The 144,179-nt window shown below is 40.6% G+C and overlaps 1 protein-coding gene across 1 annotated transcript; it reads left to right on the forward strand.

Annotated features, from left to right (window-relative positions):
• The first annotated feature begins 21,926 nt into the window (after positions 1-21,926).
• Positions 21,927-114,745, forward strand: LOC131130824 (cGMP-inhibited 3',5'-cyclic phosphodiesterase 3A-like). Its single transcript, XM_058074864.1, has 14 exons — positions 21,927-23,359; positions 77,824-77,874; positions 88,209-88,469; positions 89,948-90,102; positions 99,917-99,990; positions 101,503-101,651; positions 101,740-101,877; positions 103,510-103,621; positions 103,797-103,910; positions 105,901-106,100; positions 106,295-106,498; positions 108,044-108,205; positions 108,300-108,558; positions 109,767-114,745. The coding sequence occupies exons 1-14, from the start codon at positions 22,511-22,513 to the stop codon at positions 110,039-110,041; spliced, it is 3,003 nt and encodes a 1,000-aa protein (XP_057930847.1). The 5' UTR covers positions 21,927-22,510; the 3' UTR covers positions 110,042-114,745.
• The last annotated feature ends 29,434 nt before the right edge of the window (positions 114,746-144,179 follow it).

Below are 144,179 nucleotides of genomic sequence, written 5' to 3' on the forward strand. Positions count from 1 at the left end.
TTTGGGTAGTGACCGAAAGGACAAGATGGCGGGTACAAGCGGCCGGAATTAATTTTCCTCGTAGGGTAGCTGGGCTTGCCACGAGAATTGATTACCGACGCGAACTCAGGTTCTACTGGACTACAAAACCCATTTTCCATAGAATCAGTTTGGACAATTAAACGCCAAGACCTTTTCAATGAAGAGTTCAGAAGGTCCCGGCTAATGGAGTTCTTTAAGGATTTGAGGGGTCTAATTACAAATAATAGCAGTGCTTATTCCTGTGTACTTGGTGCATAAATCACAGTGACAGCAGAGTATTGAGTGGAACTACAGGGTGAGGGGGTAGTACTGTTGTGCTGACACCCACACACAAGGCCTTGGCAAGTGGGTGGTTTTAAGCTGCAGGGACTTTGACAGGCCCCATTAGCCAACACTTAACTCTGACACTGAGGACTGAACACAGACGGCATCTCCCAGAGCCACCGGATCACACCAGTCAATAGTCTTGTGACAAGGAAGAATGTAGGAGATAGTCGTGTGAACACAGCAGAAGTATTCCACAGCAAAGACTATCGCAAACCATCAGTGGTCACCCCAATATTGCAATATCTGTCTGCAGTCCTTGCAGCATATAATCACTCATGTTGTTTTGATATTTCCTCGAACAGTCAGGAAACACAACGGTCAGAAAAGATGGTAGACCACCATCAAGTTGTCGGTGTGGGCCAAAACTACAAGGAAAACTTTCCAGCTGGTTTGTGTGACTTTGCAGTCATCAAGACGGGGATCTCTTTGGCTAGCAACGTACAATGAGATGGTTTTAGATTCGGATTTATTGCTGGAGAAAAGCCCAATGTAATTGGAGAGGATGAAGTCAAACGATGAAAATTTGGTTCCCAAATTTCCAAGGACCATCGTATAAATGACAACCTTTCTTTACCAAAACAAATTGTGACGATATGTAAAAAGATCAAGGTAAATACAAGCAGAACCTTCCCAGTAATGGTCGGCACGACCGAAATTACCTGAAGAGTGCAGCGACGACTCATCCAAGAGGTCACAAAAGACCCCACAACAACATCCAAAGCAATGCAGGCCTGTAATTTTTGCCTCAGTTAAGGTCAGCGTTCATGACTCTGCCAAAAGAAAGACACTGGGCAAAAACGACCTGCATGGAGCAATTTTGACGGAAAAAAATCTTGATGGTCTTTGAAAGCTCTTTGGGAAAATATTCTGTGTTCTGACGAGACAGAAGGTGATCTTTTTGGATGGTGGGTGTCCCATGACATCTGGCGTAAAAGTAATGCTGCATTTCAGACAAGATCATCTTCGCGGTGGTAAAATATGGTGGTGGTAGTGTGATGGTCTGGGCCCGTTTTGCTGACTCAGGACCTGGACAACTTGCTGTGATAAATGGAAGATAAATGGAAGAGAAAATATTCTGTATTCTGACGAGACAGAAGGTGATCTTTTTGGATGGTGGGTGTTCCAAGACATCTGGTGTAAAAGTAATGCTCCATTTCATATAAAGATCATCAAAGTAGCGGTAAAATATTAGTGGTAAAATATGGTGGTGGCAGTGTGATGGTCTGGGCCCGTTTTGCTGACTCAGGACCTGGACAACTTGCTGTGATAAATGGAAGATAAATGGACGAGACAGAAGGTAATCTTTTTGGATGGTTGGTGTCCCAAGACATCTGCCGTAAAAGTAATGCTCCATTTCAGATAAAGATCGTCAAAGCAGTGGTAAAATATGGTGGTGGCAGTGTGATGGTCTGGGCCCGTTTTGCTGACTCAGGACCTGGACAACTTGCTGTGATAAATGGAAGATAAATGGACGATACAGAAGGTGATCTTTTTGGATGTTGGGTGTCCCATGACATCTGCCGTAAAAGTAATGCTCCATTTCAGATTAAGATCGTCAAAGCAGTGGTAAAATATGGTGGTGGCAGTGTGATGGTCTGGGCCCGTTCTGCTGACTAAGGACCTGGACAACTTGCTGTGATAAATGGAAGATAAATGGACGAGACAGAAGGTGATCTTTTTGGATGGTTGGTGTCCCAAGACATCTGCCGTAAAAGTAATGCTCCATTTCAGATAAAGATCGTCAAAGCAGTGGTAAAATATGGTGGTGGCAGTGTGATGGTCTGGGCCCGTTCTGCTGACTAAGGACCTGGACGACTTGCTGTGATAAATGGAAGCATGAATTCTGCTGATGGAGAATATCCGTCCATCTGTTGGCGACCTCAAACTGAAAGCAACCAACAAATCCACCTTTGAGTGGCTGAATACCAGCAGAAAGAAGTGATTTAAATCACAGTCGACTGACAGGATATTCAACTTAGTACAACTCAAAGAGTTTGACACAAACCTTCAACATGGTTGTCAAATCCTAAATTGCATGTTTCTCATTTTAACTCTAGGAGAGCCCAGCCGTCCTACGGAGGGAACTCATTTCGGTCGCTTTGTACGCCGCGTTCCTCTGACCTCCATATTGCCTGTCGTTGGCCCAAATAGTGCTCAGTCATGCTGAAGACACACCGACTCTCCGAGTTCACCAACAGCTGTTTTGTGCAGCAAAATAGCTGATGTGTGCTCAAAAAGCCGAGTCGCTGCGGGAATTCAGCATCCACTGTCAAATTTCATCTGCTTGCACTGAAGCAGGGATAAAATGTTAACGACAAAAACAGAGCTCATAAACGATCACTGTTGTTGTGGCACAAAATAAAATCCAACCTGAACCGTAAATAAAATGAACATAATTTATTCTGTACCATTTTTGCAATGCAACTCCATGAGTGACAGGTGACAAGCGGTAATAACGAACACTGTCCAGCCAATGATGGGATCCCGTTGGTAGCCAACCAATCCATTAACAGTCGCTGGTTTGCTGGTCAATATAGTAGCTACTGGTGGAGGGCACACAACAATTGTTTGCTAAACCAGTTTTCCGAGTGGTCAGAATACTTGGATACAGAAAGTGTTACGCCCGAGAACTTGTTTAGTACGCATGTACCACAGAATGGACATTTGAACGTTTTTGGACAGGTGTGATCTGATGGCGTTCACAGAGTTCTAAGGAATTCTCATGTTTATCCATGTGCTCAGAGCAGGGGTGCTCACACTTTTTCAGCATGCGAGCTACTTTTAAAATGACCGAGTCAAAATGATCTACCCACTACAAAAATGCAAAACATCTATTTATTTTCAAATGTATTGAGGATTATTTGTACGTACAATGTATGTTGATGTACCTTACATAACCAAATGAGCCAATATTGCAAAACACACATAATTAACTATTAACATTTTTTGTAATTACCTGAGTTTACTTTGATGACTTGCACTGAATTGAACCAGCCAGGGATGCATAGTCCGGACAGTAGCTGCTGATAGCCAGCCTCAAGCACACTTCCAAATGTTTATCAGTCATGGATAATATCCGTATCATAATATCCGTATAATATTCCATATCCGTATGGAAGTTTTTTGCCTTTTTACTTGGTCCAGTTTTTGCCTTTTTACTTGGTCCAGTTTTTGCCTTTTTACTTGGTCCAGTTCCTTCACTCATTTTAGTGACCATAAACTTTAGCGAGGGCTTAAAATCTGATTCGCCGACTAGCTTAGCACTTTGCATCGCTGTTTACGCATGAGCGGTGACCTAAAGGTCAAAATTCAGTTGTCATCTGACTGGTTGTCCTGTATGTCAATCAAGTAACGGGGATGGATGATAGGCTGACATCGGAAGTTCTGCTGCACTTAGAGACGTTGTTTGATTTAATTGGTCGCCCGAAGGGCAACATTCAGTTGTCATCTGAATGGCTGCCCTGTATGTCAATCAAGTGACGGCATTGATGCTGTGATGATATTTTTTTAATGTCACGCCGCGATCGACCAGCGATCGACCGGTAGATCGCGATCGACTTAATGAGCACCCCTGGCTCAGAAGGAACATGGCCAGCATCCTCACTGAGGTCACCAAGATGGCCGCTGTCCAGAAAAGTCCCATAAGATAGTATTTTGAAGCGAGGCCCTGCATATAAACACTGCGGTTATGACATAGCCCCCATCAGGGAAGACCAAGCGACCTCATCATTCCACTGCAGCGGTGAGTCTTGTAATTATTTCCATTAACAAGGCCCACAGTAGATTTCTAAATCAATCCCATTTCCTAAATGTGGGATGGAAAATAGGGAAGAACGTAGTGTTTTTGAAGCTGCATGTCTACGACAACTAACCAATAACCGCAATTATGTGTGCAATGTAACCTGAAAGGAACGAGCAGTCATTTCTATCCAAGAGTTTTGCTTCAAACAAAAATGGCGTTTGACCCCAATGGTGATGCGCGCCACTGTTGGCATAAAATGCCAAATGTTGCAGAGGTCATCCATGCCGTGTGATTGTGTGTACAGACGGAGAGTAAAATCACAGCTAAGCTGGGAAGCTGAATGAGCAGTGAATGGAAAAGTCAGCCAATGATGGGACAGGCAGAGCATGCGGAAACGCAAGCCACAGCATGTTGGAAGAAAACATGCAGACCGAGGTTATAGCATCCAGACCATTCTTAGTCATATTATTTCTTGTTTTTGAAAATAAAATTGAAATAAATCACCTCTTGCACAAAAATAGGTACACAATAGATCCCTGGTAGCGGTCACTTCCTGTTGGGGAAGTGTGTGTGCGAGGGTTTCTCAGCATGACTTGAGTTATAAATCAAATACCCGCATTGTTTATGTGGTACAGATAGGTGCTGTGTTCTGCATGTTTTATGTATTGTGTTATTTTTGGTTGCACCGTGAGTGATGTAGACATTTGGGCTCGATCCTCGAGCTGGTTGAGGTTTATCGCAGAATGTTTGCTGTGCAACTCAAGTTAAGTTTAGGGCAAATAAGATGTTTTTTTTACTAATAAACACACAATTGGGACTTTTAGACAAACAACCATTCACACTCACATTCATACCTATGGACAATTTGGAGTGGCCAATTAACCTAGCATGTTTTTGGAATGTGGGAGGAAACCGGAGAAAACCCACACATGCATGGGAGGAACATGCAAACTCCACACAGAGATGACCGAGGGTGGAATTGAACCCGGGTCTCCTAGCTGTGAGACCTAACCACTCATGCAGCCCGCCACTATTTTATTTTAAAAATAAAAAATAACACACAGTTACAAATCCCGTAAGTTTGGCTTCTACATGTTGTTTGTTGCGAGCAGCAACCTGTCCCACTTTGTTTGATGGTCCATGAACGCACCATTGTGTGCTAAGTTTCTCCCACACTGTATAGACTTCTGTATTGTATTTTTTTTTTTATGTATTGAGGGTGGAATTGAACCCTGGTCTCCTAGCTGTGAGGTCTGCACGCCAACCACTCGACCACCGTGCAGCCCCTGTTAATAACTAGTGTCTTCATTTGGGGGGAGTTACAGATACTGGCAAACTTCACACAGAGATGGCCGAGGGTGGAATTGAACTCGGGTCTCCTGGCTGTGAGGCCTGCACTGTAACCACTCGTCCACCGTGCAGCCCAAAAGTAATATGTATAGATTTGTGTGTAGTGAATTCTAAGTCGATGCACTGTCCTCTCTTGATTTCTGAAAATGCAGAACCTTTTTTCCTTGACAGACCTGTATTATATAAAATAGTATAATTTATTATTTGTTGTGTTCCCAAACGTGTTCCCAAACACCATCCCCAGTGACAAGTGTTGAGGACCATGCACGGTTATTGTACATAATTTTTTTTTAGCAATTTTGAGGATAGAGTCTAACCACTGCAGGAAGGATCCAGCTTGTTGAGTATGAAGTGTCGATTATCCGACTGGAATTGTATCAAAATGACATATCGTCCAAGCGAGAGGTTTTCACCGCTGTTCCATGCGGGGATGATGGAACACAAATATAAATGAAAGACTCTTAATGCATACAGTAATCATTCAAACGTACTTATTTGTCGATATGATGGACATAGAGCAAGGAACAACTTTCCGCTGTCTCCTTCCTGCTGCGATCTTGCACCGTGAGGCATTCAAGCACACTCGTAATTTTGAGTGTTAGGTGCTATTTTTTTGTCATATTTATTCACGTACCTCCATGGCGACGTGTGCCCCAGTCGGGGACAACTGCCATTGATGATCTGTATCATGAAGTATCAAGTATCTGAGATGAGCTGAAGGCTGAAGGATCGGAGCATCCTGGACCTGGGTAACACCTCAACAGCGCCACAGGCTGGTTGCCCCCATGCCAGACCCAAAGAAAGCAGTGATTATTATTAGTATTGAATACAGTCATTAAATATCATTTATCATTTGAGTATCCCAACATGGAAAGCTTTAAGTCTCGTCTTAAAACCCGCTTTTATTCTCTGGCTTTTAACTCTGAGTGAGTCGTATGGTCTTGTGTCTTTTAGTTCATACTTTTTATTTTAATTGTTTTTTTTTTTATACTTTTGTTGCTTTGCTTCTTTTTTTTAATATTTTAATATCTATTTTACTACTTTATTTCTTATTTGATCTTTTAGTTTTGGATTAAATTCAATTTATTTATTGTATTTTATTTGTACTTTTTATTTTACTAGTCTGTGCAGCACTAAACTGTTTATAAAATGTGCTATATAAATAAAGTGGATTGGATTGGATCATTTTCAGTTCATGATTCAATTTTTTGGACATGGCTCTGTATATGTTCACACATTTATCTCAGGATTCCTGAGCGGTCAGTAAGTCTGCAGGCTTATCAGACCGATGAGGACACAATTAGAGTGCTTGTGTGGAGGGAAGAGCTCCTTCCTTGCACACCCTAGTAATAACAATCCCTGTTGGACATTTTTTGCCTGGCACAGATTAGATCAGGGCCTGAGTCTGATGCTTTGGTTTGTGTTTTAGCATTGAAAGTCTTTAGCTTTTACCATTTGGAGGCCCTCTCTCCTTTGGGAACGCTCAGTTGAGCTGCAGGGAAAGTCCGACTGCAACACACACTGGTCTGAAACGCCAGGATGTGCCGACAGGAAACGACCTAGACCTTTGGAAGTCATTAGAGCCTTCATCTGATAGCGCAGGGGTCCACTTCAGCAGCTCCCATCACCGTCATGGGCCCCCGACTCCACTCTTTCTCGTGCATGTGTCGATGCCTCCAAGGCTGACTGGAGCTTTTAACCTCACTACTGGTGATTTCTCTTTCCTTTTCCTGATGAATTATTACCCAGTTAACCCCGGGCTCACACTGAATCCGTCACAGCTCCGTTGCGGCCACTGGAAGAATTTCACAAGATTGAAATCCCTGGTGTAAACTCACACTAGCTCCATGTGGTGCAGCTCCATGTGGTTCCGTCAGCCGTACGGCACAACGGAAATAACTGACTTGGGGTGAAAAGTAGTAGTATTTTCTGGAGTATTTCCTCAGAAGAAAACACAAATATTAAGTGTAGGCTAGGGGTCGGCAACCTTTACCATCTAGCTGGAGCCTATCCCAACTGACTTGGGGTGAAAAGTAGTAGTATTTCTGGACTATTTCTTTAGCAGAAAACACAAATGTTAAGTGTAGGCTAGGGGTCGGCAACCTTTACCATCTAGCTGGAGCCAATCCCAACTGACTTGGGGTGAAAAGTAGTAGTATTTTCTGAAGTATTTCTTTAGAAGAAAACACAAATGTTAAGTGTAGGCTAGGGGTCGACAACCTTTACCATCTAGCTGGAGCGTATCCTGACTGACTTGGGGTGAAAAGTAGTAGTATTTTCTGAAGTATTTCTTTAGAAGAAAACACAAATGTTAAGTGTAGGCTAGGGGTCGACAACCTTTACCATCTAGCTGGAGCCAATCCCAACTGACTTGGGGTGAAAAGTAGTAGTATTTTCTGGAGTATTTCCTCAGAAGAAAACACAAATATTAAGTGTAGGCTAGGGGTCGGTAACCTTTACCATCTAGCTTGAGCGTATCCCGACTAACTTGGGGTGAAAAGTAGTAGTATTTTCTGAGGTATTTCTTTAGAAGAAAACACAAATGTTAAGTGTGGGCTAGGGGTCGGCAACCTTTTACCATCTAGCTGGAGCGTATCCCGACTAACTTGGGGTGAAAAGTAGTAGTATTTTCTGAGGTATTTCTTTAGAAGAAAACACAAATGTTAAGTGTGGGCTAGGGGTCGGCAACCTTTACCATCTAGCTGGAGCCAATCCCAACTGACCTGGGGTGAAAAGTAGTAGTATTTTCTGGAGTATTTCTTTAGAAGAAAACACAAATGTTAAGTGTAGGCTAGGGGTCGGCAACCTTTACCATCAAAAGAGCCATTTTACATCCCCCACAATCCAAAAACAATATCTTATAAACTTTCAAAAGTGGGAATCGTTCTTAATTTTTAAGTAGACTAAAGTTTTAAGTAGAATACAACAAATTGTTATTCTGCTTCTTTGTTGGCATGTTTAAAGGTGAATTGTGAACGTGTGATGCATTCACTGGTAACATGATATGCATGTTTGAAATAAACCAACCTAAAGTAAACACTACTTAAGGCACGCGTACTGCAGCGAGAGGCACAGACCACTAGTCCAGCAATGGGGGGGGGGGGGGGGGGGGGGGTAACTAAATTTTTAAACATATGCCATTTTAGCACTTTAATTATTGAAAGCTCCCAGTGAGGCGTGAATAACTTGGGCATAATGCAGCCCCAGAGAAATGTTAGCATCACACAGTATATCCTGCAGATTTGGACTGTTTGCTACGAAGGTGAAGAAAAAGACAGCGAGTGTTGAGTTGCATCAGGCGGCAAGGATGTGGCAGCACGAGAACAAGTTCATCCAGAAGATGACCTCAATTTACAGAGGAGCGATTTATTCAACGAGGCTTCCAGATGAGGGAATCCCGTTGATCAGCGAGCATGTCCGAGCAGATTAGAGCGCCAGGTGCTACCGATGTCCTTGTCTTCACCTTAGACCCCCAGATTCGCCCAAAAAAGACCTGCTGGATGTGATGTCATGTATTTGAAGGAATTATTACTGTACTGCAGGTCGGTTGTCTCAAATCATGTTCAAGCCTCATTTCAATGAGAACATGGATGGCACTTTGCTTTGCCTTTAAAGGCTAACACAGATGTGCTGGTGCAGTGTGTGTGTGTGTGTGTGTGTGTGTGTGTGTGTGTGTGTGTGTGTGTGTGTGTGTGTGTGTGTGTGTGCATGTACCAGGCTTTTATAAACACCACCGTCAATGTTCACTGTTCACACAAATTGAAGCAAATCGCCTTAAAAAAAAACACATGAGGCATTGGATAAAGATTACTGTTGGATTCATGGAGCATTTTAAATGCTATTTTACACAACGGAGCAACGCATTTTAGATGATTTTCTAATTAAGGTTGCATCCACATGTCCAAAAGGAGTAGGAAGAAGCAAAGCTTATTAAATCCTGCCCTTCCATCTGGTACTTTTACAATCACTAACGGTTACATTTGTTCACTTCCTGCTTTCCTAATATGATTTATGTATTTTTAAATTTAATTTAATTTAATTTAATTTAAATTTTAAATTTTAAATTTTAAATTTTAAATTTTAAATTTTAAATTTTAAATTTTAAATTTTAAATTTTAAATTTTAAATTTTAAATTTTAAATTTTAAATTTTAAATTTAAAATTTTAAATTTTAAATTTTATTTTTATTTGTATTTTTATTTTTATTTTTATTTTTATTTGTATTTTTATTGTCACGTACCGAAGTACTCAGTGATATGATCATCCAATGCCATAATGTGTACCATAGTGCGTGTCAATATAGTGATATATATAGCACATCATGACTGGTTCAAGACTCTTCATCCTTGTATTTAGCAAACATCAACTGCTTGTATTGTTTCTTGAATTGGCTCATCGTTGTGCATTGTTTGATTTCCTTACTCAATCCATTCCATAGTTTGATTCCACATACTAAAATGCTATGGCTAGCATAACGTAGGGTGAATGAAATGTGTCTTCTGTGGAAAAAAAAGACTATTTTTGGAAAGTATCTGAGGATCCACTGTGGATTTTCGTTGTTGCAGAGACGGTGATAGCGTTTCCTGTAGCGGGCCATGCTGGAGTTCGAGTTGAAGCACTTATTGTATTGCGCAGTACCTCATGAACAGCAGGGAGTGTGCCCCCCCACCCCCCCACCCCTGTTTACAATGTCCCAGCTTAACCAAATGACAACTGTAAGCTGTTTGAGAGGTTTCTCATTTTTGTCTGTTTACTTAAGGCAGCCTTTCCACCATTAAATGACGTCAAAGAGCCACTGCCAAAGACTAAATAGGGCTTTGAAAGTCCATACCCCCCCCCCCCCCCCAACCCCCCTTATATATATTCAATTTAAGAGGCTCTAAGACTTTGCCTTAAAAAGTCTGTGTTTGGGGTACAGTGCAGCTGAGGTGTTTGTCGTAAAAGAGCGCCAGAGAACGAGGCCGCCATGTGGCCCCTCGCTTCCTTCTTTCTTTGAATCCGACAACGGCCTTGGCGAGTGTCGGCGCCGTGCTCCGCCGCCACGGTGATGCGGCTAAACACTACAACAGCAGGAGATGCACGGCGGCTTAAAAGCCTCCCTGCCACATAAACGCTACAAGGAAGAAAGACGAGGAGAAAGGCTGCCGTGCGAGATGCTAACTGATTGGACTCGTGGGACCTGACCCAGTCCGCTGCAGCTCTTTCTCAAGGACAGGAAGTCCTCTTGTCTCTGCTTAGATGATCTTTGCTTTTTATGGCCGTCGCTGCTCCAAGGTTACAATTCATCTCCACCTTTTCATAACATAAAGCCAGTACAGTAAACTCTCACCACTCCTTAGGATCCTTAGGATCCTTAGATCCCTACCGCCTTAGTGAGGATAAGCGGCATAGAAAACGGATGGATGGAACCCGACTCCAACGATGGGGTGTACTATAACCAATGAACCGCCATAAATGAGGGATTACTGTCATTTCCAAAACATCCAAGATGAAGGATCAGTCCAAGGTCTAACTGCGATCTTGGCTCCTTCGCTGTTATACCCCAAATTCTTCTTTTGAATCCTCCCATGATTGTTTGTGTCTGTGCACCTCATCCCTCCCTGCGCAGACAGACACATTCTCTAATAGCATATTTATGTACACCCCTGCAGGAGGAAGTACTAAGGCTGTCTGCCAGTGTCGCTAAATTACTACAATACAGTACATAAAGTACCGTGCAAAATGTCTTAGGCAACATTAGGTACAAGGCAGGAATCAGCACCCGCAAACACAGAGTCCATGGTTCTCGCTCTAAAAAAGGGAGCCACTTCCAGGTTGGGGATGAGATCCTGCTAGGGACACCTCCCAGACTCCTCCCCGAGGAGGTGCATGTTCAGGGCACATTGGAGTGGGTGGAGGCCTTAGGGTAGACCCAGGATACATTGGAGAGACTATAGTATGTGTAGAACTGGCCCGGGAGTTGGAAGTTGTCAGGGAGGGGGGGAGTCTGGGCACCCCTAATGAGGCTTCCCACAACCGGATGGATCAATGTTGGTTTTTGTATCTTTAAAGGAGACCCTGATTCCTTCATTTTTTCTCTATGTGACAATCATTCATGTCAATTTCATGAATATTGGTAATGGTAATGGTAATGGTAATGGCAAAGGCAAAGGCAAAGGCAAAGGCAATGGCAATGGCAATGGCAATGGTAATGGTTTTATTTCATTTGAACATGCATCAGATTCCAATTGAGTGCATCCCATAATCAGTTCCCAGTTCCACATGTCCGAAAGGAGTAGGAAGAAGCAAAGCTTATTAAATCCTACCCTTCCATCTGGTACTTTTACAATCACTAACTGTTCCAGAAATGTATTTTCCTTCCTTCACACCATCTATTTGTATTTGCTAGTGCGTGTCTTCTTTCTGCTGTTAGCAAACAGCATGATTTTAGTTTTATTTAGGTTCAAGGACAATCTATTGTCATCAAAGCATCTTTTTAGTGTGACCATTTCTTCTCTGATCTTTCTAATGATTTGGTCTGTACTCCCCTCCAGAACAAAAAGCAGTGGTATCATCCACAAATAATACCATCCTTAAGTCTTTTGTGACTTTGGAGATATCATAAATGTACAAGTTGAACAGTTTTGGTCCCAGTATTGACCCCTGGGGAACTCCGCACATAATATATGAACTTGCAGATGTGTATTCTCCCAGCTTTACGTATTGCTTCCTGTCAGCTAAGTAGCTTTTGACGCAGTTCAGAACTAATCCTCTTATTCCGTACCTACCTTTCTTTCGATAAGAGTTACAGTTACCATTTGGACCATCTATCAACATTGTATATTCAAAGAACCAACAATAATATGGAGTAATTAAACGCTATCCCTCCATCGGGTACTTTTACAATCAGTAACTGTTACATTTGTTTTCCTCCCACATTCCAAAAACATGCTAGGTTAATTGGCGATTCCAAATTGTCCATAGGTATGAATGTGAGTGTGAATGTTTGTTCATACGGCATACTGTAAATTGGAAAAATCATCACAATGATTACTGCACTCAAACACCAAATTTTGTGCTAATTTTGAATATGAAGGAATAAACGGACTGAACGGATGGATTGAATTACGTACATCCACAGGAACCCGCCGAGTGTACTTTTACTACACCACATTCTTGCTGATGCTGTTTGTTCCTTTCATCCTATCCTTGTCACAATTAAATGTAATTAAATTAAATTAAATTAAATTAAATTAAATTAAATTAAATTAAATTAAAATTAAATTAAATTAAATTAAATTAAATTAAATTAAATTAAATTAAATTAAATTAAATTAAATTAAATTAAATTAAATTAAATTAAATTAAATTAAATTAAATTTAATTAAATTTAATTTAATTTGTTGTTAGCACGCAGGTCACACAGCTAGGAGACCCTCCATCGGGTACTTTTACAATCAGTAACTGTTACATTTGTTCACTTCCTGCTTTCCTAATATAGTTTCCTAATATTGAACTACACATTCATTTAGAAATCATGTATTTCATGCGTTGCCTTGGAAGTTGATGTAGTGTAATAGAAAAGTCTGGACTAAAAACAATAGTCCAGTGTGTTGGTTTGTCTATGGAAAATTGGTCTTACTTCCGAGCTGACCCACTGAAGGCATCCTTACTTCAGTTGCGTTGCATATCTGTGAATTATAGTGTATAGACTGGTCATATATTTAATTTCATTTCATATTATCTGCAAAGTGTATTTGTATATAACTCTGGGTACAATTGTTGATTTGTTAATACTTGGGTTGTTAGCTTATATTATCTTATTAGCTGATCTTTCAATTGAAAATGGTTATAATATTTCTAGATCCTCCAAAATGACAGAAATTGTCCCACTTACAACATAAGTATTGTGCAATAGACCAATAGAAACGCTGCATGCATTTTGTTGTTTACATGCTGGAAAGTTGCTATGAAGCACTTTGACCATGAACCCGTGTTTCCCTCACAAGTGAAAGGGGCCTAAGAATGTGTTTCTAGGCCTGTGGCATCCCTCATGTTTACAAAAACATGCGAAGTGCTGTTGAAAACACGTGGAAGTGGGTCGGCAGCGCTCATGGCCATTCATAGCTGGCCCAGATGCCCGTATATGAAAGCTGACTTTTGTGTGCTGGTCTAACCTGGTACAAGGTGGATGCCGGTGTTTTTCCTGGCACGCTCGCTTGTCCAAACACCGACGCATTAGGACGAGCGACGTGCCGTGTCAAACTGTGACACGGATTGAACGAGGAAGCACGTAGCGCATTATTTCAGGCACATGCGGAATATCCTGCTTGGTCTGAGCAGGGAAACTTTTATTTGAAATATTTAGAACTACTTTGCAACTTTCCCGACTCCTGGACATACTGTATGTGCAATAAATGAGTGCCCCCCACCCCCCCCTCACTCCCTCCCTTCCACAAAGCACAGAATTGCATTATTCATCTGAGGAGTGTTTCAACATTCCCTCTTTCTGTGCCCCCAGCGCTGCCACCCACACCCCGGAATGATGTTCTAATTCAATTTCAATATTCTGCCCCATCACTCTCTCTGTGTTTGCATGCCGAAAACACATCATATGTTTTTTACCTTCACATGTCGAGGCATTTTAGGCTTAAAAGAAGACTATACGTATGTGCTGCCATGTTGTTCTTTTTGTGTGAAGACAGAGAATAAAGCATTTTTAGCATAGTGCATTGTGTCTGGGAATGTTGACGTTGTATTCCATTGTTGGATCGGTATTTGCAATAAAAGTGACTGTCAATTAGGTTAGATTAGATTCAGCTCCAGAACTCTTGTTTGCGACACAATGCAGGTTAAAGCCCGAAATAATACACACGCTTATTAAGTGCGTAGAACGATAATGTCGGAATCGGTGGAATCGGAGTCACGGTCTGGCCAGTCAACCGTGGCACGTTCAAAGGCCTCCGAGCAAAGTGGGAAATCCCAGCACTTGACAAGGACTAAAGACATAAACATATCAAAATTGTGGGCTTTCTAACGGTAGGACATTTAGGCTGTCCATTTGACTTGATTATTGATTAATTAGTACACAACTTATGGTGAATTGGATGTGTTTTCTGCAACAACAAAAAAAAATCAGCCTTTTTGGGGGGGGTGGGGGGGATCTGAGAATGTTTGTTGTATGTCTCAGTGAATATCATTTAGGGCAGGGGTGCTCACACTTTTTCAGCATGCGAGCTACTTTTAAAATGAGCGAGTCAAAATGATCTACCCACTACAAAAATGCAAAACATCTATTTATTTTCAAATGTATTGAGGATTATTTGTACGTACAATGTATGTTGATGTACCTTACATAACCAAATGAGCCAATATTGCAAAACACACATAATTAACTATTAACATTTTTTGTAATTACCTGAGTTTACTTTGATGACTTGCACTGAATTGAACCAGCCAGGGATGCATAGTCCGGACAGTAGCTGCTGATAGCCAGCCTCAAGCACACTTCCAAATGTTTATCAGTCATGGATAATATCCGTATCATAATATCCGTATAATATTCCATATCCGTATGGAAGTGATATGTTTTTTGCCTTTTTACTTGGTCCAGTTTTTGCCTTTTTACTTGGTCCAGCTCCTTCACTCATTTTAGTGACCATAAACTTTAGCGAGGGCTTAAAATCTGACGCAATTCGCCGACTAGCTTAGCACTTTGCATCGTTGTTTACGCATGAGCGGTGACCTAAAGGTCAAAATTCAGTTGTCATCTGATTGGTTGTCCTGTATGTCAATCAAGTAACAGGGATGGATGATAGGCTGACATCGTAAGTTCTGCTGCACTTAGAGACGTCGTTTGATTTGATTGGTCGCCCGAAGGGCAACATTCAGTTGTCATCTGAATGGCTGCCCTGTATATCAATCAAGTGACAGCATTGATGCTGGGATGATATTTTTTTAATGTCACGCCGCGATCGACCAGCGATCGACCAGTACCACCTCCGCGATCGACCGGTAGATCGCGATCGACTTAATGAGCACCCCTGATTTAGGGTAATCCTTCATTTATTGCTATTAATTTGTCCCAGACCCGCCTGTGATAAGTGAATTTCTGTAAAGTAAAACTCTGTGGAATATTTTTGTAGAGTTAATGTTTATGACCTTTTAAATACAGTTTTAGCATTATTAGAGCCCTTTAGAATGTGAAATAACACCCCTATAGTCAACCTTGCACTCAAATTATATATTTGTATTATATTAATTTGTGTTATATTAGATAAAATACGGCATTTATGACAGAAATAAGACATGTGTGTGTTACTATAAATGTGTTCTGTCGGGGAGCTGAGTGGCAGGCAGACAGGAAGTGATTTTTATTAGGGATTGTTGTGCCAGTTGTGAAATCATTCAAACCTGTAATAAAAGGCTGTTGTTTCGGCAATCAAGCCTGGTAGATTGAATAGACCACATTCTTGCTGATGCTGTTTGTTCCTTTCATCCTATACTTGTCACAATTTAATTTAATTTAATTTAATTTAATTTAATTTAATTTAATTTAATTTAATTTAATTTAATTTAATTTAATTTAATTTAATTTAATTTAATTTAATTTAATTTAATTTAATTTAATTTAATTTAATTTAATTTAATTTAATTTAATTTAATTTAATTTAATTTAATTTAATTTAATTTAATTTAATTAACTGACTAATTGAAGGGCTGCACGGCGGACGAATGGTTAGCACGCAGGCCACACAGCTAGGAGACCCGAGTTCAATTCCACGCGTGGGTTTTCTCCGGGTACTCCGGTTTCCTCCCCCATTCCAAAAACATGCTAGGTTAATTAGCCACTCCAAATTGTCCATAGGTATGAATGTGAGTGTGAATGGTTGTTTGTCTATATGTGCCCTGTGATTGGCTGGCCACCAGTCCAGGGTGTACCCCGCCTCTCGCCCGAAGACAGCTGGGATAGGCTCCAGCACCCCCTGCGACCCTGGTGAGGATAACAGTAGAAAATGAATGATTTCGGTGATTTTCACATACCACGGTGCTTAACTTATTTTTTCACTACAAAGGCAATATTACCTGCGGCGTAAATAAAGGACACTGGGACTGATTCATTGTGTTTCCATCGTATCTGATGAAAAAAAATGGTTGACCAGCATCCTGGAACGATGGATCGTATTTAACTCTGACTTTCCCTGCAGGATGTTTGTGTCAGACAAATGACCGTATTTTTTTTCTTGATCATGAACTACCCTTCGCTTCTCTTTCACTCAGCATGCTGCTTTGTGGATGTTGTTGCCAGTGTATTCATGTTCATGTTCATGTTCATGTTCATGTGCAGATGGATGACTGTGCCACTGCAGAATATGGCGCCTGTGTGTGTGTGTGTGTGTGTGTGTGTGTGTGTAGATGGATGTCCGCATCACCTCAGTGCATGGAAACTTGGCCCGGGGCCAACCGTGTGCCCACGGGGGCTGGTAAACACACCGGATGGATCTCACTCTGGACATAATACGTATATACTCATTTCCATCACTTCACTTAGCTCCCCAAATATGTATTAGCTGCATACCGGCTGGGAAGTTGACTTTATGTTGGGGATGCACTCGTGCGTATTTTGGATATCTGCCAATACCGACACTCTTCCGATAGCAGAGCTATTTTTGATTTGATGTGAGGCTGCAATAAACTCTTCCATAAACTCTTCCATACAATATAGTGTCAATATTTCCATGTATGGGACATCTTGTGTTGGGGATATTCAATATGGCGTTTATATGACGTCATTTGAGGGCGGCACGGTGGTAAAGGGGTTAGCGCGCAGACCTCACAGCTAGGAGACCAGGGTTCAATCCCACCCTCGGGCATTTCTGTGTGGAGTTTGCATGTTCTCCCCGTGCATGCGTGGGTTTTCTCCGGGTACTCCGGTTTACTCCCACATTCCAAAAACATGCTAGGTTAATTAGCCACTCCAAATTGTCCATAGGTATGAATGTGAGTGTGAATGGTTGTTTGTCTATATGTGCCCTGTGATTGGCTGGCGACCAGTCTAGGGTGTACCCCGCCTTACGCCCGAAGACAGCTGGGATAGGCTCCAGCACCCTCGCGACCCTCGTGAGGAAAAGTGGTAGAAAATGAATGAATGACGTCATTTGTAGATCAGTGGTCAGCAGTCATGGCCAGCAAGGCCTTCTCTGCTGGCCTAAACACAATCAGAAGCACTAACCTACATTTACAACTATTTTGACTCGTGTGCCGCATTGAAAAAAATTGTCAGGGGGGGCAGAGTATATATTTAACGCACACACACACATAAAACTGCAATTTTTTAGATTTTTTTTTCTCAAAAAACAGCCCCATTTGCTACTATGTATGTGACAAGGGCCAGCATTCCTGATTCTGAAGGCCCAGGTCAGATTACATAGAAGCTGATTGGACATTTTTCTTGAATTATTTGTCTAATTTTATGTGTAAAAGTGTTATGCTATCAGCTGTATGTTCTCATGTACCTTTTTTTTCAGGAGCCCTTTAAACATCAAAATATGTAATTTAATTTTACATTTTTTTTTTTTTTTTACTAAATAAGACTTGCAAGTCGTGTGTGCCAGTTTGTATGTTGAAAGTTGAAATACTTTTGAAAGTAACTAGCGGGCCGGATTCAAACGCTTGCTGGGCGGCATGTGGCCCCCGGGCCGTAGTTTGCCCACCCCTGATTTACAATGTCAATATTTTCATGGAGTAGCCTGTTTCTTGGCCGCGCTGCTTCCAGTAATGTATTTTTATGTTCCATGTATTTTTCTCTTGTCCAATCAGATGTCAGCTTCTATGTAATCTGACCCGGGCCTTCAGAATCAGGATTGCTGGCCCTTGTCACATACATAGTAGCAAATGGGGTTGTTTTTTGAGAGAAGAGAAAAAAAATATTCCCTGTAGAGTTTTATGATTCTGAAAGTATACACATGTACTCTTTTGTTTGAAAGTATCTTTTCTCTCTTTCTCTTATCTCCACTTTGTTTCTGTTTCTGTCATCACAAAGTACAGTAGTGGGAAAAGAAACCACATTGTCTTTACTCCCACATCCCTCCAAAAAAACACACACATGTGGACCTGGTAAAACAGATGTTATCGCGATGTGCAGCCAACATGTGGAGCCGGCAGCCGTCCACTTCACCACCGAGGTGATGAACAGGACCAGATCTCATCCTGCTCATGTCGGAACCCCGCTGTTAGCACCTCTTCCTCGCCCCGTTCTTCACTAATCATAACTGACAGGGGTTACATTAGAGCCCTGTTTCTTGCATTTAGTCATATTTGACTATTCTCTAAGGCAGGGGTGGGCAAACTTTTTGACTTGTGGGCCGCATTGATTTAACAACATTGACGGGGGGGGGCCAGAATATAATATTTTACACGTAACGGTCAATTTTTACACGTATATTTCACACACGTTTTACATGTAAAAGTGTCATGCAATCTGCTATATGTGCACTTTGAAATTATTTATTTGATATAAAGTGTGTTAGAAATTAAATGTATAATAATAATAATAATGATTATTATTGTTATTTAATAATTATTTTTATTTAGTACTATTATTAATTAATATCATTAATATTAATAATTATTTTTAATTTAATATTATTAATGGTAATAATTAGTAATATTTTATTGATTGTATTATTAATATAATTATTATTTATTTAATATTATTGGAAAATATATATTTTTTATATTTATTATTATTATTATTATGTGCTTGTGTCCCTTTTTTTAGGAGCATTTTGTAAACAACAGACCATATCAAATAACAAAATTGATAAACCAGCTACTTCAACCATCAAAAGGTTGGCTCAAGCCATGATGCCAGGTTGTATGCTGAGTTTAAATGAAATACTTGGGAAAGAACAGGCGGGCCGTATTCAAGCACTTGGCGGGCCGGATGTGGCCCCCGGGCCGTAGTTTGCCCACCCCTGCTCTAAGGACCCCTGGCAATCAAGCTGCCTCCCCTTTTCTCTTCAATTGCCGTTGTTCACTTCAGTGAAGCATAAACACATATCAATTGAGGGATTATTTTTTTTAAATACCGGTACCTGTATGTTATACATTTGACCTTTATTATCATGAATTTATTCATTAGAACCGACCTATGGTGAATGAGATGTGTTTTTTGTAGAAAAAAACATTTTTTGGTGGGCAAAAATACACAAATATGCGACAATCCACTGTATACAGAATTATCAATTTTCTAGTGCATGTGAAAATATGCTTCAGCCTCCCAGAAGGAGGCATTACTTCCAAGGAGGGGGCCTTTGTTCTTTGTGGGGGGGGAGGAAAAGAAGATCAAATAGGACGTCTTTTACCGCATACGTCATCACAACATGAATGGTGCAGGCCTGTTTTTCCGTCCACGTTGTTTCAGGCAAGAAGCCACCAAAGCGCTAGCATGAACGCGTGCACACACCCGTGCACTCGTGAGAGCCTCATGCTGAAACATTGATGCAAAACGTCCGCTGTGACGAAACGCATCATCTGTGACACTTAAAGTCAGATGAATATTTCAATGACCGGAGCGGAGTGGGAGACGTCAAGTCAAGCTAAGCGGGCTGTGGGAGGTTCAAGCACATTACGTTTTGCTTGCATGCGAGAGCGTCGCGTTTGTGACGTCAACGTCCACTTTTGGGCCGACGCAAATCTCTTTACGTCAAAGTCATTTATTTATATTGCTTTTAGTGTCGGGTATGGTTACATGTTTTTTCTTTGTTATGTCTCTGTTTGATGTTTGTGCTAAAAGGGCTAGCATGAATGAAAACAAATATGTACACTACCGCTCAAACGTTTGGGATCACTTGCAAATGTCAAAAAGAAAAACACATTTTCATGCATTTTGCTGACATTTTTTCCATTTCTCAAACATTTTTATCCATTTCACAAACAATGAAAATGAATGAGATGATTTTCAAAGAAGGATGTCCATTTTTGCATAGAGGCCTACTATCAAAAACTGTCAGTCCTCCGCATCAATCTCCTGGTATGGCTGCTAATCCAAGTTAAGAGTAGTAGATTATTAGAAAACCCATCGAAAAAATATCTTACCATGTTGTTAACAACTCCCTTCAGAGAGCAGCACAAACTGGGTCTAACAAGGACAGAAAAACGCTGCACAAATGTGCCAGAAGACAAATATCTGAGAGTGTGTAGTTGAAGACAAAGACGCCTCACAGGTCGTCCACCAGTGTCAGTATCAACAGTGAAGCAGCGACTTCAGAATGCTGGACTTTTTAGCAGGACTGCCAAGAAAAAGTCAGATCTCAGACTGACCAAAAAAATGTCCAAGTGATCCCAAACTTTTGAGCGGTAGCGTACGTTAGCACTGGATGGTCATCAAAACTTACCTTTATGACCCAACACGACGTGAAAGAAAGATGGGAAAAATACAATACAGAAGTCTATGCAATGTGGGAGAAAATTAGCACACAATGGTGCGTTCAAGGACCATCATACAAAGTGGGACGGGTTGCTGCTCGCAACAAACAACATATACGTAGAAGCCAAAGCTATGGGATTTGTAACTGTGTGGTATTTTTTATTGTTAAAATTAATAGTAGCGGGCTGCACGGTGGTCGAGTGGTTAGCACATAGCTCACTGCTAGGAGACCCGAGTTCAATTCCACGCTCGGCCATTTCTGTGTGGAGTTTGCATGTTCTCCCCGTGCATGCGTGGGTTTCATCGTTGTGACTTTTACCTAATGTGGTGTGTTCAGTTTCAAAGGGAGGTGAATTCACTCCACCATTTTTTGTATTTGAGCGTTTTTTTTTTTTGCTTCCCTTCGCTGAGGACGTTTGTTTTCGGTGGCAGACTCAACCGAACCGTTTTTTTTTTTTTCCAGTGCATCGTGAACTTATTTTGAGAGCATGTCCTTTCCATTGAGCAGAGCAGCTTTTTAAAGTGTAAAGGCAGATTTGTTTGCTAGCATTACCCGTTACGGTACTGGTCTCTCTTTCACTCCGCAAGGCCCAGCTACCAACCATGGTGGTACCCGGCCTGCGGGAGAAAGTCCGGGAGTCATTAAGCTGCCAATAAAAATGTCTATTTTGATCCCCTTCTCCTGTAAACTCATCTGCTAGCTTTATATTATGATTTTGGATCAACATTTGCCATAAAAGTGACAATTAGATTCAGCTTCAGCACACTCTTCTCAATATGCCCCCCCCCCATACACACTTAGATTTTAAAGTCTGTCATCAGTCAGTGAAAGTTTGCACTTTCAGTGTCTCACAATGACGGTGCATTCAAGGACCGCCGAACAAAGTGCGACATCTCAGCGCTTGGCAAAAAAAAAAAAAAAAACTGGAAGAGAATATGAATCAATACTGAATCCTGACTGTGTTTTTGCCCCCCCCCCCCCCCCCATTAATGTTAGTCTATTCCCAAAATTGATATTTGCAGTATTGAAATGTACTCCACTAAATTACTGTACAAAGTACTGCGAGTCTAAAATGTATGGTTTTACATCCCATCAGTGATACTTTGAGGCCAACGCCTGCTGGGCTGGCTGAGAGAGGATTTGAGGGGCTTTTCGCCGCGTTGCAGAGTCGGAACTCGGGGGTGTGAAACGAGCTCACGGTTGCTCGGAGAGCTGCTGACAATCGGACTTTTCCGAACCTCCACACGACCTGACGGACACCCTCTCAATCACTCGGCTACGCTTCTCCCAACCCGGGAAAGCAACGCGATCGAGGCAGCATTTGGACAAGGAATGCACCGGCAAGGACGACCGGGAGCGTTTTTAATTCACAGTTGGTGACTTTTCCGGCGCAGCCTTTTAGCGCAGCCACGCCGCCGAGGAGGCTGCCGTGCGCAACAAAGGAATGGCTGACCGAGGATCCGTGCATTGGGTGTGTATAACTGACACCTGGAAGGGCGTAGCAGAGAACGCGGCGTCCAGTAACGGCGGATGTCCACGCGTAAAGCAGCGCAGTCTCCCCTCCTCACGCATGCCATAAAGCGCGTTTGCAGAGCGGCGTCCCCCCCCCCGAGCACAGCGCCGTAGATGCACCGTCGACTGGCTCCTATTTCCTCCGGACATGCCTGCACATTTGGAGGGTGCGTGTGCGCAGAGCGGTGCGGCAGAAAAAGGCTCCCGCGCTTCCAGCCGCAACGGTTACGCGCAAACACGTGTCGTCCCACTGAGCCGCGACCCACTCTGCGCGTCGCCGTGGGCCCGAGTGTGGAGTTGCGGCGGAGTGGGCTGCGCGGTGTGTGCGCTTCTGCTGGCCGCGCTGCTGAGGTGCGCACACTGGAGCTGTGAGCGCGCACTCCCGCAGTCCTGCGTTCGTCCTCACTCGCTCGCAGGCTGCCTCGCCGAGCTGCTGCTCGCTTGCTGGGCTGCGCTCTCGCCCTTCTTCGCCCTCCCGTGTGCCTTCTTCTGGCTCGGCGTCTACCTGATCCGCTGCGGGGTTCTGCTCCAAACCGCGCTCTCGCTGCTCACCTTGTTCCACCTGGCCGAGGCGGCGGCGTGGAGCCTCCTGGACGGACCACGCGAGGCTGCGGTCCTGCTGGTGCTCGTATGCGTGGCCGGCGGCGCTCTGATGATCGCGCGTCTGGACCGGGGCGCCTCTGTGGTCGTGGTCATCAGCGTCGTCCGCACCGTCTCCCTCCTGTCGCTGCACAAGGTTCGGTCCGCTTGGAGGCCGTACGTGGCGTACCTGCTGGGAGTGCTTGGCATCCTGCTGGCGAGGTATGCTGACAGGCTCCTTGCCGGTCAAGGGAGACTCAAAGAGGGCTGCACCCCCGTGACTGGAGCCAAGGAAGACGTCCCTGCATTTAAAAGGCGCAGGAGGTCCAGTTCGGTGATAGCCTCAGACATGGCGCACAGTCAGTCCAACAGCAAGTCACATCGCAGGACTTCTCTGCCATGCATCCAGAGGGACCAGGTAAGAACCCCCCATTCCTGACCTCCATGTCTGCTCTGGTGCTGTGGTGCTTTATTTTATGAATATTGGCCATGTTGGAATGTTTTTATTATTAAGGATTGTGCAGCTGTTATGTCATGGAAGTCCACCTGATGCTTTGGTGTTATTTCCATATTCCATGTTTTGGTTGGATTTATTTTTTCAAGCTGTTTTGCTGCCATTATCATATTAGTAAGGCGTCACGTTTTCTCATTTTAGGCCTTTTTGCATTTTTTGCTATTTTGCACTCAATGCTGGATTTTCCTACATTTTGCAAAACTAAACTGACATTTGGGAAGTTGAGTTGAGTTGGGAAAGACGGCCTTCACGTTAAAATCGTGTTGCAAAAAGGACTCTTTGAAAAAAAAAAAAAAAGAGGTCATGGATGATTTTTCTTTTCTTCTTGTCACATATTTTCTCCATCTAATTAGTCAATTAAAAGCAGAAATGATGTCACTGATTGAGGTGCTGCCCTCGGAGCCATCCCATCATGGAACATCAATGAGGGGCTGAGTGTGAATGGGAGACTTTTTAGGTTTCATCAAAGCTGTGTGTGTGTGTGTGTGTGTGTGTGTGTGTGTGTGCACGCTGGGCTAATAGCCGGTCGGCCCACTTAGAGCTGCCCTCAGCCTCTCTGGGCTAGTTAGCACTTTAGTGGTCCTGTTTGTTTTTCTAGCGGTCACACACACACACACACACACACACATGCAAAGACTCCCATTTTGCATTTGTAATGACATTCTTTTGCACGGTCCCGTTTTGTCAAGGTTAGCATACTTTGAAGTGTATCGATGAGTTTGGATTTGCAAACACGTGGCTGAATATTTGACGTCCTGCTGTGTTTTTTAAGGAGTGGGTACTGTGGAATCAGAGGCTGGGTTTCTCTAAAGCAGGGGTGCTCACACTTTTTCAGCATGCGAGCTACTTTTAAAATGAGCGAGTCAAAATGATCTACCCACTACAAAAATGCAAAACATCTATTTATTTTCAAATGTATTGAGGATTATTTGTACGTACAATGTATGTTGATGTACCTTACATAACCAAATGAGCCAATATTGCAAAACACACATAATTAACTATTAACATTTTTTGTAATTACCTCCACATTACTCCACATTTCCCTTCTTTGGTACTACGATGGTAGAATGGCATATGAGGCAAACGCACTTCGAAAAAGACATTGTGAAAAAAAAGTCCACCTCCCATTCCGTATGGAAGTGATATGTTTTTTGCCTTTTTACTTGGTCCAGTTTTTGCCTTTTTACTTGGTCCAGCTCCTTCACTCATTTTAGTGACCATAAACTTTAGCGAGGGCTTTAAAATCTGACGCAATTCGCCGACTAGCTTAGCACTTTGCATCGCTGTTTACGCATGAGCGGTGACCTAAAGGTCAAAATTCAGTTGTCATCTGACTGGTTGTCCTGTATGTCAATCAAGTAACGGGGATGGATGATAGGCTGACATCGTAAGTTCTGCTGCACTTAGAGACGTTGTTTGATTTGATTGGTCGCCCGAAGGGCAACATTCAGTTGTCATCTGAATGGCTGCCCTGTATATCAATCAAGTGACGGCATTGATGCTGGGATGATATTTTTTTAATGTCACGCCGCGATCGACCAGCGATCGACCAGTACCACCTCCGCGATCGACTTAATGAGCACCCCTGCTCTAAACCGTGTCGACATAGTCTCCAGTGCTTGCCTGCTCGGACCTTAGACCTGGTCCTTCCAGAGCCAAACAAACTTTTCTGTCTCACAGCACACAACTATGGTGTGTTCAAGAACGACATATAAAGTGTGAAATCTCAACACTTGAAGAAAAAAAAAGATTAATGAAGCATAAAGACACAGAAATGTAACAACTTTTTAGCAGCGGTACATGAATGTAGTAAATATTACTGACTATATTGTTGTGGGGGTAAAAACTGATCAATACTCTAAAGTACTAGTGCTAATTACTAAGTACTAATACGGCGTTGGTCCCCTCTTCTGTGAAGGCTTTGTGAGGTTAGAGGTCACGGTATTTGACCTCACAGTGAATGTCAAGGTACATGAATAGTTTTTTATTTTTTCCTTTTTGGACATTACATGATTTGGATCAGAATCAGAATCGCCTTTATTGTTATTGTATTGCATACAACCAAATTTGAGTGCAACTCCACGGTGCATTTTGTAGAAAGTCAAAATAAGAATAAGGAAAAGGATACAAATAAAGGCTATTCAAAATAAGTGTAAATATATGTACATCAAAAACAATAACCTATGCAGTAACAAAATGTAGAATTGCAGTAACCAAAATGTGGAATTTCAGTAAACAAAATGTAGTATTGCACATATTGTACCTGAGGACCTTAGACCTGGTCCTTCCAGAGCCGAAAAAACTTTTGTGTCTCACAGCACACAACTATGGTGTGTTCAAGAACGACATATAAAGTATGAAATCTCAACACTTGAAGAAAAAAAACAATATTACTGACTATATTCTTGTGGGGGTAAAAAAAACTTCCCCCAAATGAAGACACTAGTTATTAACAGAGGCTGCACGGTGGAAAAGTGGTTAGCGCACAGACCTCACAGCTATGAGACCAGAGTTCAATTCCACCCTCAATACATAAAAAAAATACAATACAGAAGTCTATACAGCGTGGGAGAAAGTTAGCACACAATGGTGCGTTCATGGACCATCAAACAAAGTGGGACAGGTTGCCGCTCGCAACAAACAACATGTAGAAGCCAAACCTACGGGATTTGTAAGTGTGTATTATTTTTTATTGTTAAAATAAAATAGTGGCGGGTTGCACAGTGGACGAGTGGTTAGGCCTCACAGCTAGGAGACCCGGGTTTAATTCCGCCCTGGGTCACCTCTGTGTGGAGTTTGCATGTTCTCCCCGTGCATGCGTGGGTTTTCTCCGGGTACTCCGGTTTCCTCCCACATTCCAAAAACATGCTAGGTTAATTAGCCACTCCAAATTGTCCATAGGTATGAATGTGAGTGTGAATGGTTGTTTGTCTATATGTGCCCTGTGATTGGCTGGCCACCAGTCCAGGGTGGACCCCGCCTCTCGCCCGAAGACAGCTGGGATAGGCTCCAGCACCCCTGCGACCCTCGTGAGGATAAGCGGTAGAAAATGAATGAATGGTTTTTGCACTTTTTTTGTGGGGAACCGATATTTCCCTGAAACTTAACTATGTTCTACTGCTGATTACTAAAGAACAAAAGAAGGTAGGAACAAACTTTTTTTACTGATGAAAGATGGGGGTGCGGGGGTTCTGCACGGCAACAGAGTGGTTAGCGCGCAGGCCTCACAGCTAGGAGACCCGAGTTCAATTCCAGTTTGCATGTTCTCCCCGTGCACGCGTGGGTTTTCTCCGGGTACTCCGGTTTCCTTCCACATTCCAAAAACATGCTAGGTTAATTGGCCACTCCAAATTGTCCATAGGTATGAATGTGAGTGTGAATGGTTGTTTGTCTATATGTGCCCTGGGATTGGCTGGCCACCAGTCCAGGGTGTACCCCGCCTCTCGCCCCAAGACAGCTGGGATAGGCTCCAGCATGACCCTTGTGAGGATAAGCAGTAGAAAATGAATGAATGGTTTTTGCACTATTTTAGTGGGGAACTGATATTTCCCTGAAACTTAACTATGTTCTACTGCTGATTACTAAAGAACAATAGAAGGTAGGAACAAACTTTTTTTTACTGATGAACAATGTAGGTGGGGGGGTTCTGCACGGCAACAGAGTGGTTAGCGCGCAGGCCTCACAGCTAGGAGACCCGAGTTCAATTCCAGTTTGCATGTTCTCCCCCGTGCGTGCGTGGGTTTTCTCCGGGTACTCCGGTTTCCTCCCACATTCCAAAAACATGCTAGGTTAATTGTACTCCGCCTCTCGCCCGAAGACAGCTGGGATAGGCTCCTGCGACCCTGGTGAGGAAAAGTGTTGGAAAATGAATGAATAGTTATTAACGGCTCCCAATTTAGCTAAGACATTCCAAAGACGAGTACAAAAGGGAAAAAGCGGCACTGCATTTTGACTCATCTGGTCCAGATGATGAATGCACCCCCCCCCCACCCCCCCAATAAGGCCCTGATGGATGGCGCATCCCAGCGCACCCGGAGGCCTCTCTCATCTCAGGCGGCGGTTGACCAGTCACGACCTGCCTGTAATTGAGACACACATGGTGGACACATGCAGTGGTAACCGTGTCTTGTCTGTGTGGTCTCAAACGTGTAAACAAGCCCGTAGTGACCCGCGCTAGTCATCACCTTGCTCACACAGGGGCTCCCTCGGCGTGGGGGTGGGCGTTCCAGACTCGCACACGGCGGTGACGGGCAGCATGAATGTGTTGCGGCGAAAACAAGGGCTGTTTTAATAAAGTCAGGAAGTTTGAACGTCGCTGTAGGATATCTGCACTTTGTTGGCCTGATGATATTTACATTGGTGATGAAGAATAGAGCGGCTCATTTCAGATTGATCGTCTCTGCCTAAAACCGTTTACTTAGCAAATAAATAAAGCAAAGAGGGATTCCGAAGTCTGGTCTCCCCGTCAAGCTCGCCAGGATGCCTTCTGCGGCTCCGCTTGATGCATGTTGTGGGAATCAACCAAAGTGAGAAAAACAGTCGTTTGGGTTTGGACTGCGTGGCACCAACTACTCATTATTGATGCTTTTCCATTGGCAAAAGCAGAGGCGATACCAGATGACGGGTGATGTAAACCACCGCTGCAGGTCACTCTTTGGTTCAGCAGATTTATCACTGCAGCAACATGAAAACCTCCGAAGAAGCCGGAATCACAAACTACCAAAATAAACACACACGCTAACGTTAGCTTATCCTGTCGCTGTCGTTATTTCAAACATGCTTAGAGGGAAGCTTTTATATTCATTGGCAGTGACTTGTGGACTCTGAAGCATTCCGGATCTTCCAGAATCTGCACCTCTTCCTGCTTCCGACCCAAACAGTCGGTTTAATTTATTCCACACCCGGCCCTCCTCTAGACACGCCCGCTCTGCTGTGATTGGTCACACTCCCAAGTGATCCTGAGGACTTTGTGATACGTAGGTCTGCGTTTACGGAGTGCAGGCGATCTGCAGCCCGTATGAGGATCCGTCTGGATCGCATTGACATCAGTAGAACTTGATGTTAGATTTTAGATGTTAGACGTTACATTTGTTCACTTCCTGCTTTCTAATTTTTATTTTTATTTTTATTTTTATTTTTATTTTTATTTTTATTTTTATTTTTATTTTTATTTTTATTTTTATTTTTATTTTTATTTTTATTTTTATTTTTATTTTTATTTTTATTTTTATTTTTATTTTTATTTTTATTTTTATTTTTATTTTTATTTCAATCCGCCCCGATTCCTCCACCATTTGGCTCTCATCATTGTGAAAAGTGGAAAAAGCATCATAGTCCATTACTGGACTTCTCAGCATGCCTTGCGGGTCACAAATCATTATAACATAGTCTTGTTTTGCATGTATATTGATCTGTAAGCATTTACTTCGATACCCACATAGTCTGTGTGGGACTGTGTTTTACAAGTAGTATTGTTGTGCTATTTTTGGTTGCACCGTGAGTGAGTAGTTACTGTTTTTGATCAAGAATATGCAGGGCTCCGCCATATGGCGTCAACGCATGACTGGGTAAAATATAATATATATATATATATATATATATACACTTTCTTTTATTGCACTTGTTGACCGTGTTTTTCATTTTATTTTGATTTTATTCCAATTTTATTTATTAATTTTATTTTAAAAGCGCTTCTTTTAAAGTTGACAGAAAAGTGGGAGTGTAGTGTGAGTGTCGTGGAAAAGAAGGAAGAGGTGTGGGTCGCTTTTCACGGCATGCGAGGGAATCCGAGTGTTGTGGAGCTTCCAGGCCAAGGCGGCCATGTTGCTACAATAAAGAAGTAGAACTCGATGAAGCCAGCAAATTTCGGTCGTTAAGTCACTCCATTTTTTTTCCTGTCGGCGTCTCCTACGTTGATCTGTGGGGGCTCTGCTCTGTCCTCCCTCTGACACCAACACAAATATTATCCCAGCCAGTGGAGGAAATTCTTTCATAACTTCCATGATAAAGATATTCTTGAAATCTATGTTAATGACTTCCTGTGGAATGGGATCCAAACCCAATTACTGCTGCTGTAGTAAATGCTTCCTGTTACGCTAGTTTGGCCGCCCCACTACATAATTGAATTGTTTGGGATGGGGGGGGCTGTTGGTCGCCTGAGGAGCAGCTATTTAACGCGCACGCGTTGAAAATGCGTGTTTATATTCTGAACACTCCCAAGCCTCTTGGGATGTGGACTTGATACTTTTTAAATGGACCCAGGATTAGAGATGATCCCGTGTGCGTCGGAAACAGACGGCGGAACTGGTGATTGGATGATCCCGTTTTTATTTTTATTTTTTTATTTTTATTTTTATTTTTATTTTTATTTTTATTTTTATTTTTATTTTTATTTTTATTTTTATTTTTATTTTTATTTTTATTTTTATTTTTATTTTTATTTTTATTTTTATTTTTATTTTTATTTTTATTTTTATTTTTATTTTTATTTTTATTTTTATTTTTATTTTTATTTTTATTTCAATCCGCCCCGATTCCTCCACCATTTGCCTCTCATCATTGTGAAAAGTGGAAAAAGCATCATAGTCCATTACCGGACTTCCCAGCATGCCTTGCGGGTCCCAAATCATTATAACATAGTCTTGTTTTGCATGTATATTGGTCTGTAAGCGTCTTCCTGTTATGCTAGTTTGGCCGCCCCACTACATAATTGAATTGTTTGGGATGGGGGGGGGGGCTGTTGGTCGCCTGAGGAGCAGCTATTTAACCCGCACGCGTTGAAAATGCGTGTTTATATTCTGAACACTCCCAAGCCTCTTGGGATGTGGACTTGATACTTTTTAAATGGACCCAGGATTAGAGATGATCCCGTGTGCGTCGGAAACAGACGGCGGAACTGGTGATTGGATGATCCCGTTTTTATTTTTATTTTTATTTTTATTTTTATTTTTATTTTTATTTTTTTTATTTTTATTTTTATTTTTATTTTTATTTTTATTTTTATTTTTATTTTTATTTTTATTTTTATTTTTATTTTTATTTTTATTTTTATTTTTATTTTTATTTTTATTTTTATTTTTATTTTTATTTTTATTTCAATCCGCCCCGATTCCTCCACCATTTGCCTCTCATCATTGTGAAAAGTGGAAAAAGCATCATAGTCCATTACCGGACTTCCCAGCATGCCTTGCGGGTCACAAATCATTATAACATAGTCTTGTTTTGCATGTATATTGGTCTGTATGCGTCTTCCTGTTACGCTAGTTTGGCCGCCCCACTACATAATTGAATTGTTTGGGATGGGGTGGTGGGGGGGTGGGGGGGGCTGTTGGTCGCCTGAGGAGCAGCTATTTAACGCGCACGCGTTGAAAATGCGTGTTTATATTCTGAACACTCCCAAGCCTCTTGGGATGTGGACTTGATACTTTTTAAATGGACCCAGGATTAGAGATGATCCCGTGTGCGTCGGAAACAGACGGCGGGACTGGTGATTGGATGATCCCGTTCACGCTCCCAGTGCACATCCAGTTCGGGTCTATTAGCCTTTTGCTGCGTGCAGCAGGCTCCGTGTGTGCGGAGGCGAAGGGCGGAGGAATCGGGGCGGATTGAAAGTAGGTCATTGGAGGTTTTTGTTTAGTCGCCAGGCACAACGGCAGGCTAGATCCTGCTCCCCCAAAATTGGGGAAGAGTTGCACACCATGGAATGGAGGAACTTTGATCTGGTTTTGGATTTGTGGATTAGATCCTCTGTTGGCTGCAGAGGATGAAGACAAAAAACATGCAGCCTTGCTCTGTTGTCATGTAAATAAGGAATCCTCTTGGCTTCCTTTTTTATGTCCTTTCACTTTGAGAAGAACTGTCATCTGATAGCGATGGGCTGGGCCTCGTTTGCCATAGATTCCTATTGGCCTTATTGATTTACATTTATTATATTTACATTTATTCACATTAACCTTATTGTCTGATACCTACCCTCCGTTGGACATCCATGTGATTAGTGTTTTTTATTACGACAATAAAAAAAATATTCATTAAATAAGTAGTGGTAGGTAACATTGACATCCGATACTCCAAATGATAACCATCCATCTATTTTCTACCGTTTATCATCACCAGGGTCAAAGGGATGTCCCACATGAAAGGTTTTCCTCCCATCCCGTGTGGAAGTGGTACATTTTGACTTAGGTTTAGAAGAAATATTGAATGTCCATCCATCCATTTTGTACCGCTTTTCTTCATGAGGGTCACAGGCATGTCCCACATGAAAGGTTTTCCTCCCATCCCGTGTGGAAGTGGTACATTTTGACTTAGGTTTAGAAGAAATATTGAATGTCCATCCATCTATTTTCTACCGTTTATCATCACCAGGGTCAAAGGCATGTCCCACATGAAAGGTTTTCCTCCCATCCCGTGTGGAAGTGGTACATTTTTGACTTAGGTTTAGAAGAAATATTGAATGTCCATCCATCCATTTTGTACCGCTTTTCCTCGTGAGGGTCACAGGCATGTCCCACATGAAAGGTTTTCCTCCCATCCCGTGTGGAAGTGGTACATTTTTGACTTAGGTTTAGAAGAAATATTGAATGTCCATCCATCCATTTTGTACCGCTTTTCCTCGTGAGGGTCACAGGCATGTCCCACATGAAAGGTTTTCCTCCCGTCCCGTGTGGAAGTGGTACATTTTTTACTTAGGTTTAGAAGAAATATTGAATGTCCATCCATCCATTTTGTACCGCTTTTCCTCATGAGGGTCACAGGCATGTCCCACATGAAAGGTTTTCCTCCCATCCCGTGTGGAAGTGGTACATTTTGACTTAGGTTTAGAAGAAATATTGAATGTCCATCCATCCATTTTGTACCGCTTTTCCTTGTGAGGGTCACAGGCATGTCCCACATGAAAGGTTTTCCTCCCATCCCGTGTGGAAGTGGTACATTTTGACTTAGGTTTAGAAGAAATATTGAATGTCCATCCATCTATTTTCTACCGTTTATCATCACCAGGGTCAAAGGCATGTCCCACATGAAAGGTTTTCCTCCCATCCTGTGTGGAAGTGGTACATTTTTGACTTACGTTTAGAAGAAATATTGAATGTCCATCCATCCATTTTCTACCGTTTATCCTCATGAGGGTCACAGGCATGTCCCACATGAAAGGTTTTCCTCCCATCCCGTGTGGAAGTGGTACATTTTTGACTTAGGTTTAGAAGAAATATTGAATGTCCATCCATCCATTTTCTACCGTTTATCCTCCTGAGGGTCACAGGCATGTCCCACATTAAAGGTTTTCCTCCCATCCCATGTGGAAGTGGTACATTTTTGACTTAGGTTTAGAAGAAATATTGAATGTCCATTCACCCATTTTGTGCCGCTTATCTTCATGAGGGTCACAGGCATGTCCCACATGAAAGGTTTTCCTCCCATCCCGTGTGGAAGTGGTACATTTTTGACTTAGGTTTAGAAGAAATATTGAATGTCCATCCATCAATTTTCTACCGTTTATCCTCATGAGGGTCACAGGCATGTCCCACATGAAAGGTTTTCCTCCCATCCCATGTGGAAGTGGTACATTTTTGACTTAGGTTTAGAAGAAATATTGAATGTTCATCCATCCATTTTGTACCGCTTTTCCTCATGAGGGTCACAGGCATGTCCCACATGAAAGGTTTTCCTCCCATCCCGTGTGGAAGTGGTACATTTTTGACTTAGGTTTAGAAGAAATATTGAATGTCCATCCATCTATTTTCTACCGTTTATCATCACCAGGGTCAAAGGCATGTCCCACATGAAAGGTTTTCCTCCCATCCCGTGTGGAAGTGGTACATTTTGACTTAGGTTTATAAGAAATATTGAACGTCCATCCATCCATTTTGTACCGCTTTTCCTCATGAGGGTCACAGGCATGTCCCACATGAAAGGTTTTCCTCCCATCCCGTGTGGAAGTGGTACATTTTTGACTTGGAATGTGGGAGGAAGTGAGTGTCATTGAATGTAAACACACCGCTTCCTAATTCCAGGAATTTTGAGCAGGCAACATTGATGTGGAATATTATTGAATGTAATCCTTCCAAGTGCATGCTTCTTTCTTTGTGGGTTGTATCCGCCATTTTCCTTGTTGTCATGGCGTGGTCATGTGGTCTTTAATGTACGTATATATCCAGATTGTTTATCTTTGACAAGCGCTCTTGCTTGTACGGGTATCCTCTATTTATCGTTGGTGCTTTTCATCTTTTCCCTGCTTGCTAAAGTCTCGTGCTTTGTCGGCGATGTTAGCATAGCATGTTGTCAGATGCTCGTTCATGTTGACGTTTGTACCGTTCTGCTGCATGGTTTCCAGTTCCCTGTCTGTGAGCTAACGATGGTGATGGGTGGGGGTTTATGGCATGCAGTGGGGTGTATCGGAATATCGATGGTATCGAATTATCGTTGGTATCGATATCGACACCCGCCTCACTTGATTGCGGGAGGTTTGCAATTCGTTGCTTTGTTGAAGCAACGTCCATTTCATCTGGTTCTCCTGTCTTTTGGATGACCCTGTTGTGTCATTCGGAGCTTTGTGAGGACCACATTGTTCCTTTGTGCGTTCTGATCCTCCTCATCAAGTATATTTTTCATCTGCTCGATGATGCTGACGTTCCCCTCGCCCCTAAGAAGTGTCCCAGCCCTGCATGGACACATGTAAACATTTTGGGAGCTCGGTTAAGAAGTTCAGTTCACTGATCTTCCTCCATGAGCAGCTTGTGCAATCACTGGCTTCAAGTCCAGGATTTGATGTCTACGGTCTGCGTTTGACTGAAAACCAAACTGGAGGTCCAGAAACAAGTTGGGAACCCATCTGCCCCCTCCCCCGGCCATGACAACCGACCCGATCGAACGGACTCCCGACCGTTTACTATGGAAATTACAGAAGGGGTGACGATGTGTGAGTAAGCACGTGTGTGTATGTGTGTGTGTGTGTGTGTGTGTGTGTTGCCAGCAGCTTGATGGCTGCCATCTGCTGCAGGCTGCGAGGTTGAGTTTGCCCCCCCCCCCTCGAAGAACCACGTTGGGCCTCAAACCACAGACGCAACCCAACACAGCTGGAAGCGCTAGACGGGCCTCCGATCCTGACTGGCGTATTAACACCTCGGGATCTTATGAAACCCAGAACCAGAACCAGAACCAGAACCCAAACTGAATTGTGGATTTTTGTTACATTCTGCTTTCTGTGCAAGTAAAAAAAAAAACAAACAATTATCAGTTATCATATGAGAATGAGTTGAGGTGAACAGAATGTTCCTGGAACAAGTGTGTGTGTGTGTGTGTGTGTGTGTGTATAAATTTGAGTGTGTTTTGTGTGTTTGTGAAGCACTGAATGCATTTGCATATGTGCTTGTAAGTGCAGCCTAAAAAGGACTATTGTTTGAAATGTGCTTCTGCGATGTTGGCTTGCTGCAGAATCTATTTTTTATGTTGAATAAGAAAAAAAGGAATTTTTTTTTCTTCCTTGGAGGGGCTAATTGGGGGCTTCATTTATTGCACCACCGCAAACAAACGTCTCTGGCCGACATTACCTTGTTTTTAATTGGCCACTCCAAATTGTCCATAGGTATGAATGTGAGTGTGAATGGTTGTTTGTCTATATGTGCCCTGGGATTGGCAAAAATACTGTTTATTCGTTTGGTAATTTCATTCAAATGCTAATATATAGATATAAAACATCTCGTTATTCTTTGTCGACAACACATTGCTGCAACTCTCATGTTGCGGGAACTGCTACGAGCTAGCAAGCTAATCAGTTAGCCTTGAATGAAACAGTATTTCTTCTAAACCTAAGTCAAAAATGTACCACTTCCACACGGGATTGGAGGAAAACCTTTTTTATTTTAAACACAACAATACGCACATTCACGGATGCGATGATGGCAAAGTGTTTCTTCTCGAAACGCCAAATATTCCTGCCGGCTCCAAATCATGTTTGAGTTACTGTAGCTGACTCCAAGCCGTAGGAAGTTCCTGTTGGCCAAACTCTCTCCTACCAGCAGGATATCGTCACTGCCAGGACAAGCATGACCTTAGATGCATCTACACCCGAGCTAGCCAACGTTGGGTACACCAATTATCAAAGGGAGTACGTCAATAAGGAAGAATTACAAGAGTAGTTTGATGATTATGTTCTTCACGGTTTCTAGTGTTCAAATCCCCGCACTGTGACATTGGGATTTGACCATATCAAACCTACTATAAAGTTCATTCTTTTCACAGGGGGTGCTGGAGCCTATCCCAGCTGTCTTCAGGCGAGAGGCAGGGTACACCCTGGACTGGTGGCAAGCCAGCCAATCACAGAGCACATATAGACAAACAACCATTCACACTCACATTCATACCTATGGACAATTTGGAGTGGCTAATTAACCTAGCATGTTTTTGGAATGTGGGAGGAAACCGGAGTACCCGGAGAAAACCCACACGTGCACGGGGAGAACATGCAAACTGGAATTGAACTCGGGTCTCCTAGCAGTGAGGCCTGCGCGCTAACCACTCTGTTGCCGTGCAGAACGCCCCCCCCCCCCATCTTTAATCAGTAAAAAAAGTTTGTTCCTAACTTATTTTGTTCTTTAGTAATCAGCAGTAGAACATAGTTAAGTTTCAGGGAAATATCGGTTCCCCACAAAAAAGGTGCAAAAACCATTCATTCATTTTCTACTGCTTATCCTCACGAGGGTCGCAGGGGTGCTGGAGCCTATCCCAGCTATTTTCGGACAAGAGGCGGGGTACACCCTGGACTGGTGGCCAGCCAATCACAGGGCACATATAGACAAACAACCATTCACACTCACATTCATACCTATGGACAATTTGGAGTGGCTAATTAACCTAGCATGTTTTTGGAATGTGGGAGGAAACCGGAGTACCCGGAGAAAACCCACGCATGCACGGGGAGAACATGCAAACTCCACACAGAGATGGCCGAGGTTGGAATCGAACTCGGAACCATTCGTTCACCCTGCAGTCCGGAAAAACGAACATATTTTTAGTATTAAAGTGCTCCAAAATTCTGCCATTTTTTTTCAAGACTTTCAAGAAAAATTCTCATGGAAAATTATATTTTTAACAAAATCGCCACGGACCGCAAATGGCCCTGGGGGAAGTACTTGGAGACCCTGGCTTAAATATTATGAGTTGACCTGTGACAAAAACTTGACGCTCGGTCTCGCGCTAACCACTCGACTATAAAGTTAATTAAACCAATTAATTAAAGCAGTTTATGTGAGTCGGGGGTACATGGCTTCAAGTCCAGTGTCAACTGTAAAACGTTTTGGAACCACTGATACTACTACTAAGTACTACTATGGCGTTGGTCCCCTCTTCTGTGAAGGCTTTGTGAGGTTAGAGGTCACGGGTATTTGACCTCACAGTGAATGTCAAGGTACATGAATAGTTGTGTTTTTATTTTTTCCTTTTTGGACATTACATGATTTGGATCAGAATCAGAATCGCCTTTATTGTTATTGTATTGCATACAACCAAATTTGAGTGCAACTCCACGGTGCATTTTGTAGAAAGTCAAAATAAGAATAAGGAAAAGGATACAAATAAAGGCTATTCAAAATAAGTGTAAATATATGTACATCAAAAACAATAACCTATGCAGTAACAAAATGTAGAATTGCAGTAACCAAAATGTGGAATTTCAGTAAACAAAATGTAGTATTGCACATATTGTACCTCAGGACCTTAGACCTGGTCCTTCCAGAGCCGAAAAAACTTTTGCGTCTCACAGCACACAACTATGGTGTGTTCAAGAACGACATATAAAGTATGAAATCTCAACACTTGAAGAAAAAAAACAAAGATTAATGAAGCATAAAGACACAGAAATATAACAACGGTGGGCTTTTTAGCAGCGCTACGTGAATGTAGTAAATATTACTACTTTATTACTATATTGTTGTGTGGGTAAAAAAAATTCCCCCCCAAAATTTGTGAGCATCCAGTATCTGTAACTCCCCCCAAATGAAGACACTAGTTATTAACAGGGGCTGCACAGTGGTCGAGTGGTTAGCGCGCAGACCTCACAGCTAGGAAACCCGAGTTCAATTCCACCCTCGGCCATCTCTGTGTGGAGTTTTCTCCGGGTACTCCGGTTTCCTCCCACATTCCAAAAACATGCTAGGTTAATTAGCCACTCCAAATTGTCCATAGGTATGAATGTGAGTGTGAATGGTTGTTTGTCTATATGTGCCCTGTGATTGGCAAAAATCCTGTTTATTCGTTTGGTAATTTCATTCAAATGCTAATATATAGATATAAAACATCTCGTTATTCTTTGTCGACAACACATTGCTGCAACTCTCATGTTGCGGGAACTGCTACGAGCTAGCAAGCTAATCAGTTAGCCTTGAATGAAACAGTATTTCTTCTAAACCTAAGTCAAAAATGTACCACTTCCACACGGAATTGGAGGAAAACCTTTCATGTGGGACATGCCTGTGACCCTCATGAGGAAAAGCGGTACAAAATGGATGGATGGACATTCAATATTTCTTCTAAACCTAAGTCAAAAATGTACCACTTCCACACAGGATGGGAGGAAAACCTTTCATGTGGGACATGCCTGTGACCCTCATGAGGAAAAGCGGTACAAAATGGATGGATGGACATTCAATATTTCTTCTAAACCTAAGTCAAAAATGTACCACTTCCACACGGGTTGGGAGGAAAACCTTTCATGTGGGACATGCCTGTGACCCTCATGAGGATAAACGGTAGAAAATGGATGGATGGACATTCAATATTTCTTCTAAACCAAAGTCAAAATGTACCACTTCCACACGGGATGGGAGGAAAACCTTTCATGTGGGACATGCCTGTGACCCTCATGAGGAAAAGCGGTGCAAAATGGATGGATGGACATTCAATATTTCTTCTAAACCTTTTAGACCGTCAAGTTTTTGTCACAGGTCAACTCATAATATTTAAGCCAGGGTCTCCAAGTACTTCCCCCAGGGCCATTTGCGGTCCGTGGCGATTTTGTGAAAAATATAATTTTCCATGAGAATTTTTCTTGAAAGTCTTGAAAAAAAATGGCAGAATTTTGTAGCACTTTAATGCTAAAAATATGCTAAAAATATGTTGTTTTTCTGGACTGCAGGGTGAACGAATGGTTAGCGTGCAGGCCACACAGAGTTTGATTCCACCCTCGGGCATCTCTGTGTGGAGTTTGCATGTTCTCCCCGTGCATGCGTGGGTTTTCTCCGGGTACTCCGGTTTCCTCCCACATTCCAAAAACATGCTAGGTTAATTAGCCACTCCAAATTGTCCATAGGTATGAATGTGAGTGTGAATGGTTGTTTGTCTATATGTGCCCTGGGATTGATGGCCACCATTCCAGCTGGGATAGGCTCCAGCACCCCTGCGAACCTCATAAGGACAAGCAGTAGAAAATGAATGATTAGTTTGGTGAAGACTATTAACCATGAAACAGGAAGCCCCTTTTCCGCCTGCTATTTAGTGTCTGCTAATACTGCAGCAATGTTATGGTTTCTACCACAAACGACGAACCGCAGATGTACGTCTTGCACCGTATATCAAACAGTCAGGCATGTGTTGCAACACCGGACATGTTTCCACTCCTTAAAGGACGGAAGGTTAATAGGTGCCAATTGGTATCCGGTAGAGCAGCACATGACTTTAGGGAAGTGAAGGCAACACGTGGTGCTTTCATGTGAGCGTGTATCTCTGTGAAGGGCCTTTTCAATCACACGAGGAGGCCACCTCTCCAGACACTGATCCCTTACATGAAGGGGCATTCCTTAGCTGGCCGCCGCGCTAAATCAACTTTTAGCAACGTGCAGCTTAAGCACACCCTGAAGGGTGGACCGGTGGGGCCCGCTCCCCGGGCGGAACACCCTGACCCCAGCCAACAGCAGCATGCAGCTGGCACCAGGTGTGCAGCCGGCCAATCAATGGTCACTCTCACATGGCCCCAGGAAGTCCGCACTGGAGTACGGAGGGGGCGGATGTGGGAGTTGTCATCCTAAAAGTATCTAGATGTGGTTAGCAAAGTCAATTCCCCGTCTTGGTGTGATCTGTTTTGTGGTATAACATGGTGTATTTTTAGGTCAAAATATCATATATAATATTGAAATACAGTAAACCTCGGATATATCGGACTCGGATATATCGGAAATTCGCTCACAACAGACAGATAAAAAAGAACCGATTTTTCTGTAATGCATTTCCAATAAAAATTCATTGCATATATCGGATTTTTTATAACGGATTTCGCCTATTCCGGACAAAATCTCCAGTCCCGTTCCAATGCATTTCCATGAAATTTCCCTGGCATATATCGGATGGCCGCATCGTTATGCTAATCTTGTTGATGTCACTGGCTATTGTCTTTCTCCTGGCTCCAGATTTAGGACAAATATAAAAGTGAGTGACGTCAATAATACTAGCACAGCAGTGAATGAGATCTTAACCTCACTATTGGAAATAACGTAGGCCTGACGGGCGTAACAGGGCGTAGCTTAATTAACAATTTGTTATGCTCAGAGTCCAATAAAGTTCAATTCTCATGACCTTACGTCTCTTTTCATTGCCCAGTCCAGGTACATTGGAAACATAGTCAAGGAAGTGCCTTTTAATAACGGATAAAATCCCATTTACGCATATACCGGATATAAATCCGATATATGCGTAAAACTGACATTTTCCGGTATACGCATATAACGGATTTCGCTTATATCGGACAAAACCAGTGGGAACAATTGAATCCGATATATCCGTGGTTATGTAGTGGTTAAGTAATGTAATTCAGGTTACTAGGCAGTAGCGATGAGACAAAACACTGAGACATTACCTTACATGACATTACCTTAACACTGCATGAAATCAGCTGTGGCATGTCCCACATGAAAGGTTTTCCTCCCATCATGTGTGGAAGTGGTAATTTTTTAGCTTAGGTTTAGAAGACATACTGTACATTCAAGGCTAACTGATTAGCTTGCTAGCTTGCAGCACTTCCTGCAACACGAGTTGAGCAATGTGTTGTCGACAAAGAATAATGAGATGTTTTATATCTATATATTAGCATTTGAACCAAACTACCAAATGAATAAACGGTATTTTTGCAAAATAGTCCTTATTTGAAGACGGCAAGTATTGCCAATTGTTTCTTACTGTTGCTTTAGTGTGAAAGTCTGACTTCCAAATAAGATATTCTGCACTTGAGGTTTGCAGGCCACATGTATGATTTTTATCTGTGTGTGTGTCTGTGTGTGTGTGTGTGTGTTATTGTAACCTCTACACACTCCTGCCTCACTGGCTGGCCATGCGTCTTGTCTGGCTGTGCAGCCAACAAGGCTTCTGCTGTTCCCTTCTCAATGCCATGTTTTACTCACCAAGTGTTCTTGGAAGGGGGGAAAAAATATAGTCCTCATATTTGTCAAGAAATATTTTGGCATAAAATTGGAATCATTGACATGTATGGTGCATAGTCACCGTTACCCTCGAAGTATTCTTGTTTACACTACATCGCTAATGTCATTGCTCTGAGATCACTGCCGGCCAACTTAAGAACTGGTTTCAAACATAATGGGGAAAGAAGGACTAAGTAACAAGCCAAAAACTTACCACTTCCACACGAAATGGGAGGAGAACTCTTCATCACTGAGTCATCTCGGACATGCATGCAGCGTTAAGGTAACGTCATGTCTCATCGATGTTTTGTATCAGATAGTTGAAATCAGATTATTAGGAATTGGCTTTGTTTGATGGTTCTATTCCTGCATGGTCTTGTAAGACTCGGGGATCAGACGTCGACATGTGAGAAACCGAAATCTTTTTGTTTTTCATTACGGACGTCAGTGACAATAGCCACGTTTATATGAGTTTTTCCTTTTTCCGATTGGATTTTTTCCGGATGACTTTTCCGAAAACAATGGTATACATGGAAAGGAATATTCCAATCTGTTGTCTACATGCGCTGCTATAATCCAACAGAATAGCCAATGAGGAGTCAATGTGCAGTAAAACGTAAACATCAACATCACGTGATACCGACTTGTTGGAATAACTCGGTATTGCCGGTTTTTCCGTTCGTCCAGGCTTGAAAAGAGTTTGGATCCGAAACAAACTTTGCTTGGCAGTCCAGTGCCGATTGCTGGCCTCCATTTTTAAAAGTGAAGAACGTCTGGATCTGCGTGTTACGTCATATCTGAGCATGCGCTGAAAGAACGCACCCGGGATCAATTTAAACAGGAAAAAATATAAAATTCAATCTTGCTCATATTTTATAACAGGGGTCGGGAACCTTTTTCGCAAAGAGAGCCATGAAGGCCAGATATTTTAAAATGTGTATCTGTGAGAGCCATATACATTTTTTTAAACATTGAATGTGTGCATGTTTATGTAAGACCAACAGTTTTAGATATAATGGGCTCTAATTACGTAGACCAGGCACACTACCCCACGCCAATGGGGTGTGGCCAGCACACTTTCGTGAGCAGCGCAGTGTCTAATAATAAATCTAATACTTGTTGCCATTAATGCAACTTCTGCTGCTGCATGGTTTTGCACCATACTCCGTACATGTATTTCATTCTTTTGGCCATCTTCGTCAGAAGGCTTGGTTCTGCAGCTTTAGCTAGGTGACTATTTGACTAAAGGAGGAAAGTTTACATTTACATGTTGACATCTCAATGACCGAGGTAGACTACCGCATTACCCAGTAATAATCCAGTTTTGGTGTTTGACCTGGAAAATATCATCAAGAAAGATGGATATGGTCGGCCGTATTGCAGCAGAATATAGATGGACGAATTAAAATGCATAAGAAAGTTGTTGATTTTGAATATTATTTTTAACAGTCATTTCTGTGATGTTTACTTTAAAATGTTAGCAAAAATACATTTTTATTGTGGTAAGAAACGCTTGAGAGCCAGATACAGTCATCAAAAGAGCCCTACCTGGCTCCCGAGCCATAGGTTCCCTACCTCTGTTTTATAATGAAACTCGGGACATGTAAACAACAATGCAATAAACAACAGAAGAAGAAAAAACACCATGAAGAAGAACGTTTGAGCGGGTACAAGATACCTCAATCGGATTGGGGAAAGGATCCAATTATATGTTCATTGGGATTGGCACTTTTCTTTGGGAATGATGCGTATACAAAGGTTACATTCTTTCTGTTTGAGCAAATAAAGCGAATGCAATTGGAATATTTGGGTCCATGCAAACACAAGTAGTGTAGAATTGTCAGCTGCTTATAGTCAAAGATATTTAGCAACCTCAGATCAGGGATCTGATGGAAGGCCAAAGTCCTTTTCATCCCGTTGACGTTGGATGTTGTTTGTCCGGCGGGGATAATGCAGCTTTATGTTGTTGACTTGAGTCCTTTGACAGGTGATTAGCCAGCACAGCTCCTCCATTGTGGAGGATGAGGAGTGGCGTGTGGTGGTTTTGGCATGGCCCCACCAAGTGGAGATGCAGGAGGCACTTTTGACGTCACCGGGAAACGTGACACACTTCTCAAGAGGCGAGGAGCCTCGGGCGGCTTGAGCAGATGTTGCACAGATGAGCCAGCATGTATGTGCGCATTCTCACATGTGCACAACTTTACACACTGGCATCGACTCAGACCTCATTTTCCATTTCGAGAAAAAAAAAAAAAATGAATGTTGGAACGCTAGCCGGATCTCTGTGGGGTTTTTGCTCGTGCACGGCCGTGAATTGATGTGGTCTTCATCTTGAGCGCTGACAGAAGAGGTGAACACGACAAAAAGGTTTATTCAGTTGGATGTTTTTTTTTTTGTTTTTTTTATTTTTTCGGGAAGCAGTCCCCGGAGGGTCGATTAAAGCCAGAGGTAGCACCACGTCGCTCAGCTACACGGCTTTTGTCATGCCGGGCAAACGTAGCAAAGACTAATCCCGGGAGAGTCTTGACTTCACAGATTTCACGCTGAGCTCTTTTCTCCTCACATGCACTCGGGCTTCTTTCGCACCGGCACCCTTTGGGCACCCTTTGGGCACCCTTTAGCGCGCTTTGTGGACGCAGTAATGCAAACAGCAAGTTGACTAGTGGCCTTAAAGTGATCCCACCTGAGTCAATCCAACGGACAAATGAACATTTCGGTTCCAATGATGCACTAGCGACCGGGCGTTAGCCGCTATGAGGTTCTGACGGCATGATAACCTTAGAATAAGAACAAGAATATCACGGTTTGATATTTCATTATTTAATTAAGGAAGAAGCAAAGCTTATTAAATTCTACCCCTCCATCTGGTACTTTTACAATCACTAACTGTTACATTTGTTCACTTCCTGCTTTCTTAATTAAATTAAATTAAATTAAATTAAATTAAATTAAATTAAATTAAATTAAATTAAATTAAATTAAATTAAATTAAATTAAATTAAATTAAATTAAATTAAATTAAATTAAATTAAATTAAATTAAATTAAATTAAATGCGTGATGTTTAGTAGTGATTAACAAGAGGAGATTGTGGTTTTTGTGAACGGTGTGACGACAAACCAAACTAAACAGTTGGTGGCGTCGTGAATGTGGGCATGCCCTTCGAGCCTGCGCAATGGCCCCACCTTTTACACCCGGGGTTCATCTGTCATGGCCTAGCTAGCTGGAACGGTGACAGCGAGGTCCTCGAGTCGTAGGTTTTACATCAGACTGTCCTCGATGTGTGACCTGTTAATGCTATCAAGTTTCATCTACCCTGGTTTGGCTTTGCTAGTTAGCTCACCTGAGCCAGCAACCTTGGAGATGGATCTTGCTTTTCGTTCCATCAGAATGTCCAGCCACGCGCCACACCAATCACCAGAAAGGGATAATGGGAAAAACGGTTTAGTCGCCGTCAACCCGACCCTGAAACAAGTAGTACTGGATTACAGGTTACCAGTCGCGGGAAACCTGCAGGCCTCCCGACCAGCAAGCCTCCTGACCCGACTTACAAACGAAACAGTAACATGACTAGAAACCCACCAACTAAAGCATCTATTAGTTACCAGTGTGTATACACACGTGTGTGTACATGTAGCTACATGCGTACATTACCCCTCTACTGGCAGCTTCTACCCATAGACATCCATTCATCGTCTTTGGCTTTTATTTGACATCACGTTTCCATAAAGGGGATGAATGGACCACCCTCTGCTAACCTATCCCTTTGTTGCCCTTTTATTGGACGTGGCGGTTCAGGCAGGGAGTTCTTGTGGTTTGCGTACGAGCGTCACTGCTTTGACTAATTCCACATGTAAACACCCGTCTGAGTTTTGCAAACTTGCTTCGCTGTTATTTGGAACACATTTGAGGTATATAGTACATAGTTGGATTTCATGTACAGTATGCCACATATCCTTGTGTGTATGCCTGGAATGACAGGGATTGTTTTGCTGTCTGGCAGTTAGTTCAGTTTTGGAGGAAGCGGTTGAGTTGGAAAAAAAGATCCGTGTTTTACATTGGTTGCTCGTCAGTCCGACTTGTTCGTCTTCTCTCCCAGGTATGCAGGAATTACTTTTTGATGCTATGCTTCTTTAAAATATCAGTCTGGATCATGAAGTAATCTTCCAAGGATCTGAGTTCTTACGTTCTACTTCCCAAAAAGGCACCAAATTCCGACTATTTTTATTGGGCAAAGCTTTAAAAAAAAAAGAAGCATTTAATGGTAATGGTAATGGTTTTATTTCATTTGAACATGCATCAGATTCCAATTGAGTGCATCCCATAATCAGTTCCCAGTTCCACATGTCCAAAAGGAGTAGGAAGAAGCAAAGCTTATTAAATCCTACCCCTCCATCTGGTACTTTTACAATCAGTAACTGTTACATTTGTTCACTTCCTGCTTTCTTAATTAAATTAAATTAAATTTAATTTAACTTAATTAAATTCAATTTAATTTAATTTAATTTAATTAAATTTAATTTAATTTAATTTAATTTAATTAAGAAAGCAGGAAGTGAACAAATGTAACAGTTACTGATTGTATTAATTTAATTTAATTTAATTTAATTTAATTTAATTTAATTTAATTTAATTTAATTAAGAAAGCAGGAAGTGAACAAATGTAACAGTTACTGATTGTATTAATTTAATTTAATTTAATTTAATTTAATTTAATTTAATTTAATTTAATTTAATTTAATTTAATTTAATTTAATTTAATTTTTTGTCATGTACCAAAGTATTTGTATTTGCTGGTGTCCTTTCTGCTGTTAGCAAACAGCATGATTTTAGTTTTATTTAGGTTCAAGGACAATCTATTATCATCAAACCATCTTTTTGGTGTGACCATTTCTTCTCTGACCTTTCTAATGATTTGGTCTGTCCTCCCTCCAGAACAAAAAGCGGTGGTATCATCATCTTCTCCCCCAGGTATGCCATAATCTGTGCAGGAATTACTTTTTGATGCTACGCTTCTTTAAAATATCAATCTGGATCATGAACTAATCTTCCAAGGATCTGAGTTCTTATGTTCTACTTCCCAAAAAAGCCACCAAATTCCGACTATTTTTATTGGGCAAGCTTTAAAAAAAAAAGAAGCATTTAATGCAGATCTGATCCAGAATGTTGATTATTATTATTATTATTATTATTATGATGAGGTTGCAACTAGCTGTGTTTGTGATGGGTCTTTAAATTCAAGAGCGAAGGAAGGATGGAGGCTGATATTTGGTTAGGGTGAAGACATTCATCCAAATCCAAGATTGATCCGAGATCACGGATGCAAGTGGCTGCATTTCGTTATCTCTCGGAGTGTCTGGGTTTTGCAGATAGTGGGGAGCTGATGCTGGTGATGTCAGCACCACTTCCTAGGACATGCTGGGTGGACTGGCACGGATTACCCAAACATCTTGGTGTCCTGGTGGTACCGGAGGAAATGGGGATGATGATTTTAAAAGGAACTCGATGTTGGCATTGGATTTGAAGGTGACAGGTTGCTTGTGGTGACGGTGTCTTGTTTAGCTCGTTAAGCATACGAGTCCGGAACACACTGTCATTGATAAGCGTGTTACTCGTGAAATGTCACTCATAATGAAGATTGGTCTCCTTCAAGACACAACTTGATTTACCGTGACTGACGTTTTTACACTTTTCGTCACGCTCTGTCCAGTTGGTGGGACTGAGGCGTCATTTGGGGTGAAAGCCATGGGCGACACTAGGTTCTGAGGACGGGGGGGACTTAGCCCCCTGGAGATGCACATCAACAAAAGCCGAGAAACAAATAAAGAACAAGAACCTGGATATAACTTTCCCACTTTTGGACAGATTTAGTCGAGATACTCAATTGTTTTAGGCCACCATTAAATGTACACAAGTACACACAATCTGCACAAGCTCTGCAACCATAATGTCCAGTTGACAGTCATCAATTATATCATAATCATCATTATATTATTAATTAGCCTATTATTATTACTAATATCATTCTTCTTCTTCTGATTATTACTACTACTACTACTAGTAGTAGTAGTAATGGTAATGGTAATGGTTTTTATTTCATTTGAACATGCATCAGATTCCAATTGAGTCCACATGTCCAAAAGGAGTAGGAAGAAGCAAAGCTTATTAAATCCTACCCCTCCATCTGGTACTTTTACAATCACTAACTGTTACATTTGTTCACTTCCTGCTTTCCTAATATAGTTTACGTTTTTTTTTGTCACATACTGACAAAAAAAAGTAGGCTAGTATTAGCCTGCTTTTTCCCTATTATATAAAAAACTGTAAATATTTTTTTGTAAAAAAAATATTTGATATTTTTTATTGAGTTTTTTGTAAAAAAAAATCAATAAAAAATATCAAATTATTTAGGAGGGCTTAATTATTGTAACTGTTACATTTGTTCACTTCCTGCTTTCCTAATATACTTTAAGTTTTTTTTGTCACGTACTGACAAAAAAAAGTAGGCTAGTATTAGCCTGCTTTTTCCCTATTATATAAAAAAATGTAAATATTTTTTTTGTAAAAAAATATTTGATATTTTTTATAGATTTTTTTACAAAAAAATCAATATAAAATATCAAATTATTTAGGAGGGCTTAAGGATTGTAACTGTTACATTTGTTCACTTCCTGCTTTCCTAATATAGTTTAAGTTTTTTTGTCACATACTGACAAAAAAAAAGTAGGCTAGTATTAGCCTGCTTTTCCCCTATTATATAAAAAAAATTAAAATATTTTTTTGCAAAAAAAAATTGATATTTTTTATTGATTTTTTTTTTATTGATATTTTTTTACATAAAAATCAATAAAAAATATCAAATTATTTAGGAGGGCTTAACAACATTTTAGGGGGTCTGAAACCCCCCTAAAATAGGCCTAATGATGCCACCGATGCCCGCGGCGTATTTTGGAGATTCAGGGAAGTGCAGACTAAGGCAACAGGAAATGGTTCACGTCAGATGGTTTAGCAGTTGGTGCGCATGTGCAGACCCCGATCATACGGAGCGTGGTCCAAGCTAGCTCCTCTCCTCACAAATGACCTTTTGTCGCATTACCGCCTTTTTCTTCTCACCCTTAACTGCGCTCGTCCAAACAGCAGCTTAGCTTTCCCGCTATGTTTCCACTTTCTCCCGGTGCCAATTTCCACTTTTTTCCTTCTTCTCCGCACCCCCGGTCTTGCCTCGCCATGCACCTTTTTTATTGTTTCCAGACAGCAGTGAAACATATCGAGGGAGACGTGTAGAAGCGTTTGCACACACACGCTCTGCTGAGATGGAGAGGAATCCTTCCAGGAAAGTGGCATCTGTGCAGCCCATTAGACTGACAGAGCGGCGGTGGACCTTTTGAGGGTTTTGTGCAGATGGCGGTCAGCTGCAGAGAGGGTGTGAAAGCAGGGGTCACGCATTAGAGGAGGTGACGTACTGCTGCACGTCGGACAATGCGCGCCGCCCGGCGTGGGGTGCAAATAAGCTGCCATTTTCACCTCCAAACGTCATAAAAGCAGGAGTCACGGAGGAGTGGAAGCAGCCGCTCGGCTACGACTGCAGGAAAACTCCTCACTCCCGTAATGTTTGCAGAAATGGTTCTCTTGTGGGCAGATCTCACTTACTGCATGTTAGCGAGAGGGGAGGCTCAAGGCGGGAAGTAAGAGATGGGGGAGGCCCGTGCCAAGGTTTTAAGTACGGAAAGTAAGGAGGAGGCCGTCGGTTCAAGCCCCGCAGCTGCACTTCATTAGTATATTTGTGTTTCTAGGTCTGAGTGGACTGGACCGAGTATGGAGCCGGGCCAGACCAGACCAGGATATGTTCGACTGGGCAAACACGCTTCAGCTCTTGTATTTTATTTGACTTTTAAGGCCGCCACAAAACAACATTCCTCTCTCGTGTGTAATGGACGGAACATGGCTGCCTCACAATGTATTAGTGGCTCAATAATTGGCTTTAATTTACCATTTAGCTCCACGCTACACATTGGACTCTCAGGGATGGTTCTACAGCATAATTAACATCTCGTTAATGTCTTTCTTCCTACATAGCGTATGTTTATTTAAGCCTGCAGAGTCTTCTCAGCAGGAAATGTAGGTATTCCTACGTGAATGATCTAATATTAACAATCTCGTCCTTTCATGTTGTTTTTGGTTCTCTTTTATTGAAATTGAAAGACTTCCACCGGGTTCCTAATGTTTTATGGCGACAAATGAGGCGTTTTACTGCAGACCACCTGCCGAGAATGAATATATCATTTGTCTTTGGTTGTGTTCGGCAGTCTTGTGGAATGGGGGCGGGGAGGGGCTGATGTTACGCTGTTTGATTCCTCAGAGTTTGCAGTCACGCTTTAATCACAGATACCACATCAGTCAGGTTTCTGCAGGTTCAAATCAAAGTCAACGATAATTTGATCTACTTTGCTTTATCGTGACTCGATCGCCTATTTTTCTTCATGCGGTTTGGTGTTCAGTGTCATGTTCCGACTTCCTGTTCTGCGCTCTTATTTTGGTGTACTTCCTGCTAGGTGTACCGAGCAGTCGCTTGACAATGACAATTAAGAATTGTCGGTTTTATGAGGCTGATTGCTGGGTTTTCCTCCATGCTGTCACCGTGACGTGTTGTCTTATTAGTTCCCTGGACTTACTGCTTTGCGTTTTTTTTGTGAGTACCTGCTTGTGTCGCATTAAAAGCTTTTATTTGCACGGAGACTCCGGCGGTCCAGCATTTGACATCTCCTCACTGAAATCATGAGACAATAAACATATACAAGCAGTGACTTCTATAAGATGGCATGTAATATTAGGAAAGTAAGTCAACATGTTACCCAGCATGCTTTGCGGATTACAGATGCTGGTATTTTGTAGGTGTTTGTAAGTTTGGGGACACATATATGGTGTGGGAATTGCACTGCTGTTGGAGTGTTGAGGTCGGAATAAAGTAAATCAAAGCGTCAGGCTATGGGTGACCGTGGGAACACTACAGCGTGTCATAATATAGGCGTGGCTTGCCATCATGTGCTAATTGTGTTAATTACACCAAATTAGGTATTGATGGTACCAGCTTTGGTCCCAGCTTTGGTCCCTATCCCAGCTGTCTTTTGGGCGAGAGGCGGGCTACACCCTGGACTGGTGGCCAGCCAATCACAGGGCACATATAGACAAACAACCATTCACACTCACATTCATACCTATGGACAATTTGGATTGGCTAATTAACCTAGCATGTTTTTGGAATGTGGGAGGAAACCGGAGTACCCGGAGAAAACCCACGCATGCACGGGGAGAACATGCAAACTCCACACTTTGATTGAACTCGGGTCTCCTAGCTGCGAGGTCTCTGCGCTAACCACTCGACCGCCATGCAACCGAGCAATTTTTTTATAATTGTAAATATACTGGTCATACACACAATACAAGTGGATCTCTTTCCATGCCATGAGCGAGGTTGTCCACGGCCATGGTCAAGTCCTCCTCGGTGTCTACCGATGTAGATGTCACCACACCTGGCCAGAGCCTGGGGCTCCGTGTGGTGGATGCGCTTGTGCAGGAAGCTGCGTGTATACGAGACTCGTTAAGTCGAGTCCTACCAGGTGCGTCGCCGCTCGCTTGACCACACGCACACGAGCAGCCTGATGCACGAATGAACATGCGTGCGCCGCCATCAAAGGTGCTCCACTAAAAGCCGGTCGGTGGTGGAGACAGATGGAAGGAAGGTGAGCTGTTGGGGTCGTAAGCCTTTAATGAGATCAGCTCAGATATACACGATCATTGTAACCAAATTAGCCGTGATGCAGCGTATGCTAGATTAGGTTTGCCCGGCGCTCAGTCACATTTGTGGCAGGGAAGTGACACGGAACACTTGTCCCAAATGCAATAACCGGACTCGCGTCGTGCACATTAAGCACAATCTTCTATGCGGACAGTGGAGTGAACGAGATGCAGGGTGACGTTTGAGGTCTGCGTGGAAATGCTGGCGTCATTCAGCACCGCGGCCTTGTCTTTGGGTCAGTAGCGATTAGCGAAGTGCGAGTCATGATTGAGTCATTCAAAGCTTAACTTACTCACCTCTCCTGCCGCACATGAAAGGAAACCAGGAAACCGGTACTATTAATTCCATGGAAAAGCAACTCCTAGGTTCCTCATTCCATGGGAATAGACCAGTCCCGTTCTTCAGTGACGGTGGTGTTGCTGGGGTGAATGGGAGAACAGTCCCGTGATAAAGAGGAGGGGACTGAGGACGCATCCTTGAGGTGTCCCTGTGTTCAGGATGAGAGTGGAGGAGATGTCGTTTCCCAACCTGACATTCTGGGGTCTGTTGTTGATGAAGTCCGGCATCCGGGTTCATGGTGAGATGCCTCGGTTCTGAAACCTGATTTTGTGGCTTCATCCTCACGTTATCCAGGAGGGCTGCGCTAGTAGCGTCCTCTTTTGACCTCTAGGTCCCGTATGCAAACGAACGGGGACGAGGTCATTGGGTTCTTGATATGCTAATCTTGCCTAGATGTCAATTTTTGCTGTGTGATGGCCTGACGACACCTTCATGCTTTTTTCTGGATCCTCTTGAATTTTCACCCTCAAGATATGTCCTGTGATAAAGAGGAGGGGACTGAGGACGCATCCCTGAGGTGTCCCTATGTTCAGGATGAGAGTGGAGGAGGTGTCGTTTTCCCAACCTGACATTCTGGGGTCTGTTGTTGATGAAGTCCGGCATCCGGGTTCACGGTGAGCTGCCTCGGTTCTGAAACCTGATTTTGTGATTGTGATTCTGTATTAAAGACCGAGCTGAAATCCACAATCTTCATCCTCACGGTATCCAGGAGGGCTGCGCTAGTAGCGTCCTCTGTTGACCTCTAGGTCCTGTATGCAAATGAATGGGACAAGGTCGTCGGGTTCTTGATATGATTGATAATTTTTGCAGTGTGATGGCCTGACGACATCTTCATGCTTTTTGTCTGGATCCTCTTGAATTTTCACCCTCAAGATATGTCCTGTGGTAAAGAGGAGGGGACTGAGGACGCATCCCTGAGGTGTCCCTGTGTTCAGGATGAGAGTGGAGGAGGTGTCGTTTTCCCAACCTGACATTCTGGGGTCTGTTGTTGATGAAATCCGGTATTCGAGTTCACGTTTTGGCTGCCTCGGTTCTGAAACCTGATTTTGTGATTGTGATTCTGTATTAAATACCGAGCTGAAATCCACAAGCTTCATCCTCACGTTATCCAGGAGGACTGCGCTAATAGCATCCTCTGTTGACCTCTAGGTCCTGTATGCAAACGAATGGGACAAGGTCGTCGGGTTTTTGATATGATTGATAATTTTTGCCGTGTGATGGCCTGACGACACCTTCATGCTTTTTGTCTGGATCCTCTTGAATTTTCACCCTCAAGATATGTCCTGTGATAAAGAGGAGGGGACTGAGGACGCATCCCTGAGGTGTCCCTGTGTTCAGGATGATAGTGGAGGAGGTGTCGTTTTCCCAACCTGACATTCTGGGGTCTGTTGTTGATGAAGTCCGGCATCCAGGTTCACACGGTTTAGCTGCCTCGGTTCTGAAACCCGATTTTGTGATTCTGTATTAAAGACCAAGCTGAAATCCACAAGTTTCATCTTCACGTTATCTAGGAGAGCTGCGCTAGTAGCGTCCTCTGTTGACCTCTAGGTCCTGTATGCAAACGAACGGGGACGAGGTCATCAGGTTATTGATATGCTAATTTGCCTAGATGTCAATTTTTGCAGTGTGATGGCCTGACGACACCTTCATGCACCTAGTAGCTAGTAGCGTCCTCTGTTGACCTCTAGGTCCTGTATGTTAACGAACGGGGACAAGGTTGTCGGGTTCTTGATATGATTGATAATTTTTGCAGTGTGGTGGCCTGACGACACCTTCATGCTTTTTGTCTGGATCCTCTTGAATGTTCACCCTCAAGATATGTCCTGTGATAAAGAGGAGGGGACTGAGGACGCATCCCTGAGGTGTCCCTGTGTTCAGGATGAGAGTGGACATTCTGGGGTCTGAAACCTGATTTTGTGATTGTGATTCTGTATTAAATACCGAGCTGAAATCCACAATCTTCATCCTCACGTTATCCAGGAGGGCTGCGCTAATAGATAATTGCTAATAAGTGCTAATTGCTAGATAAGTGCTAATAGATTCTTGGTGTGCTAATCTTGCCTAGATGTCAATTGGTGGCAGTGTGATGGCCTGATGACACCTTCATGCTTTTTGTCTGGATCCTCTTGAATTTTCACCCTCAAGATATGTCCTGTGATAAAGAGGAGGGGACTGAGGACGCATCCCTGAGGTGTCTCTTGTTCACTTGTTCTTCTTCTTGAATTTTCACCCTCAAGATATGGCGTTGCATAATCATTGAGTAAAAGAACACGGCAATGCTGACTTCCAGAAGAGGAGTCATGGAAAGTGCTTGAGCTAGTGTTCTTTTGTTTTTTTTGGGATGGTGACTCCTACCCTATGTATAGACTAATGGGTTTTGCCTGGGAATGCATAAGGCATCGGATAATGGAGTCTGGATCACATGTTTGTCTGGGCGTCCTCTTCTCTGATTGGCCACTTGCTCTTAATTACCAGAGCGACTGTTTATCTTCCCTGTTTGCCAGGATCCTTATCAGCCCCCGCAGTGTTTTAACTCCCAGTGGAGAATGTGTGGGAGATATTAAGAGGAAGTGAGCGGAATGCGTACGTGTGCGCGCCGCACAATAGCGTACGTGTCACCGTACATGTTTGGTGCGCTTTGTCAAACACGGGGCGCCGGCGTGTGGAAACCCAGAAGCCTGTGGACCCATCCCAGAGGTCCCAAGGCTGTGGTCCCAAGTTCGGGTGGGGGACTTTTGGGTGCTTGTGGCGCTCCGACACGTGTTGGCGTCTCCTGGGTTCAAAGGTCATGCACTTTGTGCAACATGTCAACTACTGGATGCGGCTTTCTTGGTTGATGAAACCATTGGTAGGGAAACCATGGCTCGGGGGCCAAATATGGATGTTTTGATGATGGTATCTTTCTGTCAGACATTTCTTAACATGATATATATATATATATATATATATATTTATGAGGAAGGACGTTTTTTTCTGATTGTGTGTGTGTGTGTGTGTGTGTGCACGTGCATATGCGAGCATGTGTGTAACCTGAGCGCTGGCCATCTCCCCATGTGTGAGTAATGGTCCCTGTTTTATTGGTCTGCTCCTCAACAGACTCTCTATGAGTAATCACATAATGCCTGCACTGACGTCAGAGCTGTTACCACGGCAACGCAGTGCTTCCCAATCTGGGGAGGTGTGTTCACCCGCCCCCTCCCCCCCCGACTCCACATCTCATCTGATGTGCAATTTTGGACGGACACGGGACTTCTTTAGTTTAGTTTAAATCCGCCCCATACAAATGTATGGTCGTATTATGAAGTTTTATCTCGTACTTTGTACTCTTCTATCGTACCCCCCCCCCCCCTTTCTCTCCTTCCTATGCCTCACTCTGAGCCACTCCCTCTTTTCTTCTATTGTCTTTATTTTAGTCATCTTCTCGCCTTCCAGCTCTTCCATGATGAGACCCGCATTCATTCTCACCGGCTTCTTTCTTCTCGTCTAAAAACTCAGCAATTCCTGACATTCTCGCTCTTCTGTCGTCTTTTTTTCTCCTTGCCCGTCCTCCATGGACTGTTGAATTTCATCCCCTTTCATTATTTTCATGGTTTTTCATCTTTATTGCTTGATTGGGGGAAAATGTCATATACGGAAAAAAAAAACATGAATTGATGAATTTCATAAAACACATAAGCCTGAGTTAACCTTGCATGCATTTTGGCCCTGCAGTGGTGTGCAACCACCGGCATGCTAATGAGTCAATTGGTCGTAAACGGGGGTGAAGTTTGTAAACTACGTGAGGCTGAATGCCAGTGTGCAAAGAACATTTTCAAATGTTCAGAATAACACAAAATGCTCACATGCATGGCTTCATTTGGAGCAAAACCAAATGGGGGGGGGGGGGTTATCAAGTCATGTCTTCAAGTTGTGGGGGAGCCTGGTCGTTTCATGCCAGTGTGCACCATTTTCGGTCATCGATCTTGGTAATGGTAATGGTAATGGTAATGGTAATGGTAATGGTAATGGTAATGGTAATGGTAATGGTTTATTTCATTTGAACATGCATCAGATTCCAATTGAGTGCATCCCATAATCAGTTCCCAGTTCCACATGTCCAAAAGGAGTAGGAAGAAGCAAAGCTTATTAAATCCTACCCCTCCATCTGGTACTTTTACAATCAGTAACTGTTACATTTGTTCACTTCCTGCTTTCCTAATATCATTTAAGTTTAATTTAATTTAATTTAATTTAATTTAATTTAATTTTTTTATTTTATTTTATTTTATTTTATTTTATAATAATTTTTTATTTCCATAATACAGTTTAAGGTTTTTTTTAAATTTAAATAATGTACCTCATACCGAAGTACATTTTTAAGGTGAAGGTGACATTTTTAGCTAATTTCTTATTTTTAGCCTTATGCATTATTTTAGCTGTTTGAAGATGAACTATATCAGCAAGTTGAAGTATTTGTGATTTTAGAAATAAGGAGTTAGTATGTTCTCTGTAGGCGGCATTATGAATTATCCTGACAGACCTTTTTTGCAGTACGTTTAGCCAGTGAAGATCTTGTCGCAGGTCTTTGCATAAGATTTCCCGTAATTCTTCACACGTTTCAGGCGTGTCATCAATGAATAAATAACGATAAAGGATTTATCACCGCAAATCACAGGACAACGCAGACTCGAAACGTGCAGTCAAACCTTGTTTCTTTAACACCCATTAATCACAGCCCCCTGAAGCAGCAAAGCAGTCCCAGACCATCAAACTACCACCACCATATTTTACTGTTGATATGGTGTTCTTTGTCTGAACTGCAACGTTACTTTTTACTATTGGATAATCATCCAATCCCGTTCTGGAAATCTGCTGAAATACAATATCACACAACTAGTGGGCATAATATCAAAAAATCCATAACAAACATCAAAATGAAACCCATAATGTATGTACAATGTATGCTAGTTCTGGGTGGAAAGGTTCGTAACTTCCTGTTTTTTTTCCAGTACATGTCCACATTTAATTTAACACAGGAAATATTCAATGTTGTTTTTCAAGGCGAGCCCTTAAATGCGTCAATGTTGTGTCTGTTGTCGCTTTAGAGGGCTGCCGCCCTTTTCCTACATTGAAGTGCTCAATCGTCATCCAGGAAAGGGTTAATGCCGAATCCCTCCCTTTGTGTCTCATGCCAATCAACCCGGTTTAATCAATCACAGCGGAACAAAGTGATATCGGACGTGTGTGTGGACTGACTCATTTAGGCTTGCCAGATAGATGAAAAATACCAAATAAAAATTAAGAGAATAGTGCCGTCTCTTGCTGCACGGGCCTGGACACACACACACACACACACACACACACACACGGCTGTACATTAGCGTACAGTTCCATGTGACTGTCGTTTTGACACTGGCGGCTATATCGAGCTCTAATCTAATGATGTGCATTTGAGGACTTTATTGCCAGAGGCAGGCTTTGCTCTGCCAACACAGGCACCCCCCGCAATGACCCACCAATGCACACACACACACACACACACACACACACACACACAATTTTATATGCAAAAGTGCCAGCTCAGCAGATGGATGGAACCCGGGAAAGGGCAAAGTCGTTGGCGAGATCCACACAATGCAAAGAAGACAATCTAAACAGTGGATGGAGATATTTGGAGATGGATGCTGTTGGATCCTCACTGACCGCCCATCAACGACCCTCGCTAATAGATTAATTCCAATGTGACACGCGGACAATGCATTCTTCCATCAAATGACACTTTTACTATCTACGTGCTAGCTTTTTAGCAGAATCAGAGAATCACAATCACCTTTATTGTCATTGTATTGCATACAACGAAATTTGAGTGCAACCCCACGGTGCGTTTTGTAGAAGGTAAAAATAAGAATAAGGAAAAGGATATAAATATAAAAGTGGCAGGTGTTGTTCAAAATAAGTGTAAATATATGTACATCAAAAACAATAACCTATATAGTACAAAGTGTAGAATTGCAGTAACCAAAATGTGGAATTGCAGTAAACAAAATGTAGTTTTGTACTTTCATGAATGAATCTCATTTTCATTTTCTTTTTCTACCGCTTATCCTCACAAGGGTCGTGGGGGGTGCTGGAGCCTATCCCAGCTGTCTTGTGGGGTCCACCCTGGACTGGTGGCCAGCCAATCCCAGGGCACATATAGACAAACAACCATTCACACTCACATTCATACCTATGGACAATTTGGAGTGGCCAATTAACCTAGCATGTTTTTGGAATGTGGGAGGAAAACCCACGCATGGACGAGGAGAACATGCAAACTCCACACAGCGATAGCCGAAGGTGGAATCGAACTTGGGTTTCCTAGCTGTGTGGCCTGCGCACTAACCACATGTTCGCCGTGCAGCCCGCAAAACAAGATTAAATAAGCAATTTAAGGCATACATAAAACTCATTCATTTATTCATTTTCTACCGCTTATCCTCACGAGGGTCGCAAAGGTGCTGGAGCCTATCCCAGCAGTCTTGAGGCGAGAGGCGGGGTCCACCCTGGACTGGTGGCAAGCCAATCACAGGGCACATATAGACAAACAACCATTCACACTCACATTCATACCTATGGACAATTTGGAGTGGCTAATTAACCTAGCATGTTTTTGGAATGTTTTGGAACCCACGCATGCACGGGGAGAACATGCAAATGCCACACAGAGAGGGTGGAATTGAACCCTGGTCTCCTAGCTGTGATGTCTGCGCGCTAACCACTCGACCACCGTGCAGCCCTGTGTATGTTTTTGTAGTGCAAAAATAAATATGTTCATTTAGGATTGTAAATTGTAAATTAATTTATGATCGATCGATCGGAAAAGTGGGATTGACTTTGTTCCCGTCGGAGGGTTTGGACCGTGGGCCGTCTTTGTCCATGCCATACAAGTGAAAGACCGTTTACCACACGCCACTGTACCGTATGCGACATCATACTGCCCCCCCCCCCACAGCTCAGCGTGTTGCTGATTATGGCCGACTTTTACGAGAGTCTACCTCTCTAATTAATGGATCTACTACTTCCCATTACGCCGGATTACCTTTCCGCTGGGATGGATTTTTTTTTTTTTTTTTGTAACACAATGTGAAAACGATCCCAGCCGATGAGCGTCATTCATCCAGCGTTGCAGCAGATGTTATTTGTTTCTGCTTGCTTTACATGAAGAGCAATTAGAGCTGTTCTCCATGATTAGTCACTCCAGCTTCAGGCTGCAGACCTCCTTTTTTGGACATGGACTTCTCTGCTGGACGCAAGCTTCAAACCGTCCTTGATGGATTCTCCTGCCATCAGGTCTAAGTGGCTAATTAAAGGAACAACACAACGTGGATGGACTAAGCGGCGTTAGTGTGCTTGGTGTTCTCGGACTGTGAAACGCTGGCGTTATGTTCCGCTTTGGGAACATCCTGGAAAAAGGTCCGATTCCACGGTTGGCTTCCAAAGTTCATCATTGCAGATGGAGATTAATCATGATTAAGTCATTTTAGAACTACGATTAGTCTGATTAAAAACCGTAATTAATACTCGGTGGTCCCGTTGCGTAACCTCACCTCTGCATAAAGCAGGGGGGGGTTCTGTCGCGTTCTCTGAGAGGACGCTGACCGTGCTACACTTCTACTATGCTAATAAAACGTAAACTTTTTATTTGGAAACACTCCCAATGGGACTCATGCTAAGTCAGGGGTCTCAAACACGCGGCCCGCGGGCCAAATTTGGCCCACAGGACAATAGTTTGTGGCCCCCGCCTTGATATGAAAGTTTAATGTTAGTGCGGCCCGCGCAAGTTTGATATGGATGCTGTATGGTATCATGTACCCAGAAAAAATTATTACCTTTGATTCATGTTCATGTTAAAGGTTAAATAACTGTTAATAGTTATCCTCCCTATCCGTGTGGAAGTGGTAAGTTTTTGGCTATTTAAGTTTAAAGGAAATAACTCAAAGGCTACCGTTTAGGTCGCTAGCTCTCTAGTTTGCGAGTTAGCATGTGTCTCAAGACCCTGCAGTTGCGCAATATGTTGTAAATAAAAAGAGTATAAATGTGACTATAGTCGTGTTTTGTCATGTCTACAGGGCTCTAATAATGCTTTTTAATTTTAATCTGAAAAAAATAATTTGTCTACCCACCAACTATATGTGCTTTCTTAAGTTTTTATTATTTGCCGTTTTATTATTATTATTATATTTATTTATTACTGATTGATTGATTTTCTTTATTCTTGATTTGTTTATTTATTTTTCATCTTATTTTGTGCAGAAAAATAAAAATTAAGATATTTGAGAACAGTGGAATGTTTTATCAGAGCTTTTATTGTAGAAAATCGGAACCAAAGCACTGAAAAAGTTAATAAATACATGTTTTTTTGTGGAAAACCTGATGCGGCCCAGCCTTGCCCAGACCCTTAGCTCCAGTGGCCCCCATGTAAATTGAGTTTGAGACCCCTGTCCTACGTCTTGTATATGTCCCACAGGGCTGGACAAACTTTTAGAAGCCACGATTTGTTTCAACACATTTACGCATATTTATTGATTTATGTTCCGCTTTGTGAAAATCCCATAAAAGTTTCGTTTTGATGGTTGTCTTCCAAAGTTCATCATTGCAAATGGAGATTAATCATGATTAAGTCATTTTAAAACTACGATTAGTCTGATTAAAAACTGTAATCAATACTCGGTCACCTCTGCATAAAGCAGGGGGGGGTTCTGTCGCGTTCTCCGAGAGGACGCTGACTGTGCTACACTTCTATGCTAATAAAACGTAAGGTTTTTATTTCAAAACACTCCCAATGGGATAGCGACTTATCCTACGTCTTGTACGTCCCGCGGGGCTGGACAAACTTTTAGAAGCCACGATTTGTTTAGACACATTTACGCATATTTATTGATTTATGTTCCGCTTTGGGAACATCCTGTAAAAGGTCCGTTTCCACGGTTGGCTTCCAAAGTTCATCATTGCAGATGGAAATTAATCATGATTAAGTCATTTTAAAACTACGATTAGTCTGATTAAAAACTGGAATCAATACTCGGTCACCTCTGTATGAAGCAGGGGGGGTTCTGTCGCGTTCTCTGAGAGGACGCTGACCATGCTACACTTCTATGCTAATAAAACGTAATGTTTTTATTTGAAAACACTCCCAATGGGATAGCGACTTATCCTACGTCTTGTATGTCCCACAGGGCTGGACAAACTTTTAGAAGACACGATTTGTTTAGACACATTTACGCATATTTATTGATTTATGTTTCGTTTTGACACGAGCTGTACAATTATTTACGGCTGTTGAGAAGAGATGGATGAAGTGAAACAAAAAGGCATATTTCACACACGCACACGGATGTCACAGACAAAGTAGTGTTTATTTATTTGATCGGGAAAAATAAACACGGGCCAAGTGAATGTTTGCTAGCTTTTTTGGCTGAATGATCTCCGCTCCCACCGCTCCGCAGCATCCGACACACTATCAGTGAGAACCGAGGCCGATGAATGTGCGGAATGTACGCTGACGTCACTGAATGTACCGCAGCTCCAGTCACATGGCTAGGTAAACACCGCCAGTGGGGGCTGTGACCAAAAGGCGTTCCTTCAAGATCGACTTGCTCCGCGTCGTTTGGAAAAGAGCAACACACGCGTTGTGTATTTGTGTTGGGATTCCTTCCGTGTTTGAACCTCAGTCTAAAAAGATTGTGCGATTGCTTTGACATGGTTAACACAACATTGCACGTACACGCATGTTGTTTAGTGCAGTGGAACCTTGGTTAGCGTACGCCCCGGTTAGCATCTTTTTTTGGTTTTTGGTCATTTGGTTTTTGTTTTTGTTTTTTGGGGGTAGATAGTATTGTTGAGCTAAATGCTAAATAGATTAGCTTTGTCAGGAAAGGTGTAAACTACAACATCCCTGTACTATGACATTTTATTTGCTGTTATTTGATGTTTTTGTTATGTCGATTTGGAGCATCTTTTTTGGTTAAAGTTGAAAATTCATGCCACAATGTTTTTTATTTTTATTTTATTTTTTTGTGTCCCGTTCAGCCATTGGGGCAGATAGTATTGTTGAGCTAAATGCTAAACAGATTAGCTCTGTCAGGAAAGGTGTAAGCTACAACTTCCCTGTACTATGACATTTTATTTGCTGTTATTTGATGTTTTTGTTATGCGGATTTGGAGCATCTTTTGCGTGCACATACACGCATGTTGTTTAGTACAGTGGAACCTTGGTTAGCGTACGCCCCGGTTAGCATCTTTTTTGGTTAAAGTTGAAAATTCACGCCACAATGTTTTGTTTTTTGTGTCCCGTCCAGCCATTGGGGTAGATAGTATTGTTGAGCTAAATGCTAAACAGATTAGCTTTGTCAGGAAAGGTGTAAGCTACAACATCCCTGTACTATGACATTTTATTTGCAGTTATTTGATGTTTTTGTTATGTCGATTTGGAGCAACTTTTGCGTGCACATACACACATGTTGTTTAGTACAGTGGAACCTTGGTTAGAGTACGCCCCGGTTAGCATCTTTTTTTGGTTAAAGTTGAAAATTCACGCCACAATGTTTTTTTTTTTTGTTTTTTTTTGTGTCCCGTCCAGCCATTGGGGCATATAGTATTGTTGAGCTAAATGCTAAACAGATTAGCTTTGTCAGGAAAGGTGTAAGCTACAACATCCCTGTACATGATATTTTATTTGCCTTATTTTGATGTTTTTGTTATGTCGATTTGGAGCATCTTTTTTGGTTAAAGTTGAAAATTCATGCCACAATGTTTTTTTATTTTTATTTTTATTTTATTTTTTTGTTTCCTGTCCAGCCATTGGGGTAGATGGTATTGTTGAGCCCTTACATGCTAAACAGATTAGCTCTGTCAGGAAAGGTGTAAGCTACAACATTCTATTCTACTATGACATTTTATTTGCCGTTATTTGATGTTTTTGTTATGCGGATTTGGAGCAACTTTTTCAGTTAAAGTTGAAAATTTTATTCCACAATGTTGCCTTCCGGTTTACCCAATATGGCACATCCCTGTTGCCGTAGTTTGCTAAATGCCGAACGGCGAGTATGCAGGAATCCGCTGTAGGATGCTACTAAATACAAGAACCTCCCTGTGCTTGTGCACGTGTAAACACATTTTATTGTGTATCTACATGCCAATTCCCACTTAGTCATAAATATGGCTGCAGTCATCACAACTCCGGGTGGTCCACGAGCCTGAAAGCCGAAAGCACGTCAGATTGCAGCAGCACATTAGCGACATGACAGCATGACATCAGAATGGCATCGCTCCTTTATAATGGAATATGCTGCTTTAAGATAGTGTTTACTGCTTGCAGTACTAAGTCTCAAGTGAGTGGAATGCTCAAAGAACATGCCCCCCCCCCTCGTGTCAGTCATGCAACTACTTCCCCTTGAGGACCAGCAGCTTCTCATGCACTCTGTACACGCTTGGTTCCTCCTATAGGGTGGCTAGAAGCTTCACGGGCCATTCTCATGCTACGTCCTTTGAGAGTCGGTCAGGGAATGTCGTCTTTGTACCTTCATGCATCGTTCTACATTAAAAACAAAAATGACTTGCCCATGGGGGATCCTTAAGGTGAGAACTACTTGCCCCCAATTTGCCCCATGTAAAATGAAAAGACTACCATAATGATATCATCTCATTTTTTTTGGCATCACATGAGAATCTCAAATAAAGATAAAGTTGTGCACCACAATCAAACATTATTGAATAGACACATTTGTGTACTACAGTAAACCTCGGATATATCGGATTCAATTGTTCCCACTGGTTTTGTCCGATATAAGCGAAATCCGTTATATGCGTATACCGGAAAATGTCCGTTTTACGCATATATCGGATTTATATCCGGTATATGCGTAAATGGGATTTTATCCGTGATAAAAAGGCACTTCCTTGACTATGTTTCCAATGTACCTGGACTGGGCAATGAAAAGAGACGTAAGGTCATGAGAATTGAACTTTATTGGACTCTGAGCATAACAAATTGTTAATTAAGCTAGGCCCTGTTACGCCCGTCAGGCCTACGTTATTTCCAATAGTGAGGTTAAGATCTCATTCACTGCTGTGCTAGTATTATTGACGTCACTCACTTTTATATTTGTCCTAAATCTGGAGCCAGGAGAAAGACAATAGCCAGTGACATCAACAAGATTAGCATAACGATGCGGCCATCCGATATATGCCAGGGAAATTTCATGGAAATGCATTGGAACGGGACTGGAGATTTTGTCCGAAATAGGCGAAATCCGTTATAAAAAATCCGATATATGCAATGAATTTTTATTGGAAATGCATTACAGAAAAATCGGTTCTTTTTTATCTGTCCGTTGTGAGCGAATTTCCGATATATCCGAGTCCGATATATCCGAGGTTTACTGTAGTAAAGTGTTTTGAATCCAGAAAAAAATGCTCAATGGTCAAAAAATAATTTGTGAAGCAAAAATTTGTGATAAAAATCCACAGAGAAACGGAAGCGCTAGATTTTGTAGCTTGTGCAAAATCAGCACTTGGTATTGGATCTAATGGGTGGTGTTTCATTGTGACCACTTCAAATTGTCACAGCAATGTGATTCACTCACCTGTGCCATCATTTGATTTGCTAACCGCTAATAAAATACTTGATTAGGAGGCACTGCTTCATCACTTTTTGCTCCTTTCAACACAAGTTGTTGAAGAATTAGACCAGGGGTGCTCACACTTTTTCAGCATGCGAGCTACTTTTAAAATGATCTACCCACTACAAAAATGCAAAACATCTATTTATTTTCAAATGTATTGAGGATTATTTGTACGTACAATGTATGTTGATGTACCTTACATAACCAAATGAGCCAATATTGCAAAACACACATAATTAACTATTAACATTTTTTGTAATTACCTGAGTTTACTTTGATGACTTGCACTGAATTGAACCAGCCAGGGATGCATAGTCCGGACAGTAGCTGCTGATAGCCAGCCTCAAGCACACTTCCAAATGTTTATCAGTCATGGATAATATCCGTATCATAATATCCGTATAATATTCCATATCCGTATGGAAGTGATATGTTTTTTGCCTTTTTACTTGGTCCAGTTTTTGCCTTTTTACTTGGTCCAGCTCCTTCACTCATTTTAGTGACCATAAACTTTAGCGAGGGCTTTAAAATCTCGCAATTCGCCGACTAGCTTAGCACTTTGCATCGTTGTTTACGCATGAGCGGTGACCTAAAGGTCAAAATTCAGTTGTCATCTGACTGGTTGTCCTGTATGTCAATCAAGTAACGGGGATGGATGATAGGCTGACATCGTAAGTTCTGCTGCACTTAGAGACGTTGTTTGATTTGATTGGTCGCCCGAAGGGCAACATTCAGTTGTCATCTGAATGGCTGTCCTGTATGTCAATCAAGTGACGGCATTGATGCTGGGATGATATTTTTTTAATGTCACGCCGCGATCGACCAGCGATCGACCAGTACCACCTCCGCGATCGAGCGGTAGATCGCGATCGACTTAATGAGCACCCCTGAATTAGACCATGTTGGCAGGGACGCCATGATAGATGTTTTCCTAGTCAAACCATCGCTGATTGGTTGATCGCCAACAAGAACGGGTGAAACGCGGACTAAATCTAAACGATTCTGATTGGTCCATTTCAAGATTTGCAAGGATTGGTTTGCAAATTACCAGCGGAATTCCGTGTTTTACCAACACCCAAGCCACCCATGCCAAAGTACACTTGCCCGACGGGAATATCACTGATTGGATTTATTTGCCCCAATTTTTTTTAACTTGCCCCGGGCCATCGGTACATCGTTATTGTCGAGCCCTGTCATGGTTCTTGCAGATTCCCATATTGCTGCTACATGGGGGTACCGGAATCCTCCTGGGAATATCACAGATAACACTTTGCTTAACAATCTAACGGTGGAAACCTACCCGGAGGGCTTATGTTAGCCTCTCAAGTTTTTTTCCACCTGCAAAAAAAGAGGAAGCAAAGATTTATGCCCTGACATTGGTCCACAGGTTTATTAGATCTAGCAGACAGTCCTATTGCTTTGTTCTTGTCTACTTTTATCAGTGATTTACAAAGGATGTCATTTAAAACGAGCATTCTTTAGGGCGGCATCACTTGCGTGTTTGCTGGAGTCCTGTGGGAAACTTGATGGAATTGTAAATGTTCTACATGCATAGCGGGGTAAATGCACTGTGTGTGTGGTCCTCCATGTGAAGACCACGGACCTTGCTGAATCAGGAATAAAAGATGAAATAATGTATGCAACGTGCTGCGCATCGCCTGCTCCAATTGCCGCCCGGCTTCCACCTTCCTTTGGCTCTGACTCCGTGTTGCTACATTCTGCCTCGGCGGACGTATCGCCAAGTAGCGGTTTTGTCCTCCGAGTCTCGCATCCAAATGTTTTACGCGCCGTTTTATTCACGATCAAAAACTGCACACCAAAGCTCTCATTTCAAGGTCAAATTGTCGTGTTGTTCAACTGGTCATTAAGTTGTTCTTGACGTCGTCGGCCTCCTCCAAGATAAATATTGTCGCCTAGCCCAGTCAGACTTATGGCGTCATAAAAAACATTTTACAGTGGAACTGCACCCAAGCCTATGCTCCGCTTGCACAAATCAAATTTAATCGTTTTAATACGCTCCACGGTCCTCAAAGCGGCGAGAACTGCGGTGCGCCTTGTTTGTCTGCCCACATACTAACTTGTCTGATATTTGACAATGTAAAGCACACGTGGGGGTCTTTGACTAGTCGCTTACATCAATATAATATACGCACAGGAAAAGGCCCGTGTGGCTAAAGCATTCATTCATTCATTCATTTTCTACCGCTTTTTCCTCACAAGGGTCGCGGGGGTGCTGGAGCCTATCCCAGCTGTCTTCGAGCGAGAGACAAGGTACACCCTGGACTGGTGGCCAGCCAATCCCAGGGCACATATAGACAAACAACCATTCACACTCACATTCATACCTATGGACAATTTGGAGTGGCTAATTAACCTAGCATGTTTTTGGAATGTGGGAGGAAACCGCGAACTCCACACAGACATGGCCGAGGGTGGAATTGAACTCTGGTCTCCTAGCTGTGAGGTCTGCGTGCTAACCACTCGACCGCCGTGCAGCCCAAAAAAAACCATATGGATATACAGTAAACCTCGGATATATCGGACTCGGATATATCGGAAATTCGCTCACAACGGACAGATAAAAAAAGAACCGATTTTTCTGTAATGCATTTCCAATAAAAATTCATTGCATATATCGGATTTTTTATAACGGATTTCGCCTATTTCGGACAAAATCTCCAGTCCCGTTCCAATGCATTTCCATGAAATTTCCCTGGCATATATCGGATGGCCACATCGTGGTGCTCCGATTCGCCGAATCGTGACAGGCCGCTATACGACGTCATTTGCAGCGTTTGCAGCGTTGCCTGCGCGTCCAGGTACATTGGAAACATAGTCAAGGAAGTGCCTTTTTATAACGGATAAAATCCCATTTACGCATATACCGGATATAAATCCGATATATGCGTAAAACGGACATTTTCCGGTATACGCATATAACGGATTTCACTTATATCGGACAAAACCAGTGGGAACAATTGAATCCGATATATCCGAGGTGTACTGTATTTTCTACTATAAATCACATTTCCAACATTAAATTCACAAAAACAACAACAAAGTTTAGTTCATTTTTGCTTTCTTCCAAACAAACATATTCAACGTTACATTGAAATACATAACATGTTTACAATTTACAGTTTTAACAAGTGCAAAAAGTTGACACCAACAAGGACACAAACTAAAGCTACACAATCCGTAATAAACCAACATTTGAGAAATATATGACAGCAATAAAAACGTACCTGGTCAATAAATGTCATCTCGAAGAAGACGCGTTTATGATATGACACCTGGATGCGTCCCGGTGTGTACAACAGCCATATTTTATAGTAAAACTTCACTGGCTAGAATACCACATTCCTCAATCCGTGATATCATATCATATATTATAATTACAAATCACTTACAGACACACTATTCCAATACAAAAGGCTGCGTATCACTCAACCTTCATCAGAAACTCAACTGAATGAATTATTGCGACCACTAGGTGTCGCCACAAAACAATCACAACGTACAAACGTACAAAGTATATTGTGATCTACGGCTACGTATATAAACATGGAAGCTACCAAAAGAAAGACTAGACCAGGGGTGGTCTAGTCTCGTGGGCCGCATTGATTTAACAAAACGGGGGGGTGGGGGGGCAGACTATATATTTTACACGTAACAGTCCACCTGGTATTATTGTATCTGTAAAAGTGTCACGCAATCTGCTATTATTATTTATTATTTTATATTTATATTTAAATATTTTATATTTAAATATTTTATATTTAAATATTTTAAATGTTATTATTATTATTATTATTATTATTATTATTATTATTATTATTATTATTATTATTATTATTATTATTATTATTATTATTATTATTATTATTATTATTATTATTATTATGTCCCTTTTTCAGGAGCACTTTGTAAACAACAGACCACATCAAATAACAAAATTGATAAAACCATCAAAAGGTTGGCTCAAGCCATGATGCCAGTTCGTATGTTGAGTTTAAATTAAATACTTTGGAAAGAACGGACGGTATTCAAACACTTGGCGGGCCGGATGTGGCCCCCGGGCCGTAGTTTGCCCACCCCTGGACTAGACTCTCATCTTTCATCAGAAATTTTTTTTTTATCTTTCTGTGTTCTTCAGTAATCAGCAGTCAAACATTGGTAAGTTTCAGGAAAATATCAGCTCCCAACTACAAATGGGTGAAAAACAAGCTTTTTGTTTTTGTGACAGCTCAACTATACGCCGACATAAACAACACAATAGAGGCTGGTCTTGCATCAAAATGACAATTTATAGTATTGACAAATATAACGCCATCAATTTTTGGTATTGAATGAGTTAAAGTACATGTTCAATGACGGTAATACATATTTTGATATATACAGTCATGGAGAAAAAATGATGAGACCACTTTTCTTGTTCATTTTAATGCCTGGTACAACTAAAGGTACTTTTGTTTGGACTCATGTAACCATGATGACAAAAATAGCTCATAAGCGTTGAATTTTTTTGGGTTAAAAAAAAAAAAACCCAAAAAAAAGTAATAAAAAAAGTGGCCTGTATTCCTAAAAATACGGCATATAGTGTTTGTTTTCTTGTCTTAATTATTTCATTGAATAAAACTGAAGCACTGCTGGTTGCAGCCATGCGGTACACTTCAATTTAATTTAATTTAATTTAATTTAATTTAATTTAATTTAATTTAATTTAATTTAATTTAATTTAATTTAATTTAATTTAATTTAATTTAATTTAATTTAATTTAATTTAATTTAATTTAATTTAATTTAATTTAATTTAATTTAATTTAATTTAATTTAATTTAATTTAATTTAATTTAATTTAATTTAATTTAATTTAATTTAATTTAATTTAATTTAATTTAATTTAATTTAATTTAATTTAATTTAATTTAATTTAATTTAATTTAATTTAATTTAATTTAATTTAATTTAATTTAATTTAATTTAATTTAATTTAATTTAATTTAATTTAATTTAATTTAATTTAATTTAATTTAATTTAATTCCACACAATTGCCAGAAAGGTTGTTGAGCGAATGAATTATTATTTTTAATTATTTGACTAACTCAATGAGAAGAACAAAAAAAGAATTCTTGTGTACTTCAGGGTCATAAAGTGTTCTGTGGGTCATCCCTGTGATATCAGTTTGTCCTGGTCAGCCACAAACATGGCGTCCGCTGGTCCACAATAAAGCCAACTGGTCTGTAAAACAAACAAACACGAGAGTGCTGTGTTCCCTCCTCCAGTCGCAAGACCCCAACCGTAATCCCGACCGGAGCGTGATATAGTAACGGCGTGCTCCTCGGAGATGGGGGCGCCAGGTCTTAGCCCGCCAGATCCCCTAAATGCACGGAGCCGGGAACCTCATTCCTTGATCCAACCTGAGCTCATAAGCAAGACAAATGACTGTGGGCACAAACAATATCACTGAAAAATAATAGGCCATCTTTGGGATGCTGAAACCTGATGGATGAGCTTTCAGATTGTTTTTTTTTATCCACTCCAGTTTTTTTTATTCAGTTTTCAAGGTTTTGATGCAGCATTGTGGCCTTCAGGTCTGCCTGCTAGACTCGTACAGTGAGCATTGTTCCACACGCAGTCCTTCCCTGGAAAGACAAGTCTAATCCATCCCATTAGTCACACATTAGTCCATAATAAGCACGATTGGAGTAGGAAAGCGTGAAGGAAAGATTGGAGGGTCTACATAACAAATAAAAATAATATTAGTGCATGCAAGCGTTTTAATGCTCATTTACTTTACAGCCAGTCAGTGAAGACGCCAAAGGCTGCTTTAGGTGTGCACCCCCACCCCCCCACCCGCTTTGGCACCTCACCTTAATCGTTCCTTCCAGTGATGACGCAAATGACCCATGATGACCCCCCCCCCCCCCCCCCCCCCCTTCGGTAAAACCTGTAAAACATTAGCCAGCAGGAATAGCAACGAGGGGACGAGGCTGCTGCCTTGCTGGGGGAAAGTCACCCGGACTTGGACGGGGATGATAGTTTGAAGTTGTGGTGCGTTCATGGACGCCAGCTTTTCCACATTCAAGCCCTTTAGCTGAGACTGCAGACATGCACTGGTCATTTTGTGTTGCTGTGGTTTGATTTTATGTTTATTTTTGGAAGGCACTGATAAATAAAATAGATTTTTATTATCCATCCGTTTTCTATTCCGCTTAGGAAGTGATGTGTGGCGAGGGTTGGCTCATGGTAGGAAATACATAAACAAATAACATAGAAAATATGAATACTGTATTTGTCCATTCAACTGTCATACATGTATTTACGGTATGATTCCAATGTCATTGGATGCTCATATCCCCTCCTACTTCGGTACGTGACAAAATATTTAAAAATTAAAAAATTAAATTAAATTAAATTAAATTAAATTAAATTAAATTAAATTAAAAATACTTCAATTATATTAGGAAAGCAGGAAGTGAAAAAATGTAACGGTTAGTGATTGTAAAAGTACCAGATGGAGGGGTAGGATTTAATAAGCTTTGCTTCTTCCTACTCCTTTTGGACATGTGGAACTGGGAACTGATTATGGGATGCACTCAATTGTAATCTGTTGCATGTTCAAATGAAATAAAACCATTACCATTACCATTACCAAATACCCAAGTTGTTGGATCATGCCCCCCCCCCCCCCCCCACAATTTATGTCTTTCCGCAGGTCGTCAATAACAGAATGTTACAGAAACACGGAGTTGTCGCTGATGTTTTTCCACAGAGGAAAAACCAGCATTTATTATCTTGCTGCTTTGCCGTGAGGCGTTCAAGTGCACTCTTAATTGTGAGTGCTAAGCGCTAATTTAATTATTCATTATTATTCACGTACGTATGTACACGTACCCCGCTTAAGCAACCTGGGGGTGTAGCTGGAATACAGACAGATGGTGCATTGAAGGACTGCCGACCAAAGTGGGAAATCACATGACTTGATGTAAAAAAATGTGGGCTTTTTGAACAGTGGTATACGTACAATGTGCATTTTACCTATGTCATTCATATTTCAAAATTATTACCCACTTAAATGTGTTTTCTGAAGGAAATCAATTTTTTTAATTTAAAAAAAAAATTAAAAATTAAAAAAAAAAAAATTTAATTTTTTTTTACCCAAAATCTTCATATTTTGGGGATGCTGAATGGCAAATATGGAGGTTCCATTTTCAGATATTTGACCTGAAGCTATGTATTTCATTCCAGGCTGGTTGTGATGCTTCTGTTTGACTGGGTTGAATTTGAATTTGCAAGTACGATGTGCATTTTACCTATGTCATCCATATTTCCAAATTATTACCAATTTAAATGTGTTTTCTGAAGAAAATCAATTTTTAAATGTTTTTTTAAAAATAAAAAAAAAATAATAAAAAATTAAATTTTACAATTTTTTTTACCCAAAATCTTCATATTTTGGGGATGCTGAATGGCAAATATGGAGGTTCCATTTCCCGATATTTGACCTGAAGCCATGAATTTCATTCCAGGCTGGTGCTTCAGTTTGACTTGAATTTGAATTCGCAAGTACGATGTGCATTTTACCTATGTCATCCATATTTCCAAATGATTACCCACTTAAATGTGTTTTCTGAAGAAAATCAAATTTTTTAATAAAAAAACATTTTAAAAAATTTAATTTTACAATTTTTTTTACCCAAAATCTTCATATTTTGGGGATGCTGAATGGCAAATATGGAGGTTCCATTTTCCGACATTTGACCTGAAGCCATTTCATTCCAGGCTGGTTGTGATGCTTCTGTTTGACTAGGTTGAATTTGAATTCGCAATCACGATGATTTGAGTCTCATATTAACTTCATAGCAACCTTGAACCAACATACTAAACCAGTATTGGAAGTACAAAAACCAGCAATAAAATCTCATTTTTGGGGGAATCCAGACGTGCAAATGTTTTCTTCACCAAGCAGTGCAAGGATTGCACCACCGACATCAAGAATAAACACTCAATGCACAAGAAACCATGTCCCCAACACCCTTGAATGGGATGATCTTCAGTTGTCGTTTGATGACTTATTGTATGACTTATTGTATGACTTAGTGTATGACTTAGTGTATGACTTATTGTATGACTTAGTGTACGACTTGGTGCATGACTTAGTGTACTCCCAGACTTTGCAGGATCTGACCTAGTTTCTTGATGTCGGAGGAAAGCGCTGCAGACGTCAGCTTATCTGACGGAGAGCGCTGATAGAAGAACAAAAGGAGGAATAAAGAGGCAAAGATGGCGTCTCTTCAAGGTTGGCAGGGTTGAATCTGAGGGCAGTGAGGTGTGCTCTTATCTGCATAGGTGTTTCTATCTACTTTGTAGACCCAGTGAGAATACTGCGACTATAATTGGACAGTGAGGAGGTGCGTAAACAATCAGTGCTTAAACCCTGTAAATCCTGCAGACTGATCCCCGCAACCCTGTTAATTAACCCAAGTGTAAACTCAGCACTCTTTTTTTTTTTAATTGTGTCTTTGCTGGACGTTGAAGCGGAGAAGAAGTCAATTCAGGACGCAGACAAGCTCAGGCAGCGCCTCGTAATGTGAGTGGACACACATCGTGGTGTGAAGCCTGTAATGTAGAACAAAGTAGGACGCGGGATGCAGCGAGACGGAGAAGGAACGAAGCGCTCATCATGAATGAATGATTAAGAAACTCTTGCACATATCTGGCGCGGAGCTATATTTGGGACCAGGCAGTTTCCGGCTCACTTTCGAGACAGTTGGGAAAAAAAAAAAAAATGTCTCTGTAGCAAGTTGATGACGGTCCTGTGGCGTGGTGGGTGCTGCGACACCCAGAAGGAAGTGGTTCTTAGCCGGTTATTGGCGAGGGCAAGATAAACAACAATATTTTCATGTCGTTTGTTTGTGCTCTGCACTTGGGAGAGATGGAGGCTTGCTGTGGGCTGTGGCTGGGAGCCATGGTGGTGGACCCACCACTTGGCTGCCCTCGGAACATCTAGAATAATCCCATAAACATACCAACCAAGCATATCACACAAGAATTTTAGGAAATTTACATTTTGCACTGCTGGATATTAAGGAGCTTCTGAGTAGAACTTCAACCATCGCCTTTAAAAATGCTTTATATGGATTGAGTAAGGAACTCAAACAATGCACAACGATGAGACAATTGACGAAGAGTCTTGAACCAGTCATGATGTGCTATATATACATATGCTATATATCACTATATTGACACTTACTATGGTACCCATTATGGCATTGGATGCTCATATCACCTCCTACTTCGGTACGTGACAAAAAATAAAATAAAATAAAATAAAATAAAATAAAATAAAATAAAATTAAATTAAATTAAATTAAATTAAATTAAATTAAATTAAATTAAATTAAATTAAATTAAATTAAATTAAATTAAATTAAATTAAATTAAATTAAATTAAATTAAATTAAATTAAATTAAATTAAATTAAATTAAATTAAATTATGAAAGCAGGAAGTGAACAAATGTATCAGTTACTGATTGTAAAAGTACCAGATGGAGGGTTAGGATTCAATAAGCTTTGCTTCTTCCTACTCCTTTTGGACATGTGGAACTGTGAACTGATTATGTGATGCACTCAATTGGAATCTGATGCATGTTCAAATGAAATAAAACCATTACCATTTTTTTTTTTTAGTCTCACTCCCATTTCCTCTTTTTGCATTCTCTACCTAGAACCTCCAAAATGTCAATTCTGGCATTCTTAAGGTCTACCTTGCTAAAGCATGGTATTTTTGGCTAGTGTAATATTTTTGGGCAAAAATAAGTTTCAGAAAAAGCCAAACATAAAAAAAAAATGATTTGAGGGACTGTACATTCTAATATTTTCTTCAAAAAGGTGTCTAAAACGAGAAAAGATGGGAACCTGTCCTTTGCAAGGATTAATTAGCAATTTCCTTAGTTGTATTTTGTTTAAAGGTGATTTGACCTTAATTACAGTACATTTTGTCAGATAGGTTCTGAATGGCCATTATCCATGTTTTGCATTTATTGCATTTTTTTTGCAAATAACCGAATCTTGCCTGCAAAGGAAACACACAACCACCATCCATTCCATCCAGCCTGCTCGGCCTGTCCGTCTCCCCAAGTACCTGTTTGCTTCCTTCCCCCATGTTTAAAGCTGAGTGCATCTCATATTTACACTGATGTGTTTACAGTCCAGTTAGCAAAGAGCTCGTTAGGTCTCATTCAGATGTCGGTGTGTACCTCGCGTGTCGTCATGAGACCCAATAGGGGTGTCGTTAACGTGGAGATTTTTCAATGAGTATGTATGTCCTGGATGGATGGAGTATCCCTCTACTGCGAAGGGAATAAAACCTTAAATTAGCTGTGGCTCAACTGCAGGCGTCATCAAATTAGTCATCTTACATTAAGGCTCAGTTCTCCTTAAAGGGTTGACCCAAATTACATAGAAAATATCATCTCATGAGAGGTATGAAGCAGAAAATATCATTTTCATAGGCAGGAATGTGTCCTTCTCTGGTACATCGGTCTATGTATATTTCAAGAAAACAGTCCTGGAATATTATTATTAGTGTTATTTATTTGTATTATACTTCAAATTTTTAATTATTGCATTATGCCATTTTGATCTTTTTGTGTTGTCTTGGGCAAGGTCAACAATTTTAGTCACCGTTTAATGCACTCAAACCGAAAGCGTTATCTGGGTTTTGTTTATTACTTCAATTCCAAACTTTATTGTTTTTCCCACCCGACAATCTAAGGTGAAATATACAGAGAAGAACATTTGAAAAGTTTTTTTTTTTTTTATCATACATACAGTATGTACATATATTGTGTTCCCTTGTTTATCGTGGGGGATAAGTTCCCAAAATATCCAGCAATAAATGAAATAAGTGAAATAAGTGATGTAGCCAGCTACTGCATATTATTTTACAATTATTATAATTTTTTTATGGACCCCTCACTATACACTTTTGGGACTTTTCTCAGACAGGAAGTAACATTTTGTCACATTTCTCTTGTTTAAACAGACTCAAAGTTCAAATCTTGGCGACGTTCGGTTGTAGCGTTTTTGTATCCTTGTTAAAACTTATTGCTTCTGTTGTCGTATATTCCTCACACGGTTCGCTTTTTCTCTTTGTTGGACTGTTTTGTTTACAGTATGTTAGCGGTTAGCAAGCAGGTCACACGGTTAGCTAGTTTAGTAGCTAACCGTGACCACAAGAAGGAGATTGACAATGGTCTACTGCCAATCAATCGGGATGAAGAAGACAATAGACGGTGCTTGAAATTGTACTAAAAAATCTGCGAGTCCAGGAAAAGTGAACCTTGACGCAGCGATGGAACACTGTACTAGATATTCTTTGATGATTGGGATTTTTGTAATGATTTATTACAAATACATAATAGCTGGTACATTTCATTCTAAGGTTGTAGTACACATGTACATGAAATGACAAAATGCACAAATATTGGGTTATTTTGGCACTGCTGGTTATAATGTTGAGAACGGGCTTCCTTTTATACGCATGAAACATAAAAAAAAAGTATTTGTCAATCATGCAGGGATATTTTGATTGATCTTTTTCCTAATAAATGCATCTGGGTCTTCATCTAATCCATCCAATGTTAAAGTCAAGTTGATCCAAGGCAGTAAGAGCAACTGTGTGTTGTACAGCGACCACAAAACCACACGGGTGTCAATAAAAGCTCCTCGCAGGCAAATCCTCAGCTTTTGTCATGTTTTGGCCCACAGCATGACCCAACTCAATAAGCACCACTGACACATTCAATTACACCTGAATTATCCGTTTGGCGCTGATACCGAGGCGCTTGCCTTCGGTGTGTGCGCGGCAGTGATTGGTCACAGCGGCACGCCGGCTTTGTCAAGGCGACTTGGGGCCACAGAGCCGACACACATGCAAAGTGTTGTGTTGGCTGGCCACAAATCTCTGTGACGTGCATCAGCGCACCGCATCCATGCGGGGACGCTTGGGAAAGAACGAAGGAAGGGTGAGGAGGGGGGTGGTGGGGGGGGGGGGTTGCGAGGCCTTAGGAGGACACAGCGGCTGGTAATCAGATCCTCCGCCTCCACCAGACCCCGAGGCAGCGACTGGGAAGGAAAGTAAAGCAAACCTGACTGTGAAATTGCATTAGATGAGTGTGCTTAGTGGAAAGTGTGTGTGTGTGTGTGTGTGGGGGGGGGGGGCTGATAAAAGCACATTTTTGCATTTACGAATGCTACCGTTCTCATGCGTTCTCTGCGTCATACATATTTCATGGCCTTGTTGAGTCTCATTGTGAAACAACCACAATATTTCATTAAATAGAGAATTATAAATGCATATTAATTTATTCATTTTCTACTGCTTATCCTCACAAGGGTCGCAAGGGTGCTGGAGCCTATCCCAGCTGTCTTCAGGCGAGAGGCGGGGTCCACCCTGGACTGGTGGCCAGCCAATCCCAGGGCACATATAGACAAACAACCATTCACACTCACATTCATACCTATGGACAATTTGGAGTGGCCAATTAACCTTTTACTTTTACTTTTTTTGGAACTAGTTACCTTTGTAGTGGAGTATCTCAGTTACTTTTTGTAACTACTAACTAGTTAGTTTTGTAGTGGAGTAACTCAGTTACTTTTTTGTAACTAGTAACTGGTAACTATAACTAATTATTTCCTTCCTTCATTTTCTACCGCTTTTTCCTCACAAGGGTCACGTTGGGTGCTGGAGCCTATCCCAGCTGTCTTCGGCGAGAGGACTGGTGGCCAGCCAATCCCAGGGCACATATAGACAAACAACCATTCACACTCACATTCATACCTATGGACAATTTGGAGTGGCCAATTAACCTTTTACTTTTACTTTTTTTGTAACTAGTTACCTTTTTAGTGGAGTAACTCAGTTACTTTTTTGTAACTAGTAACTAGTTACTTTTGTAGTAGGGTAACTCAGTTACTTTTTTGTAACTAGTAACTAGTTACTTTTGTAGTGGAGTAACTCAGTTACTTTTTTGTAACTAGTAAGTAGTTACTTTTGTAGTGGAGTAACTCAGTTACTTTTTTGTAACTAGTTACTTTTGTAGTGGAGTAACTCAGTTACTTTTTTGTAACTAGTAAGTAGTTACTTTTGTAGTGGAGTAACTCAGTTACTTTTTTGTAACTAGTAATTAGTTACTTTTGTAGTGGGGTAACTTGGTTACTTTTTTGTAACTAGTTACTTTTGTAGTGGAGTAACTCAGTTACTTTTTTTAAACTAGTAACTAGTTACTTTTGCAGTGGAGTAACTCAGTTACTGTTTTGGAACAAGTAACTAGTTACTTTTGTAGTGGGGTAACTCGGTTACTTTTTTGTAACTAGTTACTTTTGTAGTGGAGTAACTCAGTTACTTTTTTTGTAACTAGTAACTAGTTACTTTTGCAGTGGAGTAACTCAGTTACTTTTTTGTAACTAGTAACTAGTTACTTTTGCAGTGGAGTAACTCAGTTACGTTTTTGGAACTAGTAACTAGTTACTTTTGTAGTGGGGTAACTTGGTTACTTTTTTGTAACTAGTTACTTTTGTAGTGGAGTAACTCAGTTACTTTTTTGTAACTAGTAACTAGTTACTTTTGCAGTGGAGTAACTCAGTTACTTTTTTTGGAACTAGTAACTAGTTACTTTTGTAGTGGGGTAACTCGGTTACTTTTTTGTAACTAGTAACTGGTAACTAAAACTAATTCTTTCATTCATTCATTTTCTATCGCTTATCCTCACCAGGGTCGCGTGGCGTGCTGGAGCCTATCCCAGCTGTCAAGAGGGCAGCAAGAGGCGGGGTACACCCTGGACTGGTGGCCAGCCAATCACAGGGCACATATAGACAAACAACCATTCACACTCACATTCATACCTATGGACAATTTGGAGTGGCTAATTAACCTAGCATGTTTTTGGAATGTGGGAGGAAACCGGAGTACCCGGAGAAAACCCACGCATGCACAGGGAGAACAATAAATGCATATGAAATCTAAATCCAACATGATTCAGATCCTACTCCTTTCGGACACGTTGAACCATGTAAAATGTCCCCCCCTTTTTAAGCGTGTTGTCATTATGTTGGTGTCTCCATGTTGTTGCTTCTCAGTGGTTTGACAAAACATCTGCCTTTGTCGTCTCTCACAGATGCTCCCCCGCACAGACTGGGACCACAAGAGAGGCTCCCGAGGTTCACAGGTGAGCAGAACACATGAAGCACCAACACTAGGGTGCATCAAAAAACACAATTATTGAATTTTGATATGGCTGGGTACTAAAAGTGTTCCAATATATGTCGAAACAAAACATAGAAAATATTTTTCCAATCCATGATTATTTAGGGGTGCCACCATACATCTGTTTTTGTAATACTCCTATTACATATTACTAGCAAATTAGCGGTTTTGTCTTTGTAATTTTAATGATTTGTAGTCATATTTATAGGTATTTAGTGCTCATTGTCTCTACTGTAGCTAACATTAGCTAGCTACAGTTTGCTAATGACAGTTAGCTAATAGCTGAGCAAACATAACATCAACAACAGTAATATAGAGTAGACAGTATTACTGATGCCTCATATTTATTGAGAGTAGTACTGTAGTCCTACATAATGTGATATACATACACTTGTCCATGTATTATTTTAGGCACTGTTTAGTGCTCATTGCCTCTACTGTAGCTAACATTAGCTAGCTACAGTTTGCTAATGACAGTTAGCTAATAGCTGAGCAAGCATAACATCAACAACAGTAATATAGAGTAGACAGTATTACTGATGCCTCATATTTATTGAGAGTAGTACTGTAGTCCTACATAATGTGATATACACTTTTATTTATTTTAATTAAATTTGGTCTTTGGTCTGGGCCCCCTTTGATGACCCTATGTCAGGGGTGGGCAAACTTTTGAACTCGGGGGCCGCATTGATTTAAGAAAATTGATGGGGGGGTCAGACTATATATTTTAAGTGTCATGGAGTCTGCTATATATATACTTTGAGATCATTTATTTGATGTAAAGTGCTTTATAATTTAAATTTTAATAATAATAATATTGAACCATCAAAAGGTTGGCTCAGGCCATGATGCCAGGTTGTATGTTGAGTTTAAATGAAATACTTTGGAAAGAACGGGTGGGCCGTATTCAAACACTTGGCGGGCCGGATGTGGCCCCCGGGCCGTAGTTTGCCCACCCCTGCCCTAGGTCAACTTTTTGGCAATTAGACTAGATTTTCCGAAATTTTACAAAAGTTTATGTGTGAGGTGGCACCCCTAAATCTCAATGGATTTCCTCAAAGACATTTTTATGTTCATTAGGAAAAAAATGGAATGCCAGCCAAATTCATATTATGAATTTTAAATTTCCCATTCAAATTTGATGCACCCGAACCAACACGTTTATCAGTTGCACTCCGAGGCCTCCGTGGCGCCTTAAACATTTGCAGTTGGGAGTCGGGGTGTCACATGGTGAGATGTCACATGATTGGTTAGCTTATGAAAAAGAAAAAAAAAAACTTGTGGAGTTGTGGAGGACACACGGAGAGAAGGGTCACAACTTTGACGGTACGTTCCCTGTGTTTGGGACCCGAGTGAGTGTTTGGGCATCGATGTATTGAGCTGCCACTGAGCCACGGGGCAGCACTGTGGACTACATGGAGAACAAACAATGCCCTTGGATGTCGGCTGTGTGTGTGTGTGTGTGTGTGTGTGTGTGTGTGTGTGTGTGTGTGTGTGTGTGCTATCAGAAGGACAGGCTCCTAAAATAAATAGAGGCTATGGCGACAGCGTGAGATTAGATAGCATTAAAAAAAAAAAATCCTGCAAAGTTGTCGTGGGAGGGCATATTAAATATCCTTTCCTGACGTGGGATCTTAACTCTGCTATGACTTGAAATCAATCAATGCACCGTCTAATTTCCTGCTTCCACTCCCATTCTGGTGCGTGAATGCAATAATCGTCCCGCCACTGTGATGCGTCTCTTCTGATTGACGCATCCTCTTAATGATTGGTCATTTTCTCGCTGGTGTCCATCAGCGGAACACTGAACCGGTCCATTGAGTGACAAGACGTTTGAGAAGCCGATGCTTATGTTGGCACGCGTTTCCATCTGCAGGCCTTGGCTCGGCTCTCTTGGCCCGCGGAGGCTGCTCGAGTTTCCCCATGCCATGACACCTCCTCGCACACTCGCCTCTTTAGCTGCACACCAGGGCTTGATTGATTTCCACCGTGTCGTATTCGTCCAACACGCTGCACACATTAGCAGCCTCATTTTCCAAACCACATCGTTTTTTTTTTTGTTTTTTTTTCAAACTTCCATCCCATCCAAGAGCTTGTGGTGGATGTTTTAGCTTCGGAATTGACGTTGAAGTTACAGTACGTATGGAAAGAGGTCTTTAAATATTTGTCTTCAACTTAAAAGTACGTCCGTTTTGGAGTCTTACTCTGGGAGGCTATCGGAGAAAGGAGCGTTTTATCGTTTTATCGTTTTTCGAGGACAAGACAGGGAATCTTTTCAGGGTATTTTTTGCAGCGTGCATTCATACCTGTATGGGATATGTTTGGACTAATTATAGGTCGACATTCAGCCATGGAACAGCCTCAAATTTCAAACCACGAGGGATGTTTATTTAAATTTTTTCCCAATATTGGCTCAATATTAATATCTGATCAGGACTCCCCCAGTTAAAGTTAACCAAAAGGAATAAAAGTGACATTAATAATTTAAGGGAGTGGTGTGCTAAAATGATCATTCTGTAGACGCCATCTTGGATTTGCTTAATATAGTTACTTTAAACACATGCTAAATGGATCTTATAGTCTTAGTTATCAAAACTTTTTAATATTTAGACGGTGTGGACATCGAAAGGGTGAAGGAAAATACATTTCTGGGGATCACAATAGATGAAAATATGAGCTGGAAACCTCATATTACAAATATACAACATAAGGTGGCCAGAAATATTTCAGTATTGAACAAAGCAAAATTTTATTCTCAATCAGAAATCACTCCACACTCTTTATTGCTCTCTGGTTCTATCATATCTTACTTATTGTGTGGAAATATGGGATAATAACTATAAAAGCAATCTTCACTGGCTAAATGTACTGCAAAAAAGGCCAGTAAGGATAATTCATAATGCCGCCTACAGAGAACATACTAACTCCTTATTTGTAAAATGACAAATACTTCAACTTGCTGATATAGTTCATCTTCAAACAGCTAAAATAATGCATAAGGCTAAAAATATTACCTAATTAGCTAAAAATGTCATCCAATACTTCTCTACAAGAAAGGAGAAATATGATCTCAGGGAAGAAGTACATTTGAAACACTTCTATGCTAGGACTACGTTATGCTAGCCATAGCATTTCAGTATGTGGAATCAAACTATGGAATGGATTGAGTAAGGAAATCAAACAATGCACAACGATGAGCCAATTCAAGAAACAATACAAGCAGTTGATGTTTGCTAAATCCAAGGATGAAGAGTCTTGAACCAGTCATGATGTGCTATATATATCACTATATTGACACGCACTATGGTACACATTATGGCATTGGATGCTCATATCACCGAGTACTTTGGTAAGTGACAAAAATATAAAATTTAAAACATTTTGAAAATTTAAAAAATTTTGAAAATTTTGAAAATTTTGAAAATTTTGAAAATAAAAAAAAAATTAAAAATTAAAAAATTAATAAAAAAAATTATATTAGGAAAGCAGGAAGTGAACAAATGTAACAGTTACTGATTGTAAAAGTAGCAGATGGAGGGGTAGGATTTAATAAGCTTTGTTTCTTCCTACTCCTTTTGGACATGTGGAACTGGGAACTCATTATGGGATGCACTCAATTGGAATCTGATGCATGTTCAAATGAAATAACCATTACCATTACCATTACCATTACCATTACCATTACCATTACCATTACCATAACGGTCATTGGGGTTCTCACCTGAGCGACTTGATCCTGGTTTGTGTTCTTTTTCAATGCTAGTTGACACTTTGACACAACCACACACTCTCAAATCCGCCAAATGAGAAGCACGGCTCTCCTTGAGTAGCTACGTGTTATCTCATGATATTGATTTCATTTGGATCACGTCACCCCCCCCCCCCCCCCCCACCCCTTTCACGTCCTGGTCATGAATAAAACAGGCAATACCAACACGTTGCGTCCAGGCTGCAGAAGTTGGGTCGTTTGCTCCAGCATCTAAAGAGCTCGTAAAGAGAGTTGGGTTTGGGGGTTGTTTGGGAAGTTGGAAAGCTGAGTGCTGGGTGTAGTTTTGGCTGGAGGATCCTGGCCGGGAGCGAGGAGAGTCCTGGGGGAGTTTCGTGTTAGTCCTCTGCTATGATTCACACTGTATCACCGCTTTGTTATTCTAAGTGGAGAACTCTTCGGCTAATCTATTCAGGGTCGTCATACGAACACGCACTGAAGAATAAAAAAACAAAACAAAACCAAAAAACGTGAAACTTTAGTGTTTTGTTGTTGTTGTGGTTATGTTTTTATTCCCGTTTTTATTCCCTTCATTCCAGCTCGGCATATTTTTACTGAAAATTCATGAAGTATGCATTTCTCCGTCCTTGTGAGGACCAACAGTTGCTTCTGTGACTCAAATGTGTTTACTGAGAAGATCAAGCACATCGCTTTCCATTCAGCAGACCCCTGAGGCCGTTTGTACCAGCATTTACCCCCCCCCCCCCCCAACCCCCCCAGGGGATACATTATTTTCTCACCATTGCGCAATTTTCAACAATCTCACATATCACCCTCAATTTAAAGCAGCTCTCAGGGTAGCCTGGAGGAGCCCAGGGGGTCAAAGTTCACAAGGAAGCTCAGATCACAAACTGCAAATATGTAACCTCTCTGTTTGGGTTTCTATCAGCCACTCTGGGGGGGGGGGGGGGGGGGTATCCTCAAGAGGGTCACGGGCATGCTGGAGCCTATCCCAGCTGTTTTGGTGCGAGAGGCGGGGTACACCCTGGACTGGTGGCCAGCCAATCCCAGGGCACATATAGACAAACAACCATTCACACTCACATTCATACCTATGGACAATTTGGAGTGGCCAATTAACCTAGCATGTTTTTTGGAATGTGGGAGGAAACCGGAGTACCCGGAGAAAAAAAACATGCAAATTCCACACAGAGATGGCCGAGGGTGGAATTGAACCCCTGGTCTCCTAGCTGTGAGGCCTGTACTCTAACCCAGGGGTCAGCAACCCCTGGCTCCAGAGCCGCATGTGGCTCTTCAGCCACTTTGTTGTGGCTCCCTTCACAACGCTCAAGTATTTTTTTTAAATACCCTAATGGGAAAAAATATGCATTTTTTAATGAGTTTTTTTTTTAAATCTGACTTTCTGTGAGACCCTGAATGAATTGAAGTGAATGAGTTCTGACTCGTCATTGGATGAGCTCAAAGAGCTCACATGTGACGAGAAGCAACAATTTGGTGTAAAAATTTGGCGTTAAAACTGATTCAAACTTTCAAAAGTTTATAAGATATTGTTTTTAAATGATGTTTAAATGATGTTTTTCTGTTTTCCTTTAGTAAGCGTGTGGGTAAAATGGCTCTTTTGATAATAAAGGTTGCCGACCCCTGCTCTAACCACTCATCCACACATCAAATGATTAAAAACATACGTGTCCAATGCATGTTCACAAACACAACAGCAGTCGCACAGAAGCGAGCGACAATTTGGAGTCAGGCTCTACTGTACCTTTAGTGAGGAGCTCAAATTTGCCCCAAACTGCTATCACTCGCTGAGAGCAAACATGTGTGTGTGTGTGTGTGATTCGATCACAAATACTAAACAAGACATAGCATAAAATTGCCGGGTGAGTGGTTAGCGTGCAGGCCACACAGCTAGGAGACCCGAGTTCGATTCCACCCTCTGACATCTCTGTGAGAAGTTTCATGTGCGGGTTTTCTCCAGGTACTCCAGTTTCCTCCCACATTCCAAAAACATGCTAGGTTAATTAGCCACTCCAAATTGTCCATAGGTATGAATGTGAGTGTGAATGGTTGTTTGTCTATATGTGCCCTGGGATTGGCTGGCCACCAGTCCAGGGTGTACCCCGCCTCTCGCCTGAAGACAGCTGGGATAGGCTCCAGCACCCCCGCGACCCTGGTGAGGATAAGCGGTAGAAAATGAATAAATGTACGAATGAAATCGACCAATATGTTTTTTTTTCCGGGTTGATGCCGATACAGATATTGATCAGTTGAACGGTTGGGACCAATTTTGATGGGAGTGTCTCCTCTCTGAGCTTTCCATGACGTCCGTGTATCCCTCCGCCGAGTACGAAGCACATTCTTGACGTCATATGACCGAACCTGCAGCCGGATGCACGTTAACAAATCATTTTCACCGCGCTTTATTTCCGTCCTAATTTGTCTTCGGAGAAGCGAGCGAGCCGGGCCGTGAGTGCACACAGACAAGGATTCAGAAGTGACTGCTGATTTGTTTTGACTGGCCTCCTCTCTGGTTTACACGGGGCCCTGGCGTGGGCGTTCATCCACCGCACGCCTATCGTTCTTCCACGGGACTTCACACGGCCCAGTAAAAATGCTTCATCGCGCACGCCGCCATCACTCATGCGTGTCATAACAGAATGTTGTTTGACTTGGCCGCTAGCTGATCATAAAAGTGTTTATTGACACTTGTTCACGGTTTAAATGTTACATGTCAACAGAACCAAATATCAGCCATTTAGCGGCGTAGAACGCCGGTAATGGGATTAACTGGATTATTGAGTACGCTTGCGGGCGACCATCAGTCAAACGGTACCATTCCACTCTCGCCAATCCCATTCCAAGTGCATCGTGTTCCTCTGTCCAATCAGATTCAACTTTTTCAGTCAGCAGCCTCAACTCTTAATCAAGAAAAAGTACCTTTATATTTATCGTCTTTTAAAAGATTTACAGTCGTTATGCAGTACTTGTATCTTCTTGTCATACCAATCCAACAGCTTGGCTATAAATATTAAAGGTTATGTTTTTCCACAAAACAACCGTGATGGTTCTTAACCTGTTAAGAAAACCCTAAAAGCCAAATGATGTACTTCCAGGGCAGGTGAAGCAAATGTTATACTGTCAAAAATAGTCTCTGTGTTTCTTAAAATACTTCAACCGAATACTTCATCGGTGGGGAGGAACAAATAAAATGAAGCCGACGTCCAACCGTTGACTCTGGCTGATGGGAAATCATCAGTAAAGGCGTTACTGACCCACATCCTACCCAAGTTCTACAATATACACCACAGTACTGCATACACATTCTGATGTAGTTTTTCTACAATGACTGAAAGCCCAGAAAGTTGAAATACTTCTATAAATATTCATGCTGCAAATAAAAATTAAGCCCAGCACCTCTTTTATAGCCACTGAGACCCAGCTTTAGAGGTGAGGAAAGTCGTGTTCAAGTTCCGGCGGTCGAGTGGTTAGCGCACAGACCTCACAGCTAGAAGACCCAAGTTCAATTCCATCCTCGGCTATCTCTGTGTGGAGTTTGCATGTTCTCCCCGTGCATGCGTGGGTTTTCTCCGGGTACTCCGGTTTCCTCCCACATTCCAAAAACATGCTAGGTTAATTAGCGACTCCAAATTGTCCATAGGTATGAATGTGAGTGTGAATGGTTGTTTGTCTATATGTGCCCTGGGATTGGCTGGCCACCAGTCCAGGGTATACCCCGCCCGAAGATAGCTGGGATAGGCTCCAGCACCCTCACAACCCTCGTGAGGATAAGCGGTAGAAAATGAATGAATGAATGATGGCATTTGGTAGTAAAGGAACCCAAACCCTCAAAATGGTCTCAACTCTTCAACTCGTCAAATGCTTGGTTGCTACCCATTATGTGATTGGATGCTCATATCACCTCCTACTTCGGTACGTGACAAAAATCTAATAAAAAAATTTAATAAAAAATTACTTAAACCATATTAGGAAAGCAGGAAGTGAACAAATGTAACAGTTACTGATTGTAAAAGAACCTTTCCTTTTGGAAAGCCCGGTTGCGTCTTATGAAATCTCACGAGTCGACGTTGAAGTCGTATGACCTTGAAGGCGTGTAACGTATTTATTTGTAGATGATCCAGATGGTCCCGTTTCGTGTAACTGTTTGTACGCTCGCATGTGTGTTTAGAGATTTGAGACGCGATAGGGGTCATTGTTGTCGTTGTCCAAGCAGATGTTGTCCAGCAGCCTTCCCATAGCAAAGCGTGAAATCAGCCTTTAAATATCCTGTTTACATCCAGTGTGGACAGAATGCAGGATCATGAAGTAAAAGGTGAAGGCATATTAGAGGGTAGAAGTATGTTTTACACGTGGAAGGAGACTAGCCTCATAGACGAACACACAGCTTTCTGTACTGCAGACTCTCGGGGAACATTCATAAGTACACTGAACTATCAGATATGAGTAAGGAAAATAAAATGTGAAATGTTCCCACATGTTGGGGCTGAATGGAGGGTACTCACACACACGTGTTGCATTCAAGCTAGCTCCAGGATATTTAAGCCAGCATAAACATACTCTCTTTCTGAGGGGGGGGGGGGGGGGGGGGGGGGGTGTCTAGCAGCTGGTGTAAAAGGGGAATGTGACATCAAAAATCTGATAACATTGTGCGTGCGAGTCTGGTGGATCTATTCGCCGTCCGCCCAGTAAGACTGGCCCCGGCTAACTTGTGGTGCTTCAATCAGGAGAAGCTTGTGAACTTTTTTTACTTTTGTCTGTGAAAACAAAGGCGGCTCATGCGACGCCGCTGCGGTCCGAGCTGACGTGAACAATAACCGGAGGGATGGAGTGAACCCGTTTTTGCTCGGACGTTACTAACGAGCCCATTCATTAAGCATCACATCACAGATGTGCAGAACGAGTTTCGGTCTGATTTTGTTTGGGCTAAAATCTACCAGCGTGTCGACCCAAACTACTGTGAAGTACTACTCCTTGTATATCACCATTTTTTGCATTCCCTACACTACAGGAAGCCATATAAGGGCTAGAATTAAGCCTTTGATGCATGAGCGTATTTACGTGCGTATGTGTGCGTGTGCGTTTGCATCACTGAGCTAACTAGACAATAAAATACTGAAAGAAGCTTGGCAGGGTCTCAGTGTGACACTTTGAATGAATAACTCTCCCTTGTTCAGTTTGTTCACATTTCTGTCTGTATATGGGGAATATTTAGAAATATCTCATCACGGCGTGGCTGCATCATTTGACGATACAGGGATAGAAATAACAAAAATAAACACGCAATAATGTTGGCTTACCTTCTTTTCCTCCTGACGTTACAACACAGAGGTACCTCCATTCCCAAGGTTCAGTCGAAAACTGAATTGTACAAAAAAACACACAACAAAATAAAATAAAACCAATGAGTGACCAGGATGGATAGGATCAGGAATTAGTACATTAGTACATTAGTACATTAGTACATTAGTACATTAGTACATTAGTACATTAGTACAATGTTGGCTTACCTTCTTTTCTGGAGGTAGCAGAATGAGGAGTTCTCATTGGGAGTGACCGAGATGGATGGGATCAGGAATTAGTACATTAGTACATTAGTACATTAGTACAATGTTGGCTTGCCTTCTTTTCCTCCTGACGTTACAACACAGAGGTGCCTCCATTCCCAAGGTTCAGTCGAAAACCAAATTGTACAAAAAACACTTACATTTTTTAAATATAAATAAAATAAAACAAATGAATCCATTTTGAAACCGTGGTGAGGTCAGCCATGTTGTTTGGTCTAGTGAGGAAAAGACAGGAAGCAGAACTGGAGGTAGCAGAATGAGGATTCTGAGATTCTCATTGGGAGTGACCAGGATGGATAGGATCAGGAATTAGTACATTAGTACATTAGTACAATGTTGGCTTACCTTCTTTTCCTCCTGACGTTACAACACATAAGGGCCTCCATTCCCAAGGTTCAGTCGAAAACCGAATTGTACAAAAAAACACTTACATTTTTTTATATAAATAAAATAAAACCAATGAATGCATTTTGAAACTGTGGTGAGACCAGCCATGTTGTTTGGTCTCATGAGGAAAAGACCAGAAGCAGAACTGGAGGTAGCAGAGATGAGGATGCTGAGGTTCTCACTGGGAGTGACCAGGATGGATAGGATCAGGAATTAGTACATTAGTACATTAGTACAATGTTGGCTTACCTTCTTTTCTTCCTGACGTTACAACACAGAAGTGCCTCCATTCCCAAGGGAGTGACCAGGATGGATAGGATCAGGAATTTGGGGATATGGGTAAAAAGCCAATACATGTATGGAATATCTTTACTACGTAGGATAAGTAGATGGGACTTGACCTTTTTCATTCTGTGGTAGTCGAGGCAGCATTTCTATGGCTGCACTTGGCAGGGATGAAGATGTTTTGTTTTGTTTGACATGTCCTTTTGGAGGACCGTATCTTCTAACAACTCAACTCTGATGATGTTACCGTGAACCAAACTGCAGGGCGGTACCATAAGGAGTCGTTGACACGCCATTGTGTGTTTGTCCGACCAGTCATCAGGCACCAGTGTCATGGTGGACATCGCCGTGATGGGAGAAGCCCACGGCCTCATCACAGACCTCCTGGCCGACCCCTCTCTGCCCTCCAACACCTGCACCTCGTTGCGGGCCGTCAGCAACCTGCTCAGCACCCAGCTCACCTTCCAGCCCTTGCACCGGCCACGCCCTGCTCCGCTGCTTAACCCCTCTGACGCCTACGTCTGCTCCGACTCGGAGGAGGGACCCGAGAAGGGAGAGAAGACATCCATCCATAAGGTAAGAAGTCCATGTGGTGCAAATCATCAGCGGCACCCGGCCCAAGCATTTGAATTTACAGTTGTTTTTGGGAAGTATGCAAAATGATCCTTAGATGGAATTGTGGTCCACCTTATTATGGACGCAATGATTTAAAGGGCACAAATCGTTCAACGCACATGTTAATCTTTTAGCCCGTTTAGGAGCTAATGGGCGCCGCCGCCTCTCAGACCTTTTAGCATCAAATGAACGAGAGTGTTTTTATAGAGTTGAGTGAAGAAAAATACAGCACGTCCGCTGCTTTCTCCCTTTAAAGCCGCAGCTGCGTCAACAAGACAGATGTGCAGAAGCCAGACATCTTGTCTGTGTGTGTGTGTGTGTGTGTGTGTGTGTGTGTGTGTGTGTGTGTGGTGTGTTGTATCACAGAGGAGGCAACATTGCGGTGAACACATCTCTCGAAAGGTTACAAAGACGTAGGAGCTGGATGTCCACCACACTTTGGTTAATGTCCTCTGAAGGAGACACCCATCCTGGCTGCCCTTCTGGGAAGCCGATCACGTTGTATGGCCTTCGTATCGTAAGCGACCACCGAGTCGGTACTTAGGAGGACTCCCCAGAGTCACCGTGTCCAGATCTGTCTGCACAATTCATAGTAATTCCGGGCCAAAAATTCTGCACATTCCATCCATCCATTTGACGGGCTTGAATTGACAGGTTTTGACAGGTAGGTCATGTCCATATGAATGACACCTTCAAGATGAAACACTCTTATTGCACAAAAGAATCATCAAACTTACATATTTGTTCATATAATGCACGCAGAGCAATGAACAAGTTCATGCTCTGTCTCCTTTCTGCTGCGTTCAGGCGGACTCGTAATTGTGAGTGTTGGGCGCTAATTGAAAAAAATACAAATAAATAAAAAGTTTAATTCCAAAACTGGGCGGCACAGCGGTTGAGTGGTTAGCGTGCAGACCTCACAGCCAGGAGACAAGGGTTCAATTCCACCCTCTGCTATCTCTGTGTGGAGTTTGCATGTTCTCCCCGTGCATGCGTGGGTTTTCTCCGGGTGTTCCGGTTTCCTCCCACATTCCAAAAACATGCTAGGTTAATTAGCCACTCCAAATTGACCATAGGTATGAATGTGAGTGTGAATGGTTGTTTGTCTATATGTGCCCTGGGATTGGCTGGCCACCAGACCAAGACACCTGGGATAGGCTCCAGCACCCCCGCGACCCTCGTGAAGATAAGCAGTAGAAAATGAATGAATTAATAAATCTTTTGGAAATTCACTAATAACAGTCGGGTGTTGAAGCCATTAATGGGATAAACGAGGGATTACTGTGTTGTTTATGAAAAAAGTAGATACTCCATTGGACTGGAGATATAACAAGACTTTCTCTTGACAGTAGTCCTTTTCGAAGATTTTTGCAGAATATTGTGGCTGTTAGTCATCTTTGTATTTTTTTGCTTTATTTCCATTTCCACATCGCATGCAGCGCCTTAGGCGGAGTCTCCATCCGGGCCTTCTGAGGAGGATCTCCACGTGGACAACCACCACCTCCGCCACAGGACTGCCCACCATCGAGCCAGGGCCCGTGCGAAGGGACCGCAGTGCCAGCATCAAACCCTATCATGAAACACTGACCTGCAGGTAGCCAGCACAACTTTTGATGTTTTACGTCCATTTTAACATCAGAAAGGATCAATTCCTTTAAGTAGACTTGACTTTGTTGCACAGTTTTAATTTGATTGTGTTTTACCTGAACTGAACTATGAAGTGGAAGATTTAAAAAATTTAAAAAATTTAAATTTTTTTAAAAATTTAAAAAAATTGTAAAAAAAATTTAAATTTTTTTAAAATTTTAAAAAAAATTTAAATTTAAATTTTTTTTTAAATTTTAAAAATTTTAAATTTTTTTAAAAATTTTAAAAATTTTAAAAATTTTAAAAATTTAATTACAAATAAATAAAAATTAATGAAATAAAGTTAAAAAAAACTTAAATTATATTAGGAAAGCAGGAAGTGAACAAATGTAACAGTTACTGATTGCAAAAGTACCAGATGGAGGGGTAGGATTTAATAAGCTTTGCTTCTTCCTACTCCTTTTGGACATGTGGAACTGGGAACTGATTATGGGATGCACTCAAATGGAATCTGATGCATGTTCAAATGAAATAATACCATTACCATTACCATTACCATGTTTATAAAGTTCCAGAACACAATATTCCGTGTGCCTTGGAAGATCCGTCCAAATGGTCAAAGATGTGAGGTAACTGGGAAGGATGTGGTTTGAAAAAGGGAGCTAATGGCTTTGTAGGCAGAATAGGTGTGTCCTATTATTATGTGCCTCTTTTTAGCTCGTTCTGTATTTTTAGAACACACAGAAAAGAGAAAGACGTGTCATCATGTCTCACGTCCTTTTCTGATAGTCGGACATTCCTACATGTCATTCATTCTTGGCGGCTCCATTTGCAGGACGTGTCAGAGGTTGCAACACTGCGGTGCTAAAGCGCAGAAGAGGACGCTCATAATGGCGCTCTCATGATGACATATTACTGGGGAGGTTATTAGCTTCATTCCCAGTAGTGTGGCTGTTTTAGTTGTAACCAATGCATCAGCATGACTGCACAGTAATGGCGCAGCAGTTGAGAAAAGGGGTGCGCGTGCAACCGCAGCCGGAATGGAAAGAAGGCCCACAGGCAAAGGCATTAACCTGAATAACTAAGACACGCATAAACTCTGAACACATTAGGGCTGAAGATAGCATGAGAGCCCAGACCACTCCGGGGGATTATGAATGAGCCCATATGACTGGGATATCATGGAGGATCTGTTTTATTGTGCTGTTCGCTTAAGTTTTCTTAAAAGTTGGTGGAATGGGAACACAATGGATTGGAGTGTGGAAAAGTGGTAGTAATTATTATTTTGATTTAAAACATTGCAAAGTCGGGCGGCACGGCGGTCGAGTGGTTAGCGCGCTAGGACACCAGGGTTCAATTCCACCCTCAGCCATCTCTGTGTGGGGTTTGCATGTTCTCCCCGTGCATGCGTGGGTTTTCTCCGGGTACTCCGGTTTCCTCCCACATTCCAAAAAAACATGTTCGGTTAATTGGCCACTCCAAATTGTCCATAGGTATGAATGTGAGTGTGAATGGTTGTTTGTCTATATGTGCCCTGGGATTGGCTGGCCACTAGTCCAGCCCGAAGACAGCTGGGATAAGCTCCAGCACCCCCCTCTGTGACCCTGCCAGTGCAATTTGAAAATTTTGTGAGCAGCGCAGTGCAGCGCACCCGCGCCTCCATTGACGGTATATTCGCAGTATCTCCTCTTCATCCTCCTCAAGAAAAAATGAACAGCAAAAAATATATATCCTATACCCAAATTTGAACAACCAACTTTTTCGTTGTTGTCTAATGGGTCACTTTCTCTGTTTCCACAAAGTCCGCGCAGTGGGAGGGGCGGGAGGGGCGATCTGGCGTGCTTCAACCACGGAGATGTGAGTGGAGCTGCTTTGTGCTTTTTTTCTGGCGGAGTTTTCACTTCTAAAATGATGACTTCGGGGGACAAGGTATCTGCATTGTGCGCCGGTCAGCCAGTTTAACATTACGCTGGCTGCGCTTCACCTGCGCCCTGAATAGACCAGGTTGCAGCTGACAAGCTTACTCCACACCTCTAGCGGGCTGTTTTGTCACAATATTGTCATTGTCTCGCCAAGTGAAAATGTGGACTCCTCCCCTGGTGCGCTGCCACGCCCATCTCGGCGCAGTTCAGGCTGCCAAATTACCAAATTGGCTGCGCAAGATGGTGCACTGGACTGCACTTCCACCCTGCGCCACTTTTTTTTTTCTTTCGGCTATTTTCCTGCATCATGAAATTCGAGCCCTAGTCTTTAGTTCGTTGTCTTGCTTACCTTTTTTGTCACCTTGATAAAGGCGGGATGGCTGAAATGCGTCGGGGCAGAGCCCCATGTCTCCATGGAGACATGCCATAAACCAGGCGTGTTCAATGTGCGTGCTTTAATGTGATTCCGATGATTTTCAAAGATGATTAGCGGACATACTGTACGCTATCCGCCCATAGGTCATACCTGAAAGTGTGACAACACAAAGATTGCTTGGGTTGCCGTCTACTTGGGAATATGTCCTTGAGCAGGAAACTGCTGTGTCATGGTTGTGTGTGTGTGTGTGTGTGTGTGTGCCTGTGTTAGCTTGTTTGGCAGCCTCCTCCATCAGCGTGTGAAAGAGACAACAGGGTCGAGCTTTTCGATGTTTACTCTTATATAATATTTTTGTATCCTATTGTGTTTCCCCTCACCCCAATGCGCAACCAAATAATAATAATAATAATAATAATAACAACAATAATAATAACAATAACAACAACAACAACAATAATAATAATAATAAATGTGATAATAATAATAATAATAATAATAATAATAATAATAATAATAGTAATAATAATAATAATAATAATAATAATAATAATAATAATAATAATAATAATAATACATTTTATTTGTATAGCGCTTTTAAAAATACTCAAAGACACTTTACAGAAAAATTTAGTTGAATATAAATAAGTGAACAGAGTAAAAGATACAAAAAATTATTAATTAAATACAAATTAAATATTAAAAAAGTTAATATTAAAAAAATAAATATTAATTAAAAAAATGTTAAAATACAACATTCATTCGTTTATACACAGTTAAAACATGAGTAAAAGCAGGGCGGGGCACATACCTATAATACCTATACCTATATTTATACCTATATCGTTATAACTATATGGCAATAGATAAATACTGCACAGTATTTTACGTTCTACAGTGGTTAGCTTTTGTCTGACACATTTGTGACTCCATTTTGCATTGCATATATTTTTTGTAGTGTAGACCGTAGTATTTTGACAGTACTATTTACTGTTATGCTTGTATGGCAGCTAAGAAATGGTGCCTTAAACGCTTCCCGTTTGACTTTAACCCCCCCAACCCCCCCAAAAAATAAAAATAAAAATCAGGGGATGACCACTTTTCGTCGACGTCTCCATTAGTCTGCTTGTTGTTTGCAAGTTTCACTAAAATGCTTGTATATTATATATGATTCTACTGATAAACATTAATTCTGTGTTTGTGGGATTTGTGGTTTGTGCCCCCCCCCCCCGCCCAAGACGTGCGTAGGCTAAGTCTGTCAGCAGCCTGTTTTGGTCTGTTTACATGATGACTGTACATCACTTGCACAAATTCAGTAAATGTGAGCACACTGAGCAGCTTTTGTACACAGGGGCCCGGTTTCAGTGGTCTCTCGGTCCAGCTCAGGCCTTGCAACAGGCTGCAGCTATATGACCACTTAGGGTGGTGTGAGCATAAACAAACAACACAGGGGCCTCTCCCCGCTCACCACAGCCCCACAATTATCACACACATTCACACTTCGGTACGCCATCACTGGAGTACATAGAAAAGGTTTTGGGTTAGGCTTACTGCAGTTTGGAACGCGCTCAACTTATTTATTTGATTTGGTTTTGTGTAGCAGCATTGCTAACCCTAACCCTAACAATCAGGCTGGAATGACATTGCAGGTCCAAGTGCCTAATTCTGATTTATAACCTCCTCTTCTTCTCTTAGATCTCCTTGTAACAACACACGGAATACTTGTTCCGTTTCGCATTCATTAGCATAGCATTCAGTCATCTTTAGCCTCCATGATGGTTGAGACACTCAACTTCATAATGTTCGTTTTCACTTGCATGGTGATGGCTTTCCTTTTCCTTGGTGCACGGCACTTGGAACATCAGTTTAGACGGAATGAAGTCCAAAAAGTTAATTAGCGATTTTTGTCGGTCGTCGTTTTCAGATGTCAGGCTGGCATGACATGTCCATTCCATATTTTTTTTTTCTTTATTTTTCTTTCTGAGTTGCAATGGCGTGTGTGATCATCGTAAACAATCACAATGACATCCATGGTATGTCAATCCAGCCGAAATCATGTGATGTGGAAATGGTAATGGTAATGGTAATGGTAATGGTAATGGTAATGGTAATGGTTTTATTTCATTTGAACATGCATCAGATTCCAATTGAGTGCATCCCATAATCAGTTCCCAGTTCCACATGTCCAAAAGGAGTAGGAAGAAGCAAAGCTTATTAAATCCTACCCCTCCATCTGGTACTTTTACAATCACTAACTGTTACATTTGTTCACTTCCTGCTTTCCATAATACAGTTTAAGGTTTTTTTTGGGGGGGAAATGTGAAAGTTCATATAAGCTTGTGTCTTTTCAGTGGGCTTCACGACACACTTGCTCACGGTGCAACAAAACGAAAAGTTATAGCTAACTGCTATGTGGCTGATAAACAATAGCTAAATGGTAAACATAACACGTAACATAAGCTGTTATTTGTCAACCATGTGAGCTAAGAACAGTAAGACATTGGATATCAAGACTATGTAAGTATCAAGAGTGTCTAACCCTAACCCAGCATGCCTTGCGGCAGGACTACATGGGTATGTGTTTGTAGCTAGGTTACGTTGTGTGTCACGTGTTGTGTTGTTCGGGTGGCCTTTACGTACAAGCTGACTGTTTCCTGTATGACTCAAACGTGACACAAAAGTTTCCGGATACAGCTTCGATGTTAACGGTTTTAAAAAAAGGAATTTGGAAACACCCGGTGGGCCAGATTAAGACACATGGCGGGCCTGAAGTGGCCGTGCGCCGCAGTTTGCGGGCTTTACATTCTATTTATATGCAGCGATTATTGTCATAATCTAACGGGTCATCGAGGAGAACACATTGTGGGAAAAAATAAACACATGGCTTCAATTTCCTTCACTCGACTTCATCATCATATCTTTCCAATCTTAATGAGACATTAGGCCCATTTGGCTAACGTCCTCCATATTTACATCATGCCAGCTTCCATGCAGCGTTTAGCTACAGCAGCAACCTCAGCGCGACATGACATATTTGTTTTTATTAGTCGTATAGACACAATACCTTCCATTTTGCTCAGCACCGTGCAGCTGCTGTGCCGTTATCGTCTTCACGTCATCTGGCTCAAAGGGAGGTTAGATTACTGGAAGCAAAAATAATGACTACAGTGTTTATTGTGGCTTGGACGTTGTCTGATCGGGCCCTGGACCAAAAGCTGGTTTGTCAGTGTGTTGTGATTGGTTGGACATCAAATCTGCAACGCGAGAGGAGGAGGAGGACGGAGCGGAGGCCAGTCGTAATGCTCCAGAAACATTCCAATAAGCAACATGCAAGGAAAATCATTCCTTGTGATGGTCTTTTGCGGGACAATTAAGTTGATTTAGTCCATGCCGTGCATCATGTAATCATGCAATCATCGTTCTCTGCTTTCTGTAACGGAGTCCCAATTGACCGTTGACCTTTACACGCCATCTTTTCATTTCATTCCGCAGTTATGACAAATGTTTACCTATTTTGCAAGTCATGGTTATTTTTATCCAAAGATAGAATATCTATTTCTTCTCCAATGTTTACTGTTGTGAAACAAATGAGCATCTAATGAGCATTGCTAATTACCGTAAAAAGAGGGCAAGTTACTTCTTCCTAGTCTTCCCAGTCTTGCTTTTTCTTTCTAACAAACAGAAACCTACTTTCTGGCTCGATGTTTTCCATTTTGGATCAACATTTGCAATAAATATAACGGTTACATTAGAGACAGCTCTTCAATATGTCTCACAAACACTTATTCAATCTATTTTAAGTCTAAAATGTGTAGCTACTCACCATGTAAGATGAGTAACATTTACTTACATTTACTACATTTACAGCAACCTAAGTAAATATTACACTAAACTATACATAATTCTCAAGTAAGCTCTTCCTGTTTTTTTTTAATAATAATAATAATAAAAATACATTCACACTTCACAGAAGAATGGAGTTGAACAAAAGCTAGCAAATGGAGCAAAAGATACACCAAAATACAACATTCATTCGTCAATACACAGTCAAAACACAAGAAAAAGTTTTTTTTTTTTGAAACTGGGAAGGTCAGGGCAAGCACGGAGTGAATGGGGTTCCAGAGGGTGGGGGCAGCGATGGAGAAGGCTCTTTCACCCCAGGTTCGGGTGATTAATGATTTATAAAAACATTTAGTAGCATATTGCTTTGCAAATTATTGATATTTTTTCAAGTAATCCCTAGTTGCTTATTACAAATGTCCTAAAAATAAGTCAAAACAAGTCTGACTCGTTAAGAACGCTAAAATCATCACACAGCACACTAACACGCAAATAATAATAATGATAATAAATGGCTTAAAATTACAATTAATAGCTATTTTAATTGAATATTCCACAATACAAAATCAATTGGTGGGCGGCACGGCGGTCGAGTGGTTAGCACGCAGACCTCACAGCTAGGAGACCAGGGTTCAATTCCACACTCAGCCATCTGAGTGAATGAGCTGGTTTAATTATACCTCTTGAGTGTTAAGTTGGTGTGTGATGAGTTTAGTGTTCTTTGTAAGAATGCATGCGTGGGTTTTCTCCGAGGGTTCAATTCCACCCTCGGCCATCTCTGTGTGGAGTTTGCATGTTCTCCCCGTGCATGCGTGGGTTTTCTCCGGGTACTCCGGTTTCCTCCCACATTCCAAAAACATGCTAGGTTAATTGGCCACTCCAAATTGTCCATATGAGTGTGAATGGTTGTTTGTCTTTATTTGCCCTGTGAGGAAAAAGCGGTAGAAAATGAATGAATGAAAAAAAATCAATTGGCCAGTATTCAAGGCTGTGATATCGCCAGTAGTAGAGTATCAGGACACCCCAACTTCTTAGGTTTTCGAGAGGATGTCGGTGTAAAATCCGTTTCTTTTCCAGTATAAGAGCACCATGTTTGGTTCCGGCACAGGAAGATGGATCAAGAGCCCAGAATGAAAGTCCACAGAGCATATAAAGCAGCTGCCGTACCCCTCAAGAAAGAGAGGGGTGTTTTAGAATCGTTTCCTAGGAATCTGACTATTTTACACCAAACAGTTTTCGCAGGCGAGTGTGCAGATTCAGGAAGTTCTTGAAATCCAAGCAACGTCACCTGATACCTGTCGGCATGTAAACACGTTCAGCATTCTTATTTTCTTCAACGTCGGTAGCTGAGCTCATTGTGCCGCGTTAGCCGAATAGGAAGCACGGCTGCCAGTTTCTCAGCTTTCATTTCAAGTAAAAGCTTTTAAGCCAAACGCCGCTGTCTTGCTCAGATCCCCGGACAATAATGCTCTAACTGTTCACCCGCCAAACGATCAAACCATTTTATATTCCAACACCTGCTAGACATTACACGCGCTGGTCCGACCTGGTCGTGCAGACACAACACAACTTTCTTTGTTGGGGCCTCGGAACCCGAGTGGAGCAGGAACGGCTCACAAAGCAATTTATCCGAGGGAGATAGGGAGACACTGCATGTCTTTGTGCTCCCGGTGACACCACGCTCCGACATTTCCTGCAGCTTTTACAAGAGTTGTTGGAAGTGGGGCAAGGTATTTTAATTGGAACCACCTCCAGCCTGACTGTGTCTTCAATGGAGAGGCGATGGAGAACTTATCTATAATAGACTCTTGTGTCGTTCCCAGTAGCATCCAAAAAATGTCTTGTTAGGATTACATTTCTGGTCAATTTCTTTCTTTCAGTTTGTTCAAGCATTGAGAGAGCACAAAAAAAAAAAAAAAAAAACTGAATGGATCCTTCATTAGGTTTTGTTTCCTGTCAATGTCTGCCAAGCGCTATGACATCCTAGACAGATACACGGAATGAAATTCATCCCGATTTTTTGGCTCAGCTGCTGACAGCAAATTCGTGTAGACTTTGTTTTCCTTAACCAGGGCTCTAGTTAAAAAATAAAATGACTTGCCCATTGGGAATCCTTAAGGTGAGAACTACTGGACCGGTGGCCAGCCAATCCGAGGGCACATATAGACAAACAACCATTCACACTCACATTCATAACTATGGACAATTTGGAGTGGCTAATTAACCTAGCATGTTTTTGGAATGTGGGAGGAAACCGGAGTACCCGGAGAAAACCCACGCATGCACGGGGAGAACATGCAAACTCCACACAGAGATGTCCCAGGGTGGAATTGAACCCTCGGAGAAAACCCACGCATGCATTCTTACAAAGAACACTAAACTCATCACACACCAACTTAACACTCAAGAGGTATAATTAAACCAGCTCAACCGAATCATTCATTTATTCATTTTCTACCACTTATCCTCACCAAGGTCGCGGGGGGTGCTGGAGCCTATCCCAGCTGTCTTCGGGCGAGAGGCGGGGTACACCCCGGACTGGTCGCCAACCAATCACAGGGCACATATAGACAAACAACCATTCACACTCACATTCATACCTATGGACAATTTGGAGTGGCTAATTAACCTAGCATGTTTTTGGAATGTGGGAGGAAACCGGAGTACCCGGAGAAAACCAACGCATGCACGGGGAGAACATGGAAACTCCACACAGAGATGGCAGATGGTGGAATTGAACCCTGGTCTCCTAACTGGTGGCATCACATGAGAATCTGAAATAAAGATGAAATGATGATCATTTCTTGTGGTTGTTTTCCTACATAGATCATGACGTAAAAACTGGAAATCTGGATTGTCAAGAGACTTCTAGGCACTTTGCCTTTTAGAAGTTGTGCAGCACAATGAAACATTATTGAATAGATACATTTGTGTACTAGTAAAGTGTTTTTAATCCAGAAAAAAAATGCTCAACGGTCAAAACAATAATTTGTGAAGCAAAGGTGAGAAAAATCCAGCGAGAAATGAAACCGCTAGATTTTGTAGCTTGTGCAAAATCAGCACTTGGTATTGGATCTAATGGGTGGTGTTTCATTGTGACCACTTCAAATTGTCACAGCAATGTGATTCACTCACCTGTGCCATCATTTGATTTGCTAACCGCTAATAAAATACTTGTTTAGGAGGCACTGCTTCATCACTTTTTGCTCTTATCCTTCACAAGTTGTTGAAGAATTAGACCATGTTGGCAGGGACGCCATGATAGATGTTTTCCTAGTCAAACCATCGCTGATTGGTTGATCGCCAACAAGAACGGGTGTGGGTAAACCACGAACCGCGGTCTAAATAAAGGATTCTGATTGGTCCATTTCAAGATTTGCAAGGATTGGTTTGCAAATTACCACCAGAATTACGCAGTCCGTGTTTTACCAACACCCAACAAGAACCGCTTTAAAAAAAACTCTTGGCAGTACGGCATGCTAAAGTGTACTTGCCCGACGGGAATATCACTGATTGGATTTACTTGCCCCAATTTTGTTTTAACTTACCCCGGGCCATCGGTACATCGTTATTGTCGAGCCCTGCTTAACCAAACACGCTTCAATGCGTTCTGGCTGGTTGGATTCCTCGGATCCTAAGTTGGATCGTGGAGAAACACTTGTTGAACTCATCCTTCTTGTTTGCAGTTGTGGAAGACCGTACATCAGACTGAGCCACGGCGAGGGCTCCATAGACAAGGGAGACAGGATACCACGCTCAGGTATGTATAATCAAATACTACTGTATACTAGTGTATTTATAATAGCAGCCGCTTAATTTCCCAGCTTGATTTTGGGGTGGAGGTGTTCCGGTCTACCACACGGTGGTCTCCCGCTGTCAACATCAGTTGGCCTACAAATAAATCAACATGGTTTCAGGGTTACCTTGCTCTCTGGGCTGCATCCCAAGACCAAGTGAAAAAACTCAAGGAGGTCACACCAGGAGGTCAAATCAAAGACCTCCGTCACTAACGACGGTGCAACCACCGATAACGACGAATACATTAGGAAGATGTGATGTAACCACGCTGCTATTGAAATAAACATACGGGGGCTTAGTGGTTAGCATCTTGGCCACACAGTCGGAGATCTGGAAGATCTGGGTTGGTTTCTCCGTTTGGGCATCTCCCCCGTGCGTGGGTGGGTTTCTCCGAGTACTGAGGTAGACTTTTGTGTTTCTAAGCTCCTATTGGTCTGATGTGTGAATATCAAGCTGATTCACCGCATGTAAAGAAAAACGTCCTCAAGCAAGTCGAGGTTTACCTTTTCTGTGCAGGTTTTCCTTCAAATGACATAAATGTGTTGTAGCTAACGATTATTTTCTTCGTCAATTAATCTGAAGCGTATCATTTTGATTAATTGAGTAAGCGGTGAGGTTCTCACAGGTTCTACCATATCTTACTTATTGTGTGGAAATATGGGCTAATAACTATAAAAGCAATCTTCACTGGCTAAATGTACTGCAAAAAAGGTCAGTAAGGATAATTCATAATGCCGCCTACAGAGAACATACTAACTCCTTATTTCTAAAATCACAAATACTTCAACTTGCTGATATAGTTCATCTTCAAACAGCTAAAATAATGCATAAGGCTAAAAATAAGCAATTAGCTAAAAATGTCTTCCAATACTAAATTAAATAAAATTAAATTAAATTAAATTAAATTAAATTAAATTAAATTAAATTAAATTAAATTAGGAAAGCAGGAAGTGAACAAATGTAACAGTTACTGATTGTAAAAGTACCAGATGGAGGGGTAGGATTTAATAAGCTTTGCTTCTTCCTACTCCTTTTGGACATGTGGAACTGGGAACTGATTATGGGATGCACTCAATTGGAATCTGATGCATGTTCAAATGAAATAAAACCATTAGCATTAGCATTAGCATTAGCATTAGCATTACAAGTCAAAATATTTGCCCACCTCTGCCTTAGCTGGATCAATATGACACAAACATTTCATGGGTTTGGTCTGCAACATAACAAAAAACGGTAAAAACGACAAAATTTCATAGAATTTCTGTAAATTAGCATAAGCTATCCCATAGTTTGTGTTTGCATATTGTGTGAGAAGTTTTACGCTGTCAGGTTACGCTTGTTTTTCCACCATCCCAACTATTTCACCTTAAGAAATATCTTTCCAAGTTCTTATGACCCCCCCACAAAGTCTAAACAAATAGGCTTTCCTGGTAGCCCAGAAGTGACGTGTTGTTGTTGCTTCTTCTAATTGCAGAAGACCAAGCGGTGGTGTCATCAGACTATGACAGCACCCACGAAGCCAACCACAGTGACAGCAGCGATGTAGCACACACAGAGGAGGACACGGAGGAAGGAAAACACTCTTCTCAGAATGTCATTCGCCACCCGCTAATACCTCCCGAGGTACTAAGGGCCGCGGAGACCACGTCGGGATCTTGGGTAGATGACATAGTGTTACTGCAAGTGAACCGACGCTTCCTTTTCATCACAGGACAAACCTATTCTGGCTCCGGAGCCGCTATTAATGGAAGATTTAGAGCCCATGATGAGTCAGCTAAACAATTGGAACTTTCCCATCTTCAGCTTGATGGAGAAGACCAACGGTAAATGTGGGCGGATCCTCAGTCAGGTGAGCACGTCCGAGTGGAAGCCACTGAAATGTTTCCAGTTGATTGTTGAATCGGGATTGTGGTTCAGTTCTAAAGGCTGAATCATTGAATCCGTTGAATCCGTCTGTCATGTTTTACTCGGTAAAGCTGCAGAATTGGTATTGTGATGTATTTTTTCATAGACAAGTCGTACTTTCTATGAAGGGGTCTCAGTATTAAAAGTTCCAGCTTGTAGTTGAACACCAGCTTATTGTTGGTGTCGTATCCTTCATTTAGGCCCAGGATTTCTTCACAGACAGACTACGGGATCCTCCGACTTTAGGTCTACCACTTGATTTTTTTGGTTCCATGAGCCTCGGGATCTTTGAAGAAGTTTCAAATGACTGTCTTACTGCACCCGAGCTCAGCAGAGGCTTTACTTCTGCAGCTCAACGATCCCACCGCGTTCAAAGAGAAAGCATTTTTGCTGTTGCCGTGACATCGTGAATACCTGACAGGAAGTTCTATTGAATCCACGTCTGCTGTTAAAGGATGCGGTCTTCAACTTTTGATCTGCTCATGAACGGTGGATTTCACGTTATGGTTGCTTGCGCTAAATTCCATCCATCCATCCATGTTCTGTATCGCTTGTCCTCACTGTGGTTGCGGGTATGCCAGAGCCTATCCCAGCTTGGACTCGCCATAAATTCCTTATACTGTCCCACTCCTATTTTGGCTTTTTGGAATTGAACCTCCTTAAGATCCGACAGTGAATGTCAATTCTTGCAATTTTTCATCTGCTCTTAAAATTTAAGTGAAGAATATATAATGATGTACTTTAATGGTAATGGTAATGGTAATGGTAATGGTAATGGTAATGGTAATGGTAATGGTAATGGTTTTATTTCATTTGAACATGCATCAGATTCTAATTGAGTGCATCCCATAATCAGTTCCCAGTTCCACATGTCCAAAAGGAGTAGGAAGAAGCAAAGCTTATTAAATACTACCCCTCCATCTGGTACTTTTACAATCAGTAACTGTTACATTTGCACACTTCCTGCTTTCTTAATTTTATTTAATTTTATTTAATTTTATTTAATTTTATTTAATTTTATTTTATTTTATTTTATTTTATTTTATTTTATTTTATTTTATTTTATTTTATTTTATTTTATTTTATTTTATTTTATTTTATTTTATTTTATTTTATTTTATTTTATTTTATTTTATTTAGTATTGGAAGACATTTTTAGCTAATTGCTTATTTTTAGCCTTATGCATTATTTTAGCTGTTTGAAGATGAACTATATCAGCAAGTTGAAGTATTTGTGATTTTAGAAATAAGGAGTTAGTATGTTCTCTGTAGGCGGCATTATGAATTGTCCTTACTGGCCTTTTTTGCAGTACATTTAGCCAGTGAAAATTGCTTTTATAGTTATTAGCCCATATTTCCACACAATAAGTAAGATATGGTAGAACCAGAGAGCAATAAAGAGTGTGGAGTGATTTCTGATTGAGAACTAATCTAATTTAATCTAATTTAATCTCATCTATATTGTGTTTTTTTAATGGTGTCCACTAACTGCATGTCTAAAAGTCACACCAACCATGTAAAAGCTATGAATTATTTCTGCAATATTGTGACGTCCGCATCTTCACCCCACCTTTAGGTCTCTTACAGGCTTTTTGAGGACACTGGTTTGTTTCAGACCTTCAAGATCCCCATGAAAGAATTCATGAACTACTTCCACACCCTCGAGAATGGTTACAGAGACATACCGTGTAAGCTATCCGTCCATCCTGGGCCTTTCAGCATCATTGGGCTTGTTTAAACTTACTTGTCACTGCATGGAAATGTTGCCTCCTCAGCTCAGCCTCTTGTGTTTGATATGCAACCCAGCAGTGCCCCCTGGTGGTGGGTATTCACCACATTGACTGTTTTACCCCCCCCGCTTAGATCACAACAGGGTGCATGCAACAGATGTGCTTCATGCAGTCTGGTACCTCACCACGCAACCGGTTCCGGGTCTGCCCAGCATCATGGCTGACCACAGCTCTGCCAGCGACTCAGGTGGGTCCAGGAGTCATTAAAACCGAAGGTGCTTTGACAGTAGCGTTATTTGCATATCGCTCATATTCCCCCATTGATATATTTGCTTCTTTGATGGTTGAATAGTGCAGGTTCTTCTTTTTGTTGTTATATTTGATGTTATGGCATCAATGCAGAAGGCACCTCATTAATGCCACTGTCAAAACCCTGCAGGAGTGTATGTTTTTATTTATATATACGTATATATAAATATATATGAAGAGCTTGCAACCAAAAGGCGCTAAATCCATTTTGATTTTAACTATGCACATATCAGTCTATTTGGTCATCAAGTCTATATTGCAAATGAAAGAGCTATCAATATAGGTAAAAAAAAAATGCATGCTATAAAAATCCTGCACACACCATGTATTTTATATATATTTTTTTATTAATTTTTTTTCGGATTTAGCGCCTTTTGGCTGAAATAAATTTGAAGTCACCTTTAACTTCTTCAATGGCATTGTTGTAAAAGAACGTAAGGTGCTTTAATGTGCTATGCTAATAAAATAATTACAACACAGAAGCCATTCTCAACATACAATACAAAATAATAATTATTAATGAAATGAATAAAAATGTTATTAAAAGCAGTGCTCATATTTGACTGCACCATGAAGGTGACAGTGACAAAAATCATCTCATTCCAAACTCTTTACATTGTATGTTTTTTAGTACAAGTAAAATAATGTTTCTCATGAAAGTTGGAGGTGTCAAGGTAGAGACATGCCTTTTATGGCGTAAAAAAAAAACTTCCATGTTACAGAATACTGTAAAAACACAATTTGTGTTCTCCTGAATTGCATAACATACTGTAACTATCATACGTGTACTTCATGTACACAAACAAAACAGGATGCGCACTGATACTGGCTTTCTGTATGTGCAGTGCCAATTGTATTCTTCTCTCTGATTGGTCAGATTATCAATAGATGGGAAACGTGGGCCAATCAGAATAAAGAATAAAGAAAGGGATTTAGCTCCTTTTGGTTAAAATCTGAAATGGAAATAGCGCCTTTTGCTTGAAAGCATAAATTTCACATCACTTTTTTTCATTCATTCATTCATTCATTCATTTTCTACCGCTTTTTCCTCACGAGGGTCGCGGGGGATGCTGGAGCCTATCCCAGCTGTCTTCGGGCGAGAGGCGGGGCACACCCTGGACTGGTGGCCAGCCAATCACAGGGCACATATAGACAAACAACCATTCACACTCACATTCATACCTATGGACAATTTGGAGTGGCTAATTAACCTAGCATGTTTTGGAATGTGGGAGGAAACCGGAGTACCCGGAGAAAACCCACGCATGCACGGGGAGAACATGCAAACTCCACACAGAGATGGCCGAGGGCGGGGACCGAACCCTGGTCTCCTAGCTGTGAGGTCTGCGCACTAACCACCAGACCGCCGTGCCGCCCCACTTTTTTTCATATTTTTAAAAATGATTTCAAGTCCAAAATATGTGATTTGGATACACATGACAGAGGTCTATTAAACTCATGAAAAACATGCAACTTAGTGAAAATTGGATTTAGCGCCTTTTGGTTGCAAGCTCTTCATATATATATATATATATATATATATATATATATATATATATATATATATATATATATATATATATATATATATATATATATATATATATACACATCCAGTATATATCCTACTTAGTTGGTCTTATCTTATTCAAGCTTAGGGCACTTCTGTTCACATTCCAAAACTATTTGAAGTGCTGAACAGCATGAAATTGCAGCCAGATTAGAATACGCTCACGACCATATTTTCACACCCTCATTTGTATTCCTTATGGCGGCCTTCGCTTTGATCCACATGCCAGTGGATTCCAGAGTGCAAAAATGCGTTTGCTCGTATGCACGTGTGCATTGAAGTGTGTGTGTTTAAGAATTAGCACCTCCAAGCCCAATTGCACTCATCCTTCTTTCTTGGTCTGCTTCCTCACGGCCAGACTCCGACAGCGGAATAACTCACAGTCACATGGGCTTCCTGGTGTCCAAGACATACAGCATGTCGGAGGATGGTTACGGTTGCCTGTCCGGCCTCATACCTGCCCTGGAGCTTATGGCGCTCTATGTGGCTGCCGCCATGCACGACTACGACCATCCTGGGAGGACCAACGCGTTCCTCGTGGCTACCAGCGCCCCACAGGTTAGCGTGCGGCAATAAAATCACCGTACTTGTTATACATGATGGGAGACAAATGAGAGAACATGCCAACGCCATAGCTAATACTTCATGTATTATAATCATGTTCTACCTACGTGTTTATGTTTATAAAAACATGACATAGGCCAGGACTTAACACGCTTCAAAACAGTTTCGATGTGTTTATGTGTGAACAGGCGGTACTCTACAACGACCGTTCAGTTTTAGAAAACCACCACGCTGCCTCGGCCTGGAACCTCTTCCTGTCCCGACCGGAGTTCAACTTCCTCATCAACTTGGACCACGTGGAGTTCAAGCGATTCCGCTTCCTGGTCATCGAGGCCATCCTGGCCACGGATTTGAAGAAACACTTTGATTTTCTTGCCGAGTTCAATGCTAAGGTAGGTTTCCAAAGCCATCATTTCCATCCGATTAGCTAAATAATCCAATCCACTTTATTGATATAGCACATTTTATAAACAGTTTCCAAAGTGCTGCACAGACTAGTAAAATAAAAAATAATAATCCAAAACTAAAAGATCATTTAAGAAATAAATTAGTAAAATAGATAAAAATAAAATAAATAATAAATAAATAAAATAAATGTATTAAATAAAATAATAAATAAATAAAAATAGGTTAAAATATTAAAAACAAGAAGCAAAGCAGTAAAAGTCTAAAAAACAAAATCAATTAAAAGAAAAGGAAAAAACACCAAGTTAAAAGCCAGAGAATAAAAGTGGGTTTTAAGACAAGACTTAAAGCAGGTCTCAAACATGCGGCCCGTGGGCCAAATGTGGCCCCCGCCTTGATATGAAAGTTTAATGTTAGTGCGTCCCCGCGCAAGTTTGATATGGATGCTGTATGGTATCATGTACCCAGAAAAAATGATTACGTTTGATTCATGTTCATGTTAAAGGTTAAATAACTGTTAATAGTTATCCTCCCTATCCGTGTGGAAGTGGTAAGTTTTTGGCTATTTAAGTTGAAAGGAAATAACTTGAAGGCTACCGTTTAGGTCGCTAGCTCTCTAGTTTGCGAGTTAGCATGTGTCTCAAGACCCTGCAGTTGCGCAATATGTTGTAAATAAAAAGAGTATAAATGTGACTATAGTCGTGTTTTGTCATGTCTACAGGGCTCTAATAATGCTTTGTTCATTTTAATATGAAAAAAATCATTTGTCTACCCACCAACTATATGTGGTTTCTTAAGTTTTTATTATTTGCCCTTTTATTATTATTATTATATTTATTTATTACTGATTGATTTTCTTTATTCTTGATTTGTTTATTTATTTTTCATCTTATTTTGTGCAGAAAAATAAAAAGTAAGATATTTGAGAACAGTGGAATGTTTTATCAGAGCTTTTATTGTAGAAAATCAGAACCAAAGCACTGAAAAAGTTTGTATATTTTTCTGTTTTTAATAAATGCGTTTTTTTGTTTTTTTTTTGAAAACCTGATGCGGCCCCGTCTCACCCAGACCCTAGCTCCAGTGGCCCCCAAGTAAATTGAGTTTGAGACCCCTGACTTAAAGCTTTCGATGTTGGGGGCCTTTTTTACTTGGGAGAGGAGAGAGTTCCATACCTTGGGGGCCAACCACAGAAAAAGCTCGGTCTCCCCTGGTCCTGGTCTTAAGTCTCGTCTTGGGCACCACAAGTTGGAGCTGGCCCTCGGACCTCATTGACCGCGCTGGAAAGTAAATTTGGATGAAGTCCGAGATGTATTTGGGGGCCAGCCCATTCATCGCCTTAAAAACAAACAATAAAATCTTAAAATCAATCCTAAAGCGAACAGGCAACCAATGCAGGGGGGCCAGAATTGGGGTGATGTGCTCCCCATTTTTGGTTTTGAGGGACGAATGTTGTTTGTTGCAAATAATACATTTTAGGAGCTTCCAGATGTGGTCTAAGCATAAAAAATATGGAATATATGTTGATTTCCTAGGTGGGGGATGATCCATCTACTGGGATTGATTGGTCCAATGAGAACGACAGGTTGCTGGTCTGCCAGATGTGCATCAAGCTGGCCGACATCAATGGCCCCCTGAAGTGTAAGGACCTGCATTTACAGTGGACAGAAGGCATTGTCAATGAGTTTTATGAACAGGTGAGAGAACGGTCCTTGATCATGAAAGATGAGAAGATAACCATGCCTATTTCTAGTTCTACTTTTGTGCTCATGATGGTTCCATTACATATAGGGCGATGAGGAGTCCAGTCTGGGTCTTCCCATCAGCCCCTTCATGGACCGAGCCGCACCACAGCTGGCCAAACTCCAGGAGTCGTTCATCACACACATTGTGGGACCTCTGTGCAATTCGTACAACTCTGCCTGCCTCATGCCGGGACGATGGGTGGAACCCAAGACGGATGCGGAGGAGACCGAAAGCACGGAGAATGAGGAGGACGAGGAGGAAGACACTGCAGAGGAAGACACGTCCACCAGCTCGGAGTCATCACGTATGCCATTGTGTTCTCACCACATCGTGTTTCTTATCATGTGTGCTTGGGCTCCAGCATCGAACATCATCTAACTTGCGTCATTGGCAGCGATGCAAAACGTACATTATCTATTAAACCTTTGTGTTGGATGACCATCACACAACTTAACACTCTGAAGGTGTGCATGACAAATATACAAACATGCACCAATATGGGTTCAAAATGGAGGTTTTCCCATGAGGCATGGCGTCTGAGCAACACATTCATATTGGGGCACTGCAATGACATCAGCCTCCCTCTGGGCTCTGGGTCCTCTGGCTCTCTCTGGTGGACAGAGGCAGAATTAGCATTACCATTTTCTGTATTTTCTTTTTATTTATTTATTTGTGTTTGTTTGTTTGTTTATTTATTTTTTTTTTTTTTAATTTAATAATTTATTTTTTAATAATATTTAATAAAATAAATATTTTTATTTTTATTTTTTATTTATTTATTATATTTATTTTATATATAAATATAAAAAAATAATTTAATAAAAAATAATAATTATGAATAAATAATTATTAATTAAATAGATTAATTAAATAAAAAAAATAATTTAATTAATTATTTAGTTAGTTAGTTAGTTAGTTAGTTAGTTAGTTAGTTAGTTACATTTTAAACTTAAACTGGTACATGTATATTAGGAGGACCCGAGTTCAATGCCACCCTCGGCCATCTCGGCCACCCGGTTTTCTCCGGGTACTCCGGTTTCCTCCCACATTCCAAAAACATGCTAGGTTAATTAGCCACTCCAAATTGTCCATAGGTATGAATGCATGAAAGACAGCTGGGATAGGCTCCAGCAACCCCCGCGACCCTCGTGAGGATAAGCGGTAGAAAATGAATAAATGAATGTTTGTATATTTCTGATAACGTATGATGTATACCATTTGAGTGTTAAGTTGTTGTGTGATGAGTTTAATGCTGTTCTTAAGATGACACCGTGAGTCAGTGGCTTGACAAGCTTGTCGTGATTTTTTTTTCATAGCTTATGATTGGCGCCTGTCAAATAAATATATACAGTATATACAGTATATGCACAAAACTGTTCATGTACCGGAATTTACGGTGATCAATATTTGAAACAATAGAGTTTAAATAGCGATATAGCAAGGGATGACTGCAAATGTACGACAAACCCTTCTAGTTGCGTTCATTTATTCCCGTTTTGCCTTTTTCTTTAGAGAAAGCAGCCTCCAAGAAAAGGAGGAAAGTATTCTGCCAGATCACCCATCATCTGCTGGAGAACCATGAGATGTGGAAGAAAGTGATCGCCGAGGAGGCACAGAAGCAGGGCCAAGCCGCTGAGTCCGTCCTCGTGAACAATGTAGCAGAGCCTATTTTGGCAATTCACGAGGAGGAGGAGGAGCAAGGCAGCAGAGAGGAGCTGGTTGAAGGGGAGGATCCCGAGGAGGGCGTGGAGGAACCGGAGTGGCCTGTGGAGGGAGACCCACAGTGAATGAGACATAGTGTGAGTCTAGGACTAGGACAGGTATTTCTTCTTTTCTTATACTTTTTACTGACTCCAGTTTTTGCCAGCACATCACTTTAGACACAACACTGTAGATTGGGAAATGTGTGCCTACAAAGAATAACTAAAACAGGGTGGGAAATGTTGTACTTTACACATTTTATCTAAATATTTGATTCCACCAAACATTTAAAGGAGCTTTCCATCTTGCAATATGAGATTATGCATGTCCTTTGGAATACAGACTCTTTTGCTACTGTTAAGAGAAGAGGCAGATTGACTCCGCAGACCTCAACCACAGTGTGGTAACATGGGACTGAAGAAATTTGCTGCCGGTTTATATATATATATATATATATATACATATATATATATAAATATTTTCTGAATGCAATTATATACGTATGGACATCTTAGTTACTTGTACTTGTGCTTGGATTTCAGCAGGAGTTTTGGAGTTGGGCTCTAAAATGGACCATAAAGTGTTTATGGAATACTGTATAAAGGGAGTACATGAATGAGGAACCTTGGTGTCATTCCTTTAACTTCTGCCAAAATCAATCACTCGCCCTTGGGTTAACTATACACAATCCGATATTTATATAAATGATATTTTTTTTGCATTTGTTGTTTTGTTATGCATGTATGCCAAACCTCATCACGCGTGTTTTTTGTGTCCACGTCTTTCAGTCAGTCTATGCTTGGTTTCTCTGTGGAAAAGGCGAATAAGGGTTTGCTTCCAAATAGAACTACTCAAAGGGATCTTTATTCAGGCCTGATTCTTCAGGTATTGTAAAGGTGGTTGGAAGATATCACACATCAAAAAGAAGACAGAGTGGCTGCACAAGTGGAATACAGTGGATCCCCATTCAGTCAACAGTTTTTCTTTGCCCAAAATAGGCAGTTTTTCCGTTCAGTTGGTCAAAATTCTTAAATTTGCGCTAATAAAGCTCAAATGTGTCTCATGTCTTAGGAAGGCCACACGTTTTTTATACTTCGTCTTTATACTTCTCTGATAATGTTTTTCAGTGTGGAGATTTCCTTGAACGCACCACAGTTGAGATTGGCTACGGCCGAGCTGCCCTTAAATCCTTATGTGAAACATGAACACATATTTATTCCCCTTTTCTGTGCATTTTAGCGCAAGAAAACAAGTTAATATGAGCTAGTTAACAATGGCTGTCATTGGAAATACCTGTACCTATTTTGACCCTAAAACCTAAAAATGCTGTGACGTGTTTTAAATCATCAAAAGATGGAAGATACTTGAAGTATTACATGATATCATCAGTGTACTTGTTCTTGCATGATCACAACATGTATTTCCAACAATTTTTACAGGGCTTTGTAGTCGAAATAGGTGTGTCCCAGTTGCATGCATTGTTAGCTAGCTCATATTAACTCCTTTTCTGGCTTTATAATGCACAGCAAAGATAAAGAAACATGGACACATTCATGTTTCACGTAAGGATTGTGAATGAAAATTTCCAAAAAGTGCAGTTCCCCTTTAAAACTTAACTGAAAACACAATTTAATATATGATGTGGATTATCTAGCCTGCTAGCCTAAAGCGCTAGTCTGACTACCAGTAGTGGTGTGTGTTAGGGATGTCCGATATTGGCTTTTTTTGCTGAAAACCGATATGCCGATGTTGTATAAGTCTTGATTTCCGATACCGATATGTGTAACATTACACAACCACTGTGGTGGAATGAGCGCACGTGTTGTAAATGTAGCGTCATTGTGGGCTAATTATCGGACATCCCAAACATTTTATACTTTAAATGCATTTAATTAGTACATGAGGTATATTTAGGAGCAAATTGTGTGTCAAAAGTAGTGTGTCAATTTTTTATTTTTTTTTTTCCCATTCACCGGTATCCTCGGAACGCAACTCCCGCAAAAAGCGGGGTTCCACTGTATTCCACTCACAGTACCATAAGCCTAATAATGCAATATATTTCCTTCTCCATTATTTCCTCCTGGCTTTGAAATCTGTACGTACAATATGTCTTGTAATGTACATAATGCTCTATTCCTCCACATGTGAAGCCTACAAAAATGTTGACCTTCAACCCTCAGGAAGCCTTCATCTGTCGAGATTGAAAGTAAAGCTCTCACACGGTAGTATTTGTGCAAACGGCGACAACATGCTGGGATATTATTGTTATTTTAGAAGATGTGCATGGAACGCATTCAAGCACAGACGGCACGAATCCTCTCCTGGCAACTCAGGGAGCAAACCACCATACACAGACCGACTCGGGCATCAATTAGATGAGGTCCTTCTGCAAGTCAGGGTCCAGTCTGATAACCTACACACAGTGCAGTTTTAGTTAAAGTACTTTTTTTATATGGTACATGTATTTTTGTTGTTGTTTAGCTAGAATTGTGTTGTGAATTAATTAGAATGGTGCAAAAGGTCTTGTTTCCTTGGAATTGTCCTATATAATCAGGGATAAAAATTAATAACTTCCATAAAGTCAAAATAAAAAAATACAGTGCATGCGCTAACATTTGCAGATTTTTTTTTGGATGAAGATTAATTCACCCTAAATCGGTAATAATTTATAAAAGTGAGAATACAAGTAAAATGTTCAAATTTAGTTTTTTTTTGGTCAAGCATTTAAATTTCCCACTTTTTTGGTGGCCCATGAACACACCGTAGTTCCAGAAAAGGGAAACTAATATGCACGGTGTGCGTGAGGCATACCGAAGAGAGAAAGGGCGGGTTCTGGAGCTGAATGCAATCCAATAATGATTACAACAGGCACTTTTATTGCAAATGTTGATCCAAAATCTGAGGAAAATGTCAACTGCAAGGTCGCAGGAGGGTTTTATAATTTTTTCTGACCCTATCAATTACTTTCAGATGGTCTACGAAGGTAACCCCCCCATGAATAGCAGGGGTTTTACTGTATACGGAAATGGGAGCTATAAGATACAAATGCACTTTAACTCAACGTTTGGGCCTAACTGTATCTCACACAAATTTTGTACTGTAGGTTGACATTCAGGAAAATCCATCACAAAATGTTCGACACATTAATACTCTCCTATATCGTGTTGTATGATTTTTGACAAGAAAATTTGAAAAATTTTTAAAGTACCGACATTTTACATCTCTTCACAGCGAGAATACATGGACATGGTAGGGAACAGGGGCACAGTCTAAGTCCAACTCAAGTCCTGGTCCACCGCGTTCTTCTTAGTAATAATTACTTTCCAAAAAGGTAATCAAATCAGTGATGGAATTAGAGTAAGCCCTCGTTTAGCACTGTTAATTGGTTCCAGACCCGACCATTAGAGCCCTGTAGACATGAAGTAGCACCCTATAGTCACCTTTATACTCTATCCTTTGTTTACGTAGCATTGCAACGGCTACAGGATTACTGACTGCTGTCGATAGTTAATGTTTCAGAGTGGGGAAGAAAGACAAAGAAGCCTAAAACTTACCACTTCCACACAGAGTGAGAGGACAACCTTTTTTCACTCAAGCTCAGCCTTGGCGTGTCCGTTTGTGTGTCCGTCTCAAACATTCAAATATGTCAAATAATAAAGTGGAGTTTTTCCCTGATGTGCCACAGATGCCATGTTCAAATCTGGAGTTCAATCAGTCACAAGTCAATCAATCATCCAATTGTGATCTCGCTGTATCCATAGTTTGAGTCCATGTCTTCTTAGGGACAACGAACACTGCTGGTAATCATGTAAGACTGTTCCAGGCTGTGGAGACTTTATTGCTGCCTATTTTTTCCTATTTCAATGTATGCCACAGCGGGTGCTTCCCTGTAACTGAGGCTGTAGGACTGACAGGAGAAATTGACAGGTGTGTTTTTGACGGCTTTGTGAATGTAATTTTATTCCAACTCGAAACTTGGGGAGGCTGCATTTGTGTATGTATGTGTGTGTCTTTGGAACCTTGTGTCCTATACTGTCCTGTTCTTCACAGACATTCTTGCTCTTGCTCTAACTTAGTAAAGACGGGTGAGGTGATGCATTAAGGGGTACTCAGTTGAAATATGGCTTCTCCAAAGGCCCCGTGTGCATTCAGTATTTCTCCTTGTGCTTCCTTCGTTGACCTACACACTGCTAAGTAGCGATTTTCAGTGGTGACAGTCGACATTCATCACACACTATTGGGCGTTTTGGGGGTGATGCACACCCCCCGGTGATGATTTAATGATTCCTTTATTTTATGTGCAAACATAACAAGTCAGTACTTTTATTTAAGCTGTATCGCTTATGTCTTGATTGTGTTCTATTCAACTGTCACACACGTGTAGCATCATTGTAACACAACCAAACCACCTTGAAAATTGTGTAAGCAAATGCTGAGTATTTTTTTTTTATAGTAGCAGACACATGATGAATATGTTTCCTGTCACTCATATGTTGCACTTACAATGTGTACTTAGAAAAAAGAATATTATATCCAAATACACGCAGGTTTTGTGAATCTTTCCCTTGCAGGTTGATGCTCCATTTTGTACGATATGAATATAAACTGTACAGTAAAGACATTTTAAAACAACAACTTTTAGAATGACATTATTTATTTTTACCATTTTGTAATTTAGACACGATACTGTGGCTTCAATATTGCCAGACTTACTGGAAGTGCCTATTGGTATGTATCATACATGAATATATTTGAAGATGATCATCACGAACTGATCTAAGTTGATGTAATGTGAATACATTCAATTATAAGACATAAGTTCTGTCCTGTCCCTGTGTTTGTCTTCTTCCAGATTTCCAAATGATCATGATAGAATGCGCTGAATGCAAACGGCGTCCTGTTAACAGCACATACCATCCAATGTGTGAATAATCCTTTCAGAAGAATTGGAAAGTAAGAAGAATAATACAATATCTAATTGCTTAGCTGAGGTGAGAAAAATACAGTCATATAAATAAAAAAATAAATACATAAATTGGCTTATTGCAGATCAATACCACTTTCTGAGGAGGTGGTGGGTAATATATCACAACACACTGTAGCAATTGTAATTTCCGACCGTACTTAAATGCAGCAAATTGTACTTCCGCATGAAGCGTTACATATTGAGCGATAAGGTATGTCGTTTTTTTCAGTTTTTTCAACTTGCTCAAAATGCACTTTTCTGTTAAAATAAACACGGGAAACCTCACACACACTCAACAGGGGCCCCAGGAGCATCCAAAAATGGCATAAAATGCCCAAATTTTAGGGCGTCAATTTTTGAAAAAAAACGTATGTCGTTTTTTTTCAGTTTTTTCAACTTGCTCAAAATGCACTTTTCTGTTAAAATAAACACGGGAAACCTCACACACACTCAACAGGGGCCCCAGGAGCATCCAGAAATGGCATAAAATGCCCAAATTTTAGGGCGTCAATTTTTGAAAAAAAACGTAAGGGGTTAGTATGTCGTTTTTTTCAGTTTTTTCAACCTGCTCAAAATGCGCTTTTCTGTTAAAATAAACACGGGAAACCTCACACACACTCAAGAGGGGCCCCAGGAGCATCCAAAAATGGCATAAAATGTCAACATTTTTCAGTTTTTTCAACTTGCCCAAAATGCACTTTTCTGTTAAAATAAACACGGGAAACCTCACACACACTCAACAGGGGCCCCAGGAGCATCCAGAAATGGCATAAAATGCCCAAATTTTAGGGCATCAATTTTTGAAAAAAAACGTAAGGGGTTAGTATGTCGTTTTTTTCAGTTTTTTCAACTTGCTCAAAATGCACTTTTCTGTTAAAATAAACACGGGAAACCTCACACATACTCAAGAGGGGCCCCAGGAGCATCCAAAAATTGCATAAAATGCCAAACTTTTAGGGCGTCAATTTTTGAAAAAAAACATAAGGGGTTAGTATGTCGTTTTTTTCAGTTTTTTCAACTTGCTCAAAATGCACTTTTCTGTTAAAATAAACTCGGGAAACCTCACACACACTCAACAGGGGCCCCAGGAGCATCCAAAAATGGCATAAAATGTCAACATTTTTCAGTTTTTTCAACTTGCCCAAAATGCACTTTTCTGTTAAAATAAACACGGGAAACCTCACACACACTCAAGAGGGGCCCCAGGAGCATCCAAAAATGGCATAAAATGACAAAATTTTAGGGCGTCATTTTTTGAAAAAAAACGTAAGGGGTTAGTATGTCGTTTTTTTCAGTTTTTTCAACTTGCTCAAAATGCGCTTTTCTGTTAAAATAAACACGGGAAACCTCACACACACTCAACAGGGGCCCCAGGAGCATCCAAAAATTGCATAAAATGCCAAACTTTTAGGGCGTCAATGTTTGAAAAAAACGTAAGGGGTTAGTATGTCGTTTTTTTCAGTTTTTTCAACTTGCTCAAAATGCACTTTTCTGTTAAAATAATCACAGGAAACCTCACACACACTCAACAGGGGCCCCAGGAGACTCCAAAAATGGCATAAAATGCCCATATTTTAGGGCGTCAATTTTTGAAAAAAAACGTAAGGGGTTAGTATGTCGTTTTTTTCAGTTTTTTCAACTTGCTCAAAATGCGCTTTTCTGTTAAAATAAACACGGGAAACCTCACACACACTCATTAGGGGCCCCAGGAGCATCCAAAAATGGCATAAAATGTCAAAATTTTTCAATTTTTTCAACTTGCTCAAAATGCGCTTTTCTGTTAAAATAAACACGGGAAACCTCACACACACTCAACAGGGGCCACAGGAGCATCCAAAAATGGCATAAAATGCCAAAATTTTAGGGCGTCAATTTTTGAAAAAAAACGTAAGGGGTTAGTATGTCGTTTTTTTCAGTTTTTTCAACTTGCTCAAAATGCACTTTTCTGTTAAAATAAACACGGGATACCTCACACACACTCAACAGGTCCGCAGGAGCATCCAAAAATGGCATAAAATGCCAAAATTTTAGGGCGTCAATTTTTGAAAAAAAACGTGTCGTTTTTTTCAGTTTTTCAACTAGCTCAAAATGCACTTTTCTGTTAAAATAAACACGGGAAACCTCACACACACTCAAGAGGGGCACCAGGAGCATCCAGAAATGGCATAAAATGCCCAAATTTTAGGGCGTCAATTTTTGAAAAAAAACGTAAGGGGTTAGTATGTCGTTTTTTTTCAGTTTTTTCAACTTGCTCAAAATGCACTTTTCTGTTAAAATAAACTCGGGAAACCTCACACACACTCAACAGGGGCCCCAGGAGCATCCAAAAATGGCATAAAATGTCAACATTTTTCAGTTTTTTCAACTTGCCCAAAATGCACTTTTCTGTTAAAATAAACACGGGAAACCTCACACACACTCAAGAGGGGCCCCAGGAGCATCCAAAAATGGCATAAAATGCCAAAATTTTAGGGCGTCAATTTTTGAAAAAAAACGTGTCGTTTTTTTCAGTTTTTCAACTAGCTCAAAATGCACTTTTCTGTTAAAATAAACACGGGAAACCTCACACACACTCAAGAGGGGCACCAGGAAAATCCAGAAATGGCATAAAATGCCCAAATTTTAGGGCGTCAATTTTTGAAAAAAAACGTAAGGGGTTAGTATGTCGTTTTTTTCAGTTTTTTCAACTTGCTCAAAATGCACTTTTCTGTTAAAATAAACACGGGAAACCTCACACACACTCAACAGGGGCCCCAGGAGCATCCAAAAATGGCATAAAATGCCCAAATTTTAGGGCGTCAATTTTTGAAAAAAAAACGTAAGGGGTTAGTATGTCGTTTTTTTCAGTTTTTTCAACTTGCTCAAAATGCACTTTTCTGTTAAAATAAACACGGGAAACCTCACACACACTCAACAGGGGCCCCAGGAGCATCCACAAATGGCATAAAATGCCAAAATTTTTCAGTTTTTTCAACTTGCTCAAAATGCACTTTTCTGTTAAAATAAACACGGGAAACCTCACACACACTCAACAGGGGCCCCAGGAGCATCCAAAAATGGCATAAAATGTCAACATTTTTCAGTTTTTTCAACTTGCCCAAAATGCACTTTTCTGTTAAAATAAACACGGGAAACCTCACACACACTCAAGAGGGGCCCCAGGAGCATCCAAAAATGGCATAAAATGCCAAAATTTTAGGGCGTCAATTTTTGAAAAAAAACGTAAGGGGTTAGTATGTCGTTTTTTTCAGTTTTTTCAACCTGCTCAAAATGCGCTTTTCTGTTAAAATAAACACGGGAAACCTCACACACACTCAACAGGGGCCCCAGGAGCATCCAAAAATTGCATAAAATGCCAAACTTTTAGGGCGTCAATTTTTGAAAAAAAACGTAAGGGGTTAGTATGTCGTTTTTTTCAGTTTTTTCAACTTGCTCAAAATGCACTTTTCTGTTAAAATAATCACAGGAAACCTCACACACACTCAACAGGGGCCCCAGGAGACTCCAAAAATGGCATAAAATGCCCATATTTTAGGGCGTCAATTTTTGAAAAAAAACGTAAGTATGTCGTTTTTTTCAGTTTTTTCAACTTGCTCAAAATGCACTTTTCTGTTAAAATAAACACGGGAAACCTCACACACACTCAACAGGGGCCCCAGGAGCATCCAGAAATGGCATAAAATGCCCAAATTTTAGGGCGTCAATTTTTGAAAAAAAACGTAAGGGGTTAGTATGTCGTTTTTTTCAGTGTTTTCAACTTGCTCAAAATGCGCTTTTCTGTTAAAATAAACACGGGAAACCTCACACACACTCATTAGGGGCCCCAGGAGCATCCAAAAATGGCATAAAATGTCAAAATTTTTCAATTTTTTCAACTTGCTCAAAATGCGCTTTTCTGTTAAAATAAACACGGGAAACCTCACACACACTCAACAGGGGCCACAGGAGCATCCAAAAATGGCATAAAATGCCAAAATTTTAGGGCGTCAATTTTTGAAAAAAAACGTAAGGGGTTAGTATGTCGTTTTTTTCAGTTTTTTCAACTTGCTCAAAATGCACTTTTCTGTTAAAATAAACACGGGATACCTCACACACACTCAACAGGTCCGCAGGAGCATCCAAAAATGGCATAAAATGCCAAAATTTTAGGGCGTCAATTTTTGAAAAAAAACGTGTCGTTTTTTTCAGTTTTTCAACTAGCTCAAAATGCACTTTTCTGTTAAAATAAACACGGGAAACCTCACACACACTCAAGAGGGGCACCAGGAGCATCCAGAAATGGCATAAAATGCCCAAATTTTAGGGCGTCAATTTTAGAAAAAAAACGTAAGGGGTTAGTATGTCGTTTTTTTTTCAGTTTTTTCAACTTGCTCAAAATGCACTTTTCTGTTAAAATAAACTCGGGAAACCTCACACACACTCAACAGGGGCCCCAGGAGCATCCAAAAATGGCATAAAATGTCAACATTTTTCAGTTTTTTCAACTTGCCCAAAATGCACTTTTCTGTTAAAATAAACACGGGAAACCTCACACACACTCAAGAGGGGCCCCAGGAGCATCCAAAAATGGCATAAAATGCCAAAATTTTAGGGCGTCAATTTTTGAAAAAAAACGTGTCGTTTTTTTCAGTTTTTCAACTAGCTCAAAATGCACTTTTCTGTTAAAATAAACACGGGAAACCTCACACACACTCAAGAGGGGCACCAGGAAAATCCAGAAATGGCATAAAATGCCCAAATTTTAGGGCGTCAATTTTTGAAAAAAAACGTAAGGGGTTAGTATGTCGTTTTTTTCAGTTTTTTCAACTTGCTCAAAATGCACTTTTCTGTTAAAATAAACACGGGAAACCTCACACACACTCAACAGGGGCCCCAGGAGCATCCAAAAATGGCATAAAATGCCCAAATTTTAGGGCGTCAATTTTTGAAAAAAAAACGTAAGGGGTTAGTATGTCGTTTTTTTCAGTTTTTTCAACTTGCTCAAAATGCACTTTTCTGTTAAAATAAACACGGGAAACCTCACACACACTCAACAGGGGCCCCAGGAGCATCCACAAATGGCATAAAATGCCAAAATTTTTCAGTTTTTTCAACTTGCTCAAAATGCACTTTTCTGTTAAAATAAACACGGGAAACCTCACACACACTCAACAGGGGCCCCAGGAGCATCCAAAAATGGCATAAAATGTCAACATTTTTCAGTTTTTTCAACTTGCCCAAAATGCACTTTTCTGTTAAAATAAACACGGGAAACCTCACACACACTCAAGAGGGGCCCCAGGAGCATCCAAAAATGGCATAAAATGCCAAAATTTTAGGGCGTCAATTTTTGAAAAAAAACGTAAGGGGTTAGTATGTCGTTTTTTTCAGTTTTTTCAACCTGCTCAAAATGCGCTTTTCTGTTAAAATAAACACGGGAAACCTCACACACACTCAACAGGGGCCCCAGGAGCATCCAAAAATTGCATAAAATGCCAAACTTTTAGGGCGTCAATTTTTGAAAAAAAACGTAAGGGGTTAGTATGTCGTTTTTTTCAGTTTTTTCAACTTGCTCAAAATGCACTTTTCTGTTAAAATAATCACAGGAAACCTCACACACACTCAACAGGGGCCCCAGGAGACTCCAAAAATGGCATAAAATGCCCATATTTTAGGGCGTCAATTTTTGAAAAAAAACGTAAGTATGTCGTTTTTTTCAGTTTTTTCAACTTGCTCAAAATGCACTTTTCTGTTAAAATAAACACGGGAAACCTCACACACACTCAACAGGGGCCCCAGGAGCATCCAGAAATGGCATAAAATGCCCAAATTTTAGGGCGTCAATTTTTGAAAAAAAACGTAAGGGGTTAGTATGTCGTTTTTTTCAGTGTTTTCAACTTGCTCAAAATGCGCTTTTCTGTTAAAATAAACACGGGAAACCTCACACACACTCATTAGGGGCCCCAGGAGCATCCAAAAATGGCATAAAATGTCAAAATTTTTCAATTTTTTCAACTTGCTCAAAATGCGCTTTTCTGTTAAAATAAACACGGGAAACCTCACACACACTCAACAGGGGCCACAGGAGCATCCAAAAATGGCATAAAATGCCAAAATTTTAGGGCGTCAATTTTTGAAAAAAAACGTAAGGGGTTAGTATGTCGTTTTTTTCAGTTTTTTCAACTTGCTCAAAATGCACTTTTCTGTTAAAATAAACACGGGATACCTCACACACACTCAACAGGTCCGCAGGAGCATCCAAAAATGGCATAAAATGCCAAAATTTTAGGGCGTCAATTTTTGAAAAAAAACGTGTCGTTTTTTTCAGTTTTTCAACTAGCTCAAAATGCACTTTTCTGTTAAAATAAACACGGGAAACCTCACACACACTCAAGAGGGGCACCAGGAGCATCCAGAAATGGCATAAAATGCCCAAATTTTAGGGCGTCAATTTTAGAAAAAAAACGTAAGGGGTTAGTATGTCGTTTTTTTTCAGTTTTTTCAACTTGCTCAAAATGCACTTTTCTGTTAAAATAAACTCGGGAAACCTCACACACACTCAACAGGGGCCCCAGGAGCATCCAAAAATGGCATAAAATGTCAACATTTTTCAGTTTTTTCAACTTGCCCAAAATGCACTTTTCTGTTAAAATAAACACGGGAAACCTCACACACACTCAAGAGGGGCCCCAGGAGCATCCAAAAATGGCATAAAATGCCAAAATTTTAGGGCGTCAATTTTTGAAAAAAAACGTGTCGTTTTTTTCAGTTTTTCAACTAGCTCAAAATGCACTTTTCTGTTAAAATAAACACGGGAAACCTCACACACACTCAAGAGGGGCACCAGGAAAATCCAGAAATGGCATAAAATGCCCAAATTTTAGGGCGTCAATTTTTGAAAAAAAACGTAAGGGGTTAGTATGTCGTTTTTTTCAGTTTTTTCAACTTGCTCAAAATGCACTTTTCTGTTAAAATAAACACGGGAAACCTCACACACACTCAACAGGGGCCCCAGGAGCATCCAAAAATGGCATAAAATGCCCAAATTTTAGGGCGTCAATTTTTGAAAAAAAAACGTAAGGGGTTAGTATGTCGTTTTTTTCAGTTTTTTCAACTTGCTCAAAATGCACTTTTCTGTTAAAATAAACACGGGAAACCTCACACACACTCAACAGGGGCCCCAGGAGCATCCACAAATGGCATAAAATGCCAAAATTTTTCAGTTTTTTCAACTTGCTCAAAATGCACTTTTCTGTTAAAATAAACACGGGAAACCTCACACACACTCAACAGGGGCCCCAGGAGCATCCAAAAATGGCATAAAATGTCAACATTTTTCAGTTTTTTCAACTTGCCCAAAATGCACTTTTCTGTTAAAATAAACACGGGAAACCTCACACACACTCAAGAGGGGCCCCAGGAGCATCCAAAAATGGCATAAAATGCCAAAATTTTAGGGCGTCAATTTTTGAAAAAAAACGTAAGGGGTTAGTATGTCGTTTTTTTCAGTTTTTTCAACCTGCTCAAAATGCGCTTTTCTGTTAAAATAAACACGGGAAACCTCACACACACTCAACAGGGGCCCCAGGAGCATCCAAAAATTGCATAAAATGCCAAACTTTTAGGGCGTCAATTTTTGAAAAAAAACGTAAGGGGTTAGTATGTCGTTTTTTTCAGTTTTTTCAACTTGCTCAAAATGCACTTTTCTGTTAAAATAATCACAGGAAACCTCACACACACTCAACAGGGGCCCCAGGAGACTCCAAAAATGGCATAAAATGCCCATATTTTAGGGCGTCAATTTTTGAAAAAAAACGTAAGTATGTCGTTTTTTTCAGTTTTTTCAACTTGCTCAAAATGCACTTTTCTGTTAAAATAAACACGGGAAACCTCACACACACTCAACAGGGGCCCCAGGAGCATCCAGAAATGGCATAAAATGCCCAAATTTTAGGGCGTCAATTTTTGAAAAAAAACGTAAGGGGTTAGTATGTCGTTTTTTTCAGTGTTTTCAACTTGCTCAAAATGCGCTTTTCTGTTAAAATAAACACGGGAAACCTCACACACACTCATTAGGGGCCCCAGGAGCATCCAAAAATGGCATAAAATGTCAAAATTTTTCAATTTTTTCAACTTGCTCAAAATGCGCTTTTCTGTTAAAATAAACACGGGAAACCTCACACACACTCAACAGGGGCCACAGGAGCATCCAAAAATGGCATAAAATGCCAAAATTTTAGGGCGTCAATTTTTGAAAAAAAACGTAAGGGGTTAGTATGTCGTTTTTTTCAGTTTTTTCAACTTGCTCAAAATGCACTTTTCTGTTAAAATAAACACGGGATACCTCACACACACTCAACAGGTCCGCAGGAGCATCCAAAAATGGCATAAAATGCCAAAATTTTAGGGCGTCAATTTTTGAAAAAAAACGTGTCGTTTTTTTCAGTTTTTCAACTAGCTCAAAATGCACTTTTCTGTTAAAATAAACACGGGAAACCTCACACACACTCAAGAGGGGCACCAGGAGCATCCAGAAATGGCATAAAATGCCCAAATTTTAGGGCGTCAATTTTAGAAAAAAAACGTAAGGGGTTAGTATGTCGTTTTTTTTTCAGTTTTTTCAACTTGCTCAAAATGCACTTTTCTGTTAAAATAAACTCGGGAAACCTCACACACACTCAACAGGGGCCCCAGGAGCATCCAAAAATGGCATAAAATGTCAACATTTTTCAGTTTTTTCAACTTGCCCAAAATGCACTTTTCTGTTAAAATAAACACGGGAAACCTCACACACACTCAAGAGGGGCCCCAGGAGCATCCAAAAATGGCATAAAATGCCAAAATTTTAGGGCGTCAATTTTTGAAAAAAAACGTGTCGTTTTTTTCAGTTTTTCAACTAGCTCAAAATGCACTTTTCTGTTAAAATAAACACGGGAAACCTCACACACACTCAAGAGGGGCACCAGGAAAATCCAGAAATGGCATAAAATGCCCAAATTTTAGGGCGTCAATTTTTGAAAAAAAACGTAAGGGGTTAGTATGTCGTTTTTTTCAGTTTTTTCAACTTGCTCAAAATGCACTTTTCTGTTAAAATAAACACGGGAAACCTCACACACACTCAACAGGGGCCCCAGGAGCATCCAAAAATGGCATAAAATGCCCAAATTTTAGGGCGTCAATTTTTGAAAAAAAAACGTAAGGGGTTAGTATGTCGTTTTTTTCAGTTTTTTCAACTTGCTCAAAATGCACTTTTCTGTTAAAATAAACACGGGAAACCTCACACACACTCAACAGGGGCCCCAGGAGCATCCACAAATGGCATAAAATGCCAAAATTTTTCAGTTTTTTCAACTTGCTCAAAATGCACTTTTCTGTTAAAATAAACACGGGAAACCTCACACACACTCAACAGGGGCCCCAGGAGCATCCAAAAATGGCATAAAATGTCAACATTTTTCAGTTTTTTCAACTTGCCCAAAATGCACTTTTCTGTTAAAATAAACACGGGAAACCTCACACACACTCAAGAGGGGCCCCAGGAGCATCCAAAAATGGCATAAAATGCCAAAATTTTAGGGCGTCAATTTTTGAAAAAAAACGTAAGGGGTTAGTATGTCGTTTTTTTCAGTTTTTTCAACCTGCTCAAAATGCGCTTTTCTGTTAAAATAAACACGGGAAACCTCACACACACTCAACAGGGGCCCCAGGAGCATCCAAAAATTGCATAAAATGCCAAACTTTTAGGGCGTCAATTTTTGAAAAAAAACGTAAGGGGTTAGTATGTCGTTTTTTTCAGTTTTTTCAACTTGCTCAAAATGCACTTTTCTGTTAAAATAATCACAGGAAACCTCACACACACTCAACAGGGGCCCCAGGAGACTCCAAAAATGGCATAAAATGCCCATATTTTAGGGCGTCAATTTTTGAAAAAAAACGTAAGTATGTCGTTTTTTTCAGTTTTTTCAACTTGCTCAAAATGCACTTTTCTGTTAAAATAAACACGGGAAACCTCACACACACTCAACAGGGGCCCCAGGAGCATCCAGAAATGGCATAAAATGCCCAAATTTTAGGGCGTCAATTTTTGAAAAAAAACGTAAGGGGTTAGTATGTCGTTTTTTTCAGTGTTTTCAACTTGCTCAAAATGCGCTTTTCTGTTAAAATAAACACGGGAAACCTCACACACACTCATTAGGGGCCCCAGGAGCATCCAAAAATGGCATAAAATGTCAAAATTTTTCAATTTTTTCAACTTGCTCAAAATGCGCTTTTCTGTTAAAATAAACACGGGAAACCTCACACACACTCAACAGGGGCCACAGGAGCATCCAAAAATGGCATAAAATGCCAAAATTTTAGGGCGTCAATTTTTGAAAAAAAACGTAAGGGGTTAGTATGTCGTTTTTTTCAGTTTTTTCAACTTGCTCAAAATGCACTTTTCTGTTAAAATAAACACGGGATACCTCACACACACTCAACAGGTCCGCAGGAGCATCCAAAAATGGCATAAAATGCCAAAATTTTAGGGCGTCAATTTTTGAAAAAAAACGTGTCGTTTTTTTCAGTTTTTCAACTAGCTCAAAATGCACTTTTCTGTTAAAATAAACACGGGAAACCTCACACACACTCAAGAGGGGCACCAGGAGCATCCAGAAATGGCATAAAATGCCCAAATTTTAGGGCGTCAATTTTAGAAAAAAAACGTAAGGGGTTAGTATGTCGTTTTTTTTCAGTTTTTTCAACTTGCTCAAAATGCACTTTTCTGTTAAAATAAACTCGGGAAACCTCACACACACTCAACAGGGGCCCCAGGAGCATCCAAAAATGGCATAAAATGTCAACATTTTTCAGTTTTTTCAACTTGCCCAAAATGCACTTTTCTGTTAAAATAAACACGGGAAACCTCACACACACTCAAGAGGGGCCCCAGGAGCATCCAAAAATGGCATAAAATGCCAAAATTTTAGGGCGTCAATTTTTGAAAAAAAACGTGTCGTTTTTTTCAGTTTTTCAACTAGCTCAAAATGCACTTTTCTGTTAAAATAAACACGGGAAACCTCACACACACTCAAGAGGGGCACCAGGAAAATCCAGAAATGGCATAAAATGCCCAAATTTTAGGGCGTCAATTTTTGAAAAAAAACGTAAGGGGTTAGTATGTCGTTTTTTTCAGTTTTTTCAACTTGCTCAAAATGCACTTTTCTGTTAAAATAAACACGGGAAACCTCACACACACTCAACAGGGGCCCCAGGAGCATCCAAAAATGGCATAAAATGCCCAAATTTTAGGGCGTCAATTTTTGAAAAAAAAACGTAAGGGGTTAGTATGTCGTTTTTTTCAGTTTTTTCAACTTGCTCAAAATGCACTTTTCTGTTAAAATAAACACGGGAAACCTCACACACACTCAACAGGGGCCCCAGGAGCATCCACAAATGGCATAAAATGCCAAAATTTTTCAGTTTTTTCAACTTGCTCAAAATGCACTTTTCTGTTAAAATAAACACGGGAAACCTCACACACACTCAACAGGGGCCCCAGGAGCATCCAAAAATGGCATAAAATGTCAACATTTTTCAGTTTTTTCAACTTGCCCAAAATGCACTTTTCTGTTAAAATAAACACGGGAAACCTCACACACACTCAAGAGGGGCCCCAGGAGCATCCAAAAATGGCATAAAATGCCAAAATTTTAGGGCGTCAATTTTTGAAAAAAAACGTAAGGGGTTAGTATGTCGTTTTTTTCAGTTTTTTCAACCTGCTCAAAATGCGCTTTTCTGTTAAAATAAACACGGGAAACCTCACACACACTCAACAGGGGCCCCAGGAGCATCCAAAAATTGCATAAAATGCCAAACTTTTAGGGCGTCAATTTTTGAAAAAAAACGTAAGGGGTTAGTATGTCGTTTTTTTCAGTTTTTTCAACTTGCTCAAAATGCACTTTTCTGTTAAAATAATCACAGGAAACCTCACACACACTCAACAGGGGCCCCAGGAGACTCCAAAAATGGCATAAAATGCCCATATTTTAGGGCGTCAATTTTTGAAAAAAAACGTAAGGGGTTAGTATGTCGTTTTTTTCAGTTTTTTCAACTTGCTCAAAATGCACTTTTCTGTTAAAATAAACACGGGAAACCTCACACACACTCAACAGGGGCCCCAGGAGCATCCAGAAATGGCATAAAATGCCCAAATTTTAGGGCGTCAATTTTTGAAAAAAAACGTAAGGGGTTAGTATGTCGTTTTTTTCAGTGTTTTCAACTTGCTCAAAATGCGCTTTTCTGTTAAAATAAACACGGGAAACCTCACACACACTCATTAGGGGCCCCAGGAGCATCCAAAAATGGCATAAAATGCCAAAATTTTAGGGCGTCAATTTTTGAAAAAAAACGTGTCGTTTTTTTCAGTTTTTCAACTAGCTCAAAATGCACTTTTCTGTTAAAATAAACACGGGAAACCTCACACACACTCAAGAGGGGCACCAGGAGCATCCAGAAATGGCATAAAATGCCCAAATTTTAGGGCGTCAATTTTTGAAAAAAAACGTAAGGGGTTAGTATGTCGTTTTTTTCAGTTTTTTCAACTTGCCCAAAATGCACTTTTCTGTTAAAATAAACACGGGAAACCTCACACACACTCAAGAGGGGCCCCAGGAGCATCCAAAAATGGCATAAAATGCCAAAATTTTAGGGCGTCAATTTTTGAAAAAAAACGTGTCGTTTTTTTCAGTTTTTCAACTAGCTCAAAATGCACTTTTCTGTTAAAATAAACACGGGAAACCTCACACACACTCAAGAGGGGCACCAGGAAAATCCAGAAATGGCATAAAATGCCCAAATTTTAGGGCGTCAATTTTTGAAAAAAAACGTAAGGGGTTAGTATGTCGTTTTTTTCAATTTTTTCAACTTGCTCAAAATGCGCTTTTCTGTTAAAATAAACACGGGAAACCTCACACACACTCAACAGGGGGCCTAGGAGCATCCAAAAATGGCATAAAATGCCAAAATTTTAGGGCGTCAATTTTTGAAAAAAAACGTAAGGGGTTAGTATGTCGTTTTTTTCAGTTTTTTCAACTTGCTCAAAATGCACTTTTCTGTTAAAATAAACACGGGAAACCTCACACACACTCAACAGGGGCCCCAGGAGCATCCAAAAATGGCATAAAATGTCAAAATTTTTCAGTTTTTTCAACTTGCTCAAAATGCACTTTTCTGTTAAAATAAACACGGGAAACCTCACACACACTCATTAGGGGCCCCAGGAGCATCCAAAAATGGCATAAAATGTCAAAATTTTTCAATTTTTTCAACTTGCTCAAAATGCGCTTTTCTGTTAAAATAAACACGGGAAACCTCACACACACTCAACAGGGGCCACAGGAGCATCCAAAAATGGCATAAAATGCCCAAATTTTAGGGCGTCAATTTTTGAAAAAAAACGTAAGGGGTTAGTATGTCGTTTTTTTCAGTTTTTTCAACTTGCTCAAAATGCACTTTTCTGTTAAAATAAACACGGGAAACCTCACACACACTCAACAGGGGCCCCAGGAGCATCCAGAAATGGCATAAAATGCCCAAATTTTAGGGCGTCAATTTTTGAAAAAAAACGTAAGGGGTTAGTATGTCATTTTTTTCAGTTTTTTCAACTTGCTCAAAATGCACTTTTCTGTTAAAATAAACACGGGAAACCTCACACACACTCAACAGGGGCCCCAGGAGCATCCAGAAATGGCATAAAATGCCCAAATTTTAGGGCGTCAAATTTTGAAAAAAAACGTAAGGGGTTAGTATGTCGTTTTTTTTCAGTTTTTTCAACTTTCTCAAAATGCACTTTTCTGTTAAAATAAACACGGGAAACCTCACACACACTCAACAGGGGCCCCAGGATTATCCAAAAATGGCATAAAATGCCCAAATTTTAGGACATCAATTTTTGAAAAAAAACGTAAGGGGTTAGTATGTCTTTTTTTCAGTTTTTTCAACTTGCTCAAAATGCACTTTTCTGTTAAAATAAACACGGGAAACCTCACACACACTCAACAGGGGCCCCAGGAGCATCCAAAAATGGCATAAAATGTCAAAATTTTTCAGTTTTTTCAACTTGCTCAAAATGCACTTTTCTGTTAAAATAAACACCGGAAACCTCACACACACTCAACAGGGGCCCCAGGAGCATCCAAAAATGGCATAAAATGTCAAAATTTTTCAATTTTTTCAACTTGCTCAAAATGCATTTTTCTGTTAAAATAAACACGGGAAACCTCACACACACTCAACAGGGGCCACAGGAGCATCCAAAAATGGCATAAAATGCCAAAATTTTAGGGCGTCAATTTTTGAAAAAAAACGTAAGGGGCTGGTATGTTGTTTTTTTCAGTTTTTTCAACTTGCTCAAAATGCACTTTTCTGTTAAAATAAACACGGGATACCTCACACACACTCAACAGGTCCCCAGGAGCATCCAAAAATGGCATAAAATGCCAAAATTTTAGGGCATCAATTTTTGAAAAAAAACGTGTCGTTTTTTTCAGTTTTTCAACTAGCTCAAAATGCACTTTTCTGTTAAAATAAACACGGGAAACCTCACACACACTCAAGAGGGGCACCAGGAGCATCCAGAAATGGCATAAAATGCCCAAATTTTAGGGCGTCAATTTTTGAAAAAAAACGTAAGTGGTTAGTATGTCGTTTTTTTCAGTTTTTTCAACTTGCTCAAAATGCACTTTTCTGTTAAAATAAACTCGGGAAACCTCACACACACTCAACAGGGGCCCCAGGAGCATCCAAAAATGGCATAAAATGTCAACATTTTTCAGTTTTTTCAACTTGCTCAAAATGCACTTTTCTGTTAAAATAATCACGGGAAACCTCACACACACTCAACAGGGGCCCCAGGAGCATCCAAAAATGGCATAAAATGCCCAAATTTTAGGGCGTCAATTTTTGAAAAAAAACGTAAGGGGTTAGTATGTCGTTTTTTTCAGTTTTTTCAACTTGCTCAAAATGCACTTTTCTGTTAAAATAAACACGGGAAACCTCACACACACTCAACAGGGGCCCCAGGAGCATCCAAAAATGGCATAAAATGCCAAAATTTTAGCGCGTCAATTTTTGAAAAAAAACGTGTCGTTTTTTTCAGTTTTTCAACTAGCTCAAAATGCACTTTTCTGTTAAAATAAACACGGGAAACCTCACACACACTCAAGAGGGGCACCAGGAAAATCCAGAAATGGCATAAAATGCCCAAATTTTAGGGCGTCAATTTTTGAAAAAAAACGTAAGGGGTTAGTATGTCGTTTTTTTCAGTTTTTTCAACTTGCTCAAAATGCACTTTTCTGTTAAAATAAACACGGGAAACCTCACACACACTCAACAGGGGCCCCAGGAGCATCCAAAAATGGCATAAAATGCCCAAATTTTAGGGCGTCAATTTTTGAAAAAAAAACGTAAGGGGTTAGTATGTCGTTTTTTTCAGTTTTTTCAACTTGCTCAAAATGCACTTTTCTGTTAAAATAAACACGGGAAACCTCACACACACTCAACAGGGGCCCCAGGAGCATCCACAAATGGCATAAAATGCCAAAATTTTTCAGTTTTTTCAACTTGCTCAAAATGCACTTTTCTGTTAAAATAAACACGGGAAACCTCACACACACTCAACAGGTCCCCAGGAGCATCCAAAAATGGCATAAAATGTCAAAATTTTTCAATTTTTTCAACTTGCTCAAAATGCGCTTTTCTGTTAAAATAAACACGGGAAACCTCACACACACTCAACAGGGGGCCTAGGAGCATCCAAAAATGGCATAAAATGCCAAAATTTTAGGGCGTCAATTTTTGAAAAAAAACGTAAGGGGTTAGTATGTCGTTTTTTTCAGTTTTTTCAACTTGCTCAAAATGCACTTTTCTGTTAAAATAAACACGGGAAACCTCACACACACTCAACAGGTCCCCAGGAGCAACCAAAAATGGCATAAAATGCCCAAATTTTAGGGCGTCAATTTTTGAAAAAAAACGTACGTATGTCGTTTTTTTCAGTTTTTTCAACTTGCTCAAAATGCACTTTTCTGTTAAAATAAACACGGGATACCTCACACACACTCAACAGGGGCCCCAGGAGCATCCAAAAATGGCATAAAATGCCCAAATTTTAGGGCGTCAATTTTTGAAAAAAAACGTAAGGGGTTAGTATGTCGTTTTTTTCAGTTTTTTCAACTTGCTCAAAATGCACTTTTCTGTTAAAATAAACACGGGAAACCTCACACACACTCAACAGGGGCCCCAGGAGCATCCACAAATGGCATAAAATGCCAAAATTTTTCAGTTTTTTCAACTTGCTCAAAATGCACTTTTCTGTTAAAATAAACACGGGAAACCTCACACACACTCAACAGGTCCCCAGGAGCATCCAAAAATGGCATAAAATGTCAAAATTTTTCAATTTTTTCAACTTGCTCAAAATGCGCTTTTCTGTTAAAATAAACACGGGAAACCTCACACACACTCAACAGGGGGCCTAGGAGCATCCAAAAATGGCATAAAATGCCAAAATTTTAGGGCGTCAATTTTTGAAAAAAAACGTAAGGGGTTAGTATGTCGTTTTTTTCAGTTTTTTCAACTTGCTCAAAATGCACTTTTCTGTTAAAATAAACACGGGAAACCTCACACACACTCAAGAGGGGCACCAAGAGCATCCAAAAATGGCATAAAATGCCCAAATTTTAGGGCGTCAATTTTTGAAAAAAAACGTAAGGGGTTAGTATGTCGTTTTTTTCAGTTTTTTCAACTTGCTCAAAATGCACTTTTCTGTTAAAATAAACACGGGAAACCTCACACACACTCAACAGGGGCCCCAGGAGCATCCAAAAATGGCATAAAATGCCCAAATTTTAGGGTGTCAATTTTTGAAAAAAAACGTAAGGGGTTAGTATGTCGTTTTTTTCAGTTTTTTCAACTTGCTCAAAATGCACTTTTCTGTTAAAATAAACACGGGAAACCTCACACACACTCAACAGGGGCCCCAGGAGCATCCAGAAATGGCATAAAATGTCAACATTTTTCAGTTTTTTCAACTTGCCCAAAATGCACTTTTCTGTTAAAATAAACACGGGAAACCTCACACACACTCAAGAGGGGCCCCAGGAGCATCCAAAAATGGCATAAAATGCCAAAATTTTAGGGCGTCAATTTTTGAAAAAAAACGTGTTAGTATGTCGTTTTTTTCAGTTTTTTCAACCTGCTCAAAATGCGCTTTTCTGTTAAAATAAACCAGGGAAACCTCACACACACTCAAGAGGGGCCCCAGGAGCATCCAAAAATTGCATAAAATGTCAAAATTTTTCAATTTTTTCAACTTGCTCAAAATGCGCTTTTCTGTTAAAATAAACACGGGAAACCTCACACACACTCAACAGGGGCCACAGGAGCATCCAAAAATGGCATAAAATGCCAAAATTTTAGGGCGTCAATTTTTGAAAAAAAACGTAAGGGGTTAGTATGTCGTTTTTTTCAGTTTTTTCAACTTGCTCAAAATGCACTTTTCTGTTAAAATAAACACGGGATACCTCACACACACTCAACAGGTCCGCAGGAGCATCCAAAAATGGCATAAAATGCCAAAATTTTAGGGCGTCAATTTTTGAAAAAAAACGTGTCGTTTTTTTCAGTTTTTCAACTAGCTCAAAATGCACTTTTCTGTTAAAATAAACACGGGAAACCTCACACACACTCAACAGGGGCCCCAGGAGCATCCAAAAATGGCATAAAATGTCAACATTTTTCAGTTTTTTCAACTTGCCCAAAATGCACTTTTCTGTTAAAATAAACACGGGAAACCTCACACACACTCAAGAGGGGCCCCAGGAGCATCCAAAAATGGCATAAAATGCCAAAATTTTAGGGCGTCAATTTTTGAAAAAAAACGTGTCGTTTTTTTCAGTTTTTCAACTAGCTCAAAATGCACTTTTCTGTTAAAATAAACACGGGAAACCTCACACACACACTCAAGAGGGGCACCAGGAAAATCCAGAAATGGCATAAAATGCCAAAATTTTAGGGCGTCAATTTTTGAAAAAAAACGTAAGGGGTTAGTATGTCGTTTTTTTCAGTTTTTTCAACTTGCTCAAAATGCACTTTTCTGTTAAAATAAACACGGGAAACCTCACACACACTCAACAGGGGCCCCAGGAGCATCCAGAAATGGCATAAAATGCCCAAATTTTAGGGCGTCAATTTTTGAAAAAAAACGTAAGGGGTTAGTATGTCGTTTTTTTTCAGTTTTTTCAACTTGCTCAAAATGCACTTTTCTGTTAAAATAAACACGGGAAACCTCACACACACTCAACAGGGGCCCCAGGAGCATCCACAAATGGCATAAAATGCCAAAATTTTTCAGTTTTTTCAACTTGCTCAAAATGCACTTTTCTGTTAAAATAAACACGGGAAACCTCACACGCACTCAACAGGGGCCCCAGGAGCATCCAAAAATGGCATAAAATGCCCAAATTTTAGGGCGTCAATTTTTGAAAAAAAACGTAAGGGTTAGTATGTCGTTTTTTTCAGTTTTTTCAACTTGCTCAAAATGCGCTTTTCTGTTAAAATAAACACGGGAAACCTCACACACACTCAACAGGGGGCCTAGGAGCATCCAAAAATGGCATAAAATGCCAAAATTTTAGGGCGTCAATTTTTGAAAAAAAACGTAAGGGGTTAGTATGTCGTTTTTTTCAGTTTTTTCAACTTGCTCAAAATGCACTTTTCTGTTAAAATAAACACGGGAAACCTCACACACACTCAACAGGTCCCCAGGAGCAACAAAAAATGGCATAAAATGCCCAAATTTTAGGGCGTCAATTTTTGAAAAAAAACGTAAGGGGTTAGTATGTCGTTTTTTTCAGTTTTTTCAACTTGCTCAAAATGCACTTTTCTGTTAAAATAAACACGGGAAACCTCACACACACTCAACAGGGGCCCCAGGAGCATCCACAAATGGCATAAAATGCCAAAATTTTTCAGTTTTTTCAACTTGCTCAAAATGCACTTTTCTGTTAAAATAAACACGGGAAACCTCACACACACTCAACAGGTCCCCAGGAGCATCCAAAAATGGCATAAAATGTCAAAATTTTTCAATTTTTTCAACTTGCTCAAAATGCGCTTTTCTGTTAAAATAAACACGGGAAACCTCACACACACTCAAGAGGGGCCCCAGGAGCATCCAAAAATGGCATAAAATGCCAAAATTTTAGGGCGTCAATTTTTGAAAAAAAACGTGTCGTTTTTTTCAGTTTTTCAACTAGCTCAAAATGCACTTTTCTGTTAAAATAAACACGGGAAACCTCACACACACACTCAAGAGGGGCACCAGGAAAATCCAGAAATGGCATAAAATGCCCAAATTTTAGGGCGTCAATTTTTGAAAAAAAACGTAAGGGGTTAGTATGTCGTTTTTTTCAGTTTTTTCAACTTGCTCAAAATGCACTTTTCTGTTAAAATAAACACGGGAAACCTCACACACACTCAACAGGTCCCCAGGAGCAACCAAAAATGGCATAAAATGCCCAAATTTTAGGGCGTCAATTTTTGAACAAAAACGTAAGGGGTTAGTATGTCGTTTTTTTCAGTTTTTTCAACTTGCTCAAAATGCACTTTTCTGTTAAAATAAACACGGGAAACCTCACACACACTCAACAGGGGCCCCAGGAGCATCCAAAAATGGCATAAAATGCCCAAATTTTAGGGCGTCAATTTTTGAAAAAAAACGTAAGGGGTTAGTATGTCGTTTTTTTTCAGTTTTTTCAACTTGCTCAAAATGCACTTTTCTGTTAAAATAAACACGGGAAACCTCACACACACTCAACAGGGGCCCCAGGAGCATCCACAAATGGCATAAAATGCCAAAATTTTTCAGTTTTTTCAACTTGCTCAAAATGCACTTTTCTGTTAAAATAAACACGGGAAACCTCACACACACTCAACAGGTCCCCAGGAGCATCCAAAAATGGCATAAAATGTCAAAATTTTTCAATTTTTTCAACTTGCTCAAAATGCGCTTTTCTGTTAAAATAAACACGGGAAACCTCACACACACTCAACAGGGGGCCTAGGAGCATCCAAAAATGGCATAAAATGCCAAAATTTTAGGGCGTCAATTTTTGAAAAAAAACGTAAGGGGTTAGTATGTCGTTTTTTTCAGTTTTTTCAACTTGCTCAAAATGCACTTTTCTGTTAAAATAAACACGGGAAACCTCACACACACTCAAGAGGGGCACCAAGAGCATCCAAAAATGGCATAAAATGCCCAAATTTTAGGGCGTCAATTTTTGAAAAAAAACGTAAGGGGTTAGTATGTCGTTTTTTTCAGTTTTTTCAACTTGCTCAAAATGCACTTTTCTGTTAAAATAAACACGGGAAACCTCACACACACTCAACAGGGGCCCCAGGAGCATCCAGAAATGGCATAAAATGCCCAAATTTTAGGGCGTCAATTTTTGAAAAAAAACGTAAGGGGTTAGTATGTCGTTTTTTTCAGTTTTTTCAACTTGCTCAAAATGCACTTTTCTGTTAAAATAAACACGGGAAACCTCACACGCACTCAACAGGGGCCCCAGGAGCATCCAAAAATGGCATAAAATGCCCAAATTTTAGGGCGTCAATTTTTGAAAAAAAACGTAAGGGGTTAGTATGTCGTTTTTTTCAGTTTTTTCAACTTGCTCAAAATGCACTTTTCTGTTAAAATAAACACGGGAAACCTCACACGCACTCAACAGGGGCCCCAGGAGCATCCAAAAATGGCATAAAATGCCCAAATTTTAGGGCGTCAATTTTTGAAAAAAAACGTAAGGGTTAGTATGTCGTTTTTTTCAGTTTTTTCAACTTGCTCAAAATGCACTTTTCTGTTAAAATAAACTCGGGAAACCTCACACACACTCAACAGGGACCCCAGGAGCATCCAAAAATGGCATAAAATGTCAACATTTTTCAGTTTTTTCAACTTGCCCAAAATGCACTTTTCTGTTAAAATAAACACGGGAAACCTCACACACACTCAACAGGGGCCCCAGGAGCATCCAGAAATGGCATAAAATGCCCAAATTTTAGGGCATCAATTTTTGAAAAAAAACGTAAGGGGTTAGTATGTCGTTTTTTTCAGTTTTTTCAACTTGCTCAAAATGCACTTTTCTGTTAAAATAAACTCGGGAAACCTCACACACACTCAACAGGGGCCCCAGGAGCATCCAAAAATGGCATAAAATGTCAACATTTTTCAGTTTTTTCAACTTGCCCAAAATGCACTTTTCTGTTAAAATAAACACGGGAAACCTCACACACACTCAAGAGGGGCCCCAGGAGCATCCAAAAATGGCATAAAATGCCAAAATTTTAGGGCGTCAATTTTTGAAAAAAAACGTGTCGTTTTTTTCAGTTTTTCAACTAGCTCAAAATGCACTTTTCTGTTAAAATAAACACGGGAAACCTCACACACACTCAACAGGGGCCCCAGGAGCATCCAAAAATGGCATAAAATGTCAACATTTTTCAGTTTTTTCAACTTGCCCAAAATGCACTTTTCTGTTAAAATAAACACGGGAAACCTCACACACACTCAAGAGGGGCCCCAGGAGCATCCAAAAATGGCATAAAATGCCAAAATTTTAGGGCGTCAATTTTTGAAAAAAAACGTGTCGTTTTTTTCAGTTTTTCAACTAGCTCAAAATGCACTTTTCTGTTAAAATAAACACGGGAAACCTCACACACACACTCAAGAGGGGCACCAGGAAAATCCAGAAATGGCATAAAATGCCCAAATTTTAGGGCGTCAATTTTTGAAAAAAAACGTAAGGGGTTAGTATGTCGTTTTTTTCAGTTTTTTCAACTTGCTCAAAATGCACTTTTCTGTTAAAATAAACACGGGAAACCTCACACACACTCAACAGGGGCCACAGGAGCATCCAAAAATGGCATAAAATGCCAAAATTTTAGGGCGTCAATTTTTGAAAAAAAACGTAAGGGGTTAGTATGTCGTTTTTTTCAGTTTTTTCAACTTCCTCAAAATGCACTTTTCTGTTAAAATAAACACGGGATACCTCACACACACTCAACAGGTCCGCAGGAGCATCCAAAAATGGCATAAAATGTCAACATTTTTCAGTTTTTTCAACTTGCCCAAAATGCACTTTTCTGTTAAAATAAACACGGGAAACCTCACACACACTCAACAGGGGCCCCAGGAGCATCCAGAAATGGCATAAAATGCCCAAATTTTAGGGCATCAATTTTTGAAAAAAAACGTAAGGGGTTAGTATGTCGTTTTTTTCAGTTTTTTCAACTTGCTCAAAATGCACTTTTCTGTTAAAATAAACTCGGGAAACCTCACACACACTCAACAGGGGCCCCAGGAGCATCCAAAAATGGCATAAAATGTCAACATTTTTCAGTTTTTTCAACTTGCCCAAAATGCACTTTTCTGTTAAAATAAACACGGGAAACCTCACACACACTCAAGAGGGGCCCCAGGAGCATCCAAAAATGGCATAAAATGCCAAAATTTTAGGGCGTCAATTTTTGAAAAAAAACGTGTTAGTATGTCGTTTTTTTCAGTTTTTTCAACCTGCTCAAAATGCGCTTTTCTGTTAAAATAAACCAGGGAAACCTCACACACACTCAAGAGGGGCCCCAGGAGCATCCAAAAATTGCATAAAATGCCAAACTTTTAGGGCGTCAATTTTTGAAAAAAAACGTAAGGGGTTAGTATGTCGTTTTTTTCAGTTTTTTCAACTTGCTCAAAATGCACTTTTCTGTTAAAATAAACACGGGAAACCTCACACACACTCAACAGGGGCCCCAGGAGCATCCAGAAATGGCATAAAATGCCCAAATTTTAGGGCGTCAATTTTTGAAAAAAAACGTAAGGGGTTAGTATGTCGTTTTTTTCAGTGTTTTCAACTTGCTCAAAATGCGCTTTTCTGTTAAAATAAACACGGGAAACCTCACACACACTCATTAGGGGCCCCAGGAGCATCCAAAAATGGCATAAAATGTCAAAATTTTTCAATTTTTTCAACTTGCTCAAAATGCGCTTTTCTGTTAAAATAAACACGGGAAACCTCACACACACTCAACAGGGGCCACAGGAGCATCCAAAAATGGCATAAAATGCCAAAATTTTAGGGCGTCAATTTTTGAAAAAAAACGTAAGGGGTTAGTATGTCGTTTTTTTCAGTTTTTTCAACTTGCTCAAAATGCACTTTTCTGTTAAAATAAACACGGGATACCTCACACACACTCAACAGGTCCGCAGGAGCATCCAAAAATGGCATAAAATGCCAAAATTTTTCAATTTTTTCAACTTGCTCAAAATGCGCTTTTCTGTTAAAATAAACACGGGAAACCTCACACACACTCAACAGGGGCCACAGGAGCATCCAAAAATGGCACAAAATGCCAAAATTTTAGGGCGTCAATTTTTGAAAAAAAACGTGTCGTTTTTTTCAGTTTTTCAACTAGCTCAAAATGCACTTTTCTGTTAAAATAAACACGGGAAACCTCACACACACTCAACAGGGGCCCCAGGAGCATCCAAAAATGGCATAAAATGTCAACATTTTTCAGTTTTTTCAACTTGCCCAAAATGCACTTTTCTGTTAAAATAAACACGGGAAACCTCACACACACTCAAGAGGGGCCCCAGGAGCATCCAAAAATGGCATAAAATGCCAAAATTTTAGGGCGTCAATTTTTGAAAAAAAACGTGTCGTTTTTTTCAGTTTTTCAACTAGCTCAAAATGCACTTTTCTGTTAAAATAAACACGGGAAACCTCACACACACACTCAAGAGGGGCACCAGGAAAATCCAGAAATGGCATAAAATGCCCAAATTTTAGGGCGTCAATTTTTGAAAAAAAACGTAAGGGGTTAGTATGTCGTTTTTTTCAGTTTTTTCAACTTGCTCAAAATGCACTTTTCTGTTAAAATAAACACGGGAAACCTCACACACACTCAACAGGGGCCCCAGGAGCATCCAAAAATGGCATAAAATGCCCAAATTTTAGGGCGTCAATTTTTGAAAAAAAACGTAAGGGGTTAGTATGTCGTTTTTTTTTCAGTTTTTTCAACTTGCTCAAAATGCACTTTTCTGTTAAAATAAACACGGGAAACCTCACACACACTCAACAGGGGCCCCAGGAGCATCCAGAAATGGCATAAAATGCCCAAATTTTAGGGCGTCAATTTTTGAAAAAAAACGTAAGGGGTTAGTATGTCGTTTTTTTTCAGTTTTTTCAACTTGCTCAAAATGCACTTTTCTGTTAAAATAAACACGGGAAACCTCACACACACTCAACAGGGGCCCCAGGAGCATCCACAAATGGCATAAAATGCCAAAATTTTTCAGTTTTTTCAACTTGCTCAAAATGCACTTTTCTGTTAAAATAAACACGGGAAACCTCACACACACTCAACAGGTCCCCAGGAGCATCCAAAAATGGCATAAAATGTCAAAATTTTTCAATTTTTTCAACTTGCTCAAAATGCGCTTTTCTGTTAAAATAAACACGGGAAACCTCACACACACTCAACAGGGGGCCTAGGAGCATCCAAAAATGGCATAAAATGCCAAAATTTTAGGGCGTCAATTTTTGAAAAAAAAACGTAAGGGGTTAGTATGTAGTTTTTTTCAGTTTTTTCAACTTGCTCAAAATGCACTTTTCTGTTAAAATAAACACGGGAAACCTCACACACACTCAAGAGGGGCACCAAGAGCATCCAAAAATGGCATAAAATGCCCAAATTTTAGGGCGTCAATTTTTGAAAAAAAACGTAAGGGGTTAGTATGTCGTTTTTTTCAGTTTTTTCAACTTGCTCAAAATGCACTTTTCTGTTAAAATAAACACGGGAAACCTCACACACACTCAACAGGGGCCCCAGGAGCATCCAGAAATGGCATAAAATGCCCAAATTTTAGGGCGTCAATTTTTGAAAAAAAACGTAAGGGGTTAGTATGTCGTTTTTTTCAGTTTTTTCAACTTGCTCAAAATGCACTTTTCTGTTAAAATAAACACGGGAAACCTCACACACACTCAACAGGGGCCCCAGGAGCATCCAGAAATGGCATAAAATGCCCAAATTTTAGGGCGTCAATTTTTGAAAAAAAACGTAAGGGGTTAGTATGTCGTTTTTTTCAGTTTTTTCAACTTGCTCAAAATGCACTTTTCTGTTAAAATAAACACGGGAAACCTCACACACACTCAACAGGGGCCCCAGGAGCATCCAGAAATGGCATAAAATGCCCAAATTTTAGGGCGTCAATTTTTGAAAAAAAACGTAAGGGGTTAGTATGTCGTTTTTTTCAGTTTTTTCAACTTGCTCAAAATGCACTTTTCTGTTAAAATAAACACGGGAAACCTCACACACACTCAACAGGGGCCCCAGGAGCATCCAGAAATGGCATAAAATGCCCAAATTTTAGGGCGTCAATTTTTGAAAAAAAAAACGTAAGGGGTTAGTATGTCGTTTTTTTCAGTTTTTTCAACTTGCTCAAAATGCGCTTTTCTGTTAAAATAAACACGGGAAACCTCACACACACTCATTAGGGGCCCCAGGAGCATCCAAAAATGGCATAAAATGTCAAAATTTTTTAATTTTTTCAACTTGCTCAAAATGCACTTTTCTGTTAAAATAAACACGGGAAACCTCACAAACACTCAACAGGGGCCCCAGGAGCATCCAGAAATGGCATAAAATGCCCAAATTTTAGGGCGTCAATTTTTGAAAAAAAACATAAGGGGTTAGTATGTCGTTTTTTTCAGTTTTTTCAACTTGCTCAAAATGCACTTTTCTGTTAAAATAAACACGGGAAACCTCACACACACTCAACAGGGGCCCCAGGAGCATCCAAAAATGGCATAAAATGCCCAAATTTTAGGGCGTCAATTTTTGAAAAAAAAACGTAAGGGGTTAGTACGTATGTCGTTTTTTTCAGTTTTTCAACTTGCTCAAAATGCACTTTTCTGTTAAAATAAACACGGGAAACCTCACACACACTCAACAGGGGCCCCAGGAGCATCCAGAAATGGCATAAAATGCCCAAATTTTTGGGCGTCAATTTTTGAAAAAAAACGTAACGTCGTTTTTTTCAGTTTTTTCAACTTGCTCAAAATGCACTTTTCTGTTAAAATAAACACGGGAAACCTCACACACACTCAACAGGGGCCCCAGGAGCATCCAAAAATGGCATAAAATGCCAAAATTTTAGGGCGTCAATTTTTGAAAAAAAACGTGTTAGTATGTCGTTTTTTTCAGTTTTTTCAACCTGCTCAAAATGCGCTTTTCTGTTAAAATAAACCAGGGAAACCTCACACACACTCAAGAGGGGCCCCAGGAGCATCCAAAAATTGCATAAAATGCCAAACTTTTAGGGCGTCAATTTTTGAAAAAAAACGTAAGGGGTTAGTATGTCGTTTTTTTCAGTTTTTTCAACTTGCTCAAAATGCACTTTTCTGTTAAAATAAACACGGGAAACCTCACACACACTCAACAGGGGCCCCAGGAGCATCCAGAAATGGCATAAAATGCCCAAATTTTAGGGCGTCAATTTTTGAAAAAAAACGTAAGGGGTTAGTATGTCGTTTTTTTCAGTGTTTTCAACTTGCTCAAAATGCGCTTTTCTGTTAAAATAAACACGGGAAACCTCACACACACTCATTAGGGGCCCCAGGAGCATCCAAAAATGGCATAAAATGTCAAAATTTTTCAATTTTTTCAACTTGCTCAAAATGCGCTTTTCTGTTAAAATAAACACGGGAAACCTCACACACACTCAACAGGGGCCACAGGAGCATCCAAAAATGGCATAAAATGCCAAAATTTTAGGGCGTCAATTTTTGAAAAAAAACGTAAGGGGTTAGTATGTCGTTTTTTTCAGTTTTTTCAACTTGCTCAAAATGCACTTTTCTGTTAAAATAAACACGGGATACCTCACACACACTCAACAGGTCCGCAGGAGCATCCAAAAATGGCATAAAATGCCAAAATTTTTCAATTTTTTCAACTTGCTCAAAATGCGCTTTTCTGTTAAAATAAACACGGGAAACCTCACACACACTCAACAGGGGCCACAGGAGCATCCAAAAATGGCACAAAATGCCAAAATTTTAGGGCGTCAATTTTTGAAAAAAAAACGTGTCGTTTTTTTCAGTTTTTCAACTAGCTCAAAATGCACTTTTCTGTTAAAATAAACACGGGAAACCTCACACACACTCAACAGGGGCCCCAGGAGCATCCAAAAATGGCATAAAATGTCAACATTTTTCAGTTTTTTCAACTTGCCCAAAATGCACTTTTCTGTTAAAATAAACACGGGAAACCTCACACACACTCAAGAGGGGCCCCAGGAGCATCCAAAAATGGCATAAAATGCCAAAATTTTAGGGCGTCAATTTTTGAAAAAAAACGTGTCGTTTTTTTCAGTTTTTCAACTAGCTCAAAATGCACTTTTCTGTTAAAATAAACACGGGAAACCTCACACACACACTCAAGAGGGGCACCAGGAAAATCCAGAAATGGCATAAAATGCCCAAATTTTAGGGCGTCAATTTTTGAAAAAAAACGTAAGGGGTTAGTATGTCGTTTTTTTCAGTTTTTTCAACTTGCTCAAAATGCACTTTTCTGTTAAAATAAACACGGGAAACCTCACACACACTCAACAGGGGCCCCAGGAGCATCCAAAAATGGCATAAAATGCCCAAATTTTAGGGCGTCAATTTTTGAAAAAAAACGTAAGGGGTTAGTATGTCGTTTTTTTTTCAGTTTTTTCAACTTGCTCAAAATGCACTTTTCTGTTAAAATAAACACGGGAAACCTCACACACACTCAACAGGGGCCCCAGGAGCATCCAGAAATGGCATAAAATGCCAAAATTTTTCAGTTTTTTCAACTTGCTCAAAATGCACTTTTCTGTTAAAATAAACACGGGAAACCTCACACACACTCAACAGGTCCCCAGGAGCATCCAAAAATGGCATAAAATGTCAAAATTTTTCAATTTTTTCAACTTGCTCAAAATGCGCTTTTCTGTTAAAATAAACACGGGAAACCTCACACACACTCAACAGGGGGCCTAGGAGCATCCAAAAATGGCATAAAATGCCAAAATTTTAGGGCGTCAATTTTTGAAAAAAAACGTAAGGGGTTAGTATGTCGTTTTTTTCAGTTTTTTCAACTTGCTCAAAATGCACTTTTCTGTTAAAATAAACACGGGAAACCTCACACACACTCAAGAGGGGCACCAAGAGCATCCAAAAATGGCATGAAAATGCCCAAATTTTAGGGCGTCAATTTTTGAAAAAAAACGTAAGGGGTTAGTATGTCGTTTTTTTCAGTTTTTTCAACTTGCTCAAAATGCACTTTTCTGTTAAAATAAACACGGGAAACCTCACACACACTCAACAGGGGCCCCAGGAGCATCCAAAAATGGCATAAAATGCCCAAATTTTAGGGCGTCAATTTTTGAAAAAAAACGTAAGGGGTTAGTATGTCGTTTTTTTTCAGTTTTTTCAACTTGCTCAAAATGCACTTTTCTGTTAAAATAAACACGGGAAACCTCACACACACTCAACAGGGGCCCCAGGAGCATCCAAAAATGGCATAAAATGCCCAAATTTTAGGGCGTCAATTTTTGAAAAAAAACGTAAGGGTTAGTATGTCGTTTTTTTCAGTTTTTTCAACTTGCTCAAAATGCACTTTTCTGTTAAAATAAACTCGGGAAACCTCACACACACTCAACAGGGACCCCAGGAGCATCCAAAAATGGCATAAAATGTCAACATTTTTCAGTTTTTTCAACTTGCCCAAAATGCACTTTTCTGTTAAAATAAACACGGGAAACCTCACACACACTCAACAGGGGCCCCAGGAGCATCCAGAAATGGCATAAAATGCCCAAATTTTAGGGCATCAATTTTTGAAAAAAAACGTAAGGGGTTAGTATGTCGTTTTTTTCAGTTTTTTCAACTTGCTCAAAATGCACTTTTCTGTTAAAATAAACTCGGGAAACCTCACACACACTCAACAGGGGCCCCAGGAGCATCCAAAAATGGCATAAAATGTCAACATTTTTCAGTTTTTTCAACTTGCCCAAAATGCACTTTTCTGTTAAAATAAACACGGGAAACCTCACACACACTCAAGAGGGGCCCCAGGAGCATCCAAAAATGGCATAAAATGCCAAAATTTTAGGGCGTCAATTTTTGAAAAAAAACGTGTTAGTATGTCGTTTTTTTCAGTTT

This window comes from Doryrhamphus excisus, chromosome 6 (genome assembly GCF_030265055.1).
Source record: "Doryrhamphus excisus isolate RoL2022-K1 chromosome 6, RoL_Dexc_1.0, whole genome shotgun sequence".
Classification (NCBI taxonomy): domain Eukaryota; kingdom Metazoa; phylum Chordata; class Actinopteri; order Syngnathiformes; family Syngnathidae; genus Doryrhamphus; species Doryrhamphus excisus.

What these genes read in the sequence shown, in the direction of transcription:
- LOC131130824 (XM_058074864.1), top strand. Translation starts at nt 22,511, where the DNA reads ATGCCTGCACATTTGGAGGGTGCGTGTGCGCAGAGCGGTGCGGCAGAA. An exon ending in GTGGGCGGATCCTCAGTCAG is followed by an intron (nt 101,878 to 103,509) that starts GTGAGCACGTCC and finishes CCCCACCTTTAG; the next exon opens with GTCTCTTACAGGCTTTTTGA. An exon ending in CACCAGCTCGGAGTCATCAC is followed by an intron (nt 108,559 to 109,766) that starts GTATGCCATTGT and finishes CTTTTTCTTTAG; the next exon opens with AGAAAGCAGCCTCCAAGAAA.